Source organism: Manis javanica, chromosome 17 (assembly GCF_040802235.1).
Source record: "Manis javanica isolate MJ-LG chromosome 17, MJ_LKY, whole genome shotgun sequence".
NCBI lineage: Eukaryota > Metazoa > Chordata > Mammalia > Pholidota > Manidae > Manis > Manis javanica.
The window spans coordinates 37,568,898-37,672,658 of NC_133172.1; the positions used below are offsets into that span (position 1 = coordinate 37,568,898).

The 103,761-nt window shown below is 39.1% G+C and overlaps 3 protein-coding genes across 9 annotated transcripts; 1 reads left to right on the forward strand and 2 right to left on the reverse strand.

The window, feature by feature from the left end:
- Positions 1-489: 489 nt before the first annotated feature.
- NUDT21 (nudix hydrolase 21) lies at positions 490-26,614 on the reverse strand. Its single transcript, XM_017679048.3, has 7 exons — positions 26,353-26,614; positions 23,926-24,126; positions 23,017-23,080; positions 18,944-19,033; positions 14,947-15,022; positions 5,441-5,555; positions 490-4,177 (listed from the first exon to the last, which is right to left on the reverse strand). Exons 1-7 carry the CDS (start codon positions 26,466-26,468, stop codon positions 4,156-4,158), a joined length of 684 nt encoding a protein of 227 aa, XP_017534537.1. The 5' UTR covers positions 26,469-26,614; the 3' UTR covers positions 490-4,155.
- Positions 26,589-63,909, forward strand: OGFOD1 (2-oxoglutarate and iron dependent oxygenase domain containing 1). 5 transcript variants are annotated; one of them, XM_073226503.1, is made up of 14 exons: positions 26,589-26,715; positions 28,297-28,442; positions 32,052-32,098; positions 34,448-34,548; positions 43,543-43,659; positions 44,248-44,339; positions 44,511-44,639; positions 44,941-45,054; positions 46,402-46,481; positions 46,734-47,038; positions 47,877-47,999; positions 48,474-48,532; positions 49,043-49,169; positions 63,639-63,909. In XM_073226503.1, the coding sequence occupies exons 2-14, from the start codon at positions 28,308-28,310 to the stop codon at positions 63,800-63,802; spliced, it is 1,593 nt and encodes a 530-aa protein (XP_073082604.1). In that variant the 5' UTR covers positions 26,589-26,715; positions 28,297-28,307; the 3' UTR covers positions 63,803-63,909. The 5 variants fall into 5 exon arrangements, with proteins under 5 accessions (XP_073082604.1, XP_073082601.1, XP_073082603.1 ...); XM_073226500.1 differs by lacking the exon at positions 26,589-26,715 and adding an exon at positions 26,756-27,020; XM_073226502.1 differs by lacking the exons at positions 26,589-26,715; positions 63,639-63,909 and adding exons at positions 26,756-27,020; positions 62,148-62,188.
- BBS2 (Bardet-Biedl syndrome 2) lies at positions 62,716-92,423 on the reverse strand. Of its 3 annotated transcripts, XM_017648473.3 has the most exons (17): positions 91,800-92,421; positions 84,268-84,495; positions 81,346-81,471; positions 80,900-80,962; positions 80,132-80,209; positions 77,362-77,466; positions 77,192-77,278; positions 74,582-74,717; positions 74,206-74,345; positions 73,178-73,322; positions 72,919-73,090; positions 72,156-72,285; positions 70,944-71,075; positions 70,315-70,452; positions 69,474-69,586; positions 63,899-64,047; positions 62,716-63,198 (listed from the first exon to the last, which is right to left on the reverse strand). In XM_017648473.3, exons 1-17 carry the CDS (start codon positions 91,914-91,916, stop codon positions 63,092-63,094), a joined length of 2,166 nt encoding a protein of 721 aa, XP_017503962.3. In that variant the 5' UTR covers positions 91,917-92,421; the 3' UTR covers positions 62,716-63,091. The 3 variants fall into 3 exon arrangements, with proteins under 3 accessions (XP_017503962.3, XP_073082599.1, XP_073082600.1); XM_073226498.1 differs by lacking the exon at positions 80,132-80,209 and having other exon boundaries at positions 91,800-92,423; XM_073226499.1 differs by lacking the exon at positions 84,268-84,495 and having other exon boundaries at positions 91,800-92,422.
- Positions 92,424-103,761: the final 11,338 nt, after the last annotated feature.

Here is a 103,761-nt window from a genome sequence, read left to right on the forward strand (position 1 = left end):
CTCAGGGCTATAGTTTTATTACACATATATTCTCATGATCTGGGTCAATTGTTTCTATTTAAGATTTTGAAATAAAATTATACAGTATTACATAAACAGCAAGCATGGTGTCAGAGAATATCATAACTTCTAGGCAAGTTTGGGAGAAAAAAAAAAAAAACTCAAGGAGCCAACACTCTCTTTCCAGATGAGGAAATAGTCCCCATGAAATAACGATACACAGTTAACAAAACTGTATGGCAACTTCGAAATCCCAGTTTTCAGGTTCCAAATCCAGTGATCCCTTCACATGGCAGGAAACTGCATCTGCTGGCACACAATGGTGGAGTGCCCGTGAGGACAGTGACACCTGACCTACGTCAGATAGCCCAGGTCTTCAGGGCCTTGTGTTATGCCAAGGTGTCTCTTACCTAATGGCCTCTGGCCACCGAAACTGAAAAAGAACCCTTAAGGATTTCTAATGGCACACTAAGGTTAGCCACACACAACCACAGAGTCATTCTGTTTTATTAATTGAAATGAAATAAAATTTAAAAAGAACACTGACCATTTTAATCAAACTTTTACTCTACAAATATAAAAATATAACTAAAACTCCAGTTTTAATACATTTCTATTAACTTATTGCCACAAAAAATTTCAAAGCCAAACTATAAATGATGCTCATACACTTTTATGTGAACATAGTAACCAAAATTTTTCAAATGCACTGATCTTTCCCTCAACACAACAGTATAATAATATTTTCCCCAATTTATGTCTAGTTTCACAATACAATCTATCACTAAAATACAAATGATACCTTAACTGATTTAATCTAGACTTATTTAGGTTTTAGTCAGTTTTTTCACAGAAACAAGCTTAATAAACATGAACTAATATTTAAATGCTTTATGGCTCAAATCAAATTACAGTATTACATTTCTCATCACATATTTAAACAAAGGCAAACTGCTCAAAATGAGTCCAGTTTAACCCAAATAATAAGTGATATGAAACAAGTGAAATGACAAGAAATCATACCTTATGCTACAAAAGTCTACTTGTATTATAGTCAAGAACCACTAAGCCTTCGCTAGTGATGTAACATACAAAACTGTACACACTTTGAAGCAATCTTAGTGATCAGCATGCACTGTCCCAAACACTATGAACTAGTAAAAACATTAAGTTTGAGGAACTCCAATTAATTACTCCAAGCATTTCATCTCAAGTGCAGGTACTTAAAAAAAATAGTCATTTAAAAACCTTAGAGAATAAGACGTATCATTTAAGAAAGGGAACTTTACGCTGATCGTTTGCTTGTCTGCTGAATTTGGAGGACCTCTACCTCTCAGTTCTAATGAAGCATAGAAGAAAATAAACTGGCTAATTTGGTTATGTTTTATCCAAATAAAATGCTAACTTAATAGAACTCTTACTAAAATCCAAATAACTGAATCGTGTAATGCTAGTTAAAGTAAGATGATAATAAAACAATCTTCCAGATCTGCTGTTAAAAGTACAACTTCACATGTGAAATTATCATGTCATTTTAAGTATTATCTATTTTTTTAAAAATCACAAGTCTTTATTGCTTAGGGAAAAAAATTTCATTTTCTTTAAAGGGATGTCAATTCTACATATGATTTAAAACTTGAGTAAAGCTTTAGTTTTTTTCACTCAACCTACTGAATATTTTCCTAAGGAGTCACTTAGTAAATTTATATAGAATATGCACAACTTGGATCACTCAGAAAATCATGACATATATTGTAGTTACACATATGCAAAAGAAGGCTATCATTTATAAACAAACCTAGAATGTAGAAGGCATTAAAAAATATAAGTCAGTTCATCAAGAGAGCTCACTTTACAACTATTCAGTATTTAGTTTGTAGAGAATGGAATGTACAATTTAATACTATTATTTCTAGAAGTGGTAAGAACATAACACATCAAAAGAGCTTAGTGTTATATAGTGCCCTTGTACCTGCTTTTAATGCTATATGACTACATCAGATTTCAATTTCCCTAGTGCTATTATTTCCATCAAGAAACCTAAAAAGAGAGTTGGGGATACAATTGTAACTGACCAGTTCAAATACAGTTCTGAATACTGTTTGTGTTTTATGAATTTTACATTCAGAACCAGATGTCTTACATTCTAAGGTAACACTCAAAGGTTTTTCTCACCAAGGCCCCTACATATAGATGACTGACTCAAGTACTTACATCGGGAAGCAGTGAGGAAGAAAGAATTTCTAGGTCAAAGCTTAAGTTACAAAGGAGGTGAGGGCTTCAAATTAAATGACTCTTCAACTTAAACACTCATTACTAACTTAAACACTCAGCACTTTATAAACCACCAAGAAGTCCACTTCTTTCTGCCCTCTCCAAATGACAAGAACCAACATATCTGAAATGTGGTCACCACAGCTTTTCAAATGGCTACCAGAAGCAATCACAGAAGGTGGGCTGTGTCAAGCTTTTGTCTCCATCTCTGCCTTCCCCAGTCTTGTAGGAGTCAGCTAATCACTAAGCTCACCAGGAAAATTAGACTAAGTTAGAAATATGCTAATATAAACCAGAGGGGCAGGGCTGTTAGCCCTTGAGGGAAAGGGACTATCCACAGAACTAGTAGCTTTTTCAAAGGAAATTACTGGTCATTTTTGGTCCTGTAGACTGGTATTCACCTACCACTACTGTGGGCAAGGTCACAGTCACTACTTGATAATTTACCATGTGAAGATTTGACAGAACCTCAACTAAATAAACCTGCACCTTTATAAATATAGTTGCTTTTGGTCTGTTTTTCTCAAGTCTAAATAGGAAAGAATATTATGGAACACCTTTCACATCACCCAATATTCAGAACAGTTCTGCAGTCAGTACCATAAAGATGTAAGAACCAATCAAAAGCACATTTCTATTAAAACTATACTGATCTCTCTTCTTTAAGTAGCTGTGTCTTCAAGATTACCTTTACATTAGGCCTGTAGACAACAACTTTACAAAAAAGCATACATAATATACTATGACCATTAAGCAATGACACAGACAGCAAAAATATACTATGACCATTAAGCAATGACACAGACAGCAAACTCCTAAGATTCTTCTTTTATTCCCCAAATTTGATCCTATTTTAGCAGTGCTTTAAAGAGCTTTTACAATTTGGCATTTTTTTCTTAAGGCTAACAAAATTCATTCCTTACCCTGTCCTTAGATTTCAGTTGACTCAAATTATTCCAATACTTTTGAAAAGCTTTTGTGTCACTTGCTAAAACCAAATTTCATTTCTAAGGATGTAACTTCAAGTTAACTGAAATAAACTTTGTAATCCAAGAATTCAAAAACCTAACACCCACTTTTAGAAACCTCCTTCACAGATCACCATTTTTACTATGGCCCTAAGAATCACACACACAATTCCACAACAGCACAATTAATCCTCCAATATGTGCAAGAAAAAACTCCATCTTAGCTCTAGATGGGTCTCTTACACTGACTCCAATGACTTTCCCTGACCTAGTCAATTTTTAACAGTTTCCCATATGTTGAAGGTCTGTTGCTTGTGAACTAAGGTCTGCACATACCAGTATAAAATGTACCAGTCTGAGAATCCTGCTGTAATATAACTCATTAGAATATAAAACTTGGTATAGGAGTTGTACCTTGGACTCCAACAAGCAAATCTAGTTCCCAAAAGAAATAGAAGATCCTCACCATAAAAATCTAGCACATGGTCCTGGAGTATACCCCCAAGAATGGTTACTGGAGCAAGGGTCCCATAAACTTGACTGACCTAAACCTGACATTGTCTCTCAATATTCATTGGCCTGGGGGAAAACAAAATACAATCCTCACCTGTAAGAATTTTACAAGTTTAATGTGAAATTAAAAAACAAAACTAAACAAAAAACAAAGTCCATTTTCTTTAAGGTATACAAAAAATATGAGTAGAACTAAAAGTAAATTAAGCATTATCACATTTGTTTACACCATTACCTAGTTTTCATGTTAACTTTACTATTCAAACAATAGAAAGTAGGTGGCAAATTAGGGACTGAGAAAGAGATTAAACCAAAAAAACTTTTCTACCATGTTTATTTTATACTGTGACTAGCTGTGCTCACAGAGACGGCTTCTTTTACTTCTTCACTGTGCAGGAATTCAGTTGTATATAAAATTGAACCTGAATTTTGGAAAAACACAGTATCTGTATTAAACAGTATTATTTACATGGTTTCTACATTAAAATAAATTTGGGTATTCCTACTTACTGTAAAAAAATTTAAATGTAAATTTGGTTAATTATCCACTACTAAGTTCCTTGAGGGAAGTTTTTACACCTCATTGTTTTCTGACCACACAGCACAGCTCCTGATACCTGATGGGTGGTGTTTAATAAATGAGTGATATGACTCTTTTTATATACCATACTTCATCTTGCAACCCATCAGCAGACCAAAGCATAGGAGCAAAAGATGTACTCTGACTAGTATAACAAAGTAGAAAGACCAATTTCATGCTCAATAAGCTTTCATAGAAAGCCAAAATCACAATGGAATTGTTTTTAAACATCTATTCAGAGCTTACCCGATGCCTGGCAGTATTCTAAACACTTCATATGCATCATTTCACTCAATCCTCACAATTCTAGGAAGCAGGGACTACTACCCCAATTTACAGATGAACAAAAAGCAATAGGTATAACCATTTCTCTGGTTATATTGCAAGTACGAAAGTGGAATTCAAACCCAAACACTGACTACAGAATCCATATTCCTAACCACCATGGTATTCTGTGAAGGATATCTATGGTTGACTCCTAAGGACCCTAACCAGTATAAGTCAATGTTTAAAAAAAAAAAAACTTTTCTTGTCATTCTAACAAAAAAATAAGTCAAACCCATGTAAAAATTCAGGACTTAGGCCCCGGAAGATGACTGGTTAGCCAGAGACGGGTAAAAAAAAAAAAAAAAAAAAAAATTCAGGACTTAATCCCACATGCTCCAATTTGGGCCTAATACAGTAAGTTCCAAAGAGAAAAGGGAATATATTAACACCAACTGATTCAATTCTCTGTTTTTCTACTTATTAGGTATATGTATTTACTATATATATATATATGTGTATTTATTTTACATTGCTGGCTACTATTTTACCATCTCTTCTTTGACTGAAGTCTTCAAACTTAACAGAATGTCATTTAACAGAATGTCAGATTTGGGGAAGAACAGTTACACAAGAACATTATGCTGTAACTTATGGTCGGGGACACTTTTTGTCAGTCTTACTTTATTTACAGCTTATACATGGTCTGAGGGTCCATCATACTACTTTAGTTTCCTTAAAGACTAAAATTCACCAACTATCTCTCTTCAAGTAGTTTCCTAGAATATTTTTAATCTGGCAGTTTAGATCAACCAATCACAAAATGTTCAACTTCTCATACCTGCTCAAAAGTTGAGGGAGACTAGAAATGATGGGTCCATATCCTGGTGCATTGTCATACAATTCAAATAATGGTGCAGCTACTAGCTTGTAATTTTTAGGAACTGCAAACAAGGCTAAAAAAAACAAAACAAAAACCAGTATTCATTTTCTGTAATTTCTTACATAGTAACTGCTTCCACTTCATTTGTAATCACCAATTTTACATGTGAGAAACTTCTGAGGAAAAGGATAATTCTCATTAATACATTTTGGTTGTATCTTTTAAGCAAAATTTATAGTAACACCTTTGAAACTAACTGACTCGATAGAAATCCATGTTATTAACAACCAAATACCACCTTCTAAATGCTGGCCCTGGGAGAAAGGGGAGGAAAGTTTTGTGTTGTATTTATTTTGGATTCCATTTTAAGACTATTGCAAGAAATAATTATGTGTTAAAAAGCACAAAAGACAGGCGGGAGCCAAGATGGCGGCGTGAGTAGAGCAGTGGAAATCTCCTCCCAAAAACACATAGAGCTATGAAAATATAACAAAGAAAAATCTTCCTAAAATAGAGACCACAGGACACAGGACAACATCCAGACCACATCCACACCTGCAAGAACCCAGCGCCTTGTGAAGGGGGTAAGATACAAGCCCCAGCCCGGCGGGACCCGAGCGCCCCGCCCCCCGGCTCCCGGCGGGTGGAGAGAAACCGGAGCAGTTTTTTTTTTTGGCGAGCGCTTTTTGGAAGCCTTAGAGGGACGGGCCCCCGTTGCTGGGGAGGCAGGGTGGCGGGACCGGTGAGGAGGTGCCTGGGAACAGCGCCGGAGGACAAAGAATATCCCGCGTTTCTCCCTGCGAGACCTGGGGGCGGGTGCCTGAGACCGGTGCCTGAGGACGGAGGAGGTCGCGCGTTTTTCCCCTTTTTTTTTTTCTCTTTATGGCAAGCGCTTTTTGGAAGCCTTGAAGGGACGGGGACCCCAGTGCTAGGGAGGCACGGTGGCGGGACTGGTGAGCGGGTGGCTGGGACCGGCGCCTGAGGACAAAGAATATCCCCCGTTTTTCCCTGCGGGACCGGTGGGCGGGTGCCTGAGACCGGCACTTGAGGACAGAGGAAATCGCGCGTTTTTCCCCTTTTTTTTTTCTCTTTTCTGCGAGTGCTTTTTGGAAGCCTAAAAGGGACAGGGACCCCGGTGCTAGGGAGGTAGGGCGGCGGGACTGGTGAGCGGGTGCCTGGGACCGGCACCTGAGGACAAAGAATATCCCGCATTTTTCCCTGTGGGACCGGTGGGTGGGTGCCTGAGACCAGCACCTGAGGACGGAAGAAATCGCGCGTTTTTCCCCTTTTTTTTCTCTCTTTTTGCCAAGTGCTTTTTGGAAGCCTTGAAGGGACAGGGACCCCGGTGCTAGGGAGGCAGGGCGGCAGGACTGGTGAGCGGGTGCGTGGGACCAGTGCCTGAGGACAAAGAATATTGAGCGTTCCTTCCCTGCGGGACCGGTGGGTGGGTGCTTTTTGGAAGCCTTGAAAGGACAGGGACCCTGGTGCTAGGGAGACAGGGCAGCAGGACCAGTGCGCGGGTGCCTGGGACCGGCACCTGAGGAAAAAAAAAAAAAATCGCGTGTTTTTTCTTTTTTTTTTCCTTTCTGTTCCCTCTCTCATTGTTGCTGTTGTTGTTTTGGTTTGGAGAGTGCTTTTTGGAAATCTTAAAGGGGCAGGACAGGTCACTTAGACCAGAAGCAGGGAATCTGGGGATCTCTGGGCACTCTAACCCCCTGGGCAGCAGGGAGCACAGAGGCCCCTTACGGAGATAAATAGTCTCCTGGCTGCTCCCCCTCTAACGGGGCTCCACCATTTTGGAGGAACAGCCCCAGCCAGGCCAAGCCCACAGCAACAGTGGAGATAAACCCCAAAGCAACTGGGCAGGAAGCAGAAGCCCTGTCTGCGCACAGCTGCCCAGCACAAGCCACTAGAGGTCGCTATTCTCCCAGGAAAAGGCTACAAACCAACAAGAAGGGAAGCTCTTCCAGCGGTCACTTGTACCAGCTCTGCAGACTATCTCTATCACCATGAAAAGGCAAAACTACAGGCAGACAAAGATCACAGAGACAACACCTGAGAAGGAGACAGACCTAACTAGTCCTCCTGAAAAAGAATTCAAAATAAAAATCATGAACATGCTGACAGAGATGCAGAAAAAAATGCAAGAGCAATGGGATGAGATGCAGAGAAAAATGCAAGAGCAGTGGGATGAGATGCAGAGAAAAATGCAAGAGCAGTGGGATGAAGTCCGGAAGGAGATCACAGATGTCAGGAAAGAGATCACAGAAGTGAAACAATCCCTGGAAGGATTTATAAGCAGAATGGATAAGATGCAAGAGGCCATTGAAGGAATAGAAGCCAGAGAACAGGAACGTATAGAAGCTGACATAGAGAGAGATAAAAGGATCTCCAGGAATGAAACAACACTAAGAGAAATATGTGACCAATACAAAAGGAAAAACATTCGTATTATAGGGATACCAGAAGAGGAAGAAAGAGGAAAAGGGATAGAAAGGGTCTTTGAAGAAATAATTGCTGAAAACTTCCCCAAACTGGGGGAGGAAATAATCGAACAGACCATGGAATTATACAGAACCCCCAACAGAAAGGATCCAAGGAGGACAACACCAAGACACATAATAATTAAAATGGCAAGGATCAAGGACAAGGAAAGAGTTTTAAAGGCAGCTAGAGAGAAAAAGGTCACCTATAAAGGAAAACCAATCAGGCTAACATCAGACTTCTCAACAGAAACCCTACAGGCCAGAAGAGAATGGCATGATATACTTAATGCAATGAAACAGAAGGGCCTTGAACCAAGGATACTGTATCCAGCACGACTATCATTTAAATATGATGGTGGGATCAAACAATTCCCAGACAAGCAAAAGCTGAGGGAATTTGCTTCCCACAAACCACCTCTACAGGGCATCCTACAGGGACTGCTCTAGATGGGAGCACCCCTAAAAAGAGCACAGAACAAAACACACAACATATGAAGAAGGGAGGAGGAGCAATAAGAAGGGAGAGAAGAAAAGACTCTCCAGACAGTGTATATAACAGCTCAATAAGCGAGCTAAGTTAGGCAGTAAGATACTAAAGAAGCTAACCTTGAACCTTTGGTAACCACGAATCTAAAGCCTGCAATGGCAATAAGTACATATCTTTCAATAGTCACCCTAAATGTAAATGGACTTAATGCACCAATCAAAAGACATAGAGTAATAGAATGGATAAAAAAGCAAGACCCATCTATATGCTGCTTACAAGAAACTCACCTTAAACCCAAAGATAAGCATAGACTAAAAGTCAAGGGATGGAAAAACATATTTCAGGCAAACAACAGTGAGAAGAAAGCAGGGGTTGCAGTACTAATATCAGACAAAATAGACTTCAAAACAAAGAAAGTAACAAGAGATAAAGAAGGCCACTACGTAATGATAAAGGGCTTAGTCCAACAAGAGGATATAACCATTCTAAATATATATGCACCCAATACAGGAGCACCAGCATATGTGAAGCAAATACTAACAGAACTAAAGAGGGAAATAGACTGCAATGCATTCATTGTAGGAGACTTCAACACACCACTCACCCCAAAGGATAGATCCACCGGGCAGAAAATAAGTAAAGACACACAGGCACTGAACAACACACTAGAACAGATGGACCTAATAGACATCTATAGAACTTTACATCCAAAAGCAACAGGATATACATTCTTCTCAAGTGCACATGGAACATTCTCTAGAATAGACCACATACTAGCTCACAAAAAGAGCCTCAGTAAATTCCACAATATTGAAATTCTACCAACCAATTTTTCAGACCACAAAGGTATGAAAGTAGAAATAAATTCTACAAAGAAAACAAAAAGGCTCACAAACACATGGAGGCTTAACAACATGCTACTAAATAATCAATGGATCAATGAACAAATCAAAATAGAGATCAAGGAATATATAGAAACAAATGACAACAACAACACTAAGCCCCAACTTCTGTGGGATGCAGCGAAAGCAGTCTTAAGAGGAAAGTATATAGCAATCCAGGCACACTTGAAGAAGGAAGAACAATCCCAAATGAATAGTCTAACATCACAATTATTAAAACTGGAAAAAGAAGAACAAATGAGGCCTAAAGTCAGCAGAAGGAGGGACATAATAAAGATCAGAGAAGAAATAAACAAAATTGAGAAGAATAAAACAATAGCAAAAATCAACGAAACCAAGAGCTGGTTCTTTGAGAAAATAAACAAAATAGATAAGCCTCTAGCCCAACTTATTAAGAGAAAAAGAGAGTCAACACAAATCAACATAATCAGAAATGAGAATGGAAAAATCACGACAGACTCCACAGAAATACAAAGAATTATTAAAGACTACTATGAAAACCTATATGCCAACAAGCTGGAAAACCTAGAAGAAATGGACAACTTCCTAGAAAAATACAACCTCCCAAGACTGACCAAGGAAGAAACACAAAAGTTAAACAAACCAATTACAAGCAAAGAAATTGAAACAGTAATCAAAAAACTACCCAAGAACAAAACCCCGGGGCCGGACGGATTTACCTCGGAATTTTATCAGACACACAGAGAAGACATAATACCCATTCTCCTTAAAGTGTTCCACAAAATAGAAGAAGAGGGAATACTCCCAAACTCATTCTATGAAGCCAACATCACCCTAATACCAAAACCAGGCAAAGACCCCACCAAAAAAGAAAATTACAGACCAATATCCCTGATGAACGTAGATGCAAAAATACTCAATAAAATATTAGCAAACAGAATTCAACAGTATATCAAAAGGATCATACACCATGACCAAGTGGGGTTCATCCCAGGGATGCAAGGATGGTACAACATTCGAAAATCCATCAACATCATCCACCACATCAACAAAAAGAAAGACAAAAACCACATGATCATCTCCATAGATGCTGAAAAAGCATTTGACAAAATTCAACATCCATTCATGATAAAAACTCTCAGCAAAATGGGAATAGAGGGCAAGTACCTCAACATAATAAAGGCCATATATGATAAACCCACAGCCAGCATTATACTGAACAGCGAGAAGCTGAAAGCATTTCCACTGAGATCGGGAACCAGACAGGGATGCCCACTCTCCCCACTGTTATTTAACATAGTACTGGAGGTCCTAGCCACGGCAATCAGACAAAACAAAGAAATACAAGGAATCCAGATTGGTAAAGAAGAAGTTAAACTGTCACTATTTGCAGATGATATGATACTGTACATAAAAAACCCTAAAGACTCCACTCCAAAACTACTAGAACTGATATCGGAATACAGCAAAGTTGCAGGATACAAAATCAACACACAGAAATCTGTAGCTTTCCTATACACTAACAACGAATCAATAGAAAGAGAAATCAGGAAAACAATTCCATTCACCATTGCATCAAAAAGAATAAAATACCTAGGAATAAACCTAACCAAGGAAGTGAAAGACTTATACTCTGAAAACTACAAGTCACTCTTAAGAGAAATTAAAGGGGACACTAATAAATGGAAACTCATCCCATGCTCATGGCTAGGAAGAATTAATATCGTCAAAATGGCCATCCTGCCAAAAGCAATATACAAATTTGATGCAATCCCTCTCAAATTACCAGCAACATTCTTCAATGAATTGGAACAAATAATTCAAAAATTCATATGGAAACACCAAAGACCCCGAATAGCCAAAGCAATCCTGAAAAAGAAGAATAAAGTAGGGGGGATCTCACTCCCCAACTTCAAGCTCTACTACAAAGCCATAGTAATCAAGACAATTTGGTACTGGCACAAGAACAGAGCCACAGACCAGTGGAACAGATTAGAGACCCCAGAAATTAACCCAAACATATATGGTCAATTAATATTTGATAAAGGAGCCATGGACATACAATGGCAAAATGACAGTCTCTTCAACAGATGGTGCTGGCAAAACTGGACAGCTACATGTAGGAGAATGAAACTGGACCATTGTCTAACCCCATATACAAAGGTAAACTCAAAATGGATCAAAGACCTGAATGTAAGTCACGAAACCATTAAACTCTTGGAAAAAAACATAGGCAAAAACCTCTTAGACATAAACATGAGTGATCTCTTCTTGAACATATCTCCCCGGGCAAGGAAAACAACAGCAAAAATGAGCAAGTGGGACTACATTAAGCTGAAAAGCTTCTGTACAGCGAAAGACACCATCAATAGAACAAAAAGGAACCCTACAGTATGGGAGAATATATTTGAAAATGACAGATCTGATAAAGGCTTGACGTCCAGAATATATAAAGAGCTCACACGCCTCAACAAACAAAAAACAAATAACCCAATTAAAAAATGGGCAGAGGAACTGAACAGACAGTTCTCCAAAAAAGAAATACAGATGGCCAAGAGACACATGAAAAGATGCTCCACATCGCTAATTATCAGAGAAATGCAAATTAAAACTACAATGAGGTATCACCTCACACCAGTAAGGATAGCTGCCATCCAAAAGACAAACAACAACAAATGTTGGCGAGGCTGTGGAGAAAGGGGAACCCTCCTACACTGCTGGTGGGAATGTAAATTAGTTCAACCATTGTGGAAAGCAGTATGGAGGTGCATCAAAATGCTCAAAACAGACCTACCATTTGACCCAGGAATTCCACTCCTAGGAATTTACCCTAAGAACGCAGCAATCAAGTTTGAGAAAGAAAGATGCACTCCTATGTTTATTGCAGCACTATTTACAATAGCCAAGAATTGGAAGCAACCTAAATGTCCATCTGTAGATGAATGGATAAAGAAGATGTGGTACATATACACAATGGAATACTACTCAGCCATAAGAAGTGGAAAAATCCAACCATTTGCAGCAACATGGATGGAGCTGGAGAGTATTATGCTCAGTGAAATAAGCCAAGCGGAGAAAGAGAAATACCAAATGATTTCACTCATCTGAGGAGTATAGGAACAAAGGAAAAACTGAAGGAACAAAACAGCAGCAGAATTACAGAACCCAAAAATGGACTAACAGGTACCAAAGGGAAAGGAACTGGGGAGGATGGGTGGGCAGGGAGGGATAAGGGGGGGGAAGAAGAAGGGGGGTATTAAGATTAGCATGCATGGGGGGGAGGGAGAAAGGGGAGGGTGGGCTGCACAACACAGAGAGGACAAGTAGTGACTCTACAACATTTTGCTAAGCTGATGGACAGTAACCGTAATGTGGTTGTTAGGGGGGACCTGATATAGGGGAGAGCATAGTAAACATAGTATTCTTCAGGTAAGTGTAGATTAAAAATTTAAAAAAAAAAAAAAAGAAAGAAAGAAAGAAAAGGGGGATTACTCCTTAACAGGATAAAACTATTGGTAAATCAAAGATCAACGCATGCTTTAAATATCCTTAATGTTGATCACTTAAAGGGTGTCAGATGATCAGCTATGGAGGTACTCTTTTCTGATAATATTCCTTTCTCTTAATTAAAAAAAAAAAAAAAAAGCAGTTACTGTGTGCTGACCTCCAATGAGTTCTGCACAGTGGTATAGAGGGCATGTCAAAGTGTGGGCAAAGGGTCTGTTTGTTTCTACGCAGAAGATCAAGGCCTAGCTTGGATACCCAGAAAATGAACTAAGATACGATATGAGGAGGAGCTTCCGGCATCAGCACTCTCTGGAGGACTCGTGCCGGGGGATGATCATCAAAAAGCCTCCACAGGGATCCGGACGATGCTGCGGTTGTGGCTGCATCCAGCCCACCATCTCCTGGACTTGCCATGAGAAGGAGGAGGGAGATGTCTAGGCTGGCATGTGCATACAGTGAGACAACGAATTTGACCGGATCTGTCTGTTGGAACTCAACCAGGAGTTGGGAGGGGTGCAAGTTGTAGCACCCCAAAATCTCATGACTATAGACTATCTATGGTTAAAAGAACATATGGGATGTGAACAGATCCCAGAAATGGGCTGCTTTAATTTGTCTGATGGTTCAAGTACAGTTGGAAAATATCCATCATATCATAGATAAATTTTCACAAATGCCTAGGGTGCCTAAATGGTTTTCTTGGCTTCACTGGAGATGGCTGGTAATTATAGATTTGCTTTGTTTATGTCACCGTATTCCTATTATGTCAATATGTGTGTGCAAATTAGTTAGTAGTTTAAAACCTATACATACTTAAGGTACTATACAAGAAGATATGTCAAAGAAATAATCAATCCTCCCAAGTTTCCTTCATATGCTACATCTATAGCTTTTCTTCTTCCTTCCTAATTACAAACTTCAAATAGAATTCGTGCCTCATATCGAATTTACCGAGTATCATAATTCCTCCAGGTGGTAAAGATACCTCGAGACAAGTGCTGGGCATAGAAGCCACAGGGCATAAATCTGCAAAGAAGTAAAAAGCTAACCTTTGCAAACAATATGGCTTCTCTCTCACTTACCAACTTTACATTTCCCTGTATGGCCCCGGAAGATGACTGGTTAGCCAGAGACGGGTAAGATTCCTCAAGGGAGGAACAACCTAAGACAGGCACAGTCGCAGGGGGGCCATCAGGTGAGAATTTGGGGATCAACAGAGGTGAGGCTCAGAACCTCACCCCCCCTGTTTTGAGAGAAATCTTCTGCATCCGTGGATGTTTTGCTGCCCTTGTCTAGCCTGGATTAATACTTAGTCCATAGGCACACACCTGATCATCTGATCATCTACATTTGCCTTCTTACAGCACTAAACTATGTTTTCTACCTTTATCTTGCATCTACCTACCACTTCAGCATTTTATTAAAAATAAAAATAATAATAATAATAGGAGAAATGTGGGATCAACATATAAATCAAGTACAAAAATCAAATGAATATTCATATTTGACCTGATGGTTTATAGGTCATATTGCATGATCAAAACCGAAAGTTTCTGTGATGACTGCCCTTGTACTGTTCACCATGTAAGAATTTATTCACTCTGTAAGAATTCGTTCACCATGTAAGAACTTGTTCGTTATGCTTCAGAAGATTGGAGACTGACGAGAATTAGGCTTGAGATGGATTAATGATTGTACATTGAGCATTGACCCCCCTATACTGAATTTTATTGTTGTTAACAACCATTTGATCAATAAATATGAGAGATGCCCTCTCAAAAAAAAAAAAAAAAAAAAAAAAAAAAAAAAAAAAAAAGCACAAAAGACCTAAAGATAGTATTAAAAAAAACTCAATTCACCTGTCTCCTAAAATTTTCAGCTTATAACAACATGATAATTAATGCTAGCAGCTAGTTATTAAAAAATACTACAATCTGGTATTTTAGACTCTAGTTAAACTTACTTTTCCCCTAGCTACATGATCTGAGAAAAACTAGGTTAATTCTCTATAAACACGATACGTCTTTATTTTTAAATCCAAAAATTACACGAACAGAGGTACCCCTTGAAATTACTCTACAAAAGCTTTTAGATGGCTGTCTTCAAAAACAAATAACTTACCCTTCTCTTGAAGTTGAACCAAGAACAACTTCTTATGTTCCTTAGGTTTTGTAATATGTGCAGGAATATATGGATACTAAAATAACAAAAGAGAATAATTTGTATTTGCCAAGATATCCCTTATACCTTCTTGATCCTATTTATTAACTACTCCCATTTCAGACATTAGGCTCAAATATCAACCCTCTGAGACCAAGTTCCTTATAACCCCAACATAATTTTATCAAAAACCTGTAGCCTCATTTATTTCTTTACATGTTTATTTCCCAGTACAGTATAAAGTATAAACTAGAAGTGAATCCTTTCTAGTCTTCCCTTTACCAGGATAGTGTACTTAACAGATATACTAATAAATACTTTAATAAATATAAGCAAATAGTAAACCAGTCAACCATTCAAGAAAATTAAGTATGTAGTCACAGGATTCATAGCTTGAGAAGTTTACAACACAATTAAGTATGATACAAGCATTTTTAATAAAAGGTGCTTTTTAAAAAAATATTAATTAAAATTTTCTAGAATCCTTATGTGGACATGTTTACTATATTAAAAGTTTAAATATAATCTGTGAAGTATTTGACAAGACGCTCCTCCCGTCAGCAACCCTACACACACATTGGACATATGCTTCAGGAACACCAGATTTGTAGTCAAAGTGGAATTCTGTCAGTTGGCAGTCAAATTGCTTGGGAAACAGAGAAAATATTTTGGAGAATTTAAAGGGATGATGAGAATTAGGGGAGGCTGGTGCCTGAGAAAGAAGAATTTGATACACAGAATTTTAAAAGCCTAAGATTTCTTTTTGTTCTGCTGTGTATATGTAATGAAAACTTCTCCTGTACCTCCCCAAAATACATTCAGAAAAATCTACTTTTGCTTTTGGAGTTGTACTTGCGGACAGGGGAATTAAAAAGTGCTGAAAACAAACATCAGGGAAAGATAGGATAAAAACAAGAGGCTGCCAAAAGGAGGTGCCATCACCCCCATTTTACATAAGGAACTTACATTGGCAGGTTAATTATTTTTCCCAAGATGATACAGCTAGGTAGTGATCAGGAATCAACTGTATCTATTCAACTCTTATGCAACCATAAAAGCCTATGTTCCTCCCCACCAAGCTACCCCACTGGATATCTAGTTTCAGTTAGAATAATTATATAGCAGAGCTATCCCTAGGGCATGGAGAATCAAGACAACTGTCCCAAACTTTGGAGGTGCCCCACATTCATGAAAATGAGTCACACTGGCAGCAACAGAGAGACAAAGATATATAAAGTAGTTTGAATAGCACAGGCTAATGGAGACCTGTGGTTCACATACAACTAAAGTTCTCAAACAATGACCAAACCAAAAAGACTGGCATTACCCCGATTTTCTGCTACTCGTGGCTATACATTCCTTTAAAGCTTTTCTTCTCCAGTCTTCATATCTTGGTGTTTTAAGCCAATCTCACTTTATACAAAAAGATGAAGATAAGGAGACAAGGAGATGGTTCACTAAACACACACCCTTATGCCCTACACTAGCAGAGGCAACAAAAAGGCTCAATGAACTAAGGGGAACTATTCTAGGACCATTGTAAGCAAGGCGAATGTGGGCATTCCAAAACGGCCTGGAAAACTTTTTAGGTTATTACTGAGGCACTTTTCAGTTAGATAAAGGAATGTTCAAGAAACCAAAACAAGTTTATATTGTTCTATGTATCTTTGGATACACAGAACTTCATCATTTCCACAGGAAGTTATACTTTCTTAGAGCCAAGACAATTCTCAGGTAGCGAGTACTGGCACCAGCTTCCATAGCACCCTTTCTTCCTACCCTTCAGCTATACTAGGGAATGTGAACAAAGAGGACAGACATAACTATCTTTTGGTTGGCTGTTATTTTATGTGATTCTTAACCTGAAACATCTTGCCATGCAAAGAAGCTACTACAGGGCCTTATCAAAAGAATTCAGGATCCAACTTTAAGAGGCTCACATTAGCCAAAGAAAAGAAAATTTGAGCATGAGTAACATCATTAATCATTACAATGGATTAAACACCTCAAATATATTTAAATGCATGAGCTCATATGCCACTTTAAAAAGTCACTGAAACATGCTTTTTGCACCCCTCATCACAGTATCTCATCCTGCCTCAGATTTCAGGGTAGCTGTGTTTGAAAGTGTCAGTAAGCTCCCTGCCTGCTGCCCCTATCCCACTGTTTTTCAGACTTGAAGCATTTCCAATGCTCTGCAAAATCTCTCAACCAGTGCTCAGACTCAAGATGAAACTGCAAGGGAGATAATACAACACTTAGCCAATGAGGGACATGAGTCTCTAGTCTTCCATCCTTCTAATGAACAAGTTGAGATGCATTCCACATGGTTCCTCACAGTCCTTAGTTGCCCACTGCTATAAGATCAACTAATTACCTTTTTCTTAGACTTCTGCTTCTGATCTGTTGCTTCTTGGTATCACCTCTCAAACAATCTACATCCAAGTCTTTGTCTTACTTTCTCTTGAAAGTCGAGTTGTCAGCGAATGCTAAGTAATTAACTCCTATTTCTGAAAACTCCTATTTCTGAAGCATCTATTCTTTCCTACACAAACTATACCAAAGAGTTCATGAGAAAAGTTTCTCTTAATATAAGGATCACAACTCTAATTGATTAATGGGTCCAAGAAACTATTATCAATGAGCTGCTAACATTATAAAAAAAAGACAATTAGACAACATAAAACTCCTGATGAAGTACACAATCCTACCAGTGGTAGCCATTCTCCAAGATGACCCATAACAGCTCCATCTCCTGGTATCCACACCTTTTTGCACTGCCCTCCCAAAAATGTACTGTTGGTTTGTGTGACCAACAGCATATAGCACTGATGGCATGCCACTGCCAAGATTAGGCTATAACAGATTATAGCTTCCTACTTGAGCATCTGTGTCACTATCCCTATACCTAAAATCACACACTCTAGGGGAAGCCAGCTGCCTTACTGGGAGTTGCCCTATGGAGATACTCTCACAGTAACTGAGGGAGGCCTTGGGTCAACAGCCAATAAGGAACTGAAGCCTTCAGTAGAAAGCGCAAGAGGAACTGAGAGGTCTGCTAACACATGTGTGAACCTGGGATCAGATCCTCCTGCTCCAGTTCAGCCTTGAGATGATGCAATCCCAGCTGACAACTTAACCAAAACCTCACAAGAGACCATAAAACAGAATCACCCAGCTAAGCAGCTCACAGATGCCTGACAGAGATACTAACAAGTATCTGTTGTTTTAGGCTGCTAAATTCTGGAGTGATTTGTTATGCAGTGATAAATAATATACTACCTATGACAAGATTGGCATTCCCCTCCCCCCAAATTAATTGGCCCCAAATGCAATCTCTTGATCTACCTACCAATTTGTAGGACAGAGGAGAAAGGGCTACATTTTCAATGACAACAGGCAAATATAATCAGCAATAGAAACACTAAGGTCTTTAAATAGCCTGTTTTCATTAACAAGTAAATTACAAGAAAAAAAAACATGAGAAAAAGATTTAAGAGATTATCTTAAATTATAGAAAAATAAAAATAAAATTTGAAACTAATCTGGGATATACATACTAATGATATTATGTAATTATTTCTTATTCTTAGTATGACAATGTTAGTACTGTGGATATATTTTTTAAAAGATCTTATATTTTAGAGATGCATGCTATTTACCACTGAAATGGTACCTGGAATATACTTCAAAATAATCCAAGGGAAATGGAGTGGTGGGCAAAGTTTGACCATGAGTTACTAACTGTTGAAGGGGGATGACAGGTCTGATTCACTTACTTTTACTCTTCCTTCTACTTTTATATGTTTCAATGTTTCTTTAAAAAAAAAAAACTTGGCTTTTTATCTAAGAAAGGAGAAAAGAGACTTTCAAGTCAAATTCTACTATGATCTTTTAAAAGGCTGAGATTAAATCAGTTTTCTACATCTCCAAATGCAAATACAAAATGAACACTGACCTGAGGAGGTTCAAAATTTGGTCTCCACCAGTTACCAATACAGTCATCAATGACCCAATCTTGCAGGACTCCATCTTGACGACCCAGTATCTGTCAAAAAGAAATGATATAGCCAGTAAACAATGTACCTACTCATGAATATTCTTCTTTAGTGAAGAGTATTTTTGGAAGCACTAATAGACACATAGCCAAACTGATTCTATATAGACCTCCTTTCTATAATTTGCTAATTATTATCTGTGTCACTCAACCCAAAACATACATTATTAGTTCAAAATTAGCTACCTACATCAACATAACTATACAGGACCAACAAATCTGTTATGCTCTGGTTACACATGGAAAACCAAAGGTGATCAATAACCCACATCAGCCAATGGCTTACAGTAGTTTTTCTAAAATAAAATAAGGCTTTTGTAAATCACCTACCCAACCAGTTATAGAAAAAGTGTTCAGAATTCACAATTTTCATTTTATAAATCTGTATAACACCACATTAAGTTTAAGTTATTTTGATCATAGTTATTCTCTATACACTTTAATTGGTCAAACATGGTTCTACAAGGTTCATGAGAAAGAGCAGAGCCCTGTCTCAATTCACCCATTCCTATCAGCTATGTAACTTTCAACTTTTGACTGTTTTTCCCTATTTGCCTCTTAATTTTACATTCTTCTTGTTTTAACATAAACTGTATTTTAGTTTCAGATTTACAGAAAAGGTGCAAAGATGGTACAGAGACTTCCCATATATCCCACACCCAGTTTTCCCTATTATTAACATCTTACATTTAATAGAGCATATTTTATGAACCAATATAGATACCTTATTATTAACTGAAGCCCATACTTCATTCAGATCTCCTTAGTTTATACCTAAGGTCCTTTTTTAGTCCCAGGATCCTATCTACAATACAGCATTACATTTACTTGTCATTTTTCCTCTAGACTGTGACAGTTACTCAGACTTTCCTCAATTTGATTATCTTAATAGTTCTGAGGAGTACTGGTCGGGTATTTTGTGAAATGTCCCTCCATTAGACTATGATTATGGAGTTTGGGGAGGAAGACCACAGAGGTGAAGTGCCATTCTCATCACATGGTATCAAGGGCACATTCTGTTGACAGGACTTATCACTGATGTTAACCTTCATCACAGGGCTGAGGTAGTGTTTGTTAGGTTTCTCACTACAAAGTTACATTTTTAACATTCTTTTATGATTATTTTTCATCTTTTAAAAGTCTAAAAACATTCTTTTATAATTATTTTTCATTTTTTAAAAATCTAAAAAAAAAATTAACATCCTATTACTGTGGATTAGAACTCAGACCTTAAAACCACATCCCCCATTCATACTTTTCCACCAACCTCCCATTATCAATATTTTATTAACTCAATGTTCAGTATTTAAATTAGTATGACTAGGTGAATTGGACACAACAGTGTTTAGTAAGTTATAATGACATTTTTTTACAACTATCCTTGTCTTAGTAACTGTTTTCGTATCATTCTCACTACTTCTTTTCGTGAGAGCTTAAGTTTCTTCTCAAACATCAATTGTCTTGTTCATCTTACTTTTCCCCCTAAGAGACAATTCTTAATCCTGCTCCAATTTGTAGATGCTCTCAGCCCTGCTTCATAGCTGGAGTCCTAGGGCTTCCCTTTGCCTATCCTGTGTTGTTAAATTCCCTCTATATTCTGAATCCTGTATCTTCTTAGTTTTTTTCTTTCATTTTGGTGATGAGCACCCTCCAGTAGCTTCCTGAGAAAAGGTACAAGAGATACCAATTTTTGGAAACTATGTATCTGAAAATAACTACTTGTACACTTGATTTATAGTGTGATTAGAAAGAAAATTCTAGGGCAGAAACCATGTTCTCTCAGCATGTTTCATGATCTCTTTTAGCTTCCACTATTATTTCTGGGAAGTTGATGCCATTTCTGATTTTGACTCTGTATTTAACCTGTGGTCTCCACCCCCCTTGCTCCCCAAACTGGAAGTTTTTAGGGTCTTCAGTTTATCCTTACTGATTTAAAATTTCATAATGATATGCTTTTGCATGGATCTTTCAACATTCATTAGAGACCAGGCCAACAGGTCTTTTCAATCTGAAAATTCAGGCTCTTTTGAGTTTAGGAAATTTTCTTGCTAACTCTCCCTTTTCCTCACTTCTATTTATAGTTTATATTGATCCTTCTAGAAAGATCCACTTATTTTATTTTTCTCACCTTTATTCTATCTTTTCATCCTACCTTGTGGTAGATTTCCTCAGTTCAATCTTTTAACCCTCTAACTGAATTTTTCATTTCTGCTAAATCTTTTAAATACTCATGAGTTCTTTCTTATTGGTTAAATGTTTTTTAGTGGCACATGTTCCATTGATGCACTATCTCCTTTTATCACATCAAAAATATTAATCAGTGTTTTGTTGAGTGCTGAAGTTTGTTTCTATTGAGCTCCTTTTACTTTTTTTGGTCTTTCTTGTTAAGGTGCTTTCTTCAAAAGCCCGGTGATACTCAGTATCTGCTCACAAATAGTAAGATGGCAAATTGTTACCTCTGTGTGCTTCAGTAATAGGGCTAAACTATTTCTTTGGAAAGACACCCAAACAGCATCACCTGGAAGGCTTTTTGGACAGGTAACGTTGTCCAGAAACAAAACCTCCAACCTTCAGCCTGCAGTATATAAGCCTAACTGTCAATATTCTATCAGCCTAGTAGGAGAAGGCTCACTATTCAGAATGTACCCTTTCACTTACTCTCCCCATCTTCTCAACTTTTTCATTGCTTAGTGTTCTCTGACTCAATCTCTAAAGAGAATCAATAACCAGCCAGTCTTTATCTAACTATACAGAGTGGGTAAGACAACTGAGGTATATAAATACATCCCATACAGACTGTCAGTCAATCCAGTTTTCAGTCTGTGCATGCTCTCACTTCCATAGGTAGCTGGCACCTCCAATTCCTTAGCATTTCTGGTGTTCTGCAGTGCTGGGTCCCACACTGCCTGCTGGGCTGTTTTCTGCTACGACAGTTATGATCTACCCATCTGCTTTCCAGCTTCTAAAACTTTTTTCATGCTACTGTCTCATTTTGTACTCCCTCAATCCTACTGAATTTGAATCTATTCAAAACCCCTTTACTGCCTTTTTGGTGATTTTGAGAATGAGCTAAGGTAAGCAGGTAGGTTCAATCTACCACATATAAATGGAAGTCCAAGCACAGTAACTTAACACACTTAGAAAAATACTAACTAGAAAGACAAACCAATAGGTCAAAGTGGTAAAATTAGAGGTGATAGTTTTGTTTCTCTATCTGCTTTTCTGTATTTTCTAAGGCTTTTGTACAAAATACAAATTATTCCTGTAGTTGTAGGAGCGGGAGCAGACTGTATGGTAAAAAAGAAAAACACTCAATAATGAGAACCTATAATCTCAAAAACCTCTAGCATCTATGTATTTGGCCCCAAGCCTTTAGAGACAAACATTAGGGTGACTTCTAAATAGTAGTACAACTTAGGCAATGCCTAGAAGATATGTGCAACAGTGAAAAGGTATACAACAGGAATCATTCTCTTATAAAAATTCTAGAGGCCTATGCTAGAACAAAACTACCTGCATTCACATCTCCAGTTCCATGACACACAAGCTGTGAACACCAAGCCCATTACTTGAACTCTCTTTGCCCCAGTTTCCTTATCAGTAAAACAGGATTAATAGTACCTACCTCCTAGGATTATTGTGATTAGACTAGTTATTGTAAAGGACTTAGAACAATGCCCAGCACAGTAAGTACTCAATGAATGTTATCTTTTATTTATTATTGTTTTGTTTTATTGTTATATCAACATTTCAGTAAAAAAAAAATATATATATATATATAGTAAATAAAAGTTCAATTTGCAAACAATAAACACTACTAAGACTCTGGGGGATTAAGTTTTACTTACTGAAAAATATTCAAAATAAATTTAACCTTTTCACAAGACATAAAAAGACTAATTAGCCATTTAAGTTTGATGATATTCAGATGAACAACAGAAAAAAAAAATCTAAGTGGTAAAATAGGAAAATACCTCTGTCATTAAGCGTTTTAATCCTTCAACTTCATCTTCTCCTGGGTTAAGTTCACCACCAGGTCTGTATAAAGGTTAAGAATTTCAGTTTTCAGCTTAATACAATGTTGGGCTAACAGTAAGAACACAATAATAGTTATCTCTATCAAGTAAATGAATTATACATATTTCAGTGTCCAATAAGGCAATCAGGACAAAAAAAAATATCAAAGGGAGGGGGAAGAATATGCTGGAAAGTTGAATTCATAATGTTAATTCATCAGACTAACAGTATACAAACCCTGGTTTTAAATGAACAAAACATGTAACATAACGTAACTGCTGGCCACCACTCCATTCCAACTGCTTCTCTCTGAAAGCTATCTGGTAATAATGGAGTCCAGAATTGCCCAGAGAGGCATTTCTTCAGGTCTGAAGAATGGGACATTTCTTAAGAACTCCAATCTAAGTATTTGAGAGCTCTCTTTTTTGGTATAATCCTGTCAAATATTTGGGGACTGAACATATATTGAGAGATTTAAGCTTAAATGATGAAACTAAACAGTTCATCTATAAAAATATAAGTTGCTTTCAGAATAGGAAACACTATTGGGCCTAAGAAATAGTATCAATTGCTCTTAGTAATGCTATGATGACATCTAGAAACTGAATTGCACTAGTTTGTTTCACAGGGTTTCTATCAAGCTCAGTCATTAATATCAACAACATACAGAAACAGGCAGATTTCTAGTTAGACAATAAATGAGCACTACACTGGAGAAAAATTACTCATGATTTTCTTTCTGAAGAGTCCATTAACAAGCAGTGCTAGTTGAAAGAGATGACTAACGGCTAGAATTGTATTCCGATCTGCATAAACCAGCAATCCTATTAAAAACTGTCTTGCTGTTAATTTCCAGTGACACTTACAATTTGAAGAATGTTGTTCCCAGCTGCAGCAGTAACACATGGGGTAGCCGGTGTTCGTGTACAATCAGAACCCCTTCTACAGTCCTCCTCATTCCAATTTTATCAAACTCCTCCCTCATGCGCTGAAATCTGGCTGCAACAGAGCTGTCCTTCTCATAGAGGGGCTCTTTTGTACCAAAAGTATAATTGGTAAGTGGGTACCTGTAATCCAAACACGAACATTTAACGTGAGAACTGAAGGCCATATTTATCATGACAGATACCAATCACATATACAGAAGCCATGATATGAAATGTATTAATTGTACTAAGAGACACAGGACTTGTCCAAAGCTACACAACTAGTTAATGTGAAAGCAGAGATTAGAATCCAGCTCTTTGGACTCCTAAAACCAGAGCTTCCATTAAATTAAGCTGCTACTCCACACTTGTGCTTTCAAGCGCTGATAACACTATTCTTAAGAACCCTAAGTGCTTAGAGAAGTGACTACCTGGTTACCTGATAATCCTCCAGTTTCAGATCATTGCTGCCAACCTGGCTAATATCCCTTTGGATTCCTCTGACTACTAATCTAATCAGAAACCATTAATTATGGATGCTAATGGATAATCTCTCTTTCTGCAAACTAAATTAAGGAGCACTATAACACATCTCTGCTGCAAAAGCCAGCTCTCACATAAGAAAGAGATGTCATGAAGATGAAATGTAAGAATTTCCAGCTGTGAAATCAGAGTGCCAGCCCAAAGTATTCCCATCATACTGTGAGCTTTGTATGATTCTTGTATGATTCCACATCTTACTTCATCCCCACTGTATACCCAGCATTATGCACAGTGCCTGGTCCAAAACAGGCATTCATGGAAATATTTCCTAAAAGAAAATACACTTGAGAGAGAGAGGACTGGTTTTCAATTCAGATCATTACTCACCCAGGTGAACTGAGTTCACAACAGGATGATTATTTCTGAACACTATACTCATATAGGAGACAAGAAGAACCGTAAATCCATCAACCCATAACTTCAATGGAGTGAAGATTAAAACATTTTTGTTCAAGTTAATTCTACATAATGGCTTGATGCAAAGTGATCCAGTAATCAACTTAAATCAAGAGGAAACTGAGTCCTAGTTGTAATTACCACTGAAAGTGATCCCAAAGCTGTGTTTCGATGTTTCTTTAAAAGAACATTTCACTTTTCCACTTCCTGGGATCTTACGAAGATTTTTTTAAGTAAGTGATATTAATTTTAAATGTTATCACGTTAATGTAATAGCTAGAGATACCAACTTGTGTATACACAGCTATCTACGATTCCAGATCTCATAAACCCGACATTTTTATTATTGAAATTTCCAAGCCAGCAGCTGTTTTGCCAAATAAAACAATAACCACCTTTTCTATTTCAAATCGCCCTTGAGGGGGGAAGTTCATTAATATTAATATGAAACAGATAAATTCTAGTATCAGTAACTCCTTGTACCTTTTAAACACTGCCCAGCATAAACCCACCACTTTCTTTCATCAGGGTCAGCACCACGGTGCCTCACAAACTCACAAAAACAGCTAAAAAAAAAAAAAAAAAGCACACTGACAATTTCTTGAGCAAGACATTGCCCAAGGGAAAAATACATGCCACAGATAAATTATTTTTGACAGATCTCTAAATGCCGTGGCTTGAAGTGCTTAAACAGAAAGGGTTGAAAATAAAACGTAGCCCACACGGGTTCTCTGGGGATACATTCTGGTCCCCTCCACGGTCATAAAGTATCCACCATAATAGTATCCACCCTCCCAAGGTGGGGCCTAGCGGGTGCCTGGATGCTGTCGCCGGGGCAGGAAAGACGTGTGAATGCATGGGGTAGGCCAGATAACCCTGAGCGGATGAATAAAAAGTGGTGTATTCATGAGCTGAAATGCAATAAATTGACGGAGAAAACAAAACCTAAGCATTATAGCTAGACAGCGAAAGCTTACTGTTGAGAGAAAAGTGAGAACAGCAAAAAACGATACTACGTTATACCATTCACATAAAATAAAAGCAATACCACATGCGTGATGTGAAACTTGAACTTTGGACCGTTAAGATAAAACACGTTTTGTGGTTGATCACCTCTGGAGAGGTGGAGAAAGGATGAGTTCAAAGAAAACTTGGGTTTTTCCCATAATGACTGAACAGTGGCCCGGGAGCCAGCCTTTCCGGAAAAGGAAAAGCCGCTGAAGCAGGACTCCCCCCGCGGCGCTGCTGAACGAGGAACAGGCGTGTGGGAACTAGGAACACGCGCCCGCGCACGGGAGTGGGGTGGTGGGCGGCGTGGAGTCCGCCGAAGGCTGGAGGCGCGCCGGAAGAAAAAGACCGGAGTGTTTAGGGGCGCTCACGAGGCAGGGGATGCCGGCGCTGGCCGCGCAACAGCCAGGCCGCACTTACAGGTTGATGGTGCGCTCCAGCGTGAGGGGCTTGGTCTGCTGGATGTACTTGTTGCCGAACTGGTTGACCCCCCTGGGCCATCCGGTCTGCGAGCGATTGGGTGGCACCACCGACATGCTGCCGACCTCGGGCACTGGAGGCGAACGGAAGTGAAGGAGGCAGGGAGACTGTCCCGGGGCCCACAGAGTTATTTGCGTCCCCCTCAGCAGACGCAGACCGCCATTAACGTGAGACCGCTAGAGGAGGCGTACGCACACCGGAAGTGCCTCCGGAGCCTCTGGCGGCAGGAAGTAGGGAGGCGGTGACCTGCCACCATTGGGCCAACCGCTGTTGGGATTGCCGAAACATCTGGAGCTTCCATTGGTAAGTGCTGTAAGGATTCCACCTCCTCTTACTTTGGTACTTCCTACTGGGGGTGCTGGGGAACACGGGAAAGGGGGTGTTCTGGGAACTGTAGTATCCATAGAAAAGTCGCTGCCTGATAGTGTGCTGTGGGTCTGTAGCTTGTGAGGAGATGAATGGGAAACGGCCGGCTGAGCCCTGCCCGGGTCGGGCAGGGAAAAAAGGAAAAAAGGAGGTCATGGCGGAGTTTTCGGCCGCTGTCATGGAGGAAACCTTAAAGAAGCAAGTGGCTGAGGCCTGGAGCCGCAGGACGCCGTTCCGTCACGGTAACCTGGTGCTTTGAACGGGGAGCCGCCGCGCGAGTTCTGGGGGTCTCTGAAAGCCCTGCCTCTCTAGCCGAGCCCTGGGCACGGGGCCACAAGAGAGATTCCTGGAGAAAGTGACTATGGCTATCTCCAAACGTGGCCTGCTGCCCCCTTACATTCCAAGTTCTGTTTGGTTTTAGAAGTCTGAGAAGAGGAGGAAATGTAGGCCCGAGAGCTTCGGGAAGTAGAGGGCATGTAGGTTCATAATTCCTCCGTAATGCTTGGTTGTTCCTAAGTAGTGTAGCCAGAGTATTTGTTGTGAGCTGCCAGACATAGCAGGCACCTGAGCTTACTCATTTTTACACACCTATCGATCACACATGACGTGTGAAACTAAACCGTGTCTTGACCAAGGGAAGGATCCTTTGAACAATTCCAGCCTCAGCTTCAAATATGACCGTATAGGATAAGAATTCTGCTTAATGCATCATGCCTTCCCTTCTAAAGTTTACCATGATTTTTGTTTCATGTAAGTGCTTTGAAGAGGTGAATCATAGAAAATGATAACTTAGTGTAAAGTGCAAGCTCTGTACACTCAAGGACTTGTAAGTTTCATTTGTGAAATAGAAATAGTGATAGTCAGAGATAGTGATAGTTGAGATGAAATGAAATGGTGCATGTGAAGCCCTACTATGCTTGGCACCTATGGTGGTTATTATTATTACTGTTACTGTTAGGGTAGTGGGGCCCTGATTTGGACCGTCAGAGGCAGTGGGTAAAACACTGAGGTAAAAGATCAAGGAATTAGAGGAGGTTATGCTTGAACTGATTTTTTAAGTATATATAACTTCCTTCAGCATTAACTTGGGGAAAGAAAAAGCAGGGTTAAAGAAAAATTGCCAGTCAGTATTGCTGTTCTCATTTTTAACTTGATACTCTCACTTTAAGTTTGGGGGAATATGAATAAAGACTCTAAAATACATTCAATTCAATAATTAATTATTGAACAATAATCCAATAAAAATAAAAACTCAAAAAAGAGCAGGAACTTTAATTTAGTGACATCACCTGTACTCACTTTAAGGACTAGTATTTTAAGCATAATCTTTACAGTGTAGTATTGAATGGGTAAAGAAAAAAAGGAGGAGCTTGTAATTCTTTCCCCACATTTTAGGCTTTAGTACTATGTTCTGAAAGTTCCTGACCATCTCCTTTTGTATTCTCTCTGCTGTGCTCACCAGGGGTCAACCATTCAAAAATGGGAAAAAAGCTGTAAATAATGTTTTCTTTCCAACAGAAGCCATTGTCATGGACATGGACCCCTTCCTTCACTGTGTGATCCCAAACTTCATCCCAAACCAGAACTTCTTGGAAGGGCTTCAGAAGGAACTTTTGAGCTTAGACTTCCATGAAAAGTATAACGATTTATATAAGTTCCAGCAGGTATTTATGCCCCTTTGATATTAGCTCCTCCACTTCAGAAATTCATTATATTTAAATTATTCTGTACCTTTAGACCTGAGGTTTTAGATTGGGTTTGCCTTGGAGGGTCCTTTACTAGACGTTGTTAAAATACATTCATTCATTTAACATAAGCTTACTGAGTGTTGATGATGTGTTAGGTGCTGTAATTATTATATGGTAGTTTTTGACAGGTCCTGCCCTGTAAGATGTTAAAGTCCAATAGTGATGGTGACAGATAATCAAGAGGTACAGTAAGCCTATATGTAAATACGTTATAAACAAAAGGGTTACATTGCTTTTTGGGAGTGGCATGATAAAGAGAGTTGTACATTGAAAAATAATAGCCGTTTAAATGTTTGAGTTCCTGTCTTTATGTTTGGTGGTTTGATGTACTGCTGTATGGTTTTGCATTGCAGCATGTCCTACAGAGACTTAGATGCGTTCTTTTTTTACTGGACAATTTAACTTGACAGAAGAGACTGTCCCAAAATCAAGGCTGGTTTTTCTACTCTAGAAGACAGGGCTCATCTATGTATAGAAATAAAAGTCATTGGTCTCCCCACTCTTGGAAAGCCTCTATAAAACCCAAAGGACATCAGCCCTTAAAATCACAAAAAAATAAAACAAAAACAATAAAGATGAATTATTTTGTTTTCTTTGCATTTTCCCCTTGATTTCTCTTTATCTCGGATCAGACAGTAAACAACAGATTTCCCTTCCTCGCTTTTATTTTTTTACGCTAAAGTTAATTGTCTAGTCAGTTAGTTGTTTCTCCCAATCTATTTCTGGGCTTATACATAAGACCTAATTAGCCAGGTTAAATACATGCATGATGTGACTCTTAGTAATTCAGAAAATCTAATGAAAATTAAACTTTTAGCCATAATAAAGTTGCATAGGTTAATTAAAAATCACAGTCGTCTGCCTTTGTAATTATATCAGCTTTGATAACACTGGGCCTCTTTTGTTGATTTAGGACTATCTGCATCTCTGATTGCTAAAACAGAAATCAAGGTAGTTTTTAACTAATGCAGTTTGGTAGATAAAAATACTTCTAACTATGAAGTCAGTGAGAGGCAAAATAATGAAAAGGGCCTTGGTGATGAAGAAGAAAAAGAAATCACTACTTTCAATTCCTTGGGTGTTTTGTGAAACTCTGCTGTGAATAATTTTTACTGTGTTCACTTTGGGACTGAACTTATCCATTCCATGACAGTAAATATAAAGCCTGTTTTCAGTCTCCTATTCCTTCAGACGTCACTTAACATCCCTTTTTCTTTACCTGTGGTATGATTTGATGTGACAGTTGTGTCTGACATCTTCCAACCCTTTTGCAACCAATTGTGTCATTACAAGTTGCCTGCTAGTGTATGTATTTCCAAGCAAGCATTATTGAATGTATGCTTTATTCCATGCCAAGTGCTTTATATTTATCCATAAAATCCTCTTAACCGTCCTATGAAGAAGGTACTTTGCTATTCCTGTTTTACAGACGATGGAACTGCATCAGTTTTCCTTCTCTTCTGGATCATTCCCTTAAACAAACAAAAGAAAGCTGTTCTCATCTTTAAAAAGAAAAATTCTCTTGACCTAACTTTCCCCTTCATAACCACCCCATTCCTCTGCTTCCCTTGATGGTAGAATTCCTTATGAATTCTCTGTACTGCCTCAAATTCCTCTCCTCCCATTCTTTGTTAAGCCCATTGTCATCAGGTTTTCACCAACACTGAAACTAAAAGGTCACAACTTCACATTAGAAATCCAGTCATCAGTTTTCAGGCCTCATTTCACTTGACCTCTCGTCAGCATTTGGCCTACTCTGCTACTCCTTCCTCCTAGAGACATTTCTTTCACTTTACTTTCAGGATACCGTGCTTTCTTGGTTTTCCTTCAGCCTCACTGTGAGGCTTAATTTCCTTTGGTAGGTCTTCCTTTTGTACCTGACTTCTTGGCTTTTGCCCTTCGACCACTTCTAAGCAGATTTCCAGGGAACCGCATGGCTTTGCCTCTACTCTTGGATTTATAATGTCTCACACTTGATTCCAAAACTAAATTCCTGATCTCCCCCTAAATCTGCTCTACCTGCAATTTTACCCATCCCAGTTCATGGCAACTTAGTCTTCCCACTGGTACAGGCTAAAAGCCTTGAGGTCATCTTTGAATCCTCTTTCATACCTTATACCCTGTTAACAAGAAATTGTGCAGCTTTAACCTCCAAAATATATCCAGAGAAACCCACTTCTATCCACTTCCACTGCCAACAGCCAACACCTGTTCCAAGCCATCTTTGTCCCTCATAAGTACTACTCTACTAGTATATGAACCATTCTCCCCACTTCTACCCTTGCCCACCTATGTAATCACACAGCCATTATGTTATTTTGAATGAAAATGGACCCAAGAGAATTGAAATTATGTTCACATAAAAACTAGTACACAAATGTTGATAGAAGCATTATTCATAATAGCCAAAAAGTGGAAACAACCCAAACGTCCATCAGCTGATGAACAGATAAGCCAATGCAGCATCAGCATACAGTGGAATATTATTCAGCCAGAATATTATTCAGAATGAAGTACTAATGCTGCTGGAACATGGTTGAACTTTGAAAACATATTAAGTGAAAGAAGCTAAACCCAAGAGACCACATGCTACAGGATTCCATGTATATGTAATGTCCAGAATAGGCAAATACATATATATAGAGAGAAAGTAGATTAGTGATTGCCAGGAGCTTAGGGGTGAGAGAATGTGGGGTGACTGTCTAATGGGTACAGAGTTTCTTTAGGGGTGATGAAAATGTTCTGTAATTAGAAAGTGGTGATAGTTGCACAACATGAATATACTAAAAATCCACTGAATTGCACACGTTCAAATGGTTAAGGTGGTAAATTTTATGTACATGACTTTTGTCTCAATTTTTAAAAAGGTAAAAGGGGCCATGTTACTTGAGTTACTTTGCTCAAAAACTCCAATGGTTCCTCATTACTTTCTAAAAGTAAAAGTGCCTTCAAAGCACACAGAATGGCTCTAAGGCCCCCATTACCTCTTTGGCCTCACCTCCCCTTTCCCCCTCATGCCCTGCACTCCAGGCACATAGTCTCCTTCTGCTTTCTTGAATAGGTCAAACATGCTTTCACACTCAGGACCTTAAATTATCTTTCCTGGATATTCCCTTGGCCCACTTCCCAATGTCCTTCAAGTCATCTTCACCCTGTTTATACCCCCAGACCCTTTCCTACTGTCCACACTCGGAGTCCCTCTCACCCTGCTGTTTTTTTCCTATGCACATTTTATACTAATAGTTGGCTTTTAATGTTTATTGTCTGTCCCCCTCAATAAGAATATAAGCCCCACTGCAACAACTATTTAAGTGTTTCTTGAGTGAATAAAGCACAGAGAGACTAAGTAACTTGCCCAAGTCACAGAACTGCAAATGGAGGGGCCATGCATCAGGCCTAGGCAGTCAGCTTCCCAGAGTCCAGGCTCTTAACCACATTGCTGTCCTGCCAGAGTGCTCACTGAACTACTCTCCTCTGTGTGTCTAATATGTGAAAGAAATCATTTTTTCTTTTTTCATGACCAAGTCTGATGATTTCAAGAAGAGAAAAGAGCCTCACATCTGTGCTTTAAGGTAAACAAGTAACCATATCTGTTGGGTGATTAATATGTTCCAGGCAGAGTAGTAGTGCTTTAAATGTTATGTCATATAATCTTTGCTAATGTTATTTTCCCATTTTGTAGAGCAGCAAACAGACTGAGAAATTAAGCAACTTATTCAAAGCTTCCTGGGAGCTAAGGTACAAACTCAAGACTGATTCCCAGGCCCAAGTTCTCAGTGGTAAAATGTTCAGCATTGTTAGTAATCAAGGAAACAAATTAACACTGGAGTTATTTTTTTACATATTGGGTTGGCAAATATTAAAAGACAAAAACCCCATTTTTTGCAGAAATATAGATACATTTATACACTGCTGCAAGATGATTTTGAAAGGTATATCTTAAAATTATGCTATCTTTTTTGTAATATAATTCTACTTATGGGCATTTATCCTGAGAAAATAATTTAAAATGTGCTCAGAGATTCCATAGAAGATTATTTGTTGTAACATCATTTATTATAGTGAAAAATTATATATATGAATTAAAGGGCAACCCATTGGGATTTATGTATAATGGTACAAAGCATTAAGTGGAAAAGTATACAACTATTGAGTATGATGTGTTTAAATTCTAACACAAGTATGGTAAAGTTATACCCCATTTCATCATTTCTAAGATTTTTTTTTTTTATATTTTAACATCTGAGATCCTTACACAATTAGAATCTTACACAGTTAGTGCTGTGTCCTAGTTTAATTGGAAACTTTTTAAGTGATATATAAAATAATGATACTTCTTACAGGCAAAGGCATATTAGACTTGATGAAATACACTTGTTAAGAGGGAAAAAAAATTAAAATAGCACACACAGTGTGATCCCATTTAAAAAGAGAGACATACAGTGAAATAAGGCAGGCAGAGAAAAACAAGTACCAAATGATTTCACTCATCTGTGGAGCATAAGAACAAAGCAAAACTGAAGGAACAAACAGCAGCAGACTCAGAGACTCCAAGAAGGGACTAGTGGTTACCAAAAGGAAGGGATTGGGGAGGGTAGGAAGGGAGGGAGGAGAAGGGGATTAAGGGGCACTATAATTAGCACTCAATATAGGTAGGTCACGGGGAAGGCAGTACAGCATGGAGAAGACAAGTAATGATTATAGCATCTCCTGTGACGGATAATTTGATTGCAGTGGGGTTGGGGGGAACTTGACAGTATAGGTGAATGTTGAAACCACAATGCTGCTTATGTGAAACCTTCATAGGATTGTATATCAATGATACCTTAATAAAAAAAAGATATATATTTGGATATCTATGTGCGTACAAAGGAAAGATTTTGAAGAATGGCATGTTTCAATCTGGCTGATAGGATTACAGGATTTTTTTTAACAGTTTTTTTTACTTATACAGGGTTTTTTTTCCAATTTTTACTACAAGAAACACATCTAACTTTGTAACAGCTGTTTATTTTCCACCTATACAGTACAAGTTATTTTCTCTCTTTTTTTTTCTCTGCCACATTTCTATATATGGTGGCAGCCTACACAGGTGGTTATTTTTTTCCAAATCTCGAAGTATTGTTCGTGTGTTGACTGTAGTTTGTAATATTTTATATTTATTTAGACCTCTTTTTTCCCCACAGAGATTAGCATGCTTTAAGACATTATCTAATTCCTTTGCAACACCTATGGGACTGAGTTATATTCTATACCCAGAGGATCAGAGCCAGGTGGCATGAGAGATGGAGGTCCTTGGTCTTTATAGAAAAATAATCTTTTTAATTTCCCAGCTGGTTTCTATGATTTCTCTCATGAATACAATTAATAAACAAGAATGGTGACAGAAAACAATCCTGTCCTTTTGACACTTTCAATAGGGTGACTAGAGGATGAACTTTTTATGGTATAAATGTGTGGAAGCTGATGTTACCAGTAAAAGAAGGATTTAAAGCTTTGATTATATTAGTTGCTTAAAGCTCTAAGAGTTTGCAAAAATATTTATCACCTGTATCTGAAGCCTAGTTCTGCAGTTTGCTATACTGGCCTGTTCTGTGTAATTTGCAACTCTGCCTTTAAAAGTTAACAGGACACTTCTGGTCGGACTATGGAAGCACAGTATTTTATGGAATTTTTTGGTTTGAGTAATGTATAGTATAAAAAGGTATTTGGTATTAAAATCTTAGGGGATCAATCTGGAGTCTTGATAATTAGTTATGAACAACACAGTTAGTCCTCAACTATGCAAGTTTAATGTGAAGAACATTCTGAGGAATGGATCATTTTAAAAAACTGCCACATCCAGGAAAACATAGTTGTGGCATAGATCCAAATGGAGCCCACACTGTGGCATAACATAATTATTTTGTTTATATTTTTAGGAAAATTCTGTTTGAAGATTTCCGGGCTTGGCTTTCTGACACTTCCAAGATTGACCTAGAATCAGCCATTGACATGTCCTGTGCTAAATATGAATTCTCAGGTAAGAAAGATAAAGCCCTGATGTCTGTAAGATTTAAAGGCTTTAATTAAGCAGTGGTGGAAAGATAGTATCAGTATACCAGAACCCTAGACTGCCATGTTCCTGCATAGCATTAGTATCTGGTATTTTGGCACACTGGCACATTTCTTCTACATTTATTTGTTGTCATTCTACTGTAAAGAACACCTTAACCTCTCCCCCTTTTTTCATTTATCAACATCAGTATGAAATTATGGATTGCCATTTATATAATGGGCTATAATCAGATGCAATCATTATACTGATGCTCATATTCCTGATTTGATCAAAGGAAGCCCCTTTAAACTGACTTCTGTGTCCTTTTGAAAAATTTTTATCATTCTTTTTTTTTTTGTAATACTCGTTTGATTTTTATACTTGATTTATATGTGAATCCCACATTTCTCCCTTATTATTATTATTATTATTTTTTTTTTTTTTAATAAAATGCTGAAGTGGTAGGTAGATACAAGATAAAGGTAAAAAACATAGTTTAGTGCTATAAGAGGGCAAATGTAGATGATCAGGTGTGTGCCTATAGTCTAAGTATTAATCCAAGCTAGACAAGGGCAACAGAACATCCACGGATGCAGATTTCTCTCAAAACAGGGGATGTGAGGTTCTGAGCCTCACCTCTGTTGGTCCCCAATTTCTCACCTGATGGCCCCCCTGTGACTGTGCCTGTCTTAGGTTGTTCCTCCCTTGAGGAATCTTACCCGTCTCTGGCTAACCAGTCATCTTCCGGGGCCATACAGGGAAATGTAAAGTTGGTAAGTGAAAGAGAAGCAATATTGTTTGAAAAGGTTAGCTTTTTACTTCTTTGCAGATTTATGCCCTGTGGCTTCTATGCCCAGCATTTGTCTTGAGGTATCTTTACCACTTGGAAGAATTATGATACTCGGTAATTTCGATGTGAGGCACGAATTCTACTTAAGGGTTGTAATTAAGAAGGAAGAAGAAAAGCTATAGAAGTAGCAGATGGAAGAAAACATGGGAAGATTGATTATTTCTTTGACATATCTTCTTGTAGAATAACATAAGCATGTAAAGGTTTTAAACTACTCATTAAATTGCGTACACACATTAACATAATAGGAATACAGCTACATAACCAAAGCAGACCTACAATTACCAGCCATCTCCAGTGAAACCAAAAAGACCAGTTAGGCACCATAGGCATTTGTGAAAACTTATCACTGATATGATGGATATTGTCTAACTGAATTTGAATAGTTTGAGAAAAATCAGATAAATTAAAACAACACATTCCTGGGAACTGTTCCCATCCCATATGTTCTTTTAACTGTAGATAGTCTATAGTCGCAAGATTTTGGAGCGCTGCAACTTGCACTTCTCATAATTCTCGGTTGAGTTCTGACAGTATAGATCCAGTCAAATTTGTTGTTTTACTGTATGCACAGGCAAGCTTAGATATCTCCTTCTTCATTCCAATGGCAAGTTCAGGAACCGGTGGGATGAATGCAGCTACAACTGCAACAGCACCAGGATCTTTGTTGAAGTTTTTTGATGATCATCTTCTGGAATGACTCTTCCAGAGAATGTTTATGTTGGAAATTCTTCTTCATATCGTATCTTAATTCATTTTCAGCTAGCCAAATTTGACTTTGATCCTCTGTATAAACACAAACAAAACCTCTGCCCACACTTTGATATGCCCTTTATACCATTGTGAAGAACTTATTGGAGATCACCACACAGGAACTGCTTTTTTTTTTTTTTGTTATCATTAATCTACAATTACATGAAGAATGTTATGTTTACTAGGCTCTCCCCTATACCAGGTCCCCCCTCTACAAACCCCTTTACAGTCACTGTCCATCAGCATAGCAAAATGCTGTACAATCACTACTTGTCTTCTCTGTGTTGTACAGCCCTCCCCTTTCTCCCACCCCCCACATTATGCATGCTAATCATAATACCCCCTTTCTTCTTCCCCACCTTATCCCTCCCTACCCACCCATCCTCCTCACCCACCCATCCTCCCCAGTCCCTTTCCCTTTGGTACCTGTTAGTTCATTCTTGGGTTCTGTGATTCTGCTGCTGTTTTGTTCCTTCAGTTTTTCCTTTGCTCTTATACTCCACAGATGAGTGGAATCATTTGATATTTGTCTTTCTCCGCTTGGCTTATTTCACTGAGCATAATACCCTCTAGCTCCATCCATGTTGTTGCAAATGGTAGGATTTGTTTTCTTCTTATGGCCGAATAATATTCCATTGTGTATATGTACCACATCTTCTTTATCCATTCATCTACTGATGGACACTTAGGTTGCTTCCAATTCTTGGCTATTGTAAATAGTGCTGCGATAAACATAGGGGTGCATCTGTCTTTTTCAAACTTGAGTGCTGAGTTCTTAGGGTAAATTCCTAGGAGTGGAGTTCCTGGGTCAAATGGTAAGTCTATTTTGAGCATTTTGAGGAACCTCCATACTGCTTTCCACAATGGCTGAACTAATTTACATTCCCATCAGCAGTGTAGGAGGGTTCCCCTTTCTCCACAACCTCACCAACATTTGTTGTTGTTTGTCTTTTGGATGGTAGCCATCCTTACTGGTGTGAGGTGATACCTCATTGTAGTTTTAATTTGCATTTCTCTGATAATTGGCGATGTGGAGCATCTTTTCATGTGTCTGTTGGCCATCTGTATTTCTTTTTTAGAGAACTGTCTGTTCAGTTCCTCTGCCCATTTTTTAATTGGATTATTTGTTTTTTGTTTGTTGAGGTGGATGAGCTCTTTATATATTTTGGACATCAAGCCTTTATCGGATTTGTCATTTATGAATATATTCTCCCATACTGTAGGGTACCTTTTTGTTCTATTGATGGTGTCTTTTGCTGTACAGAAGCTTTTCAGCTTAATATAGTCCCACTTGTTCATTTTTGCTGTTGTTTTCCTAGCCTGGGGAGATATGTTCAAGAAGAGGTCACTCATGTTTATGTCTAAGAGGTTTTTGCCTATGTTTTTTTCTAAGAGTTTTATGGTTTCATGACTTACATTCAGGTCTTTGATCCATTTTGAATTTACTTTTGTGTATGGGGTTAGACAGTGATACAGTTTCATTCTCCAACATATAGCTGTCCAGTTTTGCCAGCACCATCTGTTGAAGAGACTGTCATTTTGCCATTGTATGTCCATGGCTCCTCTATCAAATATTAATTGACCACATATGTTTGGGTTAATGTCTGGAGTCTCTAATCTGTTCCACTGGTCTGTGGCTCTGTTCTTGTGCCAGTACCAAATTGTCTTGATTACTAGGCTTTGTAGTAGAGCTTGAAGTTGGGGAGTGAGATCCCCCCTACTTTATTCTTCTTTCTCAGGATTGCTTTGGCTATTCGGGGTCTTTGGTGTTTCCATATGAATTTTTGAACTATTTGTTCCAGTTCGTTGAAGAATATTGCTGGTAATTTGATAGGGATTGTATCGAATCTGTATATTGCTTTGGGCAGGATGGCCATTTTGACGATATTAATTCTTCCTAGCCACGAGCATGGGATGAGTTTCCATTTGTTAGTGTCCCCTTTAATTTCTCTTAAGAGTGACTTGTAGTTTTCAGGGTATAGGTCTTTCACTTGTTTGGTTAGGTTTATTCCTAGGTATTTTATTCTTTTTGATGCAATTGTGAATGGAATTGTTTTCCTGATTTCTCTTTCTATTGGTTCATTGTTAGTATATAGGGAAGCCACATTTCTGTGTGTTAATTTTGTATCCTGCAACTTTGCTGTATTCCGTTACCAGTTCTAGTAGTTTTGGAGTGGAATGTTTGGGGTTTTTTTTGTACAATATCATGTCATCTGCAAATAGTGACAGTTTAACTTCTTCTTTACCAATCTGGATTCCTTGTATTTCTTTGTTTTGTCTGATTGCCATGGCTAGGACCTCCAGTACTATGTTAAATAACAGTGGGGAGAGTGAGCATCCCTGTCTTGTTCCCGATCTCAGAGGAAAAGCTTTCAGCTTCTCGCTGTTCAGTATAATGTTGGCTGTGGGTTTATCATACATGGCCTTTATTATGTTGAGGTACTTGCCCTCTATACCCATTTTGCTGAGAGTTTTTGTCATGAATGGATGTTGAATTTTGTCAAATGCTTTTTCAGCATCTATGGAGATGATCATGTGGTTTTTGTCTTTCTTTTTGTTGATGTGGTGGATGATGTTTGAATGTTGTACAATCCTTGCATCCCTGGGATGAATCCCACTTGGTCGTGGTGTATGATCCTTTTGATATATTTTTGAATTCTGTTTGCTAATATTTTATTGAGTATTTTTGCATCTACATTCATCAGGGATATTGGTCTGTAATTTTCTTTTTTGGTGGGGTCTTTACCTGGTTTTGGCATTAGAGTGATACTCTATAGAGTTGGCTTCATAGAATGAGTTTGGGAGTATTCCCTCCTCTTCTATTTTTTGGAAAACTTTAAGGAGAATGGGTATTATGTCTTCTCTGTCTGATAAAATTCCGAGGTAAATCCGTCCGGCCGGGGGGTTTTGTTCTTGGGTAGTTTTTTGATTACCATTTCAATTTCTTTGCTCGTAATTGGTTTGTTTAACTTTTGTGTTTCTTCCTTGGTCAGTCTTGGAAGGTTGTATTTTTCTAGGAAGTTGTCCATTTCTTCTAGGTTTTCCAGCTTGTTGGCATATAGGTTTTCATAGTAGTCTTTAATAATTCTTTGTATTTCTGTGGAATCTGTCGTGATTTTTCCGTTCTCATTTCTGATTCTGTTGATTTGTGTTGATTCTCTTTTTCTCTTAATAAGTTGGGCTAGAGGCTTATCTATTTTGTTTATTTATTTTCTCAAAGAACCAGCTCTTGGTTTCATTGATTTTTGCTATTGTTTTATTCTTCTCAATTTTGTTTATTTCTTCTCTGATCTTTATTATGTCCCTCCTTCTGCTGACTTTAGGCCTCATTTGTTCTTCTTTTTCCAGTTTCGATAATTGTGATGTTAGACTATTCATTTGGGATTGTTCTTCCTTCTTCAAGTGTGTCTGGATTGCTATATACTTTCCTCTTAAGACTGCTTTCGCTGCGTCCCACAGAAGTTGGGGCTTTGTGTTGTTGTTGTCATTTGTTTCCATATATTCCTTGATCTCTATTTTAATTTGTTTGTTGATCCATTGATTATTTAGGAGCATGTTGTTAAGCCTCCATGTGTTTGTGAGCCTTTTTGTTTTCTTTGTAGAATTTATTTCTAGTTTTATACCTTTGTGGTCTGAAAAATTGGTTGATAGAATTTCAATATTTTGGAATTTACTGAGGTTCTTTTTGTGGTCTAGTATGTGGTCTATTCTGGAGAATGTTCCATGTGCACTTGAGAAGAATATATATCCTGTTGCTCTTGGATGTAGAGTTCTATAGATGTCTATTAGGTCCATCTATTCTACTGTGTTGTTCAGTGCCTCCATGTCCTTACTTATTTTCTGCCCGGTGGATCTATCCTTTGGGGTGAGTGGCATGTTGAAGTCTCCTAAAATGAATGCATTGCAGTCTATTTCCCCCTTTAGTTCTGTTAGTATTTGTTTCACATATGCTGGTGCTCCTGTATTGGGTGCATATATATTTAGAATGGTTATATCCTCTTGTTGGACTGAGCCCTTTATCATTATGTAGTGTCCTTCTTTATCTCTTGTTACTTTCTTTGTTTTGAAGTCTATTTTGTCTGATATTAGTACTGCAACCCCTGCTTTCTTCTCGCTGTTGTTTCCCTGAAATATGTTTTTCCATCCCTTGACTTTTAGTCTGTGCATGTCTTTGGGTTTGAGGTGAGTTTCTTGTAAGCAGCATATAGATGGGTCTTGCTTTTTTATCCATTCTATTACTCTATGTCTTTTGATTGGTGCATTAAGTCCATTTACATTTAGGGTGACTATTGAGAGATATGTACTTATTGCCATTGCAGGCTTTAAGTTCGTGGTTACCAAAGGTTCAAGGTTAGCCTCTTTAGTATCTTACTGCCTAACTTAGCTCGCTTATTGAGCTGTTATATACACTGTCTGGAGATTCTTTTCTTCTCTCCCTTCTTATTCCTCCTCCTCCATTCTTTATATGTTGGGTATTTTGTTCTGTGCTCTTTTTAGGAGTGCTCCCATCTAGAGCAGTCCCTGTAAGATGCCCTGTAGAGGTGGTTTGTGGGAGGCAAATTCCCTCAACTGTTGTTTGTCTGGGAATTGTTTAATCCCTCCATCATATTTAAATGATAATCGTCCTGTATACAGTATCCTTTGTTCAAGGCCCTTCTGTTTCATTGCATTGAGTATATCATGCCATTCTCTTCTGGCCTGTAAGGTTTCTGTCAAGAAGTCTGATGATAGCCTGATGGGTTTTCCTTTATAGGTGACCTTTTTTTCTCTAGCTGCCTTTAAAACTCTTTCCTTGTCCTTGATCTTTGCCATTTTAATTATTATGTGTCTTGGTGTTGTCCTCCTTGGGTCCTTTCTGTTGGGAGTTCTGTGTATTTCTGTGGTCTGTTCGATTATTTCCTCTCCCAGTTTGGGGAAGTTTTCAGCAATTATTTCTTCAAAGACACTTTCTATCCCTTTTTCTCTCTCTTCATCTTCTGGTACCCCTATAATATGGATATTGTTCCTTTCGGATTGGTTCACACAGTTCTCTTAATATTATTTCATTCCTGGAGATCCTTTTATCTCTCTCTATGTCAGCTTCTATGCATTCCTGTTCTCTGGTTTCTATTCCCAATGGCCTCTTGCATTTTATCCATTCTGCTTATAAATCCTTTCAGAGTTTGTTTCACTTCTGTAATCTCCTTCCTAGTATCTGTGATCTCCCTCCGGACTTCATCCCTTAGCTCTTGCATATTTCTCTGCATCTCCATGAGCATGTTTATGATTTTTATTTTGAATTCTTTTTCAGGAAGACTGGTTAGGTCTCTCTCCTTCTCTGGTGCTGTCTCTGTGATCTTGGTTTGCCTGTAATTTTGCCTTTTCATGGTGATAGAAATAGTTTGCAGAGCTGGGACGAGTGACGGCTGGAAGAACTTTTCTTGTTGTTGGTTTGTGACCTTGCTCTCCTGGGAGAACAGCGACCTCTAGTGGCTTGTGCTGGGCAGCTGCGCACAAACAAGGCTTCTGCTTCCTGCCTGTTTGCTATGGAGTTTATCTCCGCTGTTGCTGTGGGCGTGGCCTGGCTCCGGCTGCTACTCCAAAATGGTGGAGCCCCTTTGGAGGGCCAAGAGGCTATTTATCTCCGTGAGGGGCCTCTGTGCTTCCTGCTGCCCAGGGGGTTAAAGTGCCCAGAGATCCCCAGATTCCCTGCCTGTGGACTAAGTGACCTGGGACGCTTCCTTCCGGTTTTGGGGTCCCTGTCCCTTTAAGACTTCCAAAAAGCACTCACCAAAAAAAAAGAAAAAAAAATTAAATAATTTTTTTAAAAAGCCACTCGTTTTTCTTTGTCCTCGGGCGCTGGCCTCAGGGATCCACTCACTGGTCTTGCTGCCCTGTTTCCCTAGTATACAGGACCCCGCGCATGCACTGTGTTTGCGCTCTGGTCCGGATGGCTGGGGCTGGGTGTTCAGCAGTCCTGGGCTCCCTCTCCCTCCCTGCAGACTCCTCACCTCCTGCCGGGAGCCGGGGGGAGGGGCGCTCGGGACCCGCCGGGCGGGGCTTTTATCTTACCCCCTTGCGAGGCGCTGGGTTCTCACAGGTGTAGATGTGGTCTGGATGTTGTCCTGTGTCCTCTGGTCTCTATTCTAGGAAGAGTTGTCTTTATTATATTTTCATAAATAAATGTGGTTTTGGGAGGAGATTTTCGCTGCTCTACTTACGCTGCCCTCTTGGCTCCCAGTGTCCTTTATCATTCTTAATAAATCTTATTTTCTTGCAAAACAAGATTTTTCCAGGCTTACATTTCCATGCTCTAAACCTGAGGTTGCCATTCTTCCAAAAAACCCTAGTTCTTTTTAGTGAAGAATGATACTTAAAAATCGAAATCTATACTCTAGGTTTTTTTGCTATTAGGATGTCACAGCTCCCAGATCCTTTCAGTGGAAGGAGGTAGCAAATATCCATATGCACGTACACGTATACGTATATGCGTACACATACATTTACATTTTTGTGTATTTTGATACCTAGATAAATGTAGATATGTAGGCATCTATATAAATATATACCTATATATTTATATCTACATATGTATATGTAGGAATCTGAATTCATACTGATTCCTCCAGTTCCAATCAACATCATAGGGTTTATTCTAGATTTCTCCTTTTCCAAATCTGTAATTCCCTTCTTCAACTGTGAGAACCCTGGCTTTTGTTATTTTCAGTGTATTTATTTTTTGAAATGATCCCTCCATGTGTAAATTATCTCCGTGCACCATAGCATTCCCTCTCTCCTATCCTGCACAATGCTTACCTTGCTCAGCCCTACCTACTGACTTCTGGAAGTTTAGCTCAAGAAATAGGAAGAAGTGCAGAAAGATCTGTGTACAACGATGTTCATTAAAGCATTCCTTCTTAATAGACAAGAAATGGAAACAGCTTAATTAACAAATAAAAGATTGTTAAAGGGGTAGGGAGGTAATTCATAACCCATATAATAGGATAATTCTGCAGCTATTAAGAGTAATGACAAGTGTATGTATTGATATGGAAAAACACTTGCTATGTAATTCAAACAAAGCAGGACATACAACAACCGCTATAGGATACCACTGTTTAAAAAAATGCACATATGTAGGAAAAACACTGGAAGGACATATGCAAAAAGATTTTGTGATTATCTCTGGGTCTATCTATGTATGTGCACTTCAGTGTTTTTAAGAGTTTTCTGTAGTAACAGTTTTATTTCTGTAAAAGGGAGAAATAAGTATCATTTCAAAGACTGGAGGAGCTGAAATTACAGATGACTGTCAGATGGACTGATAGTGAATACAGGATCAGAGGTCAGCTGCTTGTCTGTGCAGAGACATTAAGGTGCACATTGAACTATTACAGATGCCTTACTCTGCCATGATGATGAGCTGGAAGGCCGCCGGATCGCCTTCATTCTTTACCTGGTCCCTCCCTGGGACAGGAGCTTGGGAGGCACCCTGGACCTGTACAACGTTGATGGTAGGGCAAGTGTGCACTCTTCAACTCCAACAGCCATTTGTGAGTTCTTGTACATGATATCTCTATTCCTCAAAAGAGATGAAAGCCATTCAGTATAGAGACTACTGCAGGAAGAATTAATGCCAGCCCTGACAACTACCCCTTAAAACTGTACTTGAAATAATCATCATTCCAGAGATAAATTAGATTCGACTTAAGATGAGAAATCATCAGACTCTGCTTCTGAGTACTGGGTATGGAGAGATAGCATGTAAAGCTGCCCATGGCTATGAGTCTGCCAGGTCTGGTCCATTTGACAGGAAGTCAGGGTTTATTTTTAATGACTTAAACCTGAGGTTGACTCCAGAAAACTTTCAGAACTTGTTCCAGCCCTCATCCTAATGGATGGATGGTGTGGTAAGAACAGATGTCAACAAGTGAATAACAGAACTAACAAGTGAATGAAACAGATTGAAGTGGGTGGTATTTGGGGATCTGAAGGGTACGTTTAGATACCCTTAGAAATTGGGGACTTCTCAAGGTGGAATGAGAGTCTGGAAGCAGTAAATGATGACACCACATTTATGGATGTGTTCTCTCCTGGCACAGAGCACTCTCAGCCGAAGCACATCGTCAAGTCTCTAATCCCTTCATGGAACACACTGGTTTTCTTTGAAGTGTCTCCAGTATCCTTTCACCAGGTAAAGATTGTAAGCCACAAATATAGCTTTTTAGTCACCCATTATTTAAAGTGGCAACTTCCTTTTGGACTTAACTGGCCAGGTTGTTTTCACACCTAACATGAAGGATCCTAAAATTAGTGTGGCTGGTAATCTGGTTCCTTATGCTTTGTGCCACTCTTGTCCTTTCAGGTGTCTGAAGTCCTATCTGAAGAAAAGTCACGTTTGTCTATAAGTGGATGGTTTCATGGTCCTTCACTGACCAGGCCTCCCAGCTACTTTGAACCTCTAATACCTCGGAGCCCTCACATCCCGCAAGATGTAAGGATCAATTCCTGTTGCCGCCTTCTTATCTTAGAAGCTGTAGCATCATCATTTGTCTTTCTGGTTTTAAAAGTGGCTGTTCTTGGTCATGAAACTAGACATTGAGCTTGCCTTTCCACTTCTCTTAAATTTCTGATAGTGTCTTTCTTAGGCAAAGTTTTCCAGCACTTTATGTTTATTAGCAAGAAGAAAATTATAAAACAAGGATTTGCATATATTTTACTGGTGTGAAATGATGTAGGAACAAAAGCAATAGGAATTACTAACTCACCTTTTCCATCTGTGGCTTCTTTGTAAGCATGAAATTTTGTATGATTGGATCAACCCTACTTATCTGGACATGGATTACCAAGCTCAAATTCAACAAGAGTTTGAAGAACAGTCTGAAATTCTCCTAAAAGAGTTCCTTAAGGTAGGTCAGCATACCCTGTCCTTTGTATCTTGTTTGGCATGCAGTCTTCTTCTTGGGTAGGTGACTAGGCTTCACTAAGAGACTTTTGGGTATTTTTTATTTGTTTTGTTCATGTTTATGTCATCCTGTTTTTCAAAATATAGAAATGTTGCCAGTAGCTGACACTGGTAGCAGTTGTATGCTTAGGGGGTTAAGAATCCCTTGGGCATTCCTCACTTCCCTAGAATCTTAATGGTACACACACACACAGAAGCTTCTACACTGAGAGAGAATTGTGTGTAGTTCCCTTCCTATCCATTGGATGAATATGGTGCTTACTGTTACTTTCAATAATAGACAGTTATGATTCATCAACACCCATTAATGAATGTTTGACAATGGCGAGGCAGCACGTTATATGGAGAGAGAGCTAGATCAGCAGTCAGAAGCCCTTATGTCCTAGCTCTGTAGTTTTACTAACCTGAGAAAACCACGAAATCTCTTGAATTTTTATTTCATCATCAAACTGAGATAATACCTGCTTTGCCCATCCTGAAGAGTTGTTGTGGGGCCAAGCGGGATCACATAAATACTGATATGGTGCTTCACAACTGACCCTGGGTCCTGTGCAATCACAGTCCTAAGAGCTGTTCGTCCATGAAGAAAGGTCAAGACACTACATGTTATCTCTCTCTCTTGGAATTTTGTAGCTGACATTAACATCGTAAAGAATTTTAAAAGTATTATAGTAAATAAACTTGTTTTACCCTATTTAATTCAGTTTTCCTAAACTATGCTTTGGGATCTTTTTCAAATTTTATAGCTGGTAGGAGTACTGTTTTCAGAACACTCCTCGGGAAACTGTATTAAACAAGTACATATAAAGCTTCCTGTGGAGAATATTTCAGGAGACTGATCAGCTTCTTGTGCTGTGCTTGGCTTTTTAAAATTTAGAATACTGATTAAATAGAGAATGAGCTGAGGCCTAGGACCTGTATTGTTACACAGAGATTTCCATTGTAATGACACTGAGTGTTAGGCAGTTTAATTTTCTTCCCTCACATCTTGTGAATTTTAGAGTCTATATTTATCTTCGGTCTATAAATGGAGGAATTTGAGAGGTTTAAGAACTTGACTGAAATACACAACTACTTAAGGAAATGGCCCAAATTGACACTCAGGTCTCCTGGCTAAAGTATGCAGATGATGTAGCCAGTCTGCTTGGGACTGGGGGTTCTGTTGCGAAAGGAGTGAAAGTCATGCGGCTTTTTAGGAATCAGCCAGAAGGGGTCTGTGGCTGCTGTACCTGCAGGACCAGGGTGGGATCACAGGCAATTGGCTAACTGTTTCTGTTTGCTCATTTTCTAGCCTGAAAAATTTGCAGCAGTCTGTGGGGCTTTGGAGAAGGGAGATGTGAAATGGAGCACCCAAGGTCCCCCTAACAGAAGGTAGAACCCATCACCCCCACCCTGTGTTTCCACAATCAACACCAGCCTGTTTCTCTGTGGGCTCACCTCCATGGTGGGACACCTGCGCACTCATGTCCACTCCCCGGGGCATCCAGCAACGGGCTCCTAACCAAAGTGTGCTTTAGCAAGCTATGGAAGATTGAGGGAGAGTGGCACAAAACGTAATGATCAGCTTTTCTTAGTAGTTTTACCCATAGCTTTCATGAACAACTTGGCATTGCTGCTTTCCAGGTTTTATGAGAAAGCTGAAGAAAGCATGCTTCCTGACACACTAAAGGACTGCATGGAATTATTTCGCTCTGAGGCGCTGTTCTTGCTGCTCTCCAACTTCACGGGCCTGAAACTTCACTTCTTGGCCTGTTCAGAAGATGAAATGGAAGACATAAAAGAGGGAGAAACAGGCTCTGCTGCTGAGAACATTGAAGAAGGGACTAGCCATGGCTCCTCTGAACCAGGGAATAATCAGGCTGCTGTCAGCAACAACAGCCAGCAGAGCAGTAAACAGACAGGCCTAGAGGAAGATGAAGCAAAGAAAGGTAAGCCGTTGTGATTTGTCCTTACTCTCCATTAAGTATTCACTATTCAGTCAGTCATTTATTCAACAAATATTTCTTGAGCATCTACTCTATGTGAGGTCCTATTTTAAGAGTGGAAAACAAAACAGACAAGGTCTCTGGTATCCCGAAGCTTATGTTCTAGTAGGAGAGGACAGAGATTGAATGTATACACAGACATGCTCTGCAGAAAAGTGTAATAAGCTTGTGTGCTGAGCAGTGGCCAAGCAGCCCTTAGGTAGATGGACAGTCTGGAAAAGCCCATGTGCAGAGCTGTTGTCTAAGCTCAGATCTGAATGACAACATCTGTGGAAGAGCATTCTAGGTAGGAAGAACCGCTATTACATTTTTTTAGGCTACAGTAGTGTAAATGGTAGAAATATGACTGGCTTCACCCAAAATTAATCTAAAACACAGCAACATAACAAAGAGGACAGTGAGCTGCTTATTTCTGCAAAGGACCAGTAACAGCCTAAGAAAAACTTGCTGGAATTTGGACAAATAGGGAGAAGGAAATTATTTAAAGTAGATGAAGTTTAATCATTCATGATGCAATTTATTTTTGACAGCTAAATGTATAGTCCATCTGGAATTTATTATAAAGAGAGAACTACAAAGTTGGCATTTTCCCCCAAGTAGACATGCTTTGTTTCTGACAGTCATTATCAGGCTGGTTTGATGGAGCAGTAGGCCAGCTGAAGGTTTATCGGAATGGTTTCTCTTTAGTGCTGTGTCATTCCTAATTATCATTTCCTTACAATCTAGCAGTGGTATCAAGGTGACTTAAAAAATTTTCTGGCCTTCTGTTGTTTTTTCTTAGAATCAAGTGTTCCCACATGTCAGGGCGAACTGAGGTGTTGGAAGACTGGTCACTACACTTTAATCCATGACAATAGCAAGACTGAATTTGCCCTGGACTTACTTCTCTACTGTGGCTGTGAAGGTAAGAGGGAGAAAAGAAGTGAAGAGGCTCCTTAAGAAAGGTAGGTCTCTCCTAAGTAACCCTCTCCAACTGAGCCAGCTCAGATTTTGCCTTGGCCAGGATCTTAGATCACAGGAACTCCATGTTGGAGGGGATCTTAGGATCACGAATTTCAGTCTCCCAACTCAATAGGATTTATATCTGTGACTAAGGCATGGGAGATGGAACAGACCATAATATCCCTCCAAGCAATCCCCCAGACCTACAGCCTATATGTAATTGTCCTTCCAGGTATAATTGACATTTAACTCTCAGTTTTCAGTTCCTACATAGTGTTGACTGAATGGTGAACTCAGGTTCATAAGTCATAAATTTAGTTACTATACTGAACTCCCAGGTCCTCTAGTTTTAAGCAGCAAGGAATCAGTGCTATAAGTGGATGATGTAATTCTTGCAATCAGAGCTTTCTGAATGTGGTTTTTTTCCTTTTGTAAGGCTGGGAACCAGAGTATGGTGGCTTTACTTCCTACATTACCAAGGGTGAGGATGAAGAGGTAAGTTGCTTGTCATAGTACGTTATCCTTTTTAGTTTTCAAAGAAGCTGTCATTCTTTAGAGATCCAATTTATATGACCTTCTGCCAGTGTCTTTAGCTGATAAATCCATGTTGGTCTGCTTGGCAGTGGTTCCAGTTTCTAGTAGAAAGTACTCAGCATGGAATGAAGATGCTAAAGGTTAATCATTCTGCATTCATTCTACCCTACTGAGAAATTCCAAATAAATTAAAAGCCATATAGTACATTCCCATGAATCTTTAAATGTAGTAAGAAATAAATGGACTCACTGGGCAAAACCTCTCTGGGTATATATTGGAATGTCTCTATTGTCAGGAAATGTCCTGAGAGCCAGAGCTATAGCGCTCTAGTAAAAAATATTTTAAAGGCTCCTCTATCACCAGTCTAAGTACTTGACATGGAAACTTGTCTGTTAAGTGATGAGTTGAATCCCTGAAGAATTGAGAAGAAGCCCTGTGTTCTAATGTGTCATTGTGTTTGCCTATTTCAGCTGCTAACAGTGAATCCAGAAAACAATTCTTTGGCATTGGTCTACAGAGATAGAGAGACTCTGAAATTTGTCAAGCATATTAACCACCGAAGTCTGGAACAGAAGAAAACCTTCCCGAATAGAACAGGTTTCTGGGACTTTTCATTTGTCTATTATGAATGACAGGGCTGGACAAAGCTGAAAAAGAGACCCTCCCTCAGTCCTGGGAAGTCTGGAGGAGCTAGGCATCGAGTGAAGGAGAGCTGCAAGGCGACCTGTGACACTGTTCTTAAGACTAGGTGTAGTCGTCCTTAAATAGGGCTTATGATGATTGTCCTCAATCCAGACCTTGAGCTTGGAGCTAGGTACTGATCTCAATTTTTGAAAAGAAGGCTTTTTGTCTTTTTCTTTAACATTTAGGTCTTCATTCTCCATATTGACTTCTTCAGTGAATTTTTAAAATTTTTTTGTGTGATAAAATATACATGACATAAAATGTACCATTTTAACCATTTTTAAGTGTATAGTTCAGTGGCATTAAGTACATTCACATTCTTGGGCAACCATCACCACCATCCATCTCCAGCACTTTTCCATCTTCCAAACTGAAACTCTGTTCCCGTTAAATAGTAAATCCCACAGCTCCCGACAACTGCCATTCTACTTTCTGTCTCTGAATTGACTACTCATATTCCTCACATAATTGGAATCACACACTATTTGTCTTTTTGTGACTGGCTTATTTCGCTTAGTATAAAGTCTTCAAGGTTCATCCATGCTTCCAGTGATTTTTTTTTAGTATTCATAAATGACTGCAGATTCTGCCCTTCTTGATCACACTGCCTTAGAAAATTACAGAACCTTACATACTGTTCTTGCTCGGCCTGTTACACCTTGTCCCATTGGCTGTGGCTTTGTTCCACTGACTCTCCCAGTCCAGTGGACTTACGTGATGTGTAGTAGTATTCCCTTGGGAAAGGCCTGGTCTAAAACCACAGGGCCCCAAGAAACTTCTGGTTGAGAAAGGTGGTGGCTGCTGGTGCCACAGGTAGTCATTCGCAGGTGTCCACTGCTTTTCCATCCTGTTGCAGCTGCCATGTAATTAAATGTTTCTAGCCTCACTTGTGGCTTTCATTTTTCTAAATACTGTAGGGCCAACTATAAAACTAGTTGCTTGTCTTTTCTGTGGTTTTAATAGACTGAATGCTAAAAGCCACATCAGAATGCCAAGAGGCTGTCCATTTTGTTACCTTTTCCTCTGAACTGTACTGAGCCAGGGGAGGTGGGGATGGCGGTGGGGGCGTATCATAACCTGGGTGGGTGTAGGGGTCATTGCATCTTCAGTTGAAAGATGTTCTCATTACATTCCAATGCCGTCTCCCTCTTTTTCTTTTTTATATTTATTACTAGCTATTGCAGTAGCTTTTATTTTGAGTTTTACTAATAGGAAAAGCACAGGGCTTTTACCTTCTTTTAATACCCTAAAACCTTGAATACTCTTTTCTGAAGTTTACACTTAAATGAAGAACATGAGTTTCATTGTCTTTTAGGTTTATGGTTTCAAATTTTTTTCACTTTGCTTCCCTGTCAGTTTTACCATACATGCCCTTAGATGGGTATTTATCTGTAAGTTCTACATATGTACTAGTATTCAGTATTGTTATAAAGCAAACACTAATTTTTGAAGGATGAGATAAAAAGAAATATCTAGAACTAGTTTTAATATTGTCTTCCCATACCCACATGGTAATGGACCATTTTACATTCATACTATTTTGGAGACCACAATTTTTAACCATAGTGTAGTGACACTCAAGTGGAATTACAGCTACTGTTACTAATGGTTTAAATTTCAAAGCTTGACTTTAAGTTCCTGTAGACTGAACGTCATCCCTATGTATTACTTTCACTCACTCACTTTCTGATGTGTTTCATAAGAGAGAGAGGTGGGTGAGGTTCTAGTTAACACCCTGTCAGTGGCGTAACCCCAGGAGGGCCAGGAAAAAGTGCTGGGCATGTGCAACTTTCATATGTGCCAAGCTTGGAAAATAATTTGAGACTTGTGGCTATAGGTAACATATAAGGGGCCACTCAACTCCTCTAATTCTGGAGCACTGAGTTGAAATCTTACACAATTGTTAAGATGTGCTTATTAGTTTCTCTGACATCTTAATATGTTTATCATGTTTATCAACACTGCAGAATCTTTCATGCACTACAAAAAAGGGTTTTGATGTCCAAGGGAGAGACTCCCTAGAGCCAGACTCTGATGTTGCTGTCAGTTACATCATCTACAGCAGCGACTCTTACAGACTATGAAGAATGGTGTAACTTGCAGGTCATTTTCTTGGACTGAGGATATCCAGTAATGGAGAAGTTGCTTTTCTTTAGTACTTCATTCTTCATTTTGATTTTTAGGGTCTGGAACCAATGTCAACAACTATTAAGTGGCAAAAGAGGAATTAAACATGGACATCTTTTTTATACTTTCAGATAAAAGTTGTGGTTTTCACCTATATAATATATGGCATCTTCTCTATTAATTCTTAGTAGTGAACCTCTAATTCTTATTCCTTTTAGTAAAGGGAAATTTTTCCCCAAAAAAGGAATAGCTTTACAGTTCTGCTGATTATATAAATAGTACATGTCCATTCTGATAGAGGTCATCTGGAATTCCACCATCCTGCGACAACCACTGTGGTGCTTTGTGATGTGGCATCATAGGTGTACTGCACTACAGTTCCCAGAATTCCCTTCCGTTTCCAATTAGGATGAGCCACAGATTCTTGTGCGAGATAGGGAGGGCCAGAATGAGGCAGTGGCCACTTTGTAGCTCACACATTGTCACATACCTACTGGCTCACCTCTTGGCGTGAATCAGCATCTGTGCCTGCAAGTGTTCCTCCTTCACCTGGATCTTCCTTCAACAACTGTGATAAAGGGTCTCCATTTCTGCAGGATGCCCACACAACCAAGGTCAGAGGAAAGAACTAACACAGGTTTTACTATGTCATCATGGGCTACAGCTCATGCTGGTGGGTTCCAGTTTGTTCTTACCAACTTTACACCCTTTTGGGCTGCCTGCCATATGGGCATCAAGTTCCAGCATCATCAGACTGAACACAACTTACAGAGACTGCTTTCCCACGTCCCACAGATGTGTTAACATCAAATTACCATAACAAATCCCTTTATATGTTAACAATGATGGAAATTAACATTTTCATAAGGTTATTTTGAGGGCATGTTAGCATTTCTATTGGGAGGAAAATTTTTAAATGTTTAAGGAAGAACCCCATGATAATCTAACAGCATCCTTCATATTAAACATGTAGAAAATAAACGCTAGAAGAGAAAGGCTGTTGGTTTTGAACCTGGCTTTTCTCCTGCTTATAATGCCTCCCAAACTCCACTGAATATGGTGGTTTCGTCCTGCAGAATATAGAAAAAAAATCAAGGCTTGGGCTACTTCTCCCAGACCAGTATTTCTACAGCAAGAAGTTCTGGCTGCAGTGTCTCTTCAGTACCTTTATATACTTAGCGCTAAACCTGAGATGGTACAAACCCTGTTAAAGAGTCCTTGGTAGAGGGTAACACCAAGGCAGGCTCGCTAGCCCTTACTGCACTGGATACTTCTACAAAAACAGATGATTCCTTCTCTGATGGATACAAAGTCAGTCCACATAGACAATTTTGAAAACTACTTGGAAATTGTCCATGTGGCATCATTTTAGGAAAGCAGATTTCTGTACTGTACAAAGAAAAGATGACCCAGGAACTAGAAGATATAGTGTGGGCAGGGGCCAGATGGGAAAGAGACAAAATGCAAAACAGGCGGCAGTGGGTGTCTACTGTATTTTAGTTTCAAAGTGAAATTGAAGATAATTTAGTTCTATGATTACAGGACTCTATGCTGGCAGATTTGTAACCACTAGTTATAAAATTTTAAAACATTAATCATGTTGAAATTCTGTAAAGAACTTCTAAGACTGTGTAATAGTTTTAAAGTTCCTAGTTCTCTGACATCTGAAGCTACTGACAGGCTTACTGAGGACAGACAATCCCATGAGAACACATGCTTTCTATGCTCAAGGCATTGGCTCACCACCATGGGATGATAAAGCTGATTAAGATGCAGCCCCTGTTCTCACTTAATAGGGATTAAGATTTATATAAACACAGAATATAATAAAGGTTATGGAATAGACATGGGAGAGGAATTTGAGCTGAGCCTTGATGTATTTGGATAGGCAGACATGGTGGCAAATCATAAAAACAATACTGTCTAAACTACTGAGTACCAGAATTTGGGGCTCAGGGGGCAGGCAAGGTGACTTTTCTTTTTTTCTGAGTGAAAACACTGAATTTAATGTGGTATTGGGTTAAAGTGACTTTTTTAAATGGATACTCAAAAACTAACTAGAGCTTTCTCCCAGAGATTAGTATCTGCAATATTAGCTTTTAAATGAAGCAGTGTTCACTTACAGCTTCAATAAAAGTCAACAAAATAGAGCTGTAACTTGTAGGAGGCACTCAGATTCTATCAAGATAAAAAATATCGCAACAAAATAGAGAAGGAACTTATGACCAGTTTTTCTCATCCTTAAGCTGGTGACTTCTGAAAGGGGAAAAAAGATGGTAAAATGTTTTATGAACATTGTCCTCTCATTCAGTCTTTACCTGCTTGGGAACAGTTTGTAATAGTGCAAAGGTCATTGACTACTTGGTTTTAAATCTCCACACCATAACTTACCAAGCCATAGAGCCCTGTAGAAAACATTTTGCCTGAGCTCAGAAACAGCTCAGAGTTACTACTATCAAGAGGATCAAATTAATGGGAAAGTAAAGCTAGTTGTAACCTATAAATGAGGACTTTTCAGTGATATCCCTTCAAGGCTTGTCATGAATATTTTTACATCTAAGGTGATTTCCTGGCTGAAGAACAACAGAATGACCTTTGATGAGATAATTCAGAGTTCCTAAAAATGAACAGTGCCATACAATTTTAAACAAGCACCAACTAGAGATTTTAATCTCAAAAGCTAGAGGTTAGTGCCAGGTGGAGAAAGACAAATGCCAAACTATTTCACTTATTTGTGGAATATAAAAACAAAGCAAAACAGAAGGGACAAAACAGCATTAGACTCATAGACACTGAGAAGTGACTGGTGGTTACGAAGGGAGAGGGGCAGGGAGGGGGAGAGGGACTGTTGAACCGCTGTGATATACATTTGATAATTTTTAAAAAATAGGTTAGACTGGTTGAAACAAAAAGATTCATCATTGGAACTCAAGTTTTGCCAGTAGCTGTGAAGTAGGGCAAGCATGATTAACTTTTCCTGCCTATGATTAAAAATGCTGGCAATATAAATAGTATAGTAAGAACAGGAAGAACTCCATCTTAAGGCTAAGATTCCATTTTAAAAAACCAGGGGGTTAGGAGTTAAGATTCCTAACATACAGTAATCAGCCAACAACCAACCCTATCTTAAGACAGAGCAAGCAGTCCTAAATATGTCCCCACTGCTTGAAGGTAACCACTGTCTTGAAGAACAGGATCAAGAAATTCCCTGTGTTAAGTTTATCTTTCAGAAAATATAGAGGACCAACTATGGTTGGTGACACAATGTCTCTCACTGGAGATATACATCATGAGATCACAAGTCAAGCTGGTGCCCAGTAACTGCCCCTGTCCCCTGCCCTTTGCCTCATTCTTAAAAGCCTTAAAAGACAAGAATCCAAGAGTATTGGCTTAAAGACGACAGTGTGAGAGGTGAGCCAAAAACCTCCTCCCAAAACCACATATAATATAAAAATATAACAAATACAACTAATCCCGAAAAAGCAACGGAAAAGAAGTCTGTGACAGACTACCTACATCTGGGAAAAGAGCAGACCTCATAGAAAAGGGTAAAGTACCAAAGCCACGATCCCGTGGGACCCAAGCCCTACCCTCACTCCAGCTAACTGGCAGTTGGAAGAGAAACGGAGTGGGGAGGGGGTGGAGGCCTAAGACTGCTGAACACCCAGCCCTGGAGATCTTCTCTGGGAACACAAACCTACATTACATGGTGCTCTTGAGATCAGTGGTGTTGAAAGCTAAGACAGGTGGAATACTTGGCAAGACTGAGATTCCAGCTGCTTGTGGAGAACAGTTACCCACAACTGGCCACTCTGGGACAAAAGAAAGGCAGGAACTCTAAGAGACTTCCTAACAGCGAGAGGGCTGCTAAAGGGGAAATGACTGCACAGAGCTTGCTGCTCATGAGAAAGGACAGGTGGACAAAATTGCCCCAGTACACTCAGTCCAGCAGGTTGGGAACTTACAGGAGCTGCAGGTCCTCCATTCCTCCAAGGAGGCTCCAAGGCCCCCCACCATGATACACAGCCTGCAGCTCCTTCCTCCCAGAAGACACTGGCTTGCAAATCTGCTGCCCCCCAACCATTGCACCAGGCCAGCCAGAGGGCAGCCCCGCTTATGGCAGCTACCAGGTGCATAGCATAGAGGCTCCCCGAGTGCTCGGCCCACTGGCCCTAGCAGTGGAGGCAGGTACTGCAGCCAGGAGGCAGGAAAGAGCTCTTTCCTCCCCGCACTTAGCAGTGCTGCTCACCTGCCACCCGCACCATCACTCCAGGGGCTGAGCAGCTCCAGAGAGTAGACAGCTTCTGGGCACTAGAGGGCCCCTCCTGCAACAAGTTATTTTTAGAAATATGAAACATCAAAAGAACATACAAACCAAATCCCACAAACACCAGAAAGAGGGCCAAGTGAAACAACTCACCAATCTTCCTGAAAAAAGATTTCAAAATAAAAATCATAAAACATGCTCATGGAGCTACAGAAAAATATTCAAGACCTCAGGGAGGAATTCAAGAAAGAGATAGAAACTTTGAAGAATACAGTATCTGAAATGAAACATACAATAGAGGCATTTAAAAGCAGATTCAATAAAGTAGAGGAGACCGTAAATGAAATAAAAATTATAGAACAGGAATACAAAGAAACTGAGGCCAAGAAAGAAAAAAGGATCTCTAGGAATGAAAGAATATAAAAAGAGAACTGTGTGACTAATCCAAATGGGACAATATTCACATTATAGGGGTACCAGAAGAAGAAGAGAGAGAAAAAGGGATAGAAAGTGTCTGAGGAGGTAATTGCTGAAAACCTCCCCAATCTAGTCTCTCAGGCCATGGAGGTGCACAGATCTTCCAACACAAGGGACCAAAGGAAGACACCACCAAGACATATAATAATTAAAATGGCAAAGATCAAGGATGAGGACAGACTATTAAAAGCAGCCAGAGAGAAAAAAGATCACCTACAAAGGAAAACCCATCAGGCTATCATCAGACTTCTCAACAGAAACCTTATAGGCCAGAAGGGAGTGGCATGATATATTTAATGCAATGAAACAGAAGGGCCTTGAACCAAGAATACTCTTATCATTTAATTTGAAGGAGGAATTAAACAATTTCCAGATAAGCAAAAGCTGAGAGAATTTACCTCCCACAAACCATCTATACAGTATATTTTGGAGGCACTGCTATAATGGAAGTGTTCCTAAGGCTAAATAGCTGTCACCAGAGAAAACAAAACCACAGTAAAGGAAGTAGACCAATTATTACTAAGCAAATGCAAAACTAACAACTATCCCAAAAGTCAGTCAAGGGATACACATTACAGAATATGATACCTAATATATAAAGAATGGAGGAGGGACAAAAAGGAGAAAAAAAAGAACCTTTAGATTGTGTTTATGTGGTGTACTAAGTGAGTTAAGTTAGACTGTTAGTAAAAAACTACCCTTAAACCTTTGGTGACCACGAATCTAAAGCCTGCAATGGCAATAAGTACATACCTATTGATAATCACCCTACATGTAAATGGTCTGAATGCACCAATCAAAAGATACAGAGTTACTTAATGGATTAAAAAAACAAGACCCATCTATATGGTGCCTACAATAGACTCACTTTAAACTCAAAGACATACACAGACTAAAAGTAAAGGGATGGAAAAAGATTTCATGCAACTAATGGGGAGAAAAAAGCAGGAGTTGCAGTATGTGTATCAGACAAAATAGACTTTAAGACAAAGAAAGTCACAAGAGACAAAAAGGACATTATATAATGATAAAGGAGTCAGTCCATCAAGAGGATATAACCATTATAAATATCTATGCATCCAATATAGGAGCACCTACAGATGTGAAACAAATACTAACAGAATTAAAGAGGGAAACAAAATGCAGTACATTTTAGGAGACATCAACACACCACTCATTCCAAAGGACACATCAACCAGACAGAAAATAAGTAAGGAGACAGGCATGGAACAACATGTTATAACAGATGGACCTAACAGACATCTTCAGAATACTCCACCCAAAAGCAGCAGGATAAACATTTTTCTCAAGTGCACGTGGAACATTTTTAAGAATAGATCATATACTAGGCCACAAAAAGAGCCTCAGTAAATTCAAAAAAGATTGAAATTGTACCAATCAGCTTCTCAGACCAGAAAGGTATGAAACTAGAGAAATTACACAAAGAAAACAAAAAAGCCCACAAACATGGAGGCTTAACAACTCCTAAATAATCGATGGATCAATGACCAAATAAAAACAGATGAAGCAATGTATGAAGATAAATGACAATAAATCAACACCATAAAATCTGTGGAATGCAGTGAAGGCCATGCTAAGAGGGAAGTATATTGCAATACAGGCTTACCTCAGGAGAGAACAATCACATATGAACAGTCTAAATTCACAATTAACAAAACTAGAAAAGGAAAAACAAATGAGGCCCTAGGTCCATAGAAGGAGGGACATAATAAAGATCATAGCAGAAATAAACAAAATTGAGAAGAATAAAACAATAGAATCAATGAAAGCAGGAGCTGGTTCTTTGAGAAAATTAACAAAACAGATAAACCACTAAGCAGACATAACAAGAAAAAAAGAGAGTCTGCACACATGAACAGAATCATATCAGAAAGGAAAAAAATCACTACAGACACCACAGAAATACAAAGGATTATTAGAGAATACTATAAAAAATCATATGCTAAAAAATTGGATAACCTAGAAGAGATGGACAACTTTCTAGAAAAATACAACCTTTCAAGATTGACCCAGAAAGAAACAGAAAATGTGAACAGACCAATAACAGCACCGAAATTCAACTGGTAATTTTAAAAAAACTACCTACGAACAAAATCCCTGGACCAGATGGCTTCACCACTGAATTTTACCAAACATTTAGTGCAGACCTAATACCCATCCTCCTTAAAGTTTTCCGAAAAGCAGAAGAGGAGGGAATACTCCCAAACTCATTCTATGACGCCAGCATTACTCTAATACAAAAATCAGGCAAAGACACCACAAAAAAAGAAAATTACAGACCAACATCCCTGATGAACATCGATGCAAAAATACTCAACAAAGTATTAGCAAACCAAATTCAAAAATACATCAAAAAGATCATCCATCATGATCAAGTAGGATTTATTCCAGGGATGCAAGGATGGTATAATATTAGAAAATCTATCATCATCATCCACCACATCAACAAAGAGACAAAAACCACCTGATCATCTCCATAGATGCTGAAAAAGCATTCAACAAAATTCAACATCCATTCATGATAAAAACTCTCAACAAAATGGGTATAGAGGGCAAGTACCTCAAGATGATAAAGGCCATATATGACAGATCCACAGCCAACATCATACTTAACAGTGAGAAGCTGAAAGCTTTTTCTTTATGATCAGGAACAAAACAAAGATGCCCACTCTCCCTTTTTATTCAACATAGTACTGGAGGTCCTACCGTGGCAATCAGACAACACAAAGAAATAAAGGCATCCAGATTGGTAAAGAAGAAGTCAAACTGTCTGTTTGCAGATGACATGATACTGTACATAAAAAACCCCGAAGAATCCACTCCAAAACTACTAGATCTAATATCTGAATTCAGCAAAGTTGCAGGATACAAAATCAATACATAGAAATCTGTTGCATTCCTATATAATAATGATGAACTAGCAGAAAGAGAAATCAGGGAAACAATTCCATTCACAATTGCATCAAAAAGAATAAAATACCTAGGAATAAACCTAACCAAGGAAGTGAAAGACCTGTACTCTGAAAACTACAAGACACTCATGAGAGAAATTAAAGAAGACACCAACAAATGGGAATATATCCCATGCTCATGGATAGGCAGAATTAATATTGTCAAAATGGCCATCCTGCCTAAAGCAATCTATAGATTCAATGTAGTACCTATCAAAATACTGACAGCATTCTTCAATGAACTAGAACAAATAGTTCTAAAATTCATATGGAATCACAAATGACCCTGAATAACCAAAGCAATCCTGAGAAGGAAGAAAAAAGCTGGGGGGGATTACACTCCCCGACTTCAAATTCTACTACAAAGCCACAGTAATCAAAACAACTTGGTACTGGCACAAGAACAGACCCATAGATCAATGCAACAGAATAGATAACCCACATATAAACCCAAGCATATATGGCCAATTGATATACCATAAAGGAGCCACAGATATACAGTAAGGAAATGACAGCTCTTCAACAACTGGTGTTGGCAAAACTGGACAGCTACTTGTAAGAGAATGAAACTGGATCACTAACTCCATACACAGAAGTAAACTTGAAATGGGTCAAAGAACTGAATGTAAGTCATGAAAGCATAAAACACTTAGAAGAATACAAAGAAAAATATCTCTTGAAGATAAACATGAGCAACTTTTTCTTGAACACATCTCCTCGGCCAAGGGAAACAAAAACAAAAATGAACAAATGGAACTATATCAAACTAAAAAGCTTCTGCATGGCAAAGGACACCATCAGCAGAACAAAAAGGCATCCTACAGTATGGGAGAATTTTTTTTTTTTTTTTTTTTTGTAATTGACATACTGAGAAGGGCTTAACATCCAAAATATGTAAAGAACTTACATGCCTCAACACCCAAAAAGCAAATAACCCGATTAAAATATGGGCAGAGGATCTGAATAGACACTTCTCCAAAGAAGAAATTCAGATGGCCAACAGGCACATGAAAAGATGGTCCACATCACTAATTATCAGTGAAATACAAATTAAACCACAATGAGGTATCACCTCACACCAGTAAGGATAGCGAACATCAAAAAGGCAAGGAACAACAAATGCTGGCAAGGATGCAGAGAAAGGGGAACCCTCCTACACTGCTGGTGGGAATGTAAATTAGTTCAACCATTATGGAAAGCAATAGGGAGGTTCCTCAGAAAACTAATAGAAATACCATTTGACCCAGGAATTCCACTCCTAGGAATTAACTCAAAGAAAACAAGATCCCAGATTAAAAAACATCCCTATGTTTATCACTGTACTATTTTCAATAGCTAGGATATGGAAGCAACCTAAGTCCATCAGTAGATAGTAGATGAATGGATAAAGATGTGGTACATATACACAATGGAATATTATTCAGCCATAAGAAGAAAACAAATCCTACCATTTGCAACAACATGGATGGAGCTAGAGGGCATTATGCTCAGCAAAATAAGCCAGGTAGAGAAAGACAAGTACCAAATGATTTCCCTCATTTGTGGTGTATAACAGTGAAGCAAAACTGAAGGAACAAAACAGCAGCAGATTCATAGACTCCAAGAAGGGACTTACCAAAATGGAGGGGTTGGGGTGTGAGGAGCTAGGGAAATAGGGATTGAGGGGTATTATGATTGGCACACATGATGTATGGTGTGTGGGGAGGTCATGGGTAAGACAGTGTAGCACAGAGAAGACAAGTAGTGACTGTGGCATCTTACTACGCTGATGGACAGTGACTTCAATGGGGTGTGGGTGAGACTTGATTATATGCATAAATGTAGTAACCACAATGTTTTTCATGTGAAATCTTCGTAAGAGTGTGTATCAATGATACCTTAAAAAAAAACCCTAAACCCTTCAGTGCACTTCCTCTCTGAGATTGCCTGCATTCCCCTTTCTTTGAATGTGTGCTTTTTGCCTTAGACTTCTCACTGCTCAACTTACTGTATTTTGTCTCTGTGCTCTTCCACTGATAGGCATCTTTGTTACTTAGCTGTTTCATTCAGTTTTCTAGACTTAAGCACAAGTCTTCACCCTCTCTGTCCTACTTTAGGCAAGTAGGGAAGGACTACTGAAATCTCTGATTTAGACTTTAAAGTTTCCATCGCTTGGGTGACCCGGATGTGACTGCAGCTGTATGATCATGCTCTTTAGTAGCCTAACCGAAATCTGCTTTCTTTGTTTTGGGAAGCTCTCAACATAATCTCACACTATCCATTGCTCTGTGGCTCCCCAAAATCCTGGAGTGGTAGGGGCTTAGTTCTCATGCCCTGCAGATTCAAGCAGACACTGGACACCAGGTGACTCCAGCTTTAGTAGCTGGCAAGGGACGTGCCCTATACCAAGCAGGAGTTCAATGAGCTCTCCTTTCCTCCTCTGTTCTTCCTTGCTCTCTGCTGCCTGCACGCCTGCTGACATTTGCTTCTACTCTTAATTCCTTCCTTACCTATACTTGTCCAACCTGTTTGAGAATTTTCTATCAGAGTTAAGAACCCCCCAGCCCCTACCATCCCATCCAGGTTGAAGCTTAACCTGGTGCACAGGGAGATCTCCCCAGATGCAGCTGCCCAACAACAGCTCTGTGACTCTGGCAAGTAATTAATTCCTGCCCCTCAGTTTCTTCATCATTGAATCAGATACAAGATCTTTACTACTTTCGGGATTACTGGAGATAACCCAGTATTATGGGTGTCTTGAGCTTATAGGTTGAGAAGAGAAAACAAAGGTATTACAGGGCATAGTCTCAAATATTAGGACTCTATAAAGCTCACATTTCAGAAACAGAAGAGATAATCCTAAATTGCCAAATGAAAGAAATGAGTGAAATGAATTTACCACAAGGGAAAGTCCTCCCCCCAACTACTTAGGGATGCTATTAAAATTAAAAACTGACTAATGTTTTAGTAATTCAGTCAGTCCTGAAATCTACCCTAAGGCAAAATTTTAACTCTTATGAAAGGAGTTGCTAGCTGTTGGCACAAACATCAGATTTCTCTTCCTTGCAGGCACACAGCTATATGACATTTCCTGACATCCATCCAGTAAGGTGAGGCCATGTTAGCTGATGAAATGTGAGTGGAATGACAATGTGCTTGCTATTATTTCCAGACCACAGCTTTTATAAAAGCTTTTCATTTTCTTCTGACTGGGATATAAGTAACTCCAAGGCCCTAGGACAACCTTTCTCAAACAAGGTTCCAATGCCATAAGGTCACTGTATGCAGTGAATATGAAAACAGTCACCCAATCAATTTCCTGAACTCAAACTGAAAAAGGCTGCCCTACAGGATGACAGAGCTACATGATTAAAGGAAGCTGAGTCCCTGATAACGGTGGAGAAATTCTTATATGAAAAATAAGTCATTATGAATTTTGAGATGTTTCAACACCTATCATTACTCCAACTAACAGATCACCCTCAACTGACTTTCCCTTAATACAAATTTGTTTACACCCACCTTTCAGTGATTAAAAAGAATACACATGAATCGAATAGCCAGGTTTTTTTCTCCACATAATACAATTGGTTTATGTGATTTTAACATGGTGGTGATTTTAATCAACACAAAGTGCAACACTTCTAAATTTTAATGAAAAAGTGGATACTCTATTTTAAAAATTACAAATTCAATTACAATTTCAAGAAAAAAAAGATATATCTTTATACTTTTACATACATACAGAAAAATTAGACTTTGAAGCCCTAACATTTCAAAGTATTCACCCTTCTCTACATAAACTGAGAATTATTCAGCAATAGCACTATTGATTTTACAGTAGGAAGTGAACACACTCTTCAACTGTGCTTTGTCCTTCACTTGTATGCTCTCCAAGGCTGTTTTCATTCTGAGCACATTGGGTTCACCAGGATGTGATCCAAAGCAAACCAGCTTAGATTTTAAGGGAAAAACATTATTTCTAGGAACCTCATTACCCATTCTTTCCTTTCCTATGCGGAGGCTGTCCCCACCCGCATGATTCTGAACAGCGTGTTGATATTGTTGTTTCGAATTGTGTCCCGACAAGCAGTAATCACCTGGTTCTTTGGTTTTCCAACTGGAGGAGATGAAACATCAAATCAGTACAATCCAAAAGATTATGAAAACTGAAATTATAAATCAGAGGCCAGCTTTAAAACAACATAAAACTCAGTGGAAAAGACTACTATGGTAGGGAAATTTAACCAGTTTTTGTTACCACTCCCTAAAGAAGATACCTTGGTGAGGCAATTTATTTATCACAAACCAAATCTAGAGACCATCTCAAACCTAGAAACCAAAAAGTCAGTTTTATAGTGCAGGATCAAAGCTCATATCCAAAGACATTTCCACAAGAAGTCAAAGCATGAACCCAACAGCAAATTTCAGGTATAAATCTCTGGCTTCTTTTCAAATTTCAGGTACATATTTCTGCTTCCTTTAGCTTATTCTACTGTTTTTTGTCTAAAATTGAAGCTGGACACTTACTGATTTTCAGTCTCCTTTTTTTCCTAATAGGTATTTTAGGCTTGCCTCCTACGGATATGTTACGAGGTGTTTCTTTGGAAGATGCAGCAAGATCTGAGAAAAAGCTGAAAGTTTTCATTCCCTTTGAAGTCTGGAGACTAAAGCTAAACAGTAAGCTGACTGAAACAAGTGACTGGTGGAAACCTGAGTGTTAAAGGTGTGCTACATTAGGCTCCAATATGAATTCTTCAAGCTTCCAATGTCTTCAAGGGTTCCTACCCCAAAATTACAGTGCTACAAAAGAAACTTACCCCTCAGACGACCTGCTCTTTGGATTGCCTGATTTACTGCTTTAAGATTTCCCAACAGCTCCATGTGATTGTTACAGCGAATTTTATATCCATTTAGCAAGTCTTTATTAAGGTCGTAGAGTTCCATGTAGCGATTCTTCATGGTTTTCCTGTGTAAATCAATAGAAACATCACTGTACCTCAGTATGGCAGAATTAAATGAAAAAACTTGCAAAAAGACAGAAAGGGAACACCAGGTTTTTAACTATTATCATTAAAACAGGGTAACTGCTAAAGTTTGTTTTGAAAACAAGGAAGTTTCTACTAAAATCTGTTTCTTCCACATAAGTGGAAGGCAAAGTGGCTTTCCTTGGTTATTGGTTCATGGTTTATTTGAATTTAGGAGCCAATAATTATAAAGTTTCCACTGTGCTCGGGGGTAGGAAAAAGTGAACAAGATGATAAATTATCTTGAAAGTTACAGATTAATATTCTATTACACAAAAGTGACCTAATCTTAATATTTTTAAACAACTAACAAATTCAGCTTCATCAAGATTTTAAAAATAAGGGCATAATATTAAAACTACAATGAGATATTACCACACAACAACAAAAATGGCTAAAATAAAATAAGCTGATAATGCCAAATGCTGGAAAGGATGTGAAGCAACTGGGACTCTTACACACTGCTAATGGGAATGCAAAGTGGTACAGCTACTTTGGAAAATGATTTGGCAGATTCTTCTCAGGTTAAGCATATACTTATGTATCAGCTCAAAACCAACTTGGCTTAAAAAAAATAAAATATATACATCTGAGAGTCTCTAAATGAAATATAAATAATTCAGGAAAAAAGTTTTACAGGTTGGTGGTCACTTTCCTCCAATTTAGTACAAATGCCTAAAGCCAGCATCTCTGACTTTAAAAAAAAGAAAGCCAAAAAGAGTTTTAAAAAAAGGGCCCTAGCAATAAAGTTGGCCAGAAATGGTGAAAATCTTATATACTTTAGAGAAAATAACTAGAAGAAAATGAATTGCAAAGTAAGATGTAAATTTACATCTTTTTTTTTTTTTACAGATGATAGAAGTATGTATCTGGGAAACTATAAGATAATTTAGTAAACTAGCAGATTATAAAATTAACACAAAAAAATATCAATAGTGTTCATATATACAAACAAAAAACCAGTTAGAAGATAATGTGGGAGAAAGACCTCACTTACAGTTGCAAAAAGAAAATACCTACATTTAAACTTACCAAGAAATATCTAATATTTACATGAAAGACAAAACATGACTTGAACAAATAATAAAAACCCTGTTCTTAGTAAGAATGAACATCCTTATGACAATGTCAGTTCTTCCTAAGTTAATAAATTTAACATGATGCCAATAAGAACAAAACAAACTTTTTTTCTTGAAGCTAAAAAAACTGATGAGAAAGTTCACTAGCAAGAACAAACAGGCACTAGCAGCCCAGAAAACCATACAAAAGAGCAACAGGGTGGAGGGAGAGGCACCTAGTCATGCTTACCCCCAGCCATGCTAGAAACTAAGACAAAGCACCCATAAAGAAAAGAATGGCACTGTTAAATAAACAGAACAGACCAGAGAAGAATCCAGAATCCAGAAATAGACCCAACTGCATGTGGTAATACATGATACAGGCAAGCATCTCAAATCAGCAGGAAAATGGACTTTCAAAGCAGTAGTATTAAAACAAGGCGATAATCATATAGAAAAAGATGAAACTGGATTTATTACTTACTCCAAACACTGAGTAAACTCCAATTGGAACAGAGACTTAAATATAAAAAAGGAAAACATACAAGTGCTGAAAGAAAACATAGGTGATCTATAACCTGGGAGAAAACTTTTCTAACTATAACTCAAAATGTAGAAGTATTAAAGAAAAGATTGGTCGATTCAACCAGATAAAAATTTTAAAAGCTTTTCCATGGCAAAACCAAAAATAAAACAAATTTTCAAAAATCTAAGCAAAGGACAAATGACAAACTGAAGAAGAGTTTCTAGTTCATATCACAGATGAAGGATTAATATGCCTAATATGTAAATAAGCAAAAGAGTAAACATTCAGACAAAAAAAGAAATGCAAACGGCCCTTAAAATAATAAAAAAATGCTCATCACTGCTCATAATAGAATTAATGAAAATTAAAACTACAGTGAGACCACTTGTAACTCTGGGGAAGGGAAATCCCAGGGCAAAATACCTAGCTGAAACAAATCAGTCAAAGGGAGAAGTAAAGTTTAAACCCGTTTATTGTTTACAAGCAGTTGTCCCGCGTCCGTCTCTCCTGCTGCAGCAGAAGCAAGCGAATACTCCCCCCAACCTCTCAGGTTCAGATAAGCCCTCCCTCGCCCAGGTAATTACCCCTTGAAATGGAGATGGACTACTTCCTTCACCCCTTGGAAACACCTATTGATATGGAGATGCACTAAAGGCAGGCCAGAGATTCTGGAAATACTGCAATTTTATCCACACCACTTTTCACCCACCAAACTGGTATATGTCCTAGAGTTTGCCAACATACTCCACTGGCAAGGCAGAAGGGGAAGGTGCTTCATACACGACTGATAAGCATGCACTGAGGATGAGGATCTAACACCTACACAGGGGAATCCGGCAATATCTTGTAAAACTCTGTACGCATTTGTCATTTACCCCAGCAATCCCATTTTATGACTTTTTCCCAAAGACATCTTCTCAAAGATATGAAAAGATTATATAAAAAGCTGTTCCCTGCAGTGCTACCTATAATAGCAAAAGAACAAATACTGTGCAGCTGCACAAACAAATGAGAAGTATCTCTGTCTACTATGGAGTGATATCCAAGATTATTGTAAGTGTAAAAAAGCAAGGTACAGTAACATGCTCTGCTTTATCTAATGATTGAGGAGGTATGTATTTAAGTTTTGATTGGTTATTTATAGTGAAAAAGAGGGAATATAATGGAGGTGACAGGAATGACAAGTTAGACATTTTTGCACATGTTTTACAGAGCTGACTTTGGAACTATATAAACATGTAACAAATTAAAAAGGAAAAAATGTCAATCCCCCAAGATCAAAAACAAAATGAACCTAACTGTATATCAAATTTGTGGCATTACCCAAAAAAGATAAATAATTTCAAGTGATTTTAAGATATAGTAATCTGACTCAACCTCCCTGCTGGAATGTACTCTAAAGACACAAAAAACTAGGAAGAGATCTTAAACTGTTTTCAGCAATTGTATTGTTGATTGTAATATTGGTAATTATTCTTAAATGTGGTGTTATGTACTATGAGATAAAGTAAATAGTTATGTTGATATTCGTTGGAGCCATGATTTCAGTGTGAGAGAGAAGGGATACAGCTTTAACCTCAAAGCTAAGAGCCTGTATTCATAAATCTGAATGGAAATAGTATGAGATCATATATATATTCTCAGTGAAAAAATACATACATTTCCTAGTTCTAGCCATTCAAAGGCCCACAAACACTAACCAAGCCAGCAGCAATGAGCATTTCTATCGCTCAATCAACTCCAAACACCATTTCCTACTAAAAAGAACCAGAACTCCTTAGAGAAATGACTGATTCCAGATTTTGAACCAGAGATGTACTAGTAACCCTAAAACATCTTGTACAAGAAAATAAGTAACTAATGAAACTAATAAGCTATGTCCAAAAGTACCTGTAGCCAGCTGTAAAGGCTTTTGCTGGCCAAGGACAGGACAAGTCAGCCATCACAAAGAATAACTGAAATGGACTGAAGCACATTAAGTATGTTAAAATAATGAGTTTGTAAGGATTTAAAAGTCTCACTAGTCAACTTGGAGGATGCTAGTGAACCAACTCATTATTCTAAAGCTGATAGATAAACTGTCTTTCCTTATACACTGTACCTTAGGGAACCAAATAATTCATTAATTCATGAGGAAATATTATTCTTTGTAGAACTAGCCCGCTAACAAGAAGAAGAAATAACAGACTATCACTCTTTTACAAACCCTAAGAGAATACTAGGCAATGCTCATCAACTGCTGATACCACAATTAAACAGACAACTACACAGGGTGCACTTCCTCAGAGAAGTACACAGCACTGCTCATGAAGGGTTCTTGCTGAAAAACTGAACCTGAGTCTGATCAGGCCTCTAGATTTACCTATGATTCTAACAGAAATACAGAATAATACTAAAAATTACCATGAGGATACAATCAGCAAAATCCAGAATAGGAAACTACAGGAGAAAGAGTGAGCAAGCAAATTTGTGGATTAATAGACAAATTCAATGCATGGTCTTTGGATCTCTGTTTGAACAAACCACCTTAAAACACACACACATATTTATGAGACAGGAAAATTCAAATACTGGATTATTTTGTAATATTAAGAAATTATTTTACATTTTTCTAAGTATGACAATGGTATTGCAGTTATTGTTTTTAAAGGCACATTGTCTGAAATATTTGTGGTTGAAATTACATGATGTCTGGAATTTGCTTAAAAATAATCCAGGGCCTGGGAGAGAAAGGTAAATATAGAAATGAAACAAGATCAGCAATTAGTTGGTGACTACTGAAGCTAGTTGGCTGGTCTATAGGAAATCTAAATAATCTATTTTGGTATGTGCTTGAAATCGTCAACAATTATTTTAATAATAATTTGCTTCTGAAAAATACCATTTTAATTATATGCCAATAATTCAGGCTTTTCAGGAAAAAACACAAAGAGCACCCTGGGTGAATTCTTGCCTCTAATATATACACATAAACATCATCCAGTTAACTATTTTACTGAATCTGCCTCAGTACAGTTTATTGCCAAGATAAATTTTTCATCTTAGTAACTAAGCAAGAAGCTAGACCTGTACTTAATTTAACTTTCTTTAGTATAAAATGTAATACACATTCAGAAAAATTCACAGAACAAATGTTTATTAACCAGGTCAAGAAACAGGACATTGCCAGCATCCCTGAGTCTTCCCAACGTGTTCTCTTTGAACACAAGCCCTCCTCACCTAGGAGAAAATACCTATATGATACTCTCTTCCCTGCATTTCTTGGTATTTTTGTCATCTTTGTATGCTTCCAAATGACATAGTTCAGTTTTGTCTGTTTCCAAACTATATAAATGGAATCATTTTATATATATCCACTTGAGTCTTATTTCCTTCAATCTCCATTATGCTTGTAGGATTTATCAACAACGACATGCTGTTATATGTCACTGAGATGTACACATTCTCATTGCACGTAGTATTCCATTGTACAAATAGATCACAATTTATCCATTATACTGTTGAGCCTACTTTGCATCATTTTCACTTTGGGATTCTTGTGAACAATGCCTTTATGAACATTCTTATACAAATATCCTGGCTTATATGTGCACCAGTTTCTCTAGGTTATAAACCAGGAGTAGAATTGCTGGGTCATAGGCTCTGCATATTTTCAACTTTACTGATAATGTCAATTATTTCCCAAAGTCGTTGTACCAATTTATACTCCTACCAGTAGTACCTGGGAGTTGTTATTGCTGACATTTTTAACCTTGGAACTGTCCTAGTGATGGTAAATACTCACATGTCCCTCATCAGACGAGCATCCTCAGCTCGGACCAGCAAACTCCGGATCAGATTAGAATTATCAGCCATGTCAGCACTGAGCTTCTGATGCACTGAGTGATATTCATCCACCTGGAGATCACGAACACTCAGGAATTTAAAAGGCCTCACAAACTTCTGGAGAACTAGACTGACTGCAAAGACCCTATCCATCATATTCAAAGGACCTTTGTGCCATCTTAGCTATCTCCCCCTTGTTTCATCTCTCATCAATGAAATAATTAGCCTATGCTGCTTTCAACACTCTAGATGACATTCCATTTGGATCCTTTCCATGTCTTAGCATCAGGAGCTCTAGCAACATACATATTAACACTTAAGGAATTTGGAGTAGGTATGTTGTACAACATAATTTGGGACCAATCACAATCCTTTTCTTTTTCTTTCAAATTTGAGATGGAAAGCACTAAAACAAAGAGTAAAGTAGATACAACAGATAAGGTGAAGGGCTAACAAAGGAAAATATTAATATGAAAAATTTTAAGTACGCCCCTAAGCCAAAGAAATCATGGTAGTTGAGTTAACCACTCATTTTTATAAAAGAAATCCTTTGACTAGTGAACTCTCCAATATGAATTCAATTTTGATTTTAACAATTTGCAAAGATTCTTTAAAACATGACTATCACATAGTATACACACACTTGTAGTAGCATTTGAATCCAAAAATATGTGATTAACAGACTAAGCTGAAAAACGCGGTTTTACAACCTTGAGGACTGGTCCTCACTTTGCAACGAATGGTAAACTTTACCACGAGACATCTATGTCCACTTCAGTGCATCCACTAGGTGCTCTTACCTTAACTAGCACCTTTCGTAATTCCTCAAAGTAGACAGGGAAATCCGCTTCTACCTGAAGGTCTTCAATAGCAAAAAATGATGCCATTGACTGGATGATATCACCAGCCAAATCGATATCATCAGTATTTACAGTGATCTATCCAGAGAAAACAAGAGACATGCACAGCATCCTCAGATACTAAAGACAAATTTCGCTGAATTTCCCTATATTCCGTATAGTTCCTAAATTTCCCTATATTCAACACATTTACTGAGCATAAATTTGTATGTTGTGATGAATAAGATAGGGCTTAGCCCTTAAAGAAATTACAAACTACATTCATTATTTCTAGCAGCAGGCTAAAAGATCAATCCTATAGCCTTACAAACTAAACAACAAATTCAAACAGTGAAAATGTTTTTGTTCACCTGTGTATTCTCAACTTTTTCCAAATTAGACAAGGAAGGGCTGAAGGGAAGGAGGAAGGGAGGCAGAAAACTGCTGGTCTAAATTATTCCCCGGTGTCTAAGGTGATTAACAGACTAAGCTGAAACACGCGGTTTTACAACCTTGAGGATTGGTCCTCACTTTGCAATGAATGGTAAACATTACCACGAGACATCTATGTCCATGACAGTATACATTACCTCCCCACTGAGTTTTATTTTTATGCACAGCTGGCCACCATTCCGTAACGATGTGAAACACACTTGAAATGGAGCATTCTGAATATTAGTGTCTTCTGGTAACAGGAAGTTCTGGTTGAGCCACATAACAACCTTAAAAATGAATAGGATGAAATGAAATTCCATTATTAAAGTACAATCATTCTTACTAGTCATCCTTTCTAGTTTTACTGCTTGGTAAGCAAAGAATTATACTTCACCCTGCACCCCAAGAAAATACTTATCACACTCTCTTTTCTCACCTCATACCTGTTCTTGAGTAACATTCATGATTATGTCTGACCCCACAGCATGCATGATTTTACAGCATTTTCAACTTAGACATAATCTTATATGCAACACAGAAATGTTTCAAGAACGGTGCTAATTCCATTTATATATTAGCTCTTCTGTGGCTATATCCCAATGTAGTCCGCTGAAAACTATTCCATTCTACTCTTAAAAAAATTTTTAATGAAATATGCATGCACACACAGCACAGACACAGAGATCTAAACCACGCAATAAGAGTAAGTTTTTTAATACACAGTGATTTACAATGTAGGTTCCACATAAAGCCTTTTAGAAGGTCTCACCTATAGTGTTTCTGGTTCCACAGGATGGACAGGGGCCTAAGAAGCTACATGATTAAAAAGCCTCACTGAGGATTCTGAAGTCCAGCCAAGGTTAAAGTCCACTGGTATTAGTCCTTTAAACAGTACAAGGTACTTTTACACCAATTATGTTACCTTTAGGGGCTCCCTGTGAGACAGGACTAGCCTCACACTTATTCACAAGGAAATCGAGGATCAGACCAATGAGGGCAGTTCCCCAGAATCACTAAGAATTCAATTAGTTAATGTAGCATTTGAATCCAAAAATATTCTTGGCTCCAAAACCCACTCTCTCTCTATCCCAAGGCATGTTCCCCCTGAAACACTATGTCAGGACAACCAGACTAAGATCACGGTAAGAATTCACCTGTAACTAAGGATTGCTCAGATAAATTTAAAGTAAGAGAAGATATTTTGGCAATGTTTTTGTTAAAAGCTGCATAACTCCAAGCTACATAACTCATCTACTTCATAATTACTGCTACCAAATAACTCATTCATGTAATCCCCCTTCTATGAAATAACATTCAAAGGATGCTAAAATGCAAAAAGTATTGAAAGCAAAAGGCCAACCACTCACCCTCTGTGCCCGCTCTGCAATGGTGAAGTTGACATAACTAAGTGGCTCGCTGGCAGGGTCTGGGCTAGTCAGCGCATACATGGAGAATCGGGGCAGCTGTCTTGTCAATTCAAATACATGAAACTGGGTGCTATAGTCAATCAATGGACAAGAGAAGTGTAGAATGTTATTTCAAAATGCAAGGCCCAGAAAATAAATATAAAGTCACTACTGGATCATCAAATTGATATTTACGGGTTTCACTGAAAGAAAAAAAAAAAAAACTTGAGGGAGAGGTATGACAGTAATGGGTTTGGGGATTCAGAGATAACATGAGCCTGCATAAACACATACATGCACCAATGGTTTAAAACACCCTAAAAAGAATGTAAACAGGCTTGTATCTTCCACAGACCTAGAGGTTTTTCTTCACGAGCTGAGGTTATATACAACTCTGATATAAAGGTATATCCTACCCCTTGCAGTCTGAGTGGCCAGAACTAAAAGTTGACAAATCATTAATTAAATGATTTTTGAACTTCTGTGATTAGATTATCATAGTAAAACCAGAAAAACACCATCTTAAACTTACATACCCTTCATTTTTTATTTTTGAAAGATTTCAAGTTAGGGAAATAAAAGGTCACAGGAAACATTGCTTGAGTGGGTAGGACCATTAAGTGGCTTCTTTGGCCCCCCAGAGTCAACAGCATAATGAAAAAGCTACACATCTTGCCCTTGTCAAGTACTGCCTGGAAATGAACTGTGACTTGCAAAGGGTCACCTGCTTCTGTAACCCACGAAGGTTTTCAAGTGCAGATCCACAGGGACATCTTTGGGAGGTGTAATTGGAATGCGGATGGAGCTGGAAAGGTTGTGAATGTTGGGATGTACCACGTGGCTTTCACCTAGAAAAATCCCCTCTGCAAAAATCAATACTGCTCGGATGATGGTGTCTACAGGGAAGAGAAAAAACAGCAGCTCAAGAACCACTCCAATGTGGCACAGATACCTACAAATGCCACCTATGAATAATTTCTTACCATTAGAAGTGGAAATGCACAATTCCACATGAGCAGCCTGAGCTTCATTCCCCAGGTTGACTGACAGGGCAGTGTGGAGCTTGGTGTTTGCTGGGATGATGCCCCGATGCCCATCAGCTTCATTCAATGGGCTGCTCACTTCCGTCTGCAAAACATCCGCCCACTTCCAACTCAGTCACCAAAACAAGTGAGGGAATGTCAACTTTAAATAAGATGTTTATTTGGCTCCAAAAAACACACTCCCCATCATCTTTCTATATTAATTGGATTCTTTAGAATTCAGACGACTTACTGCATTAGCACTCCCTAGCTCTACCTGCCCTTTTCCCAAGGGAAAATACCCTTGTCTCTTTCTGTGAGGGAACTTATCCCATCATGCCTTTTACCATTTTCTGTATTGTTCTTTTAGAATAACAAACGAAAGTCACTTAGTATAGCAAATTTGAATACAGCTATGCATGAGAGGACAAATAAAAGTCCTACTCCCCAGCCTATCTGCCAGCAGCTGGTAGTACACGTACATACACACCTACACATACGTGCATACAGAGCTGTGGCCGTTGTCAATTTTTATTCTGTTATGTAATTCTGAAAAATAGACACTTCTTACACATTATTCTTGCTTCCTTTCTCTAAATAATACCACAGATATCTTTCTGTATTAATCCAAGTTGTATATACCTCATTCTCTTGAGCTGCTTAAATTCCCCGGCACATTGTCTCCACTACTGGTCAACATTTCAGATGCTCCCAACTGTTCACTGCTACAATAGTGCTGCAGTAAATGTCTTTGAACACCCATGCAAATATTCCTACAGTTTACCTACCTGGAAGTGGGATTTCTAGATTAAAGGATACATGCCCTCTTAATTCTGACACCAGCAAAAAGGCTGAAGCAGTCCACAACTCTGCGGGGGTAGGAGGAAGCCCCACTGTGGCAGACCTGGACCATCCCTCTCTCATTTGCCAATCCTCCCAGTCATTCCCAACTCCTCAGACTCCATCCACACTCGAACATTAGAACCTACCTTGGTGTTCTCCTCATAATTACGGAGTTCTAGCAAGAGATTCTGTTTTTTCTGACTCAGCTCTCGGATCAGGTCCTGCTCTACGCTGGTGTCCATGAGGTTCCCTCTTGTCTCAGCTGTGCCTGGCAGGTAGCCCCTGACTGAACAAAAGGAAAAAATACTCACCAGACTGAGGTGAGCCCATGCTAGCCAGGTCTACTTTTAAGTCATCAATTACCTGTTCTCAAAACCAAAAAATCTAAGTTCTCCTCTCCCCACCTTAGGTGAATTTATTAGGACAAGAGGACAAAAACACTTTACAGTGGAATTTACTTGTATTCTGACTCAATCCAATTGAAAATCTGCCTTTTCAAGGATTTTTCCCATCCCAATTTACTTTCCCCATCCACTGAGCAGCAGATTAACTGTATATGACCATCCATCCGGTAATCTCCCTCCACCACACCAGCAATTGCAGAAGAAAAGTTGTCTTTAAAGATGACCTCCCCAGTTCGGTCACTTCGAGCATCGACCTAAAAATAAACAAGAACTTAAAAAACAGCTTATGAGTTTTTTTTTAAAGACATAAAATTTTAAAGTTAAAATCAGTTTTAAAGGTCATCTGGTTGGCAGGCTTCAAGAGTACTCCATGGAGCTCTGTGGCTTCTCAAGAGGCTTCTCTCAGCTATGCTTTCTTCTCTTTCAATAAAAGCTATTTTACATTTTAGACTTTACATAATATTTCATTTGGAGAAATGGGTGAGCTGAGAGGCATAACATATCACATATATAGCATAATGCAAAGTTCAAACTGTCTGGGTTCTGATTCCAGCTCTGCCTGTTGGTATCTATGGGCTCTTGGGTAAACTTCCTAACCATTTAGTGCTTGGTTGCCTCCCCTGGGGATCAATAACAGAACACGAGGAAAGTAACTGTACCTATTCCTCACAGGGCTGGAACGAGGCCTAAAAGAGTTAACACATGTAATGAACTAAGAACAGGGCCTGGCACATAGAAGTATAGAAGAAATGCTACTCTATATAAAAATTTGATCTGTTATATATAAATGTATAAAACATATTTATATTTAAAGTCTGAAAAATTCCAAGCTAGCCCAATCTTCTACCACATAACATTTTATAATAACCATGTTTAAGAGTTCTTCTCCCATATAAAAACTACCGAAATACTTTAGAGAGCCCTCCTATGCTCTTTGAGTCCCCTCTCTTCCCAGAAGAAACAAATAAATAACTGAACAGGAACAAATAAATGAATTTCAAAAACTACAATGAAGGATAACCACTTAAAATAATGACTTTTGTTCCAAGCAAGAACAAAAATCAGTATCAATAAATCAGTATTATCAATAAAAGGCTAGCTACAGAAAATCTGGTAGCACAATCATTTCAAAGATCAAATGCCATTCACTATTTGTGTTTTTTCATAAAATACCCTTCTGGGAAAAACTGTCCAACCAAAAATTAAGTTAGGTCACAGCCTACTATAAGCTCCTACCCCCTATCTGGAGAACATCTCATTCAAGTATCCACGCTATTAGTAACGTTGTGTAAGCTTGAAAATTAACAGATGCTAAAGCCTGTGAAGTAATGAATGGCTGGCAATTATCAAAGCATTGACAAAACCCTCCAACTCAGATTGAACTGAACTTGCTTCTGCATTTCCACAGTATTTTGCAAACAAGAGGGTTCACTTGCTAATAACTAAGATGCAGGGGTACAAATTAGTATTTCTGTGGATATTCTGTTCTTTTGTTTTATCCAACTCTAAGGTTGGGAGGCTTTGCAACACAGAGGTTTTGACCCTGGAGGACAGGATGGGCCTCCCACTAAACAAATGGCCTTCTAAAGACAAAGTTAATTGGCTAGTTGCATTTATTATTTTTGTACCTACATTTACATGTTGGATCTGTATATTTTCCTTTTCTATGCCATTTCTGTTAAGTGTAGATATCAGCTTTTCTACTTATATAATGAACTGTGTAATTTTCTTATCTTTTTTATGTCCTGGAACAGATTACATAACAGAAATTCCTTACAATTTTGAAAGCATTTAACTATGAAAATAACTTGGTTCAGAGTCATAGTTAAAGGTAACTTTTGATAACTTTTCAAATCTAGTAGTTTTCAATTCTTGAATCAGTCATAGAATTTATATTCCCTCAGAATATGGTCCATTTAATGGATTTTCAAGTTTCTTAATAAGCAACTACAGTCTTCCCTTATAATTTTTAATACTCATACCAAAGACAAAACCAAGTAGAGAAGCAGGAACCAATGTAACAGTTTTTAGAATCTGTTCTTTATACAACACCTTAAAGGAGGGTTGCAAGGTACTGGCCAAAAGTAAAAATCAAGGAGAGAAAGATAGGAATTAGTTGATTTCCTCTAGGCAATTAGGCACTGACAGACAAGAAAGCTAAGGCCCATGGTATCCATGGAGATCTGGCAGCTACTAAGGCAGTTTCTAACAAGGCAATCCTGACTCGCCACAAGACTAGAAAATTCTGATTTGAGGTTAAAAAAGGAAAGAGAAAAAGGCTTTATTTTGAAACTATAGCTAGGAAAACAGTATGATAACATGGTTTTTCCTATTAACTCTTAAGTTTTCAGTCAGTCTTGAAGATTTATCAGCAAAGAGCTCTACAAGTAGCTCATTATTAGCATATTAAAATGCCTTTTTTCACCAGCCTACGCGTCGGATCAACCTGATTAAATTGATTCTCATTCCTTCAAGAAAAAGCTTTAGAATCTTCCTGAAGACCTGCCCCCAAATAGGGCTTATAAGACTGTAAGGATACTCACTCTCTTGTAATGTTGACAACTATAGCAGGAAGAAAAAATGTGGGAAGATTATGAAGTTAAATTTGAAAGCACAGCCAACAAACTCAAGTTTTTATTCTCATGTTAGTGGTTCTGAGGCCTACAGCCAATATATCTCAGATACTTATTACTTTGAGTTATACCTGAACTCTGCTATTTAAACTTACCTTTCCATTAGACCAACCAGTTATCAGTTCACACACTCCATCAGAATTAAGATCAAAAGCATGAATGCTCATGGCATGATTTTTGGACTGGAAAGGAATTTCAATAATTAGTACAGAAGTCTCTCAATAAATATAAAATCCCTGAACATTAGAGGCTGATTCATACTAACTTTAATTCTCCAGTATCGGGCTGTCTTGTCATAAACTCCAACTGTGCCATTGGAAAGGGCATAACCAAATCGACTGCCATACATAGGGCAAAGAGAGGTGATTATCTACAAAAAATAACACATAAAAATACTACACCTTTTCATTAAGGTTCATCTTAATAAGAAGTACAGCCTTATAAAACTGCGCAGCTTGCTACAATGGTGTTAAAATTAGATTTAAATGCATTTCCAATACATTACTGGACTCTGAACTCCTATTTTCTATGATCCATGTCATCTATTTCAGAGTTGGGTAATCAGAATTAAATAAACTCACAGTGTCTGTTGTTTTAGACATGCTTATGTGGCAAGTTTCAGCAAATTATTTAAAAAAATAAAATTGAAAGATTAAGGAGGAAATAAGCTGAGTATACATGATCTTGAGTATGTATAATAGATGTTATACACACTAACTCAAAATTTTTAAATGATTATTCTACTTTCCTTAGCTTACAATATCCTACAGTCTGAATTTTAAAAAGACTTATAAAATGCACAACTGAATTATCTTTTATGTGTATATTTTTCTTTCCATGACATAATTTGTTTGCTAGAGATTTTTTAGAAGAAAACAATCCTTTGAAAAGTGAAGGCCCACCTACATGGATTTGTGTATGTATGTAACAATACACAGGAAGCCTATACAGAAATATCTATTGGACTATTTGAGGATTTAACATCCTTAAAAGGGTAAAATTTTAGATATTGAACTAAATTATCCTTTAAAGTTAAAACCAAAGCTCAATGATATCTATGATCTTGCAGGTCTACCCTCTGACACTAATACAAAAAGTATTAAGAAATAAATTATATAAAGCAGAGAATAGTTATATAATTTCCTCTACACCTCCAGCTTTTCTACAAAACCACCCACTTCACTTAACTCTAAATACAAAGTGCTGTGTAGTATTTCAGAATTATTTAGCTCAAGGCATTCTTTTGGCAATACCTAGGTTTGCTCAGCTGCCAAGTGAATTATAATTTTGCTGATGTGTGAAAAGACTTTTGAGCATGGAACAAAACCAAATGGACAGGACAGGAAAATGGCCCTGACATGAATGATTTTATCAAGTCCACATTTTCATAAATTTAGCCTCAGATTCCCTAAGCCTCAGATTCCCTAAGTCCCTTGATGCTTCAATAGTTACTGGTTTCTTTCTTTTGTGGACTGAAGGATTAACAGTCACCTCAAATCCTTAGCTCTATTTCATGTTCTCCTGTTCTTTTCTAGGATTTAGGGAAAAAGGTGTCCCTAAGAATGCATTCCCCTCCCTTCTTGTACTTACAATGAGCAGAAATCAACCAAATGTAAACGATTAACAGAAAATGGTAAAAGATTTACTACAAATCTGAATGAAAGGGAAATGATAACTCAGGACAGAGCACCTACAGGCCAAGTTGTTGTCTGGGATGGGGGCAAAACCCTTTAAGAATCTAATGAAAGTTAAGGACCCTCTCTCCAGAAAAATACATGTTAAGCACATACACATAAGACAGAACCCCTTGTAGAGACACCCATCTTCAGCCTGCTTGCTGGCTTTTGGACTCATTTCTCCCCATCATTTTTCTGTCCACGACTATCAGTTTGCAATTTTAACTGTGAATATAGTTAAAAATCTGTAACTCTTGCTATAAGATAAAGACAAATTAGTTAAAATCACTGAAAACACTTTGTATATCAACGTGCAAGTTTTGTTTTTCGTTTCCTTTTATAGTTAGCAGAAGAGAAGCCTGACTCTCCCAGGCAGCTTCTGTAAGTGGCAAGAACAAGTGCTCGAGGTGGGTTTGAGGCCAGTGCCCTCAAGCTTTTCTGATTCAGACTCTCAAACACCACCTGATTAAATTTTGCAGAATCCCACCATTCTGATTTCTGAGATTCCCTTCTGTTGTCTTTTTTCTGTCAATTTACAATGTTCACCAGTCAATGTTCCTTTATCCTCTTCTCCTTCCTTATGTCAGAATATCCTAATTCTTTTTTCTGCTTCTGCATCACTCAATCCAGCAGCAAATAACCATCCTAAGAAAGTGAAAACTACAAAGGATAAGGGCAATCTTTAGATACTGCTTAAGAAAAATGAAGTTTAAACTCTTTAAGAAACACCTCAGGTTCAATTACATGAGTAATTCTAACTAGGTGAGATCTCTAATATCTAATTTTTAAGTTCTAGAGAAATGTGTTTAAGACGTACTTAATTTGAATGAGGAGAAAAAATATAAAATCTCCTTTAGGCACTTCATTCAATCCCATTTAATACGACAAAGAGGAGGAGGAAGACAAGACACAAAGGTTCAAATCTGGATCATGCCGCTTAATAGCCATTACCTTGTACAAGTAACTTAACAAAGGAACTTGATATCAGTTTCCTCATCTGTAATATGGGAATACTGATACTTTCCTATTATGATTAAACGAGTTAGTTCATGTAAACCACTTAAAATAGTACTTGGCATGTATTAGGTACACAATAAATTATTAGTAGTAATAATACTAGTAGAGAAGTATAAATTAATTAAAAGAAACACCTTTATGTGTTTAATAATTTTTCTCTATTTAAGCAGTCCTTTCAAAATATATCTTGATGCAGGATTTTTAAGAGCTTCTTTCTCTATAGTGCATAGCTCTGTTTAATCCCTAGAGTTTTTACCCTAAAACTGTCTGGGTTGTAAGACGATGTCCTAACATTATATTTGATGGTTAATCTATCTTGCCCAAGGTTACCATGATTCTTACATCTGTTTCTGTCATTTCTGCCACAATCTCATCCTCTTTAAACACTCGGATATCAAAATCCTCAGATCCAACAAGAAGCTGAAAGGGAAGAACATCATGTACGTTTAGTTCAACAAGTGAACAGAGCAAAATTTCCAAAAAACAAAAGATTGCATAATACTTCCTACATTGCTACTGCCACCCAAAAGTTCCAATCTCCTAACAATCTGGTGGTCAGGAAGGTTCCCTCTATTGGAAAGGTCCACAGAAGTGGCTATTACAGATTTTATCCTGCCTTATGGGCTTCATGTCCCGCCAGAATATGCTCTTCCACCAGGCACCTGGAAATGCTCCCTCATTCAGTTCCTCCTCTGCCTACAGGTGGAAGCAGAGCCCAGTATTCATGGAAAGCCTTAGAAATTATTTCAAAGGCTAAGAGGAATTCTGAAATTCCTGAAAAAGTTGGCCAAAACTGAAAACTTCTTACTAGTATGGTTTCAGAAGAAAGTTTTAAGATTGTGAACATGATGTGGTCCCAACAACTGTTTTGCCCTCTCTCCCCTTCCTGGGTCTTTCAAACACTGTGGCCTTGATTTTTATGTCAAACACACACAAGTGATTTATTGTTCCAAAGAGAGAAGAAAGACAAATGAGGCCAGCTGGGCATCATTTAAGCAACAGAGTACTGAAATCAACCATGGAAAGCTAACACTTCTCTCAACACCAGTGTCACTGTCATGGGAAAATTATTCAGCTGAACACAAAAGAAGTGTCTCATCCTCTACCTACCTCTTTCTTCCCATCACCATCAAAGTCAGACAAAGCCAAGGAATGAACATTATCTCCAGTAACCTGAAAATAAAACCAAAAATAATTAATATGCTATCTTTTTTGCTTAATCCAAATGTTAGCTATGTGAAAAAGAGGATTACACAAACCACCAATGGATGCTATTTAAATAATAAATATCCTTTTTTAATGTACAGAATTAATAAAGAATTATATATTTAATGTAAGAATGTACATTGAGTACTATATTTAATATACAGAAGTATTACATTAAAGTACAGAATGTACACAGATTTTATTTAATGTACAGAATTATAAATATTACATATAAATATTTTATTATTTCTTATTCAATAAAATCCAATCATTAAAAATGAACAAGAACAAAAAGGATGTGAAAAGTTAAAATGTTTAAGAGTACTTAGGGAATGTTTTGTTTTTCATACCGTCCAAAAAAGGTCATTTCCTTCATGATCAAAACCCTGCAGAGCACAATTTCCACCAATAATTGCAAGAGGAGAGGAAATGTCTCCCAATGTCCCCAGCACAATTGCATTGGCCCCATCTGCTACCTAGGAAGAAGAAAGAAGACATAAAATCTCAGATACAGTGATGTACAGGCACACTGCAAGTAACATGTATCTTTATTTCCATATGGATACTCAAATGCCCCTGTCAGCATCTCTGAGAGGCAGGCCAGGCAGTACAGTGGGGACAGTCATTGCAGCTTACGGGTGCTTATGCAAGGATGAGCAAAGACCCAGGATAAACTCAGGCCGCTGGCCTCTCACAATTACGTGATGCAATAACCTGCTACAAAATCTGAGGCTCTCTGGGACTTCCAGGTTTGGGAGGCCAAATTCTCCAGAGAATCCAGACTTATGCCTTTAAAACACCCAAACGCTTGTCATCTATTTGAACAATTATGGATGGAAATCTTTTTATAACTTTTTGCTCAGTTCTCTTACTACTACTCTTTTTAATTACAAAGTTACTAAAAAATACAAAGCCTAAGAAAACAAACACCTACATATCCACCATCCAGATTTAATAAATGTTTCAGACTTCTGGAATAAAGTACATAAGCATAATTTATTTTTGGAAGAGTCAAGGACATCTTTCTAAATGCTAATTATTTATTGTATATGAAAATTGTCTTTACTTGCATAATCTGTAAGTAGGAAAACTATAAAAAAAGATTGGCTATAATTTTAAAAAAATTTTGTAAGAAATTCCAACTGCTAACTGGCCAACTAATCAAATAAATTTACAAGGTAAATAATAAAGGAAAAATAACTACAATATGTAAGATAAAATGTTGCGATTTTTTGTTAATAAAAGAATTAAAAGGAAATAAATAAGGGTAAACACACCAAAGAAAAAAGGAAAAGGAAATTCATAAGAAACACAAATCACCAACAAATATGAAAAATGTTCACTCTCACAATATATCATTTTTAATATTAGCAAGGATGAAAAATAACACTAACCATTGTTGGATGGAATTTAATAAAATGGTCACTCTCATATCCTGAGAGGTGGAAAACACTCTTTCTAGAGAGCAATTTAGCATTATCTAACAAAAGTCTCATTCAGGAAAGGTTTTAAATCCGCAATCGTAAACTGAATCATAAACTGAATCATTAATTTTATGTGTCAATTCAGCTAGGCCATGGAAGTCTGATATTTTGTCAAACACTATTTCAGATGTTTCTGCGAAGGTATTTTTAGATGAGATTAACATTTAAATCAGTAGACTTTGAGTAAAGCAGATTACCTTCTATGAGGTGCATGGACCCCATCCAATCAAGTGAAGGCCTTAATAGAGAAAAGACTGACCATCCCACGGAACAAAGGATTCTGACACCAGATTGTCTTTGGACAACCCTTCCTGGATTTCCAGACTGCCTGTACCCTGCAGATTTTGGCCTGCCAGCTTCCACAAACATGTGAGCCAATTTTTAAAAATAAATCTCTCCCCACTCCCTCACTCTCTCTATATACACACATGCTATTAGTTCTGTTTCTCAGGAGAACCCTTATACAGTTCTAAACTCAATCTCAGTCTTATACAAAAAAAAAAACAGGAAGATTAAGTTTGTGACCTTGAAATAGGCAAAGATTTCTTAGAAGGTAAGAAGAGTACTACCATTAAAGAAAAAATTACATCAAAGTCAAAAACTTTTTCCCACCTACTTATTGGAATAAGCCAAATACTGGGAGAAAAATATTTGTTATATGTTAAATTGACAAAGAATGTGTACCCAGTATATCTCAAGAACAACTATAAGAGAATAAAACACACAAACTACCAAAAAAAAAAAATAGGCAAAAGACTTACACACTTCACAAAAGACATACAGATGGAAAATAACCACAAGAAAAGGTGTTCTGCAGCTCTTGTTACAAGAGAAATGCAAAATGAAACAATAAGATACCACTTCACACTTACTGAAAGGGCTAAAAAGACTGGCAACACCAAGTGTTGACAAAGAATGTAGAGCAACTGGAACTCTCAAAGACTGCTCATGGAAATGTGAAGTAGTACAACCGATACACGCTACAACATGGGTCAACCTTGAAAATATTATGCTAAGAAAAAGAAGCCAGTATATATGATTCCATTTATATGAAATGTCCCAAATAGGCAAATCTATAGAAACAAAGTAGATTAGTGGTTGCCTAAGGATGAGAGGTTGGGGATGACTGCATGGTTTCTTTTTGGGATATTGAAAATGTTCTAAAATTGTGGTGATGACTCCACATTTTCAATAAATGAAAACTGCTGAATTGTATACTTTAAATAGATGAATTGTATGGTATGTGAATTATATCTTAATAAAGCTGTTGTAGAAAAAAATAAGTCTAGTATGATCCCACTTTATTAAAAATTTTCTCTTAGTAAAAAGTTTGGATATATCAATTTAAAAGTGGAGTGTTATTTCTAGATGGAGATTTTATGGGTGATGTTTTTTTTCTTTTCACCTATCTTTTTTCTAATAAATACGAAACACTTGGTTATTAAAGTTGTGGTAGCCTACAGGTAGCAGGCTACAACAGGTGCTTCTTCTATAAACTGTTGTACTAAACTTTAACGCAACATCACCAGACCTGTTTGCTGGCTTCCTGGCTCTTGGATGAATTCTCAATAGATCTTGACAGATCATCACAAACATACCTCAGAGAGGTAAGCTGAACTCTCACCAAATGGTTACCAAGTATGATCAAATGGATAAAGCAGATGTAAATGGCAAAATATCTATGTTGCTTAACTGCACTACAAGAGCCACATAACAAACCAAAATAAATGTCTGATATCTTCCAAGCATAAAAAACAATGCGTAATGGTTGTAAAGGGGTATACTTGCCTCTCTGTAGAACAAATCTGAATTATTGTAGACATCATAAGCCAAAAGATTAGTCTGTGTCCCCACTAAAAGCGCATCATAGCCAAGTTCTGGGTTCAATACCCCTGCAGTCAGGCAGCTGACTGCCTGGTTAATGTTGAGAAGCGAAACATCAGATTCCAGGGGGCTCTGGACAACCTTCGATGCACTGAAATGCTGGTTCCGTGTATGAGGATTATGAATAAAAACCTAAAACAAAAACAGTTAATTATATTCCCTTAAAATACCAAAAATACATTTTTTAAAAGACCCAGGTTATTAACAGATATCAACACTAACAAGAAGTTATTTTAATAACCTAAAAGCTTGAAGCACTCATACATAGGCACTGTGCATTGCTAGCTTTCAATCACCATCAATTGTTAAAATCCACTGGTTCTTAGCTTTGTAAAGAACAAGGTAATGGACAAGATCTAGCTATTGTTTATCAGGAAGGTTTATTTGCTACCTATCAGCAGGATGTCAAAACATTCTTACAAACTAGCCTTCTCCAAAATAATCCATAGGAAGCTGTTACTGGCTACAATATGACAGCCACACACCAAAAAATCACAGAAAACAGAGTAATAAATTCACTTCCTTTAGTATCTTTTATCCAAGCATCTAATAAATTCACCCTTAAAACTAATATTCTTAAAGGCCTGGTAGTTAGGAAATCTGTTTTACAAACTTAAACTGAGTCACACAAACCAAGCTTCCTGAAGGCTTCCATGGTATATATTAGTAAGACAATTAAATAATTAGCCTAAAGTTAATTAACTTAGCAGTTTCAACTTTCCTAAACATAATCACCTGAGTGATTATGTTTCAAATCATTCAGTTTTCTTGGGCATCATCTGTAAAAAGGAAGCGTGGCCTAGAATACGGATTTTCAAGAGGGGCGATGTGATACCACTCCCAAGAGGGGTAAACTGGGATAGAGTAAGGGGAATGTTATGTATTAAAATGGCTTGTGTATCTATAAAGGGCCACAGTACAAAAACCAATATATAGTATATCTGAGGCATTAAAATCTCATTAGAGTCCAGCACAAAGCAATATACAGATTTGATGCAATCCCTATCAAATTACCAGCAACATTCTTCAATGAATTGGAACAAATAATTCAAAAATTCATATGGAAACACCAAAGACCTTGAATAGCCAAAGCAATCCTGAGAAATAAGAATAAAGTAGGGGGGATCTCACTCCCCAACTTCAAGCTCTACTATAAAGCCATAGTAATCAAGACAATTTGGTAGTGGCACAAGAACAGAGCCACAGACCAGTGGAACAGACTAGAAACTCCAGACATTAACTCAAACATATATGGTTAATTAATATTTGATAAAGGAGCCATGGACATACAAGGGCGAAATGACAGTCTCTTCAACAGATGGTGCTGGCAAAACTGGACAGCTACATGTAGGAAAATGAAACTAGACCATTGTCTAACCCCATATACAAAAGTAAATTCAAAATGGATCAAAGACTTGAATGTAAGTCATGAAACCATTAAATTCGTGGAAAAAAACATGGGCAAAAACCTTTTAGACATAAACATGAGTGACCTCTTCTTGAACATATCTCCCCGGGCAAGGAAAACAACAGCAAAAATGAACAAGTGGGACTATATTAAGCTGAAAAGCTTCTGCACAGCAAAAGACACCATCAATAGAACAAAAAGGAACCCTACAGTATGGGAGAATATATTTGTAAATGACAGATCCGATAAAGGCTTGACATCCAAAATATATAAAGAGCTCACACACCTCAACAAACAAAAATCAAATAATCCAATTAAAAAATGGGCAGAGGAACTGAACAGACAGTTCTCCAAAAAAGAAATACAGATGGCCAACAGACACATGAAAAGATGCTCCACATCACTGATTACCAGAGAAATGCAAATTAAAACTACAATGAAGTATCACCTCACACCAGTAAGGATGGCTGCCATCCAAAAGACAAACAACAACAAATGCTGGTGAGGCTGTAGAGAAAGGGGAACCCTCCTACACTGCTGGTGGGAATGTAAATTAGTTCAACCATTGTGGAAAGCAGTATGGAGGTTCATCAAAATGCTCAAAACAGACTTACCATTTGACCCAGGAATTCCACTCCTAGGAATTTACCCTAAGAATGCAGCAATCAAGTTTGAGAAAGACAGATGCACCCCTATGTTTATCGCAGCACTATTTACAATAGCCAAGAATTGGAAGCAACCTAAATGTCCATCGGTAGATGAATGGATAAAGAAGATGTGGTACATATACACAATGGAATACTACTCAGCCATAAGAAGCGGGCAAATCCTACCATTTGCAGCAACATGGATGGAGCTGGAGGGTATTATGCTCAGTGAAATAAGCCAAGTGGAGAAAGAAATACCAAATGATTTCACTCATCTGTGGAGTATAAGAACAAAGAAAAACTGAAGGAACAAAACAGCAGTGGAATCACAGAACCCAAGAATGGACTAACAGGTACCAAAGGGAAAGGGACTGGGGAGGATAGGTGGGTAGGGAGGGATAAGGGGGGGGAAGAAGAAGGGGGGTATTAAGATTAGCATGCATGGCGGGGGTGGGAGAAAGGGGAGGGCTGTACAACACAGAGAAGACAAGTAGTGATTCTACAACATTTTGCTATGCTGATGAACAGTGACTGTAAAGGGGTTTATAGCGGGGACCTGGTATAGGGGAGAGCCTAGTAAACATAATATTCTTCATGTAAGTGTAAATTAAAGATAACAAAAAAAAAAGAAAGAAAGAAAGGGGGATTACTCCCTGATAGGATAAAACTAACTGTAAATCAACGATTAATGCATGCTTTAAATATCCTTAATTTTGATCACTTAAAGGGTGTCAGATGATCAGCTATGGAGGTACACTTTTCTGATAATATTCCTTTCTCTTAAAAAAAAAAAAAAAAGCAGTTCCTGTGTAGTGACCTCCAATGAGTTCTACACAGTGGTATAAAGGGCATATCAAAGTGTGGGCAAAGGTTCTGTTTGTGTTTATACAGAGGATCAAAGCCTAATTTGGCTACCCAGAAAATGAACTAGGATACAATATGAAGAACTTCCAACATCAGCACTCTCTGGAAGAGTCATACCAGAAGATGATCATCAAAAAACCTCAACAAAGATCCAGGCGATGCTGCAGTTGTAGCTGCATCCATCCTACCAGTTCCTGAACTTGCCATTGGAATGAAGAAGGAGATATCTAAGCTGACCTGTGCTTTCAGTAAAACAACAAATTTGACTGGATCTATACTGTTGGAACTCAACCAAGAATTAGGAGAAGTGCAAGTTGTAGCGCTCCAAAATCTTACAACTACAGACTATCTACTGTTAAAAGAACATATGGGATGTGAACAGTTCTCAGGAAGGGGTTGTTTTAATTTGTCTGATTTCTCTCAGACTGTCCAAGTACAGTTGGACAGTATCCATCATATCATAGACAAATTTTCACAATTGCCTAGGGTGCCTAAATGGTTTTCTTGGCTTTACTGGAGATGGCTGGTAATTATAGATCAGCTTTGGTTATGTAACTGTATTCCTATTATGTTTATGTGTGTGTGCAATTTAATTAGTAGTTTAAAACCTATACATGCTTAAGTTACTCTACAAGAAGATATGTCAAAGAAATAATCAGTCCTCCCATGTTTTCTTCTGTCTGCTACCTCTATAGCTTTTCTTCTTCCTTCCTAATTACAACCCTTAAATAGAATTCGTGCCTCATGTTGAATTTACCGAGTATCATAATTCCTCCAAGTGGTAAAGATACCTCAAGACAAATGCTGGGCATAGAAGCCACAGGGCATAAATCTGCAAAGAAGTAAAAAGCTAACCTTTTCAAACAATATGGCTTCTCTCTCACTTACCAACTTTACATCTCCCTGTATGGCCCCGGAAGATGACTGGTTAGCCAGAGACGGGTAAGATTCCTCAAGGGAGGAACAACCTAAGACAGGCAAGGTCGCAGGGGGGCCATCAGGTGAGAAATTGGGGATCAACAGAGGTGAGGCTTAGAACCTCCACCCCCCCCCTGTTTTTAGAGAAATCTTCTGCATCCGTGGATATTTTATTGCCCTTGTCTAGCTTGGATTAACACAGTCTACAGGCACACACCTGATCATCTACATTTGCTCTCTTACAACACTAAACTATGTTTTCTACCTTTATCTTGCATCTATCTACCTACCACTTCAGCATTTTATTAAAAAAAAAAAAAATAATAATAATAATAATAATAATAAAAAAGGGAGAAATGTGGGATCCGCATATAAATCAAGTATAAAAATCAAACGAATATTCATATTTGACCTGATTGTTTATAGTTCATAATGCGTGATCAAAACCTAAAGTTTCTGTGATGACTGCCCTTGTACTGTTCACCATGTAAGAACTTATTCACTATGTAAGAATTTGTTCACCATGTAAGAACTTGTTCGTTATGCTTCAGAAGATTGGAGACTGACGAGAATTAGGCTTGGGGTGGATTAATGATTGTGCATTGAGCACTGACTCCCCTATACAGAATTTTATTGTTGTTAACAACCATTTGATCAATAAATATGAGAGATGCCCTCTCAAAAAAAAAAAATTCTCATTAGGGAAATTTTCACTGTCTAAAAAAACCTTCAGAGGGAGGCGATGTGGAAAAAAAGAGGACGGAAAATAGTGGACTAGAGAGCCCTTAAACCTCTTCCAGTTCTAATTCAGTAATTTAAAATAATTATTTAATCCCTTTGGTATTATAAATCCAGACAAGATTAATTTGGAACTATTAATTAAACAAGATAAAGACTAGAAATACATAGAAAAGGTGTGGAGATGCTGAGTATCGCATTTGTGTTCTCATTTGTGTTAACACTACAACATGCTTTTAAAACCATTACTGCGCTTGATTTGCACAACAAACCTTATTTCCTTTAATAACAGTTCTGAACAAAAGAATTCTTTTGGAGTCTTCTAGTAAAAGATATGCAGAGAAAGAACAGGAGGTGAAATAACCCATGGACTTCATATTCATTGTTACTGGAATGGAAAGAGTTTGGGGATTGTGGCTGAGAGCAACAAGAGCCCCAGGAGTCTGACTTCTCCCCACTCCCTCCTTCAGTTCTCTGCACACAGAAATGGGAGGCCCTGGGAGACCTGCCTTCAGGCAAGCAGGAAGCCAAGCTCTGTCTTACAGCAAATGGGCCATTACCACTGCCTTCAGCCAAAGGACTACTGGCTGAAGTTCACACCTCTGTTCTGGCTGAGGGGGTGCTGCTGATAATATAATGGCAACTGGCCCCTCAGCTCCATGGTGAGAAGAAAAATGCCCCCAGAGAAAAACACTTGCAAGAAACCCCTTTTAAATGTACCCTTGCTCAGTCTCTGAAACCAGACAGATCCCAGTAAGCTCCACATTCACAATAGAGTCCGACTTAGAATGACAAAATCCTGTCTCTAGAGATGTGGGCCTTAACAGTCAAGGAAGGCTTTAGCCTTACCTGGAATGTTTGTTTTTAGAGGAGAATATATTCATAAAATATTACTAATTTTCTAAAAGTCTCAAGATAAAAAAATCAGAGTCAGACTTTTCAGATTTACTTAACATTCTGAACATAAAGTGTCCAATTACATAGGATGGAGAATCCCACCACCTCCATTCTCTCTCTGCCAACTTCAGAAACAGACCTAGATTCAAGTGCTCCTGCCTCCCACTCTAGGTCACATTCTAATGAAAGGGCTTCCATAAACCTCCAGAAACCTCTGCCTTATCTTCCTGCTTCCACTCCTACACCCAATCTCCTGCATCTCTATTGCAGGACCAGCCAGACCTATCCTTATTTGAAACATTAATCAAATCCCATCACCCCAAAACCAAGACCTTTACCATGGCCTACAGGCTTTATATGATCAACCCCCTGGCTATCTCATGCCTTTCATCGTTCCTTGCCAAGCCAGAAGCCCCTTGTATTCCTAGAGCATATATCCACCTCATGTCCATTGTACTTGGTGACCCTTCTGCTTGGAGGGCACTTACCCCACATCTGTAGATAGGGCTTCCATTTCTTTCAAATCTCTGATCCAGTTATGAGAGGCTCACCAGAAGCCCTTTGTGAAACAGCTATCTCCCATCATCCCCACCCCTTACTCTATTTTTTTCTCCTATGGAGACATTATCTGCTGTGTGTGTGTGTGTGTGAGATAATTTTTTCCTGCTAACCGTGTGGCTTCCCCCTAAAATGTAAGCTCCAGGGGGATGAGACTTGTTTGTGACATTCAACCTTACACCTGCAGAGCTAAGAACAGTGCCCAGCATACAGTATGCCCTCAACAAATAGAGCTGAGCTAGTATCAATGGGGCCTTTTCAGTCCATTTATTTAGCTGCCATGCACCTATAGCAGAACCAGTATGAAATTCTTTTTGGTATTTGTCAGTGCCTTTTAACAATAACAACTAACATTATTAAGTGCCAGGCTCTACTTCATTATACTACTTCATGAAAAATAAATCATTACTTTCCACTTATGCATTCCAAGGCATATCAAATGAGATAACATACAACATAGGTGGAAGTGTCTTAAAAACTATAAATCATGTTACTGCATTAAATCCACACTGAGAGAACATGCACTCTAATCTCATTTCCACCACTTTCCAGTTGAGTGGCCCAAGCATTATCTGGAGGTCTCTGAACTGCTATCCTATTCAATGAAGTGGGAACAATAAAAAGGTTAACAGCTAATTAGTGATCATTTCCGTATGGCAAGTACTTTACACTTACTTATTTAGTGCTCATAACAACCTCTGTGGTTGATACCTTTATTAAGTATTTGCCTAAGGTCATGAAATTGGTAGGTACTGAAGCCAGGATCCACCACACTGTGCTATACTGCTGGCCTTGTAGCAAGGATGCTGAGATAATTAATGTAAAAAAACAAGGCTTTGCAACTGTTAAAAGTTACTACGCTTGGTGTCACTATATTCCACGTCTTTTGGGCATGCCTCCACCAAACCGCAGGGCCTTGATAGGCCTTGTCTGTTGTTCTTTTGGACTGTAAGCTTTCTGAAAGCAGGTTTTCAATGAAAAGTAAAATTTGAATCATTTAATTTAGGGAAATTGGTATTCTTCTGTACTCTTTCTTTTTTTTCCGTCAAGTTGTTTGGTTCGAGAAGCAGTCTGAGAGTGGAAGGAGTTCTAGGCAGAGGTTCTGGGCGCGCATCTGGGGTCTGCTACTACTTTTAACCCTGGTCAAGCCCCTTCCCTTCTGGGGACTGCTCTTCTCAAAGCTCCTTATCCCAACATTGTCTGAGTCTAAGCTCCTGAAGACAAGTTAACTGCTCAGAAAAACCATTCACGCGAGACCCCACTGTTCATATTCTGTGCGGAACGTAGTTATCAGCTACTACCGACTGGTTGCTGGGTAACCCTGACTGGGGGCGGGGCCCAAGGATGCGCCCTGCGGCTGTCGGGGGCACTCTCGGCTCGGCCTCCCTGACGGTGGGAGTGGTTACCTTGCCCGCTTGGGTGGCGGCCGCCAGGCACGGGTGAGTCCCGTCGTAGCGCCCTATGGCGACCATGCGGGGGCTGATTTTGTGGCGCAGTTTTAGAGTGAACACGGGCAGCAGCATGACTGCAGCGGAACGGCAGGACGGCTGACGGCCTCAGGCCGGCGCAGCGGAGTCGACCTTACCCACCACGGTGAGTGGAGCAGGAACCAGTCCGCCAGCATCCCGCTGCTTCAGGCCGGAAACGAAACGGTGCTCGACCGAACCCGCCCGGCTCTTTCTGCGGCGGCGCAGACCCGCCTACCTGCTTCTGCGCTTGCGCCCGTGCCCTGCTGCGGCTGCGCGATTGGGCCGCGCACTCTGCTGAGGCCGAAACTCTCCCGTGTTGGTGATTGGAGTCACGCCGTTGGCTGGTGTAATTTGCGGGCGTTAAGTGTCATTCCACGGGCGTGTCAACGGTGGCCGTGTCTAAACTGCTGCACCCACAGGGCTTCCCCTTGCACCACAACCAGACTACACCCCTGCATATGCCACACACTGCTACCCCACTCCGAAGGATCATCAAGAAAATGCCTCTTGCCCCTTGCTTTAGCTGTTATATCGATACAAACCACAGTGGTTGCCTGCACTAAGCATGCCAATCCTCTCCAAAGGAAGAAAAATAACGCCTTGGACTCTCACGTTTAAATAGTCCAAGGCCCCTTGTAAGACTCCCTGTATATTTTAAAATGCAAACTTGAAAAAGTAAAGTCATGAACTTCACGACATGCATTCAAATATTTTTGAGGGTCTACTGTGTGTCAGGCACAGCTGTGCAAATGAGCATCTTTTTTTCAAGTCGAATGGTGTGTCTCTGACTAGTTATAACCTCTTTAGAAGATAATATCAAAAGACTAAATTTGAGGGCCTTGATGGGATGTAAGACCTGAAACAATGGCCCTCCAAGCTACTACTGATAGGCCTTCCTCCTGAGTTCTCCCAGCTCCTTTCTGCCCAACTCCTTCCTCTGCCAGCTGTCTAGACTCCATTCCTGTAGCAGTTACCCACCCAACCCTGTAATGGAAATTGCTCTGGGTCTATCCTGTTTTGTGAAATACCTTCCCCCTCAGCTCCCAGATGGTACCTCCACAAAGTCATCAGCAAACTGGATCAACTCCAGTTTGCTATTCGATGATCATAGTTCCATAGGCTACCTTTCCCAAGAAGAGCTTGAAAGGAGTGAATCTATAAAAGAGATCATTTTGGGCCCTCCAGTTTTTGGACTTTTATTGGGTGTCTTCATGTGCCAGGCAGTTACCAAGAACCTCTAGGGATACAGCAGTGAACCGGAAAGACATGATTTGTGTCCTTACAGAGTTTACATCCGACGGCAACAGACATTAAAAATGAAAGCAAATAAGATCATTGAATCTGGAGATAAGGCTGATGTCCTGGGGCTCAGTGAAAGCCTCTCAGAGGAAGTGCCATTTGAACCAAAAGGTTATGACAAGAAAGTGGAAGTCATTAGAAGATGTGGGAGAAGAGCATTCCAGACAGAGGGAATAACAAGGGCAAAGGCCCAGGCTGGGCATATTTGAAGATCAGAAAGAAAGTAACATGGTTGGAGCCTAGTGAGTGGGAAATAGAGGAACCAGGAGGAGCCACATCACCTAGAGCTGTGAGCCACACCATTTACTCTTTAGCAGGCAAACGAGTCCACGGCCTACTGTATTCCATGTAAGGCTGGTGTTGGCCTCCATCTACAGGGTCAAGCCTCACTCACTATGTACATTACAATCAGTAGCAACATCACTACCATTTATGGAGCATTTTCAAGGGGCCATTCTAAGTACTTCATCTGGATCATCTTGCTTAACCTACAGTAACCCTATGAAGCAAGTACTATTGTTATCACATTTTGTAGATGGCAGTACTTCACCAGTGTCAGCTCCTCCCTTTATAACTCTTCATTGGCTTCCCATTTTCAACCAAAGAAAGTTCAAGTTCTTTGGCAGCTTATACAGCTCAAATTCTAACCACCATTTGCCTCTGCAGCCTCATCTTTTGCTGCCTCTTGCCTCAAAGTTGATCCCTTCTCCCATGCTGTCTCTAGCCTTCTGCCTCTGCTCACATTACCCTCTTCCAGGAATATCATTCCCCTCACTTCATAACTCCCTCCCATTTTTTAAGACAGGTTGGACACCACCACTCCTGAGAGTCATGTCCAGTGGCCTCTCATGGCTGCTACCACATTCAGGAGGTAGCCACCCTTCCTCTGAGCTGCTTTCATTGGTCCCCTGGCAATCATGCTACATGCTATTTTGGGGGTGTTTGAGTCTTAGGCTCACAGTCTAATTAGGATTAGCAAGGATCCCCAGAAGGGTAAAGAATACCCATTCTCCCTTCCAAGCACTTACCAGAGCAGGGGACATGGAAGATCTCTGGGGAGGAGGAAGGAATGACAAGAAGGAGAGGCTGTCCCAAAGCTGACCCTCTCCCTACCAACATTCCAGAGTCTTCTCTATCTCCCATAACTCACCAGGAATCCCTGGCTCTTCAGAGGGTTCAACCGTCGTCTTCACATCATTGACGGCTGGGCTCCCAAAGACTGAGGATTTGTGGGGAATTGCTGGTAGGCTCTCAGTTGGCAGTGCTCATAGGCAGTAAGCCTACAAGCCTTGACGAAAGGCAGACTGGGTTCGAGTTCCCTCCTCTGTCAGTAACTAGCTGAGATTTGAGCCCATCATTCAATCCTAACACACACATTTATGGAGCACCTCCTCTGTGCCAGGGACACTGGTTTAACCCTCACAGCCACCCTCTGAGGGAGATTCTGTCATCATCCCCATTTTACAAGGCAGGAAACTGAGTCATGGGAGGTTATATAGCCTAAGCCCGAGCTCACACAGTTGGGAAGTGGCTGAACCAGGATGGCAAACCCAGGTGGTCAGCCTCCGGAGCTTGAGCTGCTAACCACTGTGCGTACCATCTCCTGCAGTGAATTTCCCAGCAGCAGTGTCTACTAGAAAAGAGAGATGTTGATAGAACTGCTTCTGAAGAGTGTGGCTGTGAGAATTAGACAAACTAATACAAAGCACTCAAAGTAATGCCTGGCACTTAATAAGGGCTCCCATAAATGGTATTGTTATTATTATTACCTCTATGTGAAAAGGCTGCCTTTGACAGTTAGGATTGCTATGGTAATAAATTTGGTGTCTTCTTTCCTCTTTTTAGCAAGTAGTATTGTTCTTGGTTCCCTCTCAGGCTTGGGGTTAGAAAAGCCAGCTTAGCTAGTCAAGGTCTGATGGGAACTAATCGAGACCAAGAATTTAGATGCTGACATGTGAGGGGCCTAAGGCCACTGGGCCACCAGCCCCTCCTTGTCCTTGACCCCACCTCGCTGGTGTGAAGCACCCCCAGTAGGGGGTGTACAGGTGTAAAGAATGGAATTTCCCACACCTCTGACTGGATTCAAGGCCTGGAAGGAGGTGGGGTGAGAGGCCCCTTAGGACAGAAGGCCTCCAAAGTTGCAGGGTTGACTTCTGGGAGTGGACTGGGGCAGAGGGCCAACTGGAAGAGGACTTCTGCCTTTTCCTCTCTGTACTGTGGTGGCAGCTATTTTCACAGCCAGTTTAGGCTTCTAGATAAACACATAGGCACTTTAAGGTAGTGTGAGCATGTGGCCTGGGTTGTCTGTGAATTTCAGAAATCCAGAGACCCCCCCCTCTGTTGTCCCAGAACCTGCTTATAAGGGACCCCAGTCTTAAATTTCCTAAAACTTAAGGGGAGTGGTCATGAGGATCTCTCCCTAATCCACAGAGGGGCGGGGCAAGTACCAGAGACCATAGAGTGTACTGCACACTCAGCCCTCGGAGGGTCCTGTCCTTCAGCCCTTCGGGGCCTGACTCCCTGTAACTGCGATGTGTCTGCTGTGGGTGGTGGCTGTGAGGCCATCCGTGGGGTCATTTCTGGCAGCCCGGCTCACACATGTGACAAATGAGGAAATAAGGAATCCTATTCAAAGACACTTAACAGTGTGTCACATATAAAAAAAACAGAAACATCTGCCTTCTGGTCAGTAGGCAGGCCGAAAAGGTACCACTACTACTTATAATAACAATAGAGCATCAGTGTCTCTTGTAAGAAGCTAACAGCTGTTGAGCCCTCCCATGTACGAGACTGCTAAATTACTTACTTGTATTATCTCACTTAATCCTCGCACTCTCTGTGAGATAGGCAATATTATCCCCATTTTAACAAATGTAGAAACTAATTTCAATTCCAATTTTCCTCAACTCCCGCCCCCACCCCGACCCATACATCTTACTGAACTGGTAGGAAATGCCATCAGTCAGGGTTAGGTAGTCCTCCCGTCCCTACCCCATCGCCCACCTCAGAGACCCATCAAAACTAGGGGAGGCCTAGTGATGCCCAAAGATGGGGAGCGGAGTCTCTGACCTCCAGTCTTTTCTAGCTGCTGCCAACATCCTTGTCCGAGGTCCCGGTAGCCTCTTGTTATGGAAGATTCTCTTGACACTTCCATGGGACTTGGAACTCCCTGGAGGAGCCACAGATTCCAGCCCCCAAGGTCTCGTATCCCCTGAAGCATCATGCCCTCCCCTTGGGGCTCTTCCTGCATTCCCCAGGTGAGGCCAGAGTCCACAACAGTCCCCAGATACTTGTAGCTTAAATCTCTGAATAATCACAGGAAGAGATGCTGGAAGTTAGACTAAGTGAGAAACATTTACATGAAAATGGAATTACTGTGGATATGGAATTTGTCCTGTTCAGGCCAAGGAGTTGTTTCTAAAGATTGCCCGTTACTGAGTTTTTGCAATTGGATTGCTGGTTATTCTCCGTTTGCCTCACCAGATCCATTTTATCCCTCCTCTGTCGTGGTCTGCGCCCCAGGAGGCTGACCTCTGCAGCCTTCCTCACCCAGGATCCCTTGCACTGCCAGGAGATCAGAGGGTGGGAGGAGAGTGGTCAGAAGGCCATAGTTCTGTGGGGCAGCTCCTCAACCTCAACTGCAGCTTTCACTGCCACGTTCTTTCACTCCTCTAGGTCTGGGAGGACAGGTAATAGCTGTCAACCTGTGCTGGTCTCCTCGGGCCTCATCATCCCTCCTGGGTTCCCCTTAGCCCTGCTCATACTTAAACTCTCTTCCCTTAAAGACCTTGTGCCCACTCTTCCCTGCTTTTTTTTTTTGAGAGGGCGTCTCTCATATTTATTGATCAAATGGTTGTTAACAACAATAAAATTCTGTATAGGGGACTCAATGCACAATCATTAATCAACCCCAAGCCATTAAATTCTCAACAGTCTCCAATCTTCTGAAGCATAACGAACAGGTTCTTACATGGTGACAAGTTCTTACATAGTGAGTAAGTTCTTACATGGTGAACAGTGCAAGGGCAGTCATCACAGAAACTTTTGGTTTTGATCACGCATCATGAACTATAAACAATCAAGTCAGATATGATTATTCATTTGATTTTTATACTTGATTTATATGTGAATACCACATTTCTCCCTTATTTTTTCTTTTTTTAATAAAACGCTGAAGTGGTAGGTAGATGCAAAATAAAGGTAGAAAACATAATTTAGTGCTGTACACTCTTCCCTGCTTTTTGATTGACGCACAGACTATGCGTTTGACTTAGCCTAGTGAAGGATGTTCTCGCTGGACTTGAGCATCAGTGTCTCCTGTGGGGATCATGTGGGTTCAACACTACCTCCATCTCTGTCCCAGAATGGGCACCATGCATCCTCCCCTCACCCTGTCTCCTGGTACAAATCCCTGTCCAAGAGCAAAACCCTCCCAACTCTTTCTTCCTACTTTGCCTTCACACAGCAGCCAAAGTATCTTTATGAGGAGAAGCAGGAGGAGGAAGAGGAGGAGAAAGTGTCTTTTGCAAAATGTTACCTTTGGAGAGAAACTGGGTTGGATGTACATGGACCTCTGTATATTTCCTACAGCTGCATGGGAGTCTACAATTATCTCAAAATAAGAAGTTGACTTTTTCAAAAATTCAGGGTAGGAACAGAGGAGGATCAGGGAGCAGCATGAAAGGCACTGTAAAGAAACCCAGAAGGAAAACTTGACTATGAAATCACAATGATGGGGAAGGGAGAAGAATGGGTGTGAGCCATTCCAGCTGCCACCCAGCTTCATCACTGTCCAAAACAAGCACTTCAAAATTTGGAATCAAGGTGCTTCTTCAACATGAGCTTCCAGGAGCCATAGCCATAGAATCACACCAAAGAAGGCTGACAAGAGACGGGGAAATGCAGTGCGCACTCACTAGGGTACCTCCCTGCCCTGTGCTGCTTTCCGAAAGATCTAGACCAAGATGGTAGCAAAGAGTCACATATGGCTACTGGGAATTTAAAATATGGCTAGTTCCAATTGAGATAAGCTGTTAATATAAAATACACACTGGGGTTTTGAAGAAGTATAAAAATAATTTAAAGTATCTGGTTAATATTTTTATATTGATTATATTTTGAAATGATAATATATTGGGTATACTGAATTAAATATACTATTAAGACGCTTTTTAAACATGACAAAAGGCCTGGTGGAGACTCTAATAGTGAAAAAACTTTCAACTTACTGAAGAAACCAAAGAAACTCTCACAGTGTTTTGCTGTCTATTAGATCATTTTCATCAACACATAAATATGCTGCTAATTCTCCCATCTTAAAAGAAAAACTTTCTCTGTGAATACAGGATTGAATAGATAAATAAATAGGGGATAAGGGGCAAATCTTCCCTACAGAATTCCAAATAATACATGTAAATGTTCCCCTCCAGAAGGCAGGGCTTAACTGCCCTCCCGTTTGAGAGTGGGCTGGACTTCATAACTTGCTTCCAAACAGTAAAGTATGGAAAGCAAAAAAAATAGTAACTTTTTAGGAGAGAAACCTGGCAGACACCATCTTAACCAAGTGGTCAAGATTGACATCACCAGTGGCAAGCCATGTTCCCATGCAGGGCACTTCACCTCTGTGGTGTTCTTCCCCCAGACCCATAAACCCTGTCCAATCATGAGAAAACATCATGTAAATCCAAAATGAGGGATATTCTACAAAATTCCTGGCCAGTATTCCTCAAAACTGTCAAGATCATGAAAAACAAGGAAAAACTGAGAAACAGTCACAGAGTGAAAGAGATTGAGGAGACCTGATGAGTAAATGCAATTCTAGATTGGCTCTTAGAAGAGAAAAAGGACATTAGTGAGAAAACTGCTGGAATCTGATTAGGGTTTATAGTTTTGTTAGTAATGTGGTACCAATGTTAATTTATTGGTTTTGACAGATTTGTGGTGTTATTTCTCTAAGATGGTAACATTAGGGGGAGCTGGATGAGGAGCCTACAGGAGCTCTCTCAGAAGGCCAAGGATTGGGGTCGGGATGGGAGGGAGGGATGACTATAAAGGAGCATGAGGGAATGTTTTGCGGTGTTAGAAATGTTGTGTATTTGAATTATGGTGGTGATTACATGATATAGACATCTGTAAAATTCATCAAAGTACATTTAAATGAGTTATTTTATTGTATGGAAATTATGACTCTAGGAAGTAGATTTAAAAAAATTTTTTAATCAAAATATAAGATCGTGTCACAAAATTCTCCTATACATAAAGTCCTCCAGTGACTTCCCATCACACATCGGATAAAATCTGAAGTTCTAACTTGGCCTACAGAGCTCTGGTATCTGTGAATCATCCCAACGTGACAAGTGCAGCCTCACCTCAGGACCTTTGCACTTACAACTCCCCCCACCTGGAATGCTCACCCCCAGATCTTGTCAAGGTTGGCTCCTACATGTCAGTCAGGTCTCAGTTCAATACTCCCCTCCTCCCAGAGGCCCACTCTGTGCCCCAGCTCTCTCTTTCTTGCACATCACCTTACTTTATTTTCTTCATAGTGTTTATCTATTTCTGAGATTATCTTTCTTTCCTTGTTTTTATTTCTGTTTCTTTGCGGGGGGGGGAGCGGTTGGCATATCTCTCCACACTAGAATGCAAGCTCTCCATCTCTCTTGCCACTTTGGTAGAGGAGCCCAATAACTGGAAACTCCTTGTATCCCCACCTGGAGAGAAAGATAGGGAAAAGTCAGGCAGATGGAAGCTAAAGTATTTCTTTATCCCTGGTAAGAATCAATAATGGAGAATGTGACTTCTATTTGGCAGAAAATGAATTTCCTAATCCTAAATACCAGAATCAGAGAATTGCCCATTACTGGAGAATCACAGGCCAAATCCTAGGCCGGTCAGGGAGTAGGAGGCCAGCTCTCCAGATGAAGCTCAGCTGCACACTCCAGAAATCAGGGTGGAACAGCAGGGGCAAAAGACACCAGGACTGTTTTGCAATATTCTTGCTCCCCCTGCAAGAAACATTCTCCTAACCTGACATTATCCAAGCATCTTCAACAGCTCCTGCCACATAGTAGGTGCTCTTTAAATATTTGGTGAATGAATGATGGTCTATTTTAGATAACTCAATATCTTGTTGTAAATAGCTCATTTAGCAGGGTCTGCTCCACCACCTTACAGTTCTTTCTACATGGAATGCTCAACCCCCAGATCTTTTCAAGCCTGGCTCCCATGTATCAATCAAATCTCAGCTCAGTTCTCCCCTCCTTAGAGGGCTCTGCCCTGAGATGCCAGCTCTCCCTCATTCATTACCCTGCTTTACCAATCCCACCCTGTAGGATTCACCTACATTACTTCTCCCCACTGAAGAATTCAAAATCAATTGTATGGTTTTGTACTAATAAACATTGGGAAGTGGCACCTCTTCTTCTAGTTTTGCACCACAACACCCACAAGACCATGCTTGGAATTCTGGACATGATTCTGAGCATGACTGACGATTCTGGGTGAGCCAGGGACTCTAAAAGTAAAGAAGGGAAGCCATGGGAGAATGATTACTACCAAGACTTGATTTTTTTCATAAACAAAAATAAAGTAATGTTGGGCATCACACTCTCAGCCATTCAGATTTACTCAGTAAGTCACACTTAAAGAGTCTTTAGGAAAATAAAGATCGGATCTAACGGGATTCAAATATTATAATAATCTTGTCAAACAATTCACAAAAAAACACATTTTGATTAATTTTTGTTGATGATGTTCTTTCTAACATTCTTTGGCTTTTTTTTCCCCTATGGTCTTTATATATTTTAATGTGAATATAAAATTGTGTACCTTTTCACCTAATTATATAATTTTAGCATTAATCTGGGGGCCAGGAAAGGTGATGAGTTATGATTATTTATTTATTTTTTTGAATTAAGGTTATCATTGATATACAATCTTATGAAGGTTTCACATGAGCAACATTGTGGTTGTTACATTCACCCATGTTATCAAGTCTCCCCACACACCCCACTGCAGTCACTGTCGATCAGTGTAGTAAGATGCTATAGAGTCATTACTTGTCTTCTCTGTGCTATACTGCCTTCCCCGTGACTCCCCTACATTACATGTGCTAATTATTATGCCCCTTAATCCCCTTCTCCCTCCTTCCCCACCTGCCCTCCTGCCCTCTCCCCTTTGGTAACTGCCAGTCCCTTCTTGGAGTCTGTGAATCTGCTGCTGTTTTGTTCCTTCAGTTTTGCTTCGTTGTTATACTCCACAAATGAGGGAAATCATTTGGCACTTGTCTTTCTCCACCTGGCTTAGTTCACTAAGTATAATACCCTCTAGCTCCATCCATGTTGTTGCAAATGGTAGGATTTGTTTTCTTCTTATGGCTGTAATATTCTCTGGCTTTAAGCACAGCTTCTGCTTTTGAAATGCCTATTTAACTTATATGTATTGTGATTTTTAAAAGAATCTACAGATCTACTCTCCTTAATCTTTTTATTATAATTAATGAATAACTCTTCCCACTTTCATCTACATTTGCCAAGCCCACAGTGGTAAATGGTCCTGACGGGGAAGACATGGCCAGAGGTGTGCTGATGGTGAGAAGCTGGCCCTGCCAGGGGAATGAAGACCCAAGCCATCGAATAATTTTGTAATTAGGGGCCACAGCAGGATGCAGTAAGCCTGGGCCCCAAGAAGAACCGGATCCCCACTCAGCCCACCTCCTGGGATTCAGATCAAAGCTGACAGCTGCAGTCTGTTCCAGTTTCCAAGGTGTGTGCTTTTTATAGGCCCCTGGAGACAGACCTGGGTGTAGGCAGCATCAGACGCTGGCTAAGGCTTGACTCAGCTTTAGTAACTACCTATTTGGGCAGGAAGCCAAACTCTGGGGCATCTGATCTGGAAAGGCTGAGTTTTTCTACACTGGTGTGAACTCCTGTAGCTTAAAGTAATATGCAGCTTTGTGGGCTGACCATCAGATCTTTAAGGGGGCAGAGGAGGGTACAGAAAATCCCAAGTTCCATTTCTACAATCATGACATTTACCGGTAGCAAGAGGCCAGAGAGATCACCAGTCCCTATTTGAATACTTCCCATGACTGGTGGGTGCACAACTCACATGGAGGCTATTACCTTTAAGCACAATTCTCAGAAATCTCTTACTTATATTGAGCTATGTGTCCATTTCTTTGTAGAAATAAACAGAATGACTTCATCACTCTTCTCATGTCAGTTATTCGGGTGTTTGAAGATGTATTGTCTTTGCTCTATGGCTTCTTTATGCTGAACACCTCCCCACAGGGCTTCAAGGTTTCCTGGTGGGGAGAGGGTTTGGAATTCCCAGTTCCCTTACCCACCTGGACACACTTTACCATTATTTCTCCCATGAGGACCCTGCTCCAAGAAGAACAAATTTAAAGCAGACATGACATGTTGTGAGCCCTCCCCTCATACACACACAGAAGTCCTTTCCTCCACCTGCTGCCAACTCCCCAGGTAGAAGCCAGAGGTGATAACAGCAGTATAACAAAGAGGACAGGGGTGTTTGGCAGCCAAGGAATTCTCCAGCAGAGACATCAAGAAACAAAGATCAAGGCTATTTCTTGGAAGATAGACAAGAGCAAACTGGCTGAGGTACTAAGGCTTGCAGGACACAGAAGGCATGTTCAACCGGGATTGTGACAAACTGAAGGAAGGGGCTACTTAGAGTTGTGGGCAGGACCTGGGAAGCCACGATGGGCTAAGGAGGCAATAGTGGAAGTCATGGGCTGAACTGTTCCCCCACAGAAAGATATGCTGCAGTTCAAACTCCTGGGACCTCAGAATGTGACTATTTGGAGATAGAGTCTTTGCAGAGATCATAAAGTTAAAAGAGGTCATTAGGGTATCACAATCTAATGTGACTTGTGTCTTTATTAAAAGGGAAATTTGGCTATACACACACACACACACACACACACACACACACACACACACACACACTCACACACACACAGAATGCCATGAGAAGATGAAGACAGAGATTAGGATGATGTTTCTACAAGCCAGCGATGGCCAGCCGACCACCAGAAGCTAGGGGAGAGCAAGGAACAGATTCTCTCTCACAGCCCTCAGAAGGACCCAATCCTGCCTTGATTTTGGACTTCCTGCCTCCAGAACTGGATGACAATAAATTTCTGTTTAAGCTTCCTAGTCTGTGGTACTGGTTTACAGCAGTCCTAGCAAACCAATCCCCGGCCCCTAAGCCTCAAGGCACGAGGAAGGGAGCCAGCCTAGAGAGGGGCCACCCAGCTGAAGCTGTATTCATAGAGGTGGCAATGTAAGGAGGAAGCTGGGCCATAAAGACCCCCACTTCTCTCTCCTCCCACCCTTCTGTCTTCTGTATCATCTAAGCCCATGGCAGCCAGCAGGCAAGGGTGGTAGGAGCTGCAAACCAAGAACCTACCTGGAGGGGATGTTGTCATACTTCTTTTAGGGCCTATCTATCTATATGGGCTCCTCATCTGATAGAGCAGGAGGGAAGTCAGGACAGCCTAGGCTAACCCTTTCATTTAATCCTTGAGGAAACTGAGTTCCAAAGAGGGCGTGTGTCAATACAGCCAATAAAATGC

Bases quoted from the DNA above. Each gene is read 5' to 3' on its own strand.
- OGFOD1 (XM_073226500.1), top strand. From the start codon at position 26,867: ATGAATGGGAAACGGCCGGCTGAGCCCTGCCCGGGTCGGGCAGGGAAA. The intron at 32,099-34,447 runs GTAAACAAGTAA...TTATATTTTTAG, and splicing joins CCTCACATCTGTGCTTTAAG to GAAAATTCTGTTTGAAGATT. The intron at 43,660-44,247 runs GTAGGGCAAGTG...CTCCTGGCACAG, and splicing joins GGACCTGTACAACGTTGATG to AGCACTCTCAGCCGAAGCAC.
- BBS2 (XM_017648473.3), bottom strand. From the start codon at position 91,916: ATGCTGCTGCCCGTGTTCACTCTAAAACTGCGCCACAAAATCAGCCCC. The intron at 77,279-77,361 runs GTTAGTATGAAT...ATTCCTTTCCAG, and splicing joins CCCGATACTGGAGAATTAAA to TCCAAAAATCATGCCATGAG. The intron at 73,091-73,177 runs GTAAGAAATTAT...TCTTCCCTGTAG, and splicing joins GTGCATTTCCACTTCTAATG to ACACCATCATCCGAGCAGTA.
- NUDT21 (XM_017679048.3), bottom strand. From the start codon at position 26,468: ATGTCGGTGGTGCCACCCAATCGCTCGCAGACCGGATGGCCCAGGGGG. The intron at 23,081-23,925 runs GTAAGTGTCACT...ACCTTTATACAG, and splicing joins GGAACAACATTCTTCAAATT to ACCTGGTGGTGAACTTAACC. The intron at 5,556-14,946 runs GTAAGTTATTTG...TGTTTTTTTTAG, and splicing joins GGTTCAACTTCAAGAGAAGG to CCTTGTTTGCAGTTCCTAAA.